This window comes from Astyanax mexicanus, chromosome 5 (genome assembly GCF_023375975.1).
Source record: "Astyanax mexicanus isolate ESR-SI-001 chromosome 5, AstMex3_surface, whole genome shotgun sequence".
In the NCBI taxonomy this organism is placed as follows: domain Eukaryota; kingdom Metazoa; phylum Chordata; class Actinopteri; order Characiformes; family Acestrorhamphidae; genus Astyanax; species Astyanax mexicanus.
In genome coordinates, this window is record NC_064412.1 from 9679641 (window position 1) to 9785082 (window position 105442).

General features: G+C 37.4%; 1 protein-coding gene across 1 annotated transcript; it reads left to right on the top strand.

The window, feature by feature from the left end:
* Positions 1 to 11973: 11973 nt before the first annotated feature.
* On the top strand, positions 11974 to 104056 carry LOC103047719 (neurexophilin-2). The gene is made up of 2 exons (XM_007253394.3): positions 11974 to 12375; positions 97739 to 104056. Exons 1-2 carry the CDS (start codon positions 12322 to 12324, stop codon positions 98561 to 98563), a joined length of 879 nt encoding a protein of 292 aa, XP_007253456.2. The 5' UTR covers positions 11974 to 12321; the 3' UTR covers positions 98564 to 104056.
* The last annotated feature ends 1386 nt before the right edge of the window (positions 104057 to 105442 follow it).

The following is a 105442-nucleotide window of genomic DNA, read 5'->3' on the forward strand; positions in this document are numbered from 1 at the left end:
TGTGCTACTTTGCTGTGTATATGTGTCAGGTTTGTTTTTATTTCGATTATAGTAATATTGCTTTTTAGTTTTGTTAGGTTTTTGCTCTGGTCTTAGTTATTTAGTTTCCTAGTTTAGTTTTTTGTGTATTTTGCTTTTCTGGTGTGTTTTTGTTTATCTAAATATATTAAATGTATATTTCTGCACTTAGGTCCATCATTTCATCAAATCCTGTGTGACACTATGTATATATATATACACATATATAACAATACAAAAATAAATAAATATTTGTTTGAGAAAAAGATGAATCTCCCATGAGAGAGGGCACGTCTAAACCGTGTATTGCAGTAGCCGCATGCACAGTGATCTAAACCTGATGAACTGAGATGGTGATTTGAGGTAATTTAATTGGAATGAGCTGGAGCTTCACAGCATGAAGGAAAAGCAGCAGCTATTGTTCAGCACCTCCAGAAACTCCTTCTTTCAAGACGCTGAGAAAACTATTCCAGGTGACTCTCCCTCATGAAGATACTGAGATTAAAATACCAAGAGTGTGCAGATCTGTCCTCAAAGATAAATGTGATTGGTGTGATGCAGTGGATAACACCACTAGCTGCCAGTGAGCTTCTGGATCATGTGGGAGACTAGGGTTTTGGTGCCTGGATGCTGTGCTACACCAATACTTGAGTCCTTGGGCAAGACTCCTAACACTACATTGGCCCACTTCTGTAATATGACTAACCTTGTAAATAGCTCTGGATAAGAGCGTCAGCTAGATGCAGAAAAAAAGCAAAAAAAAAAAAAAAAAAAAAAAAAGAAATGTGCTATTTAGAAGAATCTAAAGTATAAAGCATATTCTGGTTTGTTTAACACTTTTTGTTCACACAATAACAACTCTGCATGTGTTTCTGTATAGCTTTAATGTAGTCTTTAAAATTATTTAAATTATTTACAATGTAGAAAACATAAAAACAAATAAAACACGTTGAAACAGAAGAGGTGTGCCCAAAATTTTGACTGGTACTGTAAGACTGGTACAAAGTTTTATAGACACTTGCTCACCAAACAACATAAAATATAACATTAAGTTCAATATATATACAGCAAACTACTAGATTTACTAGAGTTTTACACAACACATGTATTATATTGCAGGCTGTGAGGGGTCAGTATGTAAAAATGTAATAAAATACATTATTAACAGGTGAGTCTGGTGGATGCTAAAGCTCCTGCCTCAAGAAACCGAAACTGCTCCAAAATGTGAGTTAAAGCCAAAGCTCAGCCAGTGTGGGATCTTTCCTTGTCTGTTATAGATTCAGCTGGAGTAGGGGGTGAATTAAGCAGGCCTGATGGAGCCGGGTTCTGTGTCAGATAAAGCAGTGAACTCCATCACTGACGCAAAGATAGCTCAGGGACAGCTCACTGGAGACCGAGACCTTCTGTTTAGGCTGGACGAGCCGATCTGCTCTACGTACAGCCAGATATAACTGGACGTTAATATTTGATGCGCTCCTGGTTTCTCAGGGTGCTATCGGGCCTGCTCAGTGTGAGCTGTGCTCTTGTGCTGTCCTCAGTTTGTGCTGATGTAATTGGGGATTTAGCGCTGTCAGTGTGATTTACTGTTTGTTTCCCTCTTCTCTGCTGGCGACAGTGGAAGTCCAAGCGAAGAATCTTTAACGCAGCGCAATTTTCCATTAACAGGATTGTGACTCGGGCAGCACTGCATTAACAAGAAATGGATCTATACTTATTTGGGTATTCATTAGTACAGTGAAAGCATAGCATTAATGTAATTCTGGCCTTGTTTACACTGAAAAAAATGATGCGAAAAATTTACTTAAAAAAACTTTTGCAACTTTCTGCATTTGCTTTTTTTTAAGTAAATTTAATTTTATGCAGTCAATTCTTTTTTTTAATAAACTTTACTTAATTTATTTTTACTGAATAAATCCTTTATTTTAGTAACCTTTACTTAATTTCTGCATACAATATTACCTAATTACAATTACTTTATTTATACAATATTACTCAAATAATTTATGATACATAATATAATATAATTCCTGAAATGTAAATATTTTTTGTTAAAACACACATATTACACTGTCTCAACACATGGATGGCATGTAGCACATTTTTTATAGTATACTCAATCCATGTGTTGAGACAGTGAGACTTGGTCTGTTTACAAAAGAAATCTTTGAGATTATGTAAATATTTGAATGTGTGTTTTAACTAAAATTATATATAATAATATTGTATAAAAAAGTAATTGTAATTAGGTAATACAGTATGCAGAAATTAAGTAAAGGTTACTAAAATGAAGGATTGATTTAGCTGTAACGTAGGAGCAGACGAGAGGCGGATTTATACGCGGGTAAGAACAAGACTTTCATAAATAACAAATAAACAAATAAGGGTGAAACAGATTGTTAGGAAGGCCAGCCAGGCAGCCAATCAGAGACGTAATTAAGGGAATGAGCACCAGGTGTGTTCAATCTAATGGGGGAGGGGCTTCTAATTGGCTGCTACTTAGAGTTCAGCACACACTGTTTCAGTTAGGTTAAATCTTCCTCTTGTATGAGTTAGTTTTGGAGCTACCTTGGCTAATAAAGAAAAAAACAGTTGTCTTCATCTTGCTTGGAGTATATTCTCTGCTGCGAACACTACCACACCTAACCAGCACTCACTCCACTCCTAAAATCATTAACACAGATAATAACAAAACAGGGCTAGGGATATATACAGGGATAAATACGTAAATAATATACAAAACAAGGAATGGGAACAAGCAAGAGATATAAACAAATAATATAAACTAAACAAACGAAAAGAAACGTAGAGAAGAGCGATAACGAAACGTGGCAAAACAATAGCTAAGACGTGACGAGACAGACAACGTAGGAAGGTGCAAAGACCGACGGATAAACATGGACTAAAGTGTACTATATATAGTAACATGAAACACTGAACACCTGGGGAAGGGGCGGAGCTACAAATTACACACACGTGACGGAAAATTACAGGAGAAACACAGGGGAACACACAGGAAAACAGAGCGACAGAGCCGTGACATTAGCAAAAATAAATTAAGTCAAGTTTATTAAAAGAAAGAATTGACTGAAGTTCAGTTCACTTATTTACTCTATGTAACATTTAAGTCTTAAAACCGAGTTGAAGTTCCTTAAATTTCTTAAATTTACATGAAATTAAATTTACTTAAAAAAAGCAAATGCAGAAAGTTGCAAACATATTTTTTAAGTTATTTTTACACATCATTTTTTTTTCAGTGTAGGTCTTGTTTCATAAATCCATCTAAAGTTTTAACTTTTTAAACACAAAATAACAAGATTGGTTATTTTGCATGTCAGTTAAATGGTCTCTTTCTGTCAAAGACGTTAGCCTATGGGGCGCTAAGTGGTCTGAATCCCGTTCATCCAGCTTGCCATCAGCTGCCAAAGCCAGAGAGAGCACAATTGGCCTTGCTCTCTCTTGGAAGGTAGATGTCGCTCTTTCCCCTCATCACTCCTAGGGTGATGTCGATCAGCACGAGGCGTCTGTGAGCTGATCTATCTGAACCGAGTCGCTGTGCTTTCCTCCGAGTGTGCTGTGATGCTACTCAGCAGTAAAAAAGGAGAGAGTGGATTGCTTTAGATGTGTCGGAGAAGGCATGTGCTAGTCTTCACTGTCCTTGTGTTGAGACATCACTAGTGATGCTGGTTACACAGCTAACTAGCAGCTGAATGGGAAAAATAAAAAAAAGACTTTTGCCCATACATAAGCCTTTTGAAAAAAATAATGAAATGTTAAACTATAAATCTAACAAATAACAATATATCAACCTTTTAAAAAAAATCTTTGAAAACATAATTTTAACTGTCCCATAAACTGTGTCGATTTCTTGATGAATGGACCAATAAAAATGGTCCAAATGGCCAAAAAAACTACGATGGATTTATCTTTCTCCTGTAAAGTTGCTGTTTCTGGTGTACATATTTTTCATTGGACAGTGGTGATGTATGATTATTGATTAGAAGACTTTAGATTTGGTCAACAGATTTTAGGTTGCTCCTGGCCTGTCTTTATTTTGTCCTCAAAAGACATCTCTTTTCCTTTTTTGGTCCATATAGACCAGATTTTTAAAACCAAGGTTATTGGGACTACACCCTCTTCACCCTCTCAATATACAGCTCTGGAAAAAATAAACCATTTAAAAATGATGAGTTTCTTTGATTTTATCAAATTGAAAACCTCTGTATAATCTACTACTACTATAATCTGCTAATAATATAATCAATAGAAAGATGGATGATCACAAGCCATCAAACCAAGCTTGAATTTTGGTTGAATTTTTGCACCAGGAGTGGCATAAAGTTATCCAAAAACAGTGTGGAAGACTGGTGGAGGAGAACATGCCAAAATACATGAAAACTGTGATCAAAAACCAGGGTTATTCCACCAAATATTGATTTCTGAACTCTTAAAACTTTGTGAACTTGTTTTCTTTACATTATTTGAGGTCTTGTTAGTTCAGTCATTTCTCATTTTCTGCAAATAAATGCTCTAAATGACAATATTTTAATTTGGAATTTGGGAGAAATGTTGTCTGTAGTTTATAGAATAAAACAGCAATGCTCATTTTACTCAAATATATACCTATAAATAGCAAAATCAGAGAAACTGATTCAGAAACTGAAGTGGTCTCTGTACTGTATAATCCCTTACTCTTACCTCAACAACCCTGCAAAACCCTCTCAATAGATAGTATGTACGGACATGACCACCCCACCAGAACACGTCTCAACCAAAATCAACATGGCTGTGTTTCTTAGCAGGAAACAGTAAAAGCAGCAATTCAATGCAACCTTGAACTTATATCAATAGGAAAGTAATTTAAGTTCGCCTCCCCATTCCAGTTCTTTGGGTGTGGACTGTACTTGAAAATAGGTTTGTTATAAAAAATAAACATTTTATTTTCTACAAATAATGATGTTCATAATGCCGTGACTTTTTTTCCAAGTGTAGCACCGTTAAACGTGAGTGTGATTTCACTGAATCCTCTATGACTGAGGTTGAAAAGTTACCACTATCCTTGCCCCATGCTTTAACCTTAGCCCTTCTAAAATTTTAACACCAGACAGGCAACACCAAAGGTTTTACACCCCCTTCTAGGAACTGTGAATCAAGCTGAGGAGAATAATAAATAGAGAGAAAAACATAAAAAACCTAAAATACACAGAACCCCAAAAACAAGTCCGCTGACTACTGATCCTTCTTTATTTTCTATTGATGAAATGAAGATGTGAAGCTGCAGGATTGCGGTTTGGGTTTTATTCCAATTGTTTCAGAAGTTTCAGAAGTCTTGGCAGAAGCCTCATGCATATGATTTATTTTAAACAAAACATCTCTGTCTGTAGTGAGATGAACTTGGACTGTCTCTAAAGGTGTTCTGGGTTTGGCTCATTGTAAGTCTGCTCTGTTCTTCTTACTGGTGCATAAACAAAGCTTTCCCATTTCACTCGCTTCCAGCTCAACCTTGACCTCTTAGCATTTCTTCACACACACAAAAACAGACACACACACACTGATGTGGACGTTTACAATACAGAGCTGTTTAATGATTGCTACGCTCAAAATAAAGGTTTTTAATGATGCCATGGAAGAATCATTTTTTATTCCATTTTTGTAAACTATCTGTGGGTCACATTATTTAAAACATTTATCTGAGCAATAAGAGTTTCATAAGAGATTTTGCATGACAAAAAACAGCACATATCATTTGAACAGATGCACATAAACATGAAAACAGTAAAAGGAAACTAGATTGAAGAGCAATATTTAATTTCTGATTTTTTCGGGGTCCCCTCAGCCACCTCCTTAGTGCATGTGTTCAATTCCATCACCATTTCACCTGATTTAACACCATTAAACTCAGATTTACCAAACCAGGTGTTTATATGATGATATCTATAAACTCTACTAGGCCTATATAGCAATGCGGAGAGCTTTAGAGATGTTTTAATGAACACTTATGTAAAATCACTACTTTTTGTGTGAATGGTATTAAAGTGTTAATAAACACTGTACAGATAAAAATATATATATTTTTTATTGCAATATCCGCCCACAGGTGCCTTTTTTTTTGCACAGTACTGTATCACCTTCTGCATCACTTGTTTTTAACCGCTTTTAACCAAAATAACTCTTGATCTTGAACTGGTTCCTTTCAGGATTAAAAGAACCTTGGTGCAGTGAACCAGACCACATTTGTCAGGGACAGGGAGTTGCACAATGGCTCTTCATTCACGCTAAAGAACCTACTATGCTTTGTTTCCATCTCTGAACAAACATTTTGGATTACAAAAACTATTTTTGTTGGTGAAAATGTGGCACAAGGTTCAAAATCAGGTGAGCTGTGAGAGAACAAGATATTAGAACTGGAGTTTTTATGCACACTAGCCTGCTCTGTCCCATGTAAGTGGATATTTTCAAAGGCTGAGGAAGCTGTAAAAAAAAGAAACCAAATGAACACCAGCATTGTGGATTTTTTTTTTCAAATTTCGAAATAAAAACTGAATTACGCGTGTACATAACCACCAATAATGTTAACACAACCCCCTACACACGCACCTTCACTCCATACATCCATTTCTTTCATAAACCCCATGCAGCCGTGCCTATGAAAACTAGGCAATGGACTAGTGATACATATAAAAAACGTGTTACAAACCCTGCTTGGGAGGATGTAAGTAATAGTGAATAATATAATTTTAAAATCTGGTATATATTTACAGATTAATAACACGGTGAAGGGAAACAAGCAACAATGTGACTGCAAACAGAATTACAAGTGTGGTTTCTCCAGTGTGCCTTATTAAGATACATGCTGAGTGTATTATATATTAATTGTAAATAAATTACGTCAAAGTATTCTACCATTTCATTTTATCAGTTGTTTTTATTTAAACCTCAAATGTCATGTTAATGCACTGGAACAGTTTTAAAAGCTGAAAAAAAACAGCAACCTGACTGACCTAGAACACACACAAGACCAGACAACCAAACACTGAAACACAGGGGCTTTAAATACACAAATGGGGAATAGGAAACACCTGGGATTGCTGATGAGGGGGCGAAGCTACAAATGAACACAGGTGGGAGCACTGAAGACATGGGTGGAGACATGAAGAGGACACAGAGAGCATGGCTAAGACAAAAAAACAAAGGAGGGGAAAAAACATGGAGGCTGACAAGGGACAGAACAAGGACGTGACATGAGCAAACCGGAACAGAGCCTGTAGCACCTGTATTTGTAAGAGTGTTGGTTTGAGGTCTGACACTTAAAACACCAAACTATAGATTAATTATGAAGATACATGAAGTGGACAATGGTACTTGGCATGATATTCACAAATCTAGGCTTAACAAGTTGCTTAACAAGCTATAAGTATTTTACAAAACTACATTTTTCCCTAAGGTAGTTATGGTCAGTTCCTGTCTTCATCCATGGAGTTCAGGCAGCTTCCATGTGTGTGACACAGTGAGTAAATCACCTTCACAACTTTGTGATCATTGTCCATGTTCTCTGCAATTATGTCACATTAGTCACTGAAGCCAAGTGAATGTTATCTCTGCAAGAAGCATGGTGAGACATTAAATCACCCAGGTGATCAGAGGGTGATCATTCCTGGTCCTAGAGATCCACCACTGTGCAAAGTTTACCTCTCACTCTAATCTCACACACCTGATCCAGGTAATTATGGCTTTCAGGGACATGTGAACGTTCCAGGGTGGTAGACTTCTATGACCAAGAATGAGCACTCCTGACCTGTATGTTTATTGGCTCTCCAGTTATTATATTGTGACCAGACATCCATTACCTATCGTAAACCAGTTCATTATTATAATATTTAGCCACAAATGAGAAAAAAAAAAAACACTTTTAGTCAAAAGTCATATTGTGCTTTATTGGAGTGCCTGCTTGGATTTAAAAATGTTTAGCATTCTATAAATATTTTTAATAGAGGTTTTGTAATTGTCCTTTCTTTGAAAATCAAGAAAAATATAAAGCAAGAAAAAAGTGATTTTTTTTTTTATGAATGTAATTAAATGTACGGTAAGCCTTTACAAATCATCTACAGTTGACTCTCTTAATAAACTTGTACTAAACCATAGGTTTGATTGTAATTCTGTTGAAAAAGCCTGTTTGCTGTTTTTGTTGCAACATTATGATCTACTTATGTCATTCTTTCATAGGAACACCATTACTTTATCCTGAGGATGGCTGAAGGCTTTCTGTGTGATTGAATTGATTGAAAGAGCTGTGGTGGAGAGCTTCTCTGATTTTCTGAAGGTTTGTTCTGAAGGATTCTTTCTGCTCACAGTCCTCGTGTGGTGCTGATAGGCCTGGCGGTCTCCTGATGTTAGAAATAGTGTACATTTATGCAGCAGGGCTGCCCGCACTTGAAAATATTCTCCACTTTGAAAATTTTCAGCCTAGTTGTTGGCACTTCAGTGTGAACTCGTTTTTGTTTTCGGTGCGTTTTCTTTCTAGTCCCCTACTTTGACACTGTTTCCACTCGGTGTGTTTGAATGAGTGTGCGCTGGCTCGGAAAGCCGAGGGGGAGAAGGAGGGTAGGAGAAGGGGAGCCATGATGCGTACATGTGGGAGAAAATTGGGCTCATTTGTTCCAGCCATGTTGATTCATTTGTGCTAAAGCGGCTGGCAGAGCTTCTCTGAAATAGAAGACCAAACTCACCTGCCACCTTCAATACAGAGTGATGCGAAGACTCTGTGAGACGGAGCTGGAGCCAACGCAGCATTTACAATAACACAGCTAAATGTGTTGTGCCAGTTTTAGCCTGAACTGGGGTCTCTGGAACGGGGCATGGGCCTGAGATGTGGAAAACTGCTTTTTTAGGGCTGTAAAATTTCATTATAGCTTATATACTTGTTTCTCAGTCATAATGTTTTTATTTTTTTTTATTCAGTTTTAGTGTGTTTGAGTGTACAGTCATTGGCAAGAACATAATGTACCAAGAAGGAGTAGTTGACATTTATAGACCCTATGTTAACAATCTTATCTATAGTGTACAGGTCAATTGTGCATTTTACAGCTGTATTAGGGCGTGTCAGTAATTCTGTGGTATTGTGAGAGTGCAAAAAAAATATGCACTTCGCTCTGATTTAGGGGCATTGATATTTTAACAGCGCAGCCTCAGCAGAGGATACTGACCTGCGTGTTCACGCTGTGAAGGTATTGTAAGGGAACAATTGATTTTATTCTTTTTTTTGTGAATATATATATATATATATATATATATATATATATATATATATATATATATATATATATATTATTTTTTTTTCAAAGAAACATGTACATATAAGCACACAACTACAACACTATAAACAACACAACACATAAAATAAAAATAAATATCCGTGGAATATATATAGCTGACATCCACATTCATCCGCCTACATACAAATTAACACACAAGCACTCAAAGCACCTTACATAATACTATGTACCAAATACCCATTCATCAGTTTATTTCAGGATAACTTTTCTTTTATGAAAGCAATAGCAATTAATTTTATTCTTTATTCTGTTTATTGTTGAGATAAAAGCTCGCTTCTGTGTAATGAGTGGAGGTGACACGCGCAACGTGCTGACTATTGTACATATCCAGTGTCCAACAATCCAGCGTACATATATGGATGTTTATTTATGTTAAGTACTTCTAAAGTCATGCAATACATTAATCCCTGTAACTAACATATCTGCTGATATATTAAAAAATCTGATCTGATATTTCTTTTTGTGAAACAACTCTCATGTGAAAACAATGAAAAGTATTTTTTTTTCTTTAATCAATAAGATGAAACTTAGTATAGTGACACCGTTTATCTCTCACACACTCACACAAGAGTCACTTGAGATTTAATATTTTTTATTCACTAAACACTTAAGATAGTTGAGTTTATGTATTTCTCAAACATTAATTTAAGGTCTATATTTACTCTTTTCTCTGTAAAAAAATAAATAATAAAGAACCCCCTTGTACAGTTACAGCAGCACATTAAAAAATATAATACATGAAATTGTTATTTGTATCGAAATAGTAATCTTTTTTTTAGGTATTTCATAGTATCAGATTGAAAAGAGCATCAGTGGCATTGCCCTTTCCCTGAGCTCTGCTCTCTTCTCTGCTGGAAAGAATAGAGTATTTTCTGCCTGTTCGTCGCCAGGGGGCGTTAAAGTGCTGCTGTGTTTTGAAATTGGTTGTGGTGGATTTCTCACGGTAACCATTTTTTTTGCAGGTGAAGAACACACCTGCTCATCCACCACCCTGTGCTGTCTCACCTGTGTGTCACTGCAGATAGCGTCCCTTTATAAAACTGATCCTGATCTTGTTCACACATCGTTTTCCCCTATCACAGGATGAGCCATTAAAAAATACTGGATCTAAGCCACAGTTCTATGACAGGACCAAAAAGAGCAAAATAAGTGAGGAGAAAAAGGAAAGTGTGAGGGTGAGAGAGAACCATAAAAGAATAACAAAAACAAAAATGTAGAGAAAATAAGAGTGTGAAATATGAAAGAGAAAGATGGAGATAGAAATATGAGAGAAAAAAATGAGTGAGGGGACTGGGAGAGAATAAATAAAAAAAGAGAAAGAAAGAGAATGTGTGGAAAAGGGTCAAAAAAGGGAGACCAAAAGAAAAAGAAAATAACAATAACAGAGAAAGACAAGACAGAAAAAACATGAGGGGACTGAGAGGATGAGAGAGATAAAACTGTAAGAGATACAGAGAAAGTGAAAGAAAGAAAGAAAACGATTGTGTGGAAAGAGAACTAAAGGGAGAAAGAAGAGTATGATCACAATAAGAGGAAATGATGTGACAGAAAATAAAAGTGAGGAATTAGTGAATGAAAAAAAAGAAAATATAGTCAGAGTCAGTGGTAAAGGAAAACAAGGAGAGTGAGGAAAGAGAACGAGAGAGAGCACATAACCAGAAGAAATAGAGAAAAAGAACACGTGGGATAAAGAGGGAAGCGTAAGATAGGGAAATAGAGTGAGACAAACAACAATATAAGAGAGCAGAGACAGATACAGAAAGAAAAAGAGAAAGAAAAAGGAAAATAGTGAGATGGGAGATAGAAAAGATTGAGGGTTGAGAGAGATAGGAAATAAAAGAAATAGAAAGGGGAGAGATAACCAAAAAAATAGAAAGAAATGGAGACAGAAAGATAAAATCATAAAAGAGAAAGACAGGGATACAGTGAGAGTCGAGAAGAGAGAGATAAAACAAAACAAAAAGAATAACATGAAAGAGGTACAGAACATTATAGAGAGTGTGTGAAAGAGAGATAACCATAATAAGAAAGAAATAAAAAAGGGATACATGGAGAGAGAGGGGGGAGGGTATAACCAAACCATAAAAAAAGAAAGGAGAGAGAAGTGAAAGGCATACAGGTAGAGTGAAGAAGAGAGAGAGAAAGTAATGAAAGAGTTACAGGAAAAAAAATATTAAAAAGAAAGAGACAAGCAAAAACCCTACAAAAAAATAGAGAATACGAGATATAGAGAAAGATGAGACAAAAAACAAGAGGCAAAAAAGAGTGAGTGGAGAAAAAGAGAAAAAGAGAGACAAACAAAGAATAGGGATATAATAAGAGCGATAACTATGAATAAGAAAGCAATTAAAAAGATTCAGAGAGAGAGAGAGAGAAGCAAAACCCTTACAAAAAGGAGAAATAAACGAGATATAGAGAAAGATAGAGACCAAAAACGAGAAGTGGAGAAATAATAGGAAGAGAGAGATAAACAAAAATAAATAAAAGAGACAGAGAAGAAAGAAGGAAATATAGAGAGAGCGAGAGAGAGAGAGAGAGCACTGAATGAGTTTAGTTAAACCCGCTCTCTCTCCTTTCTCCTCTCTCGCGCCGCGCGCTCTCGGTGCGCGTGAGGGGGGCGGGCTTTTAGCTCGCGCGCTGCTGATAACATCAGTTTTCCACAAGTTCCCTCCGCTCGCGCTCCAACTTTTCTCCGCTCCTCCTCAGAGCAGCAGCAGCAGCAGCGCTATGGATGTGTATGAGAGCCGCTCTCAGGACTGCAGCAGCTGAACCCTCTCCTCACACTGTAACTCTCACCCCGGTGCTGCACTATTACTATCACTACTGTTTCACGGGGGAAAAAAAGCACGCGCATCCTCACACACCTGTCAGACAGCGCGTGCGGTGTTTTTTCTCCCCTGTTGGCTGAGCGTGCTCGGTGTATGTCCACTCAACGGGACTAATATCCAGTGGGAGGTCGCTTTCGGAAGGTGCCATGAGGCTGCTCTGGTGGAGCTTGCTGATCCTGGACCAGTGGATTCTGCGAAAGGTATGAAGCCTCTCTCTGACTAATGAACCATGTAAGAGCTTGAAGTGGCACTAAAGAGTGGGTAAAAGTGGTTAAAATTTAAGTATCAGCCATTTTTAGTGTTTTTGTACATTAGGAAACTTTTCTCCACTGTTCGTTTGGTAGCATTATTATCGTTTCTCCGCTGAACTGAGGGTTCTGCTCAGTTTTACATAAAATGTCCTAATTTGTACAGTAAAACTGTAGTAAAACTGGAGTTCTACTACGGTTTAAGCTTGAACAGCAAATTCAAACAAAAAGTCAACTTCAGTCTCCTCTAGCTAACCCTCTTCTCCTCCTTTCACACTGACTCATGTACCCCCACACTGCCCGGGATTTTCTCTCCTCACAGCTGGCACATTTTAGCTATCATCTTATCAAACAGGCCCCCGGCAGCTCCCTTTAATTTTCCTCTGAAGTTGAGGAGATACTTGCCCCGAGCTTGTTTTATCTTCTCATCGCCATTTACACAGAAGAGAGTTCACTCAGTGGAGTGCCAGTGTGCTTTAACAGATTCTTGCCAAATGAAACGCATTTGACTTCATTATCTACAGACTTTTTTTACAGTGACTGAATGTAAATATGATTTATCCGCTCAAAGGATTTGCAGTATTGTTTTTTCTCCTCTTTTAGTTTTATATGAAGTAAAGAGCTATACCAATTTTATGGGCTTCTGACACTGGTGTACAACCATTTGTAAAACCCCTCAGTTGCACAATAATATATATTTTATTAAATGGTTAATCTGTGCACGAGTCTACTTTTACAATGATTGAATCTTTGTAATTGTGCCTTTTAAACATTTTCTCTCAGTTAGTAAGCAGCATTGAGTAAGACCTAGGCGTGTGCACCCTATGCCCTTTTTAACAGGCTCCTGACCCTAAAATAGAACAATTTATAGCAAATAGTATCACCCTAATGTGTCTTTAATAAATACACATACACACACCTTCAGAACGGTTTCATGTAGGCTGTTTTCTCATTGAGTGCCTGTTCAGACTTCTGACCACTGAGGTCAAGTTTAAAAGTCAAGCATAATAAGAACTATTAAAGTACACTATAATTATATTGTTGTATAAGTCTTGTTCCAAAAAGCAAAAAAGACAAAGAGACCCCTGACAGGCTCATGAGCTGAAAGCACATAAAAGCAAATTGTCACCTGAAGCTTAGTGCACTGATTTGCAGCTGTCTGGGGACGCAGCCGTTCTACTTAAAAAAGCATTTTTTATCTTTGAAAGACTTTATTTTCCTCATTGTCATGTCGCATCACATCGTCACTCGTCAAAACAAACGCCAGATTCTGTCTGCACGACCCACCCAGAAAAGTTGGCGCGGATTCTTTCTTCTTTCTCAGATGCACGCCGGCCTGCTGCTCAGATGGCCTCTGCCTTTTTTAAAGATCTGATGTGAGAGTTTCAATGGAGAAATTTCACAATTACGCCTTTTTTATGTGTACTATTTTTACAACCCAGCCCACAGCTTATTGATGGTCCTATTACCTCCCAATGCGACTGTGATCATTTCGTCATGACCTGCCCGTAAATCTGCAGCCTGTGTCGCAACCTTGTGCTGCCATCCAGACAGCAGGCAGAAATATGTCCCGGACCACCGGCGCCATGGCTCAGCGTATTAATGCCTTTATTCGGGCCTCAGCACCTTTATCAAACATGCAGCTGTTAGGTGCTTGAGGAAGTTCTTTGTGTGCATAGCATCAGATTTTTTGGGGGTACCGATTGCTGCATGTAGCCTAGATGATTGATGAAAAGTGAGCGAGGGATGCAGAGACAGATGGACAGAAAGATTTATCCACCAGCATCCGTAGTGCAATGTGCATTTTAATGTTTGAGTGCATCTTTGCACAGTAATACATAATTAGGGAAGTCAGTGCTGTATTGTGGTGGAGAGACTCTAGTGTTATTCAGATTGAATAAACACAACCTGAGCGGCATTCAAAATGCACTCATGGTAGGTACCAGCAGGGGGTACTGCCCCACCCACACCCACACAACCAAATGTAGTAATGCCTTCCATTAATAAATGAGTCTGTCATTTATTCTAAAACCAATCTGACTATGCTGACCTTTTTCTGCTTAGAATGAAATTTGTATTTGGATTAAAGAGGCATTTTGAAGGATAAAAAGTAAATTACTAAATGTGGTCTAAATATTAATTATGTGTACTGCATATCTTCTCTATGGTGCAAATAACATGTATCTACATTTTTGGCTGTTTTAGTTTACATTTGGACGTAATCTGAAGCTGGCAGTTGTTCTTCGTATGGTGTGATTTTTTTTTTTACAAGTATTTATACATTTCTGTTTTATATTCTTTATATCCTGCTTTATATTCAAGTTCGGATTACACACATACATGTATATATACACGTCATGTATATATACACATGTAATACAAAATCCTTGTGTCTCCAAATATCAGCTTTACAGATGTAGGAATACAGAAATGTGCATATATCCACACACACACACACACACACACACACACACACACAGAAATACTGTGTAATAAACATCACACCCTGATGTGCTGGCTTAGCGGTGGCCTTATTTTTCTGACTGCTGATGTGTACACTGATGGTATCAGGTGACGGAGATGCAGTATTTATTAATAGAATGATAATGATATGCCATGACTATAATTACAACGTGCATCATGACATCATATTTTTTGACTGAATGAATAATATAAAAAAAATATGGATATTTTTGTAAAGAAGGGGGTGTAGGTGACCTTATCGTGTCCGCATCACTGTACCGGAACGGCATGGCAGAGGGCACTGTGATAACACTGACCTGTGGATATTGTTGTGGGACTCGAGCAGCTTCTTCAGCTTCTTGGCCGTGCTCATTTCAGGTCCTCATTTTAATCCTCCTTAATTTGAAACCATTTGCGGCTGTAAGAATCGCTCGTTTGTGAATTGCCGTTTGATGGACTTAAGGCTAATGAATAATAATGAATTGAGCAGGTCTCTATGGTAACAGATAATGGCCCCTACCACACACAACCCCCCAAATCCTATGATCATATGCAAAATAATTTATAATCAAACTCAGTTATGTATTTGATGGAAATTGCTTTAAAGTTATGAGGAAAACGCCAGATTTCATTCCGTCTTGTTAGTGTAGCTGGGACTCGTTCTCCACATAGCCGACGCGGCGTGCTCCTGTCCTCGTCTCCCAGAAATATGATGTCAAAGAACTGACTACTTCAGCCATAAGAGATTTCTCTTTCTAGGCCAGCGATGCACTGGTTCCACAGCTCTCGACAGAAGTGTGAAAGTTTGCATTCGATAGTATCTTGCATGGGACCAAATTTAGAAGTGCAACCACATGATTGTGTGATGATGGGCATTGTGTGGCTGTAAGATGGGCCATAAGCTGGTAATTAGTGGAGTCTTTTTTGCACCTGACTCTGGTGGTATAGTGTGTTGGTTTATGATGTGCTGTTGGTAAATGGGGACAAAATGACTAAGTTAGAAACAGATGTGAATTGGGCATTGATCATCATACAGATAAAGAGAGATGTAACATTATTTTCAGTTTCAGTATGATATCTATTGAATATGAGGTGTATTTTATTTTAACATTTTCAGAACTGTATATATTTATATATACAGCTCTGGAAAAAATGAGACCATTTAAAATGATGAGTTCCTTTGATATTGCCTAATAGAAAACATCTGGAATATAATCAAGAGGAAGATGGATGATCACAAGCCATCAAACCAAGCTGAACCGCTTGAATTTTTGCACCAGGAGTAAATGCATAAAGTTATCCAAAAGCAGTGTGTAAGACTGGTGGAGGAGAACATGCCTAGATGCATGTGATTACCACCAAAATATTGATCTCCACCAAATATTGATTTCTTAAAACTTTATGAATATGAACTTGTTTTCTTTGCATTATTTAAGTTTTGGAAGCTCTGCATATTTTGTGTTATTTGAGACATTTCTCATTGTTTGCAAAAATTAATGCTCTAAATGACAATTATTTTATTTGGAATTTGGCAGAGATGTTGTACGTATTTTATAGAATAAAACAAAAAAATAAATTTCACTCAAACATATATATATATATAGGTAGGTAGAATAGCATTAAGGCAGTCACATTTATAGCTGGTGGTCAGGTAAAGCTGGCCCAAGCTGCCTGCCTGGAGCAGGTGTATTTATCAAGCCTACTGTTAGCATGAGCGATGCACTCGATGCTGACAGAACCAATAATAGTGGTTAGCTGCCAGTAAGCATCCAGTAAATCCCAGCATCCCTCCAGCCCACCAATCAGATCCTTTAATCTGCACTAACTGCCCAATCAGGTGTGACAATTACCCCCAGCCCTCCCACCAGCTGCTGGAGCGAACAGATGTGTCTAATTTTTCAGTAGAAGTAGACCAGACCTCCCCAGGCATTCAGGAAGAGAGAGAGAGAAAGAGAGAGAGAGAGAGAGAGAGAGAGAGAGCTGGGCTCGAAACCAGACCCTCCTGGAGGTGCCAGGAATGCCTGTGGCCAGCTGCTGCCTGGCCCAGGGAGAGCGAGCCCTGCGTGGACCAGAGGCTGCGCCCAGCGCTCAGTGCCAAGGCCAGTGGGTGTGCTAAAGTATGGGCACATAAAATACAGTGGCCACATTTATCCACAACTCTTCCCTGACAGCAGCATTATCAGAAATCAAGGATATATATATATATGTGTGTGTGTGTGTGTGTGTGTGTTCATGGTAGCTCTTGGCTTGCAAGTGTTCAAACTGTTTAAACTGTTTAAATACTTGAGCTTTGATGCATTGTGATTTGTGGACTTGACACTAGCGATACAGCTACTGAAATTATGTAACGTTATGTATGACTTTATTTTTCTACCACTAAAAGCACTAAAGCACTAAAATAAAAAAGAAAACTTTTTAATAAATTACATTCCATTCATACATTTTTGCCATAAATGTAGTATGTTTTTGGTAACTCTAAATAGCAGTACCAGTCACATTTTTGCTTACAGTATATTCGAAAACATATATATTTGACTTATTCCTGCTTTTTTTTAGGCTGATTCTGATTCAAATTTCTTACCAACCAATTTGGCTAATAGATGATTCGTGGAAAGATGTTTTCTCTCAGGAAAGACATTTTTAAACCTGGAGCTCACACTGTGCTGTCTAAATAAATATATATGAATCCCATCATCACATCTCTATTACAATATAAATATTTATCTTACAATATATAGTATAGTATTTTCACACAAATGGATCAAACTGGATCAAAATTCTTCTAAGTAGCACATTTATCTTTGAGGACAGATCTGCACACTCTTGGTATTTTAATCTCAGTATCTTCATGAGGGAGAGTCTCCTGGAATAGTTTTCTCAGCGTCTTGAAGGAAGGAGTTTCTGGAGGTGCTGAACATTATTTGCTGCTTTTCCTTCACGCTGTGAAGCTCCAGCTCATCCCAATTAAATTACCTCAAATCACCATCTCAGTTCATCAGGCTTAGATCAGAGGATTAATGTGGAGGACTAACACTAACACTGTTTTTACTGTTTACTGTATTACATAATTATATGTGTTCCTTTATAGTCTTAATGTCTTCAGTAATACATTTTTAATGTAAAAAAAAACACAATAAGAAAGAAAACACATTGAGTGAGAAGAGGTTCATTTTTTTTTATATCAATCTTTTCAAGAATATCATTATCAGTACCCTAAAAATCGTGATATTATTTGACGACAATATCGCCCACCCCTTGTCCATATGTTTAAGTAGGTTAAAATTACACTGTTTTTTGTTTATTGGGTGTCCTAATTTTATCAGATGATTTAAATATGAGAAAAATCATGCCACAAAAAAGACATGGTATTTCTGCTCAGTTTTCCTTACAAACCCTCTCTTTACATCACGGCACACTAAAACGACACCTTCCAGAAACATACAGAGGAACTAATAGATTAGACTGTCTGAGAATAATTCCCCGCCACAAAACTCGTCCCACGCAGAGTGATCAGAGACGCCTACGCCAGCGCGTTCATCACCCAGAGAGGACAGGAGGCTGGAAGAGGATTACTCCTCTCTAAGAACCAGCGAGTGAAGCAATGGCCGAGTGAAGCACTGCTCCATGCAGAGGCTGCTGCTTAGAGAGAGTGAGACTGGATAGAAGACATACGCTCTTATTTATCTCCTCACAATTACCACTAAGGTATTCTAGTCGTGGAGGCAGAAGGGAAAATGAAACACTTGATAGGAGAACTGATAAAGAGGTATTATAGTTTCCTTCATCAAACTGACCCCTATCCCTCCTCTATTGTACTCTTGGTCTTTGCTCCCCACCTACTGTCACCAGTGAGAAAGAAAGGAGAGCGAAGGAGAGGAATGAGGGCGGGAAAGGTCTCGGCAGTCCACCTCCTTGTGTGATGTGTATCTTTGTCATGTGCTGTTTTGCATGCGATAATGAAGCCACAGGGACGGAGAGGTGGAGGGCGGCTGAGGGGAGGAGGAAGGGTGGAGCGATGGACAGAAGAAGATCAGGTGGAATAAGAGAAGGTGTGAAGGGAGAGCGCAACGAATTGGCCGGAATCCTTTGTCGTGAAATGAATAGGGAGGCACAGATATAGAGAGAGGTAGAGAAGAAGAAGAAGAAGAAGAAGAAGAAACCCAGATTTATGGTTCTTTTAAAAACATGCATTTTTGAGGGTAAAACATGTAATGTCAGTGTATAAATGTACAACTCTGGAAAAAATAAGAGGCCACTTAAAAATAATGAGTTTCTTTGATTTTACCAAATTAAAAACCTCTGGAATTTAATGAAGAGGAAGCTGAACTGCTTGAATAAAGTTATCCAAAAGCAGTGTGCAAGACTGGTGGAGGAGAACATGCCATTTGGTGGTTTATTCCACCAAATATTGAACTTGTTTTCTTTACGTTATTTCATGCATGCAGGAACCATTAAAAGAACCATTAAATAACCATTTAAAGTGCAAGATATTAAGATATTTGTTGTTAATTACACATTCACGTAGACATGAAGGCTGCCTTAGATATCCTGCTTATGTGTGATGCGTTGGTTGTGCACGTGCATTGGTGAATTGAAAATGTAATATATATATCAGCATGGTTATAGCCAGACTAAGAATCTTAGCATAATGCTAAGAAGGCTAGCATAATGTTACTCCAAATTACATTAAGTCATCCATTACCTCTTTTCAAATTGCTTGGAGGAGAGCACTAACTGTGTTCTAAAGTCGAGGCTACATTTCTCAACTGCTACGTCACTGAAACCTGTTTTAAAGTAAAGGATCGTTCATATACAGCTGACAAATTAAGCTGACATTTGGACTTCACTGCTCTCAGTTGCCCTTTATTCTCTGTGCACGTCCACTGCAAGCTGAAAAAGATAAACAGTACCATTAAAACTGGTTGAAAATGGCAGGAGACAAATAGTCTATAAATGACAAAAATAGATTATAAAAACTTTAATAAAATGACAAAAATATTGTGTATCGCAATAATTTCTGGGACAATATATCGCCCACAAAATATTCTAATCGTGACAGGCCTAACTCTAACTCAAAAACACTAAGTAATGGGTAAATCATATAATCTAATAAGCAGGGTTTTGTGAATTCCATACCAAAAATGTCCGAACATAATTAGTGTTTCTAAGCAGAGCAGACCCGGTACAGCCAGGCTTCTCTGGGTGTTACTTCATTAGCTGCAGTGCTGAAACGGGTTATTGGAGAGCAGCTTCTCAGTCTGTATGTTAATAGCAGGTTTTCAGACCATTTGTGGCACCTTTTTCTTTTGCACTCTTAAAAATGGCAGCTGCTACAGCCACCCTGCCCCTCCACAATGCTGCCGCCAGTATGTGATGTCTGGGGGTGGATTGGATGTGTTACACTGCACACGGCCCTACAAGCCTACTGTTAAAGGAGAACTACAGTGTGAAATAGACTTGGGTTTTAGTGAAAAAGGATAACGAGTACAAACTTTTGTTGAATAGCCCACCTCCGCTATCCGCAAGCATTCCAAAATACAGCGATTTTATCCGATGCTCCCAAAAGGCTTACAGTGTTAGTGATAGGGGCATAGTGTTTCCCAGACAAAGAAATGACTATTTCTACACATTTAACAAGCTCAAAGTAGTTCCACTCTTCATTGGTATAATTTTAGGGCCATGACATTTAAAATAAGGCACTGAAAAGGCACTAAAAGTACACAAGTATTTTATACAAGTATTTTGTACCTTCAGATACTAGAAATACATTAATATTATAGAGCTATTTTCAGCAACATCTGGAATTTCCACAATTTCACAATTTCCGCATTTACACAAAATTAGTTTTATCTGTTCCCCAATCCTACACATTTGTTTGTGCTCTTCAGTTGACTTATTGTGACTAAACAGTGTTTTTAATAAACTACTATTGCACTTTTAAATCTCTCAGTGCCTCATTTTAAATGTCAGGACCCTTAGAATTCCACTGATGTGGAATTATTATAATAGAGTTATTTTGAGCTTGTTAATGGTGTAAAAATAGCCATTTCTTGGGAATTGCTATGCCCCTATCGCTAACAGTGTAAGCCTGTTGGGAGCATCTGATAAAAGCACTATATTTCAGAATTCTGGGTGTGAATAGAAGTGGATTATTTGAGAAAAGTTTGCACTCATTATCATGTTTCACTAAATCCCAAGTCCATTTCACACCAGATTTCTTGCGAAAATTTACATTTTTGCTCTTGGGCTTTATCTACAGTCAAGAAATCTAATTTGCACTTTGAAAAACACAGGAAACACTTTACATATGCATTTCTGGACAAGCTGAGAGACTATGAGTATGAAAAATGACATGGAAGAGTATTATTACAGGATTTTATACAAATAATACAGACCTGCCTGCCTTCTTTGCCAGAGTTACATAGAGCTGCGACAGTGTGCTGAGTTCAGGGCAGCAACGATAGATATGCTGATCTCTATTTTACAGTCAGTGAAGCATCAACATGACTTAGATGATTTTATTTAATGCTAAAAATAGAGCATAATGTTGCTTTAGCTGATACTTTAGTCTGCCATTAGTTCATAACTAATATACTTTACGCATTGCTGCTATCTATTACACTGCTAATGAATTAATTTGTGTTTATTTATAGAAGAAATTGCTTAAGAATGTGCTAGACTTATTAGCACGTATGCATTAGTCCATGTTAATTAACACAACTTTTTTTTTTTACTGTGCAGCCTTAGGTAAACTATTTTTGGCTTTCTTTTTGCTGGTTTCGATTGCTTCAATATATTCAGCTGCCTCACTGTGCGCATAGCTGAGCTGTCTATACATTATGAATGTTCATTACTTTTAATATGCTGTAAATTAACTTTGTGTATGTCCAAGCAAAGTGATGATCTTCAGTACTAATTATACTCATTATGTAACTACTTAGTGATTACTTAATTGCTCTCTATTCATTTATTTAAGTCATCAAGCTCAGTTTACTTAAAGAGACACATAAAGTAGTGATTACTGTTTAAGTAACTGGAAAGAATGTGTAATAAATGGGGGATATGGCCAGACGGCTGTAAGCACAGTTAGGCAGCTGAGTATTTAGAAGGAGTGGAAAGTGACCAATAAGAGGAGTTTTCAAGGCTGCACATAAGAGTGAGCGATATGTTGATTATATACAGTATGCACTTGCACATGCATACAAAAAAAAAAAAGATTTTAGCGATCTATAGGCAAGCCAATTTGGGCTGCGTCAGTGTGTCTTTGGTATCGAAAGGGATGAAAAAGTATGCCTTACAAATCTTAAAAGGTGCAAAAGGCATGTACTAATTCTCTTAATATTAATTATGGGTGTGTTTTGGGCGTTGAAACATGAAATAAACCAACTAGAGTGTTACTTGCCTTTTCTCTTTAAGAGCCAGAGAAGCTCTGACTTTGGCGGATTGGTATTTTAACAGTGCAGCACTTCCGTGCTTCTCATAAAACAAATGACCTGTGTGTCAAAAAATAATGTTATTTCATTTTGTATTCTGTTTATTGTTGCTGTAAAAGTTGGTGTGCTCACTCTGATGCGTCCTTGTGCGTCCTTGACCTGCTTGACCAGCTGAGATAGGAATGGACGTCCTGACATTGTCAGTCTGCCTGCTATGCTATGAACTCAGATACACACAATAATGACTCAAACTCCCAGCATTCACTAACACCGGACCATCTGTACTCTGCTGATCACATGACGCTATGGTGTTCTAACTCAACGAGCTTCTGGTTGCCCACACCTGTTCCTGTTACTATATATACCCTCGTTTTCAGTAGCTCCTCACCCAGTTTCTAGCCCAGATACCTAGCCTTTTTTTGTTTATTCTCTGTAGTTACAGACTCATTTTTGGATTTTTTTGAGTACTCTTTTGCCTAAAAATAAATATTTTGTGCTTTCTTCTCTTTTTCCTAACCATTTTACCTGTTTGAATTTTACGTGATTAACTCTTTTTGTCTGATCTATCTCTGGTATATTTTTTATCTTTTGCTGTCATTTTGATTCTGACCCTGCCTCTCTGTCGTGTGTCTGGCCATTAGGGCCCAAAATGTGTTAGTAGTGCCAGGTTTTTTAAAAGTGATGTCAGTAGTGTTTGGAACTATCATTTTTATTCCAAAGTAGCTGCACTACATCAACTTAAACAGGACTAATGGATCACATTTCCAGGTTCTCACTTTCATCAGTTTCTGTTAGCAGGTAATTACGCTTCAACATTTTGTTAAATCATTTCTCTGTGTTACTTAGACTTTAGACAACTTTAAACAAAAACAGCTCTTACCTGGAGTTTAAATACTTCCTAAAGCCCAAGATTATCCACAGGCTTAGAACAGATGCTAATAACCAGGATAAAAAAGAGAACATCAATAAGGCAGTGAATCAGTTTTGCTGCTGTTAAAATGAGTAGGTAGAACACAAATACACAAAAATATTTTCAAATTCTGCGACATAACAAAAAAGAAGCTTACAGAAAAAAAAATGAAAACAAAATACATGATTGTAAAATAAAAAATAAAAAAAATTGACATTTGAAGCCACTTATCAATAGCGCAGCACAGACAAAACAATACATCACTGTATCAGTACCGCTGTTAAGACCCCTGCCTGTTAATAAAATTAGCTTTAATTCTGTTTCATAAGGTTTGCTTTTCAAACTTTAGGACATAACAAAAGTTTGGAAGATGGACTACATTCAAATTAAAATCTGCCTATTGTTTTAATCTAATCTAATCTAATCTTCCATAGTTACTCTTCTGAGAGTTTATAGGCTATTTGGTTTGAAGCAAATACCTTCATTTTACACTACATTATTACCTTATAGTGACCATGTAAAACCATGTTTCAAATTATTACACAATATAATCAAGAAGTGCTGAACAAGTGTAAAATTGGTAATTTTTATTTCATTTCTTCAAACTAGGATCTGTTCTTATACTATGTCAGATTTTTGTAGATTTTTTTATATTTTAGACTTTGAAGATGAGATAAAATATAATATAATAAATATAAAGATAAAAAATGTAAATTAACTCTAGTTTTCTAAAATGTATTCATAACTGCCTATATCTATCTTTAAGCCAATGAAAATGAAGCTTTTAGTGAAGTGTGTCCAAACTTTTGACTGGTACTGGTTCTGTCACAGTAAGGCTGTTTGGTGGTCAGTGTCCTCATATGAGTGGGGAGCAGGTGAGCAGTCAGTCAGCCGTAAATATCTGAGATTCTTTGAAAAGGCTTTTCTGGATTTTCACGGCGCAGAAGCCAGGATCAGAGAGTAACTGAGAACGGTCAAGTGTGTGCTGCTCTGCTGCCAGACCTTCACTGTGTTCATAGAAAACTAGAGTGAAAAGACGAAGAGAAAGAGACCAATGATGACGAAATTGTAGGAAGTTAAACAGAGAAAGAAAAAGAGATAGATAGATAGATAGAGAGAGAGAGAGAGAGAGAGAGAGAACTAGGTTAACTAGGTCAGTCCTAGTTAAGATTGTACTGATGCCCTAGTAAGTGTCTATGCAGTATTCAGAAGGAGGCAAGAAGCATAGACTTGTTTCTGTTCATATCAAGGTTAATAAAAATACATTATATACTGTACATACACTATATACAGTATATACTAGTCGTGTCAATTGAATAAAAAAATTCAATCAGATCAATCACAACAATATTCTGTGATTAACTGTAATTAATCACAACAAGTTTTGATAGTGGATATTTACATGTAAATAAAAGAATGAATATAAGAAATGCTATTATATTTATATTAGTGGTGTTAATTAAAATACTAGAATATACTTGTATGTTTTAGAGGAGATATTGCCATTGTGTGGTGCTGGACAAACTGGATAGAGGGAACATTTTTTACTTTATTGTAAACATCTCAGCTTGGTTGTGAGGATTCCTGAATTAGAACTTAATTTGCTGAGTATAAAAGAGCGTTTTTTACACCTGTAGTTGGGTTCTATGGTCTGGATTAGTTGATGAGTTGGTTTTTATGGAGCGTTTCTCCCTCTGTTTGGTTTGGTTTCACACAGGCATAAACCTAAACGCTCCAAAATGTGCACCAATAAACTTTGTGAGCACACTGTCTGCTCTGATTGGTCAGAGCTGTCTGATTTAGACTTCTTTGACGTACATCTGTGCAGAGTGAAGCTGCTTTAACACAGAACGCTAAAAATTTGCTGCTGCGCTTTCAAACACAGTGTTTTCAATGGGACGATTCCAAATCAATCATGTGTGTTAACACTTTACTGTTAACAGCCACAATATATACATGTCCTGCTGCTGCATCTCAGTGAGGTTGACCTTAATACTTTAACTCATTTTTTATTATTTGAAAACGTTTTCAGACTGATATGTTTAAAAACCAACAAACACCTAATCTTCTTCCAGACTTTATGATGGCTTATGTTGGACATCCACTAAAATACCTTTTTTTAAATATCTGAAAATTTATTTTAAATGTCTAATGTCTGACAATTTGCCATTGCAGTGCAAAGACTGAAGCAATTTGGAAAACTTGTACATTTATTTTGACGTTATTTCCAATCATGCTTATGGAGGACATTTGCGAGAAACAGATTAACAATGGAGCCCAAACAGAAGCAGAATTTGGCCATGGCTGCTTTTGCCCTTGTAGTATTTTTCTTAAAACAGACTGTGGACCTGACCCTGGGGACAGCTGCTTCCTAGTTTCAAGACTAAAACTTGTAGTAATAGTCAAGATGAGAATGAGACTCATCATCCTGACCAACCACATAAAACCACCAAGATGACGAGAGCATGCTGCAATTCTAGCAAGAATAAATTGCAATACGCTGGAAATGTTTTATTTATTTGATGTATAGATTCAGCAGGACTGGTAGAAGTCAGTTGTGTCTAGTTTTATTGATTTTATTGATTCTAATTATCAGTAAAATCAGTTCAACAGTTTAGTAAAATAAAGATGTACATTTTCTAACCTTCAGTATATAGTAAAAATTCTGTGCAGAAGTTTAGGTTCATATTGGCAGTCATTACTGTGTAGTTCTGATTGCTCTTGTGTGTGTTGGAGTGTTTGTGTGTGTGTGTGTGTGTTTGCTTGTTCAGTGTGTTGCCTGGCTGAGTGGACAGCCTTGGTTTTCCTTCGTGTAGAGTGTGATTAATAGTGACACACCTGCAGTAGATGTATGACCGTGGATTTTCATGCAATGAAATATTAAGGAGTAATCCGAGAGATGCCGAATGCCATAACTCAACTGTGTTCAGGGTCGGAGGACCTACAAACACACACAGAGACACACACACAGCCAAACCACACACACATACACACAAAGACACACAGGGCACACACCCAAGGATTAGTTTTTATCATTTTATAAAACCTCTACGGGGGCTTGTAAAGCATTAATTTAGACACACATTTCATTTATTGAACAGAAAAGGAGAGGGAGGTGGAGCAGAGGGAGGGAGAGGAGGTAGTTGTTGTTTTGCCTGCTATAAGTCTTGTGGTATTTATAGAAATAAATAACAATAGTAATAAATAAAATCTGCACAAAATCCTGGATCTCATCCTGGCTACTATCCTGCAGATATACAAGGCTACAAGGGCTTGTAATGAAGTGCACACATATATAGTAAAGCTCTTGTACCAAACCAAATTAAATCCTAGACTGAACCTGATCAGAGGAGAAAAGAACACGGAAAAGATTTATTCATTAACAGTATTCCATATCTGATGTTATTAAGGGTACGGCTTCTTGCTCAGCGGTGGGCTTCAGGCTTTGTCCAGTAGAGGGTAATATCTTCTTTATTTTTATGAATAAATTACATTCTGGACTTGCAGAGGAGAAGCTGCCACTGGAGCTGATCCACGTGCCCTTATTATTCACCATTGATTGCTGAGATTCACGCTAACGTCTCGTCTTGTCTGTTCCAAAGACCCCAGATGATCCTCCACAAATCCCTTCCGTGGCATTTAGCTATCTCTTCCTTATATACACACCTATACACACAATAACTCATATACAGTGGCTTCAAAAAGTATTCATACCCCTTGAACTTTTCATATTTTGTTACATTAAAACCACAAACATAAATATTATTCACATTCCATTGGAATTTAACGTGAAAGACCAACACAAAGTGGTAAACAATTGTGAAGCGGAAAGAAAATGATGCATGATTCTAAACATTTTTTACAAATAAAAAACTGGAAAGTGTGTTGGGCAAAAAATTAAGCCCCCCTGAGTACTTTGTGGAACCACCTTTTGGTGCCATACACTCTAAAAAACAGAAAGGAGTACTTTTTTGTACTCAAAGGTACACTGTTCATAATTGTACCCTCAAAGGTACAATATTGGTCTTTACAGGGTCAGATTTGTGCCCTCTGAAGTACAAAGTCATTCCTAACAGCAATAAGTACAAATTTGTACCATTTAACCAGACAAAATGTACATTCTGTATTCTGTACCACTGTACTAATAAACAATATATATTTTATTTGCACATTTTTTTATTTGAGAGCCAGACAATTTTGCATCATGAAGTTCTTGACACATATTTAGTTGATTAAAATGTTTATAATCTTTATAATCTTTACTGGCATAAAAACATGGGTACAAAAAAGGACTTTCACTGAAAGGTACTTTTTTGTACCTCAATATAAGGTACAGCACCAGCGACAAGATTTGTACTCTTTTAAGTACAAATCTGTACTTACTTTTCTTAAGTGTGTAACAGCTGCAAGTCTTTTACTGTATGTCTCCACCAGCTTTGCACGTCTAGTGACTGAAAGCGAGAGTGTTTGTGAACAGCAGTTTTTAGATCTTGCCACAAGTTCTCAACTAGGTTCAGGTCTGGACTTTGGCTGGGCCAATCTAACACATGAATATGTTTTGTCATTTTTAAACATTCCACTGTAGCCTTGGCTTTATATTAAGGGTCGTTGTCCTGCGTAGGCTTGTCACGATAACAACATTTTCAGGACGATATATTGTTCCAGAAATAATAGCGATAAACGATAATATTGTCGTTTTAAAGGAGCACTATAGAAAATGCTTTTTCCTGCTTCTGGGCGCCCAAAGGTGCTTTAAGACAATGTGCCACAGTAATAAAATACTAGCATAATAATACTATTACACCATTTTACAGTTAAACTAACTAACTTTTTATTATTAAGAGATGTCGGCAAAAATTATTGCTGTTAAAAATTAAAAAATAAAAATACAATAAGTCGATAACATAGTTATCATAGTTATTTCAAGTCTTTTGTAGACTCCAACAGGTTTTTTTGTGTGTTGGTCTGACATTAAATTTCAATGAAATATATTTATGTTTGTGCTTTTAATGTGACAAAATGTGGAAAAGTTCAAGGGGTATGAATACTTTTGCAAGCAACTGTAAATACACTTACTGAACCTCACTTCATTCTCTTCTCCCCTTCCTCTTCCCCTTTCTTTTCCTCTTCCTGCTCCTCATCTCGGGGCCTTGCTGATGTTCTTGATTAGAATATAGTCCAGGTCGGAATTATATATTTGAGACGGGTTCTGTATGCCATGTGCCTGCTTTGTACTGTTGCCCATATTACGGTAGACAGTGCATGTGTGTGTGTGTGTGTGTGTGAGTGTGTGTGTGAGTGTGTTGGGCATGAATTTCTAGCCATGACTTCAGTGGTTGAGGTTGGAATGATTCTGTGCGTGTGTGTGTGTGTGTGTTGAGGTCCTTGGTGGATGTAGTTGGAGGGGAGATGGCAGCCTTCACTGTTCAATAATATACTCTCTCAGCTTGGGTTATTCTTAATTAGACCAAGCAGAGGAGGGGGGTGGGGTGGGTGCAGTCCCAGGCCTTCAACTGAGTCCAAGTCTGCCCAGAGGAGACTGAGAGCTAGGGTCAGAGACGGAGAGAGAGAGAGAGAGAGAGAGAGAGAGAGAGAGAGAGAGAGAGAGAGAGGGTTTGCCTCACATTTCATATCATGACATAGCTCATAGCTCACTTCAGTTCACACTCTGCATTTAGTCAGAGATTAGAGCGCTTCAGAATCCATAATCCTCTTTGATTTCTTCTTTTCTCTTTTTTTTCAATGGTGTAAATGTCTGACTACAATTCAGTTTAATCACATTTAGGGATTAAACTATTAAAACGCATCAAAAAATTCAGTTTAACCGTGATTTGATTAAAGTGGTTCAGATAGTTTTCAGTCAAAAGTTGAAGACACCTTAAATTCTGTTTTTTTTCATTATTAACATAAAATGTATGTTGTAAATTAATACTAAAGCAATCCAAACTATGATGAAAAACATGCATAATTATTTAGTAAACAGAAAATTGTTAAACAAACCAGAGTAAGTTTTATATTTTTGATTATTCAAAGCAGCACCTCTTCCTTAGATGACAGCTTTGCACATCTTTGCTGGATTTTCTCAGACAGCTTTACAGAAAGATGGAGAGTCACCTGGAATTCAGGCTTTCAGTTAACAGCTGTGCTGAATTCGTCAAGAGTTAATTACTTACATTTTTTGTTTGAGACATAATGTTCTGAAGAAGATTCTCAAGTGCAGTCACAAAGACCATTAAAAATGTTATGATGAAACAGTCTCTCAAAACCATTATATGTGCTATTTTTATTTTATTCTTTAGCATAATATATATTATGAATATATATGAATATTTTTCATTAATATAAACCATTAGTATGACAATATACAGTCAGTTTACAAGCTGGCCTATTTTAGCAAAATGTAACGTAATGTTGTGAATATATAAGCATTTTTATTGTAGAGATTATAAAATAATGAATATGAAACAACTTTTAAAGGAATCAGATTCTGATATATTATGGTTAAAAATACTGTAAGATTTAGCGTGTTGGCACACTCACCACACAGTTTATTTTGGTCCTTTTTCACACTTTCACAAACAGCACACTGAAAGTCATCATAACAGATGTAAATATGTGGGCTGTGGTCAGAGCTCAGTGTTACAGACTTGCAGCAAAAAGAGAGAGAGGAGCCTCACAAGCTCCAGGATTATTAGATGGAAATGTTGTTCCTTTTAGTTTACAAATCTTCAGTCCTTTATAGGGAATTATCAGGACAAAAAGTCACGTTCTGTTCATAATTACTCTAATAGCATGTACTCCCCATGTTTCCCTAATATACAAATTATTATTATGTTTAGTGCTTTACCCCAATGAGAATCACAGTAGTTTATGTATCTTAAACACTTCTGACAGTCAATATAATGTGTTTGCAATGCTTTACTCTTTAAGTTGTTCAGTATTCACTATATATTTATATGCATTTACTATGTAGTGAACTGACTAGAACGACTACACAAAAAATCTTTATTTTATGCCACTCTGAATACATCTGACACAACACCACCACACTGCATTATGGTATACAATAAAAATTGTATTGTACATCCTATCTATGCTACATTTTGTGATGGATATATTGTGTGGGTGTTTGATAGTGAACTGTTTAGGGAATATAATGTTTGATTGAAATAGCAAACATCACTACTAAATGGCTGACACACCATTTAGTGCACTTTTTCTATTTCTATATTTTTAAAATTTACCTTGCACAGCTTTTAATTAATTATGAGTGTGTTTTGGGCGTAACGTGAAATAAACCAATCAGTGTGTCAGTTATTATTCCCTTTAAGAGGCGGTTGCGCTCTGACTTTGGGGTGTTCGTATCTTAACAGCGCAGCACTTTTGTGCGTCTCAGCAGAGACAGATACTGACGGATACTTCACGCTGTGAAGATACGCCAGCAGCTTATTTAAGGGAACAGCAATTTTATTTTATTCTTTATTCTGTTTACTGTTAAGTTAAAGGTCAGGTTTGTCAGTGTGTTTGTTTAATAAGCAAGGTGTACAGCGTGCTGGGAACACCTATAGGAATGGACTCTTAAGATTGACTGTTGTCGGGGTTTTAATCAGTCAGTGGCACTCCTGTGTTTTCCACCGCCAAAATAGAAACACACACAAATGTACCTGAACACACCTCACTTCCAGACCACCACACCCATCAGGGTAGATTTATTACTGAACTCTGTAAATGCTATTGTAATGACGTGCGCACAAAGCATGAAAATGGACTGTTAAAGGGGTGTAAGATAGGAATGAACATCATGACGTGTCTTGTGCAGGGTGTATAATAGGGCCCTAAAGCTTTTAATCCAACAGGACATTTTTGTTTTTTGATAGACAGGACATATCAGAAGGGGTGTCAGAAAAGAACAGTTTCTTTTACATTTATTTTTATTTATTATCTGTCATGTACGATGTAATAAACCATAGACAGAACAGCTTCTAGATTCTGTAAGCAATGTCTTTAAGAAAAGGCAAAAAAAAATAGTTTTAGCTGAAATATTTAGACATCTTTTAAGCATTCGTTTTTAACCATTACATACTATTGATTGAACAGCGCTCATATTTGTGATTTAAACATTGATTCAGCATTCTTAAACTATGTCATTTTGATTGCTACATTTGGACATGTTTTTTAACGTCCATTTTCTACCATAATAAATGGTAGAGTCAATAATGGTCATGTGTATGAATTGAACATTGATTTAGCGCTCACTGTGCTTCATGTCAGGTAGAGATTTTTTCCTGCTTGCCATCTTGGCCACCTGAAATCGATCATGCGTCCGTAACCACTGAATTGAGTGCAGCCACTCAAGTGTGTCCGTCCACTCCCACACAAAGCTCATCTGGACTGTCTTTACCACACTACGTCTCCATATGCTGTCATAAGCGTCTACAGAAAATGTCCCTTAGGGTGTGTGTGTGTGTGTGTGTTTGCGTGTGTGTGCTCATATGGCTATTGTACATGATACAGTAGTGGTAGCAATATTCCATTATATACACCTGCTTGGTATGATGGGGCTTACAGTGGCAATATCCTTCCAGATGTCAGTCAGAATCAGCCAATGAAGGAACTTATATATCTACTGTAGAATAAGCCATACATTATCCACTGCTTTTGACCCACTTACTTACTTAGAAATGTTGAAGCATGACATAATATATCCTAATAATGACAGTGTTACCCCTCATATGTTTAGCTATTGATCAGTGCAGACCTAATGGCAGCTTGTTAATTGAAATATAATTAGAGCTGGCTGCTTGGAAAAATAGGCCACCAATCTGCCGGTTAACTGTCGTCTGCTAATTACGGAGAGTTAGTGTATTCGCTTTCAGTACGATCTCCTGATTTAACCTTTAAAAGCATCAATTAATATTTAGTTTGCACTCGATAACCCTCGCTTTAGTCAATGTACATCTTGTTTATGATAGAATGATAAAACAAAGGAACCCTGTAAATATCACTGTTTCATTAAATGATATACTGCAGTGTGATTTCACTGATAAAGTGACGACCTCTAAAAATACAAGACGCAGTTTAAGAAGTTCAGGAGAAGCAATATCATCATAAACTACAGTCATTTTACAGTAATTTAAGACTACACAGAAATGTGAGCTCAGATCTCTGATTAGCGAAGGAAACTATGCACTTACTGCCAGTGTTGGGAAGGTTACTTTTAAAATGTAATCCCTTACAGATTACTGATTACATCACTCAAAATGTAATTTGTAACGTAATCAGTTACATTACTTCAAGTGAGTAACGTAATCTGATTACTTTGGATTACTTACAATATTGTCGTTTTTTTAAGCCTGAATGAATGTAGCAACCACATATTGCATATTATTGTTTTATTTTTCTTTCCAGTTAACAAATAGATAAACAAATAAAAAGCCTTTTCAATCACTCTATAAACATACTTATGAAACCATTTCATCAAACAATTTTATGAAACACTTCTATAAATTGATAATAAAACAATTTAAAACCAAACAATGTAACAACAACCGTAAGCTATCTATTTGCAGGTTTGCCACCAGTGTTAATTTTGACAACAAATTTTGATTTAGTCTTAGTCATAGTCTTGTGACGAAAATAGCATTTAGTTTTAGTCACAATTTAGTAATTTAGTCAACTTAGTTTTAGTCGACTTAATGTCATAAGAATATAGTCGACTAAAATTACAGTAAATTTAGTCGACTAAAATGTAAAGGGTGTAAATGTAAATGCATTTTCATCAGTTCCCTTGAATTATTAACTATACACTTATATGAAATGAAACGTTTAATAACCACTTGAGTAATATTGTTAATGTTTGAATGTGAAATATATTTATATATGATTTAATGTATATTATTATTATTATTATTATAGGTGTGTGACTATATATATTTTACATTTAAAATTTTGTTCTAGAAATCAGGTCATAAAACAACTGAATAGTTAAATTATAGTTTAAACAGAGCTGTAGATGCAAAAACAGCTTTTAAATGATCTAGTTTTATCTCCAGCAGTAACCCAGCACACCTACTGGAGCTACAGTCTATAAATGAGATCAAAAACACACCTTCACACACTGTCCTGTAGAGATGCTCTCGGGATGTACTGAGAGACTTCATGAGTTAAAGTGAGAAACTTATGAGAAAGTGCTGTAAGGAACTTTACACAGACTTTTGGGTTCATAGATTGACTTTTTTTATTGTTTTATTTTGGATATATTATTGAGTTCCTTTCTGACCTGTTCCTGCTTTAACACTAGCTATATCTTTCCCACTGTGAGACTAAGCAGATGATCTGATCTTAATGAGTTAGGGTTCTGTATCAGTTCTGTGTTTTAGTGCACTGCCGAGTTAAACACACTATCAGCTCATGAAATAACATCAGTATTAAAACGCGGATCTCTGCATGGAGATCTGTGTGACTCTGGTCTGCAGAAGCTGAAAGATTAGTGGTGTTTTTTACTGGAGATGGAGTCGCTCCACGCGGTTTACACGTTATCTTGTTTTTCGCGACGTCAAAGGAGAAATATATCGCCTCTCCCCTCTCTCTCTCCCTGCTGAACACTGTCGAGTTAACTTCCCGTCGAGCTCCGTAGCGACAGTTTAATTCCCGGGTTTGTAACTGAGCGCGCGACGCTACTGAAGGAGAGGCGGGTACTGATTGGATGAGTACCCCGCTTATCCCGCCTCTCCACCTTCGCTAAAGTAGCAGTGATTGGATCTCTTCCTAACTGGTCCCTACCTTTCACAGAACTAAATCAGATCTGATTGGATTTCGTCCCTGCCAAACATTTTCGTCTAGTTTTTATTCGTTGACCAAAATGTCACTTAATTTCGTCTCGTTGTGTGTGCGGAGCCGCTGTCTGCCCCTCCTCCCTGTGTGTGTGTGTGTGCAGCGAGATGGGACGAGGGGCAGACAGTTCCCTTTCATATCAGAGCGATTTCAACGCAAAAAGTTATTTGCGTTTTGTCAGTGTTGGAAGAGCAAAAAAATAGGAAAGTACCGCAATGTAATCCTTTAATTTTAGCAGAGTAACTGTAATCTGATTACCATTTATTGAAGCAGTAACTGTAACGGATTACAGTTACTTATAATTTGTAATCTGATTACGTAACGCCGTTACATGTAATGCGTTACTTCCCAACACTGCTTACTGCTTAACCCCCAGCTTTGTCTTTGAGTGCAACCATTAGCTAATGAGCTGCTGAATGCATTTTTTGTATCACTATTAAAACAACTGCATGAAACAGTTTTAGTAACTGAGGCCGCCATCCGGATTTAAGTAAGTAAATGATGTGGGGTTGATGCTACAGTTGGTATGCAGGTTTAGGTTCAGCAACAGTATGTGCTGAAAGAATGAGGTCAGCTGACTACCTGAATATACTGGATATAGACCAGGTTATTCCATCAATGAATTTTTGGATGTTTCTTCCATGATGGCACGGGCATATTCCAAGATGACAATACCAGGATTCATGGGGCTGGAATTGTGAAAGAGTTCAGGGTTCAGGGAGCATGAGCTCATCATTTTCACACATGGATTGAGAGAGAGTTCACCACAGAGTCCAGATCTTAACCTCATTGAGAATCTTTGGGATGTGGCATGTGCCACTATGATCAGACCTGACAGAGCACAATTGGCCTTGCTCTCTCTGGGTGGCGCTCTTTCCCCACATCACTCCAAAGGGTGATGTCGATCAGCACAAGGTGTCTGTGAGCTGTTGTATCAGAACAGAGTCACTGCACTTTCCTCTGAGTGCACTGTGATGCTACTCTGCATTGCTGCATCATCAGCAGTTTGAAAAGAGGCGGAGGATGAGACTGTGTCTTCACATGTATCGGAGGAGGCGTGTGGTAGTCTTCACCCTCCTGGTGTTGTGGTATCACTACTGATAGGGGAAGTCCTAATGAATGGGTTGGGTAATTGACCTTGTAAATTAGGGGTAAATGGGATAAAAATTGGAAATAAAATACTATAAAAAATTTATAACCCAGAATGTTATGATATTGTTGCCAGTTTATGCAAATCTTCTTCTGGTAATGACTTATACTGCAGTAATGATTTGACACAGTATGACAGTATGACGGCAAGAAAAAAGTGGATACTGCCCAACCCTACTGCCAATTGTTTAGTTTTGTAAATGGGGTTTAGTTGAGGTGAAGTAAATATTTTAAACTCTAAAATGGTGATGCACAGTGAGAAAAAGGTTAAGAACCCCTGCTTTAATGACATTTCAGTCTAGACCAGAGGGGTTTAAATATGTGTCTTAGAGATCCACTTACAAAAGCTCCATACTTCTGGGCTTCAGTATGGTGATGTGAGCTGGTTTGTAAGGTTCTTTTCTGCGTGTTCTGTGGGTTTTATTCAAAAGATCTACTCAGTATGACTCCATTCCATGGTTTTATTACAAATGAACCACTTTAAAGAGTTTTTCTTTTCTTTGCAATATATTTTTATATATCTTGCTCTGACATACTCTTTATTTGGTTCTAAACCCAAACCAAATAAAGAGAACCCCTGATCTAGATGTTTGTGCATGTTGTCCCATTTTCTGATGAGCTGCGGTCGAGCCCGGGAGGATTGAAGTCCAGAGACTCAAATCTGAAGCTGATGACCAGAGATCAGAAAACCAGCAGCTCAAAAATCAATTCTCAGGTCATACGATTTATAGAGTTCATGAGTGTTCAATTTATCGTCACACCCTTATTCTCAATAATTATCGATCATCTTTATTGATGGAATGTTGTTTTGAGTTGCTTATCAATATCATCCCTCCCATGGGGTTTGTCTGGTATTAACGGGTCAGAAATGTTAAATCATGTTCTTATCATTCCTTCAGTAAATTATAGAACTCTGAAAACCATGCCCAGTAGGGTGTTTTTCATTTAAAGCAGAGTTATGTGTAGCATTTTTATCTTAAAGAGCTTCTACATTATGCTGATGAAGAATTGCTGTATCTGTCTTTGCTATAGTGGGCACTGCCTTCCAGAACCTATAATATAACTCTATCAATATATCAGTCCACATAATACTTCTGCTCAGAAAACTGGTTCTGTACCTCTCAGATTTCAGCTTGTCCAAAAATATGTGTCTGTTGGGGGGTGGCTAAAAGTGCAAATTTTACTTCCCAAATCTAGGGGGAGCCCAAGACCAAGTAACACCAATTCTTGCTATAGTGCTACTTTAAAGCTGATGTCCATACCTTTTGGGATTTGGGGGATTAGGGTCCTCTCTGGTAAGAATTGGTAATTGCACTGAACATGCAGAAGAATTATTTTAAAGTCTTTCGTTTCTTTGTTTTACTATCGGTGAATGAGCTACTGAGGTCTGAGTTTCCCCTTCTGAAGTCTCCATTGCTCCACCAGCTGCTTGTGTTCAGTAAAACTGAGCCGGATCCTCTTTTAGAGGCTGTACATGTGATGTACGTATGTAAGGACGCGTGATATGGCCAGAAGAACTCCTGCGAAAAGCGACCTGACTCCCCAGTTTTAAGAATTAATATATTAGGCTTAGCAGCACACTGGTACCATTAATCACAATATTGTGTCCCTTCTCCACTGAGAAATGCTTCTGCTTTCAGTTTAGAAACAAAATAATATGGATTGCCTCTTTAATATCAAACACATGCACATGCTTGGCATTGTTCTGTTGAAACAGAGTGTGTGTTTAGAAAATAGAGTCACTGGTGGCAGCCCACACCAGACATCTGACATGTTGTGTTGCATGTGCATTCCACACTACTTCTGTATATATTGTTAGTTTTAACTTTTATATTACTTTAAATTAACATTCCAATTCAACTTTTTTCTTGTTATAAGGGCAATTTGGATTTTTTTAAAAAGATAATGTCTTCTGTCCATGATACTGTTCATGGTCCTTAACTTTATTTCCTCAATTAATTGTCAGAAAAAAATAGATATGAACAGTCTGCTGGCAAGACACCCATGTGAGATATGAGCTAGTGTAGGCATCTTACTTTTGACTGTAGTTCACTGGAAGTGAGCAGTCTCTTCTGCTGGGTATTTGAAAGAAGACATACAGTAGATTCTGTCTGTCCAAAGCACCAAAGACATCACAGCTGCAATATCTGACTCCAGGCTATTGATAGGGAGGCAGGCACTCCCAAGGTGCGCACCGTCTAGCAGTGGATCAACTTTAGCTGTTCGACATGAGCAGCAAAATGAATCCGGAGGCATTTGGAGGTGGAGTGTGTAAAGTAGTTTGATGTGAATAAATGTAAGCTAGATTGAAGAAGGAAAATGTGCCAAAACATGTCTCCCCATATGACAGTGTTATACTACTGACTAGCTAGTCTGTACTCTGGTTTGTACACACTGTGTTTGTGTGTGTGTGTGTAATATAGGGTGTGTGTAGTGTAGTGTGGTGTGTAGTAGGGGTGGGCGATATGGCTCTAAAATAATATCACAATATTTCAGGGTATTTTTGCGATAACGATATACTTGGCGATATAGGAAAACAGAAATAATCGTTAATTTCAGGAATATAGTATAATAGTATAACAGAATAACCATAATGTGGCAAAATAAATAATATAGCATAAAAAATATAATGCAGCAAATAATATTGCAGAATATTTAGTGCATGCATACAAACTGCAAACTAAAACAATTAAATAATACTTAAAGATTCACAGTAAATAATAAACTACTTTTAAGACAGAACATCCCTATTATCACGATATGGATTTTTAATACCATGATATTTCTGTGTCACGATATATTGTATACGATATAATATTGCCCACCCCTAGTGTGTAGAGTGTGTGGTTTGCCTAGTAGCTGGTTTCCAGTATCCAGTATCTTCTCCATACATACATATAATTCTCCATTCATTCCTATGGGGAAAATTTATTTATTTACAATAATTTTACGGAAAAACAAAAATCGGATCAGTTCGAAACGTCTCTACAGGTTCTGCATGTATGGTAAATTCTATAGTTTTAGGTAAAAAAATTATGACTTGTAGAGCAATTTGAAAAACGTTTGAATGGGATGCTATGGAAAAAAATCAGAATTTGATGAAATTCACTATACACGCAGATAGTGCTTGGTGATATACCGGTTCATTTGGTATACCGCGGGGTGAACTTGAACCAGTATGCGTTTCTCTCATACCGCCATACTGCTAGATGGCGCTGCGGAGCGCTGTGCGGAACAGAACTGTCAACGAAGAGAATCAAACACTGGTCTAACTCTGTCCTGCAGAGAAATCAAAACACCTCGGCTGTGACCGAAATGGCTCCCTACTCCCTCATTAGTGTTGCGCTATTTAGGGAGATACTAATAAGTTCACTAATTAGTGGTAAAACAGGAGTGGATTCGGACACTACCTCATCATTATCATGCGCCAGCACCGGTCGCATAAACACACACAGGTGAGAGAGGGGCTGAGCCGTGTTTAAAACTCCATAAACACACGAGCTGAGCTCTGAATTAAAGTTAGTGAAGCTCTGAGCTGATCATTAAGTTATTTATCTGTTTGTTATTTTTACGCTGTTTAGAAGATGATCCTCACATTACTGAACTACATGAAGAAAACCTTAAAAATAGCAGCGTACACCGGCTCACACTCTTGCCAGATTGGGTGGTTTCATGCCAAATGTCGAATTGTGTCTGAAATTGTTTGGAGGAAACGCTGTGATTTGACAGGTGAACAAAACTACCAAGTGTAAAGAGTTGGGAAATTTAACTCATCGGTGTTGCAGTTAGATATCTAACCCTGCAGAGACAGAGCTTTTAGTCCTGATGATGGAAATTTGAAGCTGTGTTTATGTTCGTTATTATATGTGAGTAAGTTATTTCTTTCTTTCATTGCTTGCAAGGTTGTTTTTATGTACTGTTTTTACGTTTCTGTTTCGTGTGTCCAATGATACAAGGCACAAAACACATAATACAAATATGCAGATAAACTCATTTAAATATATTTTTTTGTAATCAGTGATATTTAAGATATTTATGGTATTTTAGTTAAGATCATGTTGGAATAAACCCTGTAATATTGTTAATATGACGAACATCAGCTGTTTGGGTGGTTTTCTCTGTAATTTTGTGGATTTGAAACACGTTTTACCCTGTAAATTGGTTTTATCTGAATCCCACTGTAACAATCTGGCAACCCTGGTGACCTGGTGTCCGCTCCGTTTCTTCGGTTGTCTGTTGCTTAGTTGCGAGACCTGCAAAGCATTTTGGGACACATTCAGCTCACTTAGTAAGCAGCGAAGTTTACTATAAATCATGATGCATTATGGGAGTTTGTAGTGCCCTCAAAATCACGTTCGAATCCCCCCTTATGATTCGGACACTCAAAGAAAAATGGCTGACATACTCAACTAGTAAATAGGGAGCCATTTCGGTCACAGCCCTCCTGTTGCCGTTTCTACTGTATGAGTGTTTTTATCCCAGTAAAATACAGCAGTAACTACAGCCCTTTTAAATATATTAAAACTGTAGCTTGAAGGATGATTTGAATGTATTTGTTAACTGAAGAAAGAAGGGAATTGTAGCTGATTAAAATACTGTTATGCCTCTAATGGCTTCAATAAAAACATATAGTAAATTGATATTAAACTTGTATCTTCTATCTTGTAACTTATGCAATAGAACTTTTGAAAAATATATATTTTGAATACCTAAACATTGAGTATTTTAGGTTTGTTTATAGTGTTTATGGAACTATTTTTTTAAATATTTAATTTTGTAAAGGGAGCCGTGTTAAATTTTTTAGCGTATCTATTTTTAAAGTCTATTTTTAAAGTCTATTGTTTACATTCTTTAGCTATCTTTCTGATAATAAAGTCTGATTTCTACATATATTGTGTAATTTTGTGGGACAAAGTAAACCCAATATTAATCAAAGCCATACATTAAAGCCTTAGCGTTTTATATTATATGCACTTCTATCAGTACAGTAACTCACAAGCCTATATTAAAGCCCAGTCATGCAAAAAATAATAAAAAAAAAACAAATAAATAAATAAAAATACCACTATATACAGTGAAACCGCCAGAATCTTGAAAAATAACGTGATGTGTATTTTTGGCCATACCCCTCAGCACTACACGCAGAACTTGTAGAGACTTTTCAGATGATATGCTGTTCAAACCAATCTGATCCATGGTTTTCGTAAAATTATTGTACAATAAATGGGAAAAATTAAATAAGAAATAATAAATTAAAACAATAAATGGGCAGAAATTTGCCCCAAATATTCTGTCCCACAGACCCCAGCTGTTTCTGCGCACAGAACCCCTCTCTGCCCCGCTCCTCAGTACTGTGTCTGGTACCAGTATGTGTGTGTGTGTGTGTGTGTGTGCTGTCAGGACTGTGGGCTGCAGTAATCCTTGCCCTGTATTGCCCGTTACAGACACATAAATCACACAGAGAGATTACAATCAGAGCACTGTGAGATTAACTGTCATGTTCTGTTGTAAATCGTAATTAGACAAAATGAAAAAGCACACCATCCCACTGTCTGTTCTGTGTCACCACAGATGACCTTAAGGATGCAACTAAAAGCTGCAGCATATCTGTAGTGATCACACTTATCTACAGCACGGTGGTAGATGAACAGTGGTTAGTGGCCTGTCTTTGAGAGTTGACAGCATTGGCTTTACAGAAGCTCATAAAAACTTTAAATCTTTAAAAGTTTAAAGTTGCTCTGTTTCCAATATCTAAAGCAAAGCTCTGTAATCTCAAACTGAAGCATCAACAGCGATATAGCCTGGGATTATGCTCCGCAAACACAACTTTTATGAAAAGGTTTACCTCCAGCAGCAACTGAAGACACTGTGTGTAGCTGTATCTTTTTTAACTGTGTTTATACAGTAAATGCCTGTATAAAATATATATTGTATATTGCATTTCGAAAACAGTAACTTACCAGTAGAGAAATACAACTTTTTAACAATCAATATAATTTCTATTTCTATTTCCAAGTTTTATAAATTCTCTTCAAACTTTGTACTAATACACTGTAACCATATCATCGCTGTCCAATGAAAAACACTTATCTCCAAAACAGCAATTTTACAGGAGAGAGAAAACATTTCAATGGAAGGCAATGTAAAAAGAGTTTATTTCAGGTCATTTTGAAGAGTTTCTATTGGTCTGTTTATCAATAAATTTTGCCACAGTGTAAGGGATAGTTTGTCTGTTCAAATTATGTAGTAAAAATCGACAAAAATGGAGATAAGTGTAGCTGGTTAGACAGAAATCTGGTAATATAAGGTATATGGTAAAATCTGGTAAAATAAGTGTTTAAAGCTATTTGGTGCAAAAGTTTGATTTATATAATGCTATATATATAATGCTTCATTTTGCAGGATATATGAGGTATTGTGCAGTTTGGGTGTGGTTGGTTTTGTGAATTGTGTTAAGTATTTTGATAAAACCAGCCTAGTTTACAAAATTGTGTTTGAGCATTTGTTTTAGCAAACTGTAAAAGTAAAGGCACAACAAAGAGTTGCTATAGAGTGCCATAGAAAAAAATATTTTTTAACAAAGCTCTGAAAGTAAAACATGTTTATATTGGTGATAATTTCCTTTCTTTTATTCATAGATTTCTTAAAAAAATATAGAAGTTCTTTACAAAATTAAGTTTTTTTTTTTTACTAAATTAAATGGGATTATTTATGGCATCAATGAAAAAAACCTTTATAGCACCTTTATTTTTAAAAGTGTTGATGAGGTGGAAGCTCTGTAAATTAGATTTTTCCATGCAGTATTTCTTCAGTGTTGCATGTGTGTATGTGCATTATTTTAGGAGATAAACAGCCTTAGTTCCTGTTAATTCTTATCTGTCGCTGTGTGGAACTGGCTGTCAGGAAAATTAGTGGTTTGAAAGTGTCAACATGTAAGCTTTTAAGGTGCTATGCCTTAAAATGCTTACATGAGCACCGCTGAGTGATAATCACAAACACTGTGTGTGTGTGTGTGTGTGTTTTCGTGTTCATGACAGTAAGTCCTCTGTAATCCAGGATTACAATGTACTCGTGCAACAATGTCGATCACAGAGCAGAACACATCTCCAGCCTGGCATTTACAAAGCCTCAGCCCTGCTACCAATAACTGGACTAGAATCTCAGCATCGTAGGGGGTAGTCAGGGTATTGGGGTGGGGAGGATCTTCACAAGCCAAGAACAAGAGAATATTTTGTTAAAGGTCTGGATTTAGTGGGAGAATCTGCTACTGGGAAATAGCCTAAAATCTAGACATACAATATTGTGAAACAGTTGTCCGGAAATGCTTGATTTTTTCTTTGTTCTCCCAAAAAATCAGGACTCATCAGTCTTTCTTCTGAGAGCTTCTCTGACAGCTCTGTTTATCTTACTGTTGATTATGTATTAAAAGGATATTCTGACCTAAATCTAGCATTTAATACGTGATTTGTCATGTTATGCAGTATTTAGTAGCATTGCTTCCCAGCACGCATTCTGCACATACGTTATATAAACTTGCTTTGCTGCAGTGCCCGATCTATCCTGACTACTAGCCTACTCACTAATCTATGTCTATATCTGTAATCTATATACGTATATGCATACTTGTAATTCTTTTCTCATTAGTCAAACGAGATAGATTTTTTTTTTTAGTCAAAGTCACAATCCCAATAAGGCACCTGACAATAATGTACCTGGCTCGATTCTGTATTCATATTCACAGATTAGTGAAAACCCTCTAATCTCAATGTGACTACCCTGGTTAAAGCTAAAAATTTAATAAATAAGTAAATAAAAAATTAAGAACAACTATGGACATACCAGCCTGTGTTATAAAACCACTTCAGCTGGTCTAGAAAGCAGCAGCAAGTCTGGTCTTAACCAGCCAAAACCAATGGGCACTTTGAGCTCCACTGGCTACCAGTTGCTCGCTTTTTTATTAAAAATTTAAATAAAACAATCCAGACTGTTCTCATAAGGTGCGTTTCCACCGGCATGGTTCCGGTGCTGGTGCCAGGTTCTCAAACAGTTCTTTGTTTTTTTCCACCGCAAAATCGCAGGTTCTCGACCAGAAAAGCCGGTTCCATTCTGGCCCCACAATCTTGCTGGTCTGGAATCAGCGAACCTGCGACACGAGCGGCCAAAGGGCGGGGCGTTGAAGCATCTCTGGGGCAAAGCTCACCTCCATTCACAGCTAAGGGCAGCAGAAGCAGCTACATAAATGAAAATGTATTAACAGTGGTCCACCGAGGATAGCAGCACAAGTTTCAAAAGGAGCTCGGGTTCTGCTATGTTGTTTTCAAATCGCCCCCCCGACTTCTGTTTACGCCCACATTTACTACGTAGTGAGTGACTCCTTATAGCAGTGGAAACACGGGACAGTTCTTAATAGGTTCTTAAAAGGCACCAGCACTTTGTTGGTGGAAAAGAGGTAATACAGAGTTCTACTGGAACTACCTTCCAGTACCAGATCAGGAGCACTCTTCACTATCTTTAGGAAACTCTTAAAGACAGAGCTCTTCAAAGAGAACTTACTCTCCTAACACCTCTAACTCCTAAACTAACTACTTCTAATCTTATTTTCTTCTTCCCCTTCTTTTCTTCCTCTATCCTACTATTTCCATTTTGCCTACTTTAGGCCCAGCAAAATAATATTTTTGCCTTGAACTTCTGTGTCCTCTATTGCTAAATGTACATCATTATTGTAAGTTGCTTTGGACAAATGCAATGCAATGTAATGTAATGTAATGTCATGTAACATAAAATATGACTGTGGCACTGCTGTAGGTGATAATCAACAGCAGTAATGATGCTTGAAAGTGTTATTTAGGCTGTATTGTCTCTCTTAGAAGACAGAGTGTATAAAGAGTGAATCCCGATCACATTGCATGACCTACAGATCCAGCTCTCATGCTGTTGGCCTTGTCATGGTATTTTAAAATAGCATCTACACAACAAACACATAGAACATCATCAGCCTGACCTCCCCATCCAGATCCTTCAACCTTCTATAATGCCCCTGAGTACTCTTACCACATAAACAACAGAGAACAGCAAAGAAATCATGGCAGTAATCATACTGCATAAACGTTTCTCATCTTTATTTTAAACCAGGGCCTTCAAATGTCCCTCTTAGAAACGAAACAGCAAGGTTAACTGAGTTAAATGTGTTTAACTTCCCTTATATATATATGTATATATATATATATATATATATATATATATATATATATATATATATATATATATATATATATATATATATATATATATATATATATACATATATATATATTCTCTATTACATATAAATCTTATACCACAACTTTCAGTGGAAATAATAGAATAGAATAGAATAGTTATATTTAAATTCTTAAACAATATATTAAGAATCTGCCAATTTCAGAAAATTATGAAAAAAATAAAAAATAAATAAATAACAAAATGAAAATATATGGTTTTTGCATGTCAGTGATAACGCATAAGGCAGCTCAAATATTACCACAAAGGTAGTAACACTTTACAATAAGGGTACATTAATTAACAGTGTTTATGATAGAATGTCTCCAATTGTAACTCATTAGTAATTGACACTAGGGGTGGGCGATATGGCTCTAAAATAATATCACGATATTTCAGGGTATGTTTGCGATAATGATATACTTGGTGATATAGGAAAACTAAAATAATTAATTCATTTCAGGAATATAGTATAATAGTATAACAGCATAATCATAATATAGCATAAAATAATATAATGCAGCAAATAATATTGCAGAATATTTAGTGCATGCATATAAACTGCAAACTAAAACAATTATACAATAAATACACCTAAAGCTTCACAGTAAATAATAGACTACTTTTAAGACAGAACATCTCTATTATCACGATATGGATTTTTAATATCGTGATATTTCTGTGTCACGATATATTGTATACGATATAATATTGCCCACCCCTAATTGACACTATTTATTAATCAGTTGACTGTTATTGTAGTGAACTATAGACAAGTCTCAGTTTACTATTGTTTACAACATTCTTAAGCATTAGAATTTACTAAGGTTTTTAATGTCTTAACAAGTGTCAATTAATAATTAGTAGTCGAGACATATCTAAACCATTGTAAAAAAATACTGAAACAATGTTAATTACTGTTTTAAATACTGTTATTAGTGACCCCTATTGTAAAGTGTTAAGCAGAGGTGTAAAATCACAATTTTCTTGTGGTTCTTTTTGGTATTTATTCTTTAATTTAGTGTTTCAATGAGTTTAATACTCTTGCTGCCCAGCTAAGCTTTTTATTTTCATTGTCTCAGGAGTTTCACAGCATTTTCTTTAAGTATAACATGAAGATTATAAGCTGTTACAGCAGCAAAGAAGAGAAAACTCTTGATTTGTGAAGAACACGTGATGAGAAAGTCTCTACAAACGTTTGAACCTTTGCCTTACTTAAACGCTGTGTCTCTTTTAAAGGAAAAAGAAGGTGAATCTACCTGTGTTACAGGTATCTAAGCTGGAGTAAAGATCTCTTTGTTGAGCTATCTATGCTGATGTATCTCTGTTCTTCTCACTATATTAAATTTCCATCTCCATCTTTGTTCATCAGTGTAAAATGCAGCGTTCTACATATATAATAACATTATAATTTTTTTAATGGAGCAGGATTTCAGTAAGTAGGTGTAAGTAAAAGTGTAGTTGACACTCTGTGTTTCTCCGCTGTGCAGGGCCGCCTTCTTCTTGACAGGAACTTTATTCAGCGGCCCCAGTTCCAGGGGGGATGATTAAAGTGTTACTCTAATTAGGGAAGGTTCAGAAGGTCTGGGAACAAGGGAGCTAGCAGTAAACAAACAAGTAAACAAAGAACTGGTGGGGTTCAGTGGAGGGGGCTGAAAGAGTCTAAATCATTCTAGGCTAAACTGCCCCATGAGAGAGAGAGATACAGAGGAAGAGAAAGACAGAGAGGTTAAAAAGAATAAGAGAACGTAGGAGCCAAAAAGAGAGAGAAAATACTAGGGAGAGACAGATGAAAAGACTGTAGACTGAAATACTTTGAAATAATTATTTGTGTAAATGTATGAGAGACAGTTAGAACATAACACACATGGGATGTATTATGATACACTGCCTGGCCAAAAAAAAAAAAGTCGTCATAAAAAAACTGGTCACACACTCTAAAATTTCATTGGATCGCCTTTAGCTTTGATTGCAGCACACATTCACTGTGGCATTGTTTCGATAAGCTTCTGCAATGTTACAAGATTTATTTATTAATCCAGTGTTGCATCAATTTTTAACCAAGATCTTGCAGCAGCATTGATGATGGTAGAGTCTGACCACTGCACAAAGTCTTCTCCATCCAGCACATCCCAAAGATTCTCAATGAGGTTAAGGTCTGGACACTGTGGTGAATGATCCATGTGTGAAAATGATGATCTCATGTTCCCTGAGCCACTATTTCACAATTCCAGCCCCATGAATATGTCTGTGTCATCAGGGAAGAAAAAATCCATTGATGGAATAACCTGGTCTATATTCAGTATATTCAGGACGTCAGCTGATCGCATTCTTTCAGCACATACTGTTGCTGAACCTAGACCTGCAGACCCACTGCAGCATCAACCCCAGATCATTTACTTATTTAGTAAATCCAGGCAGTGTAAAACCTTATGTTAAATCCTGCATCCAACAACTGGGTTATATATATGGCCCATTTCCTTGCCCTATAGAACAGTACTCTCCCACTCTCTCACCTTTAACTACATGACACTAACAAGACCTTCCACCTAATAGCTAAGTTGCTGTGGCCTTTAATGATGCAGTCAGCAACATGTACTCAAACATAAAGATATCTTTTTTTTTCAACCGAGAACGAGTATGTGTATTTTTGTACTTGCCGATACAGATACCAGTACCTACTTAAAATTAAGCAATCAGGAGCATTATATACACACAATAGTGTAGTTGTTAGTGTAAAAGAGCGCAATGCAGCAGTTCATTTGATATTTTTATGTTATGTGATTTACATTATAAAAACATTTTTTACCCTTTCTAGGCCAGCATATTATCAAGAAATTACAAAATTATACTTAGATAAAAAATAGAGATTAGTTTTACTTTATGGACGTAATCATGTGACGTCAGGCAAACATCAGCCAATTGAATTGGATAAGTCTTTTTGGAAAAAAATAGGAGGAAGTAAATAGAAGGGGAGTGAAAGGGGGATGGGATACCTGGCATTGGATGTATGAACTTTTTGACTTTACCAGTGGCTGTACTTAGTGTGTTATGAGTTTCATCACACTGAGGACAGTTTGCTGAGCTGCTAGGGTTAAGTTGAGTCCTATTACATTTTATATCTTTCTCTTTCTCTCTCTTATTCTTTTTCATGTGCAATTACTCGCACTGTTGATCTGGGACTGTATATATATATAATTGGATCTTATTCGATGAAGATGTACAAGTAAATAAGCATGGTACTGGGCAGATAACTGATGCCAGTGTGGGTATTCATGCATCTCTATCCAACACCCAATGCCTAAAAAGGAGTGCGGGCAGTGTGCCAAGTCCTGCTGAAAAATGAAATCCACATCTCCATAAGTGTTTGTGGAAACTTCACACTAGACATCAAGCAGTTTGGACTGTGTGTCTCTCCACTCTTCCTCCAGACTCTGCTCCCTTGATTTACAAATGAAATGCAAAATTTCATCTGCTGGTGTTGGTCCACTGTGTTATATCAAGGCCAAAGTCAGTGCAGTGTTTTCTCAGAAAATCTTACAGCGCTTAATGCTTCCTTCTGCTGACTAAACAGATTTCATTTTCCAGCAGGACTTGGCACACTGCCCACACTGCCAAAAGTACCAGTTGGTCTTGTGTAATATTCGCTGAGATACTGATTATTGGATTTTCATTGGCTGTAAACCATATTCTTCAACAATAAAATACAAACAAAAACACCTCAAATAGATCACTCTGTGTGAAATACATGGATATTATATATATGAATGTATATATTTTACATGTTCAACTAAATTACTGAAATTAACAAACTTTTTCAATGACATTCAATTTTTTTGAGATGCACTAATACTATATGTATTAATATAGAAAACGATCAAATTCAGCAAAAACTCACTGCTAAAACCGTTTTACTGCATTCAGTTGCACACACAGCTTTTATCATCTAAAGAAACTTTTATCACTGGGACACATTTAGGAATAGTCACAAAAGTGCCTAAGGTCACATGCCCCATGTAACCCTCAGCATGGTGCTCTTGTGGCTGAATGTAATCAAATCCACACAGCAATATTCTCACATCTAGTATTCTCAGAAGAGTTTTCGTGTGTTGGAGGGATATATTGAGATATTACATGAGTCCTTTACTTCACGCTACATTGTCACGGTATGGGGGTCACGGTTCATTTCGCACAATCGCACAGAGAATAAATGTTACAGGCATCCAAATGAACGTAATGCGGAACCAAAGTTAACAGTCCCCTAGCATCTGGAAACTGTACATCATTGCTAAGCCTGTTGCTAAGCCCGTTGCTAAGCTTGTTGCTAAGGTTGCCACCGTTGCTAAGTGTAGTGCAGAGGCCACTAACCTGATCCAGATTGTTAAATCATTGAGAACTATTTTGACAGTGTTTATTTTAAGCGACTTCGCATTTCTAGCCTTTAACGTGGGGGCTTTATTCTGCAGAAAACTCACAGACCAATCGTGTGTTGTAAAAATTTCAGAGATACTCCTCAGCCAATCAGATCTGTGCAGATTTGGGTGAGAAGTACAGGGGACACACACAGGGTACATATGAAGTGAGAGAAAACTGTGCTATTTATAGTCATTTTAATTAAGTGTACACCCATTTACTATGTTGATTATTGGAAAAAAAAATGAAAAACGTTTTATTAGGTAATATTTTGCTTTAGAACTCCCTATACCTGTCTGTTATGATTAGATATTATACTTTACACATACTGTATCATTAAACAATGTCTCAGTGTCTTACCTCAAGCAAATTCATAACCATTGTGTTGAATACCTTTCTTTTACATAGCTTTTAGTCGCAATAAAAATCTGTGCTTGATGATTAATAAATCAGGTGAACTGGTGATGGAATTGAACATATATACTGTTCATAATAATTCACAGGAAATGAACTCATTGGTACATTCGCCACCACTATGACCAAATCTGACTATGTAATTGTCTCTAGCTATCGTTATTACTGATGTAAAGAAATCTGAAAATTTTGAATTGTTCCCCTTTAATAGACAGTATATCACAGCCACCTGCTGCTGATATCTAGCATTAATTCAGATACACCATAAAGATCACGGATTGTTCCTGGAGAACCTTAGCCCCGCTCATAAAAGAATAAAACTGCAATGATCATGCAATTTCAGCACAGGTGCTGTTTATGGGGAGACAGCGAGAGGGATAGAGGCAGGTTGAAGGAAAGCGGAGAGAGAGAGAGAATAATAATCTCAGTTGGAATTAAAAACATCCAAAAATGAAATAAAGATGAGTGCTGTGTTGAGGTCTGGCTGGTGGAATATAAAAGACAGAGTATTAAATATATATAGTGCAGGAGACAAACTGAATGCTAAGCCAGGCCTACCTGCTCTGAGGCCTCCACAGTCGCTTCATTACTGGGGGAGATAGTGTAGGATCAAGCCCTGTTCTTCTCCTCCATGCTTTCTCTCTCTCTTTCTCTCTCTCTCTCTCTCTCTCTCTTTCTATCTCTCTCTTTCCAGCAACAACAGAGAGATGGAGTGAATCTGACAGCCATTTTTAATAAGATTCCGTGTTATTTTCCCACTCCTGTAATGCTTTTATTATTGCAGATTCACTCACAGGTGAACTGTATTGATCACCAGGCTGAGAGAGAAAAGAAAAAGAGGGAGAAAAATACAAAGGAGAGTCTTAGATGTGCAGTGTTCCTCCTAGAAAGCTTTTCAGTCCTCTAACCTCATACAAGTCAGCCTTCCAAGTACAGTAAATGAAATTTGCAGCTCGGTCCATGCTAATCTGCTTAGCTTTTATTGTATGGGTCGCTTGCGTATCTGCAGTGGATTTTTTGTTTGCTTTGCTTTGCTTAGTTTTCTTTCCCCTAAAAACACTGAAATTGTTTGTAAGTGGCCTTCAGGGCAATCCTGGGGGCTTGGCGAGTGCTTCATTAAAAAAAAAAAAAGCTAAAAAAAAAAGAAAAAACAGTTTTGATGACAGCATTATTACTACCCAAACTGCCAGAAGATTGCATTTTGATGATATATTGTAGCTAAAGTAAGACAGTAACACAGTCAGCAACAAGTTCCAAGTTATAAGGAGCGTTTCCAGTTGCATCAAGCGCGATATGAACTTCTTTCCAGCGCTTAAATTTCCTGCGGGACGCAGTTTATGGATCCCGTACCGCGAGTACACGATTCGATCACAATGAGACTAGATGAAAACGGGAGCCTGGAGAGCCGAGTTAGTGCAAAGAAACCATTTGTTGAGTAAGAGGTCTATTATTGGATGTAGAAAGGAGAGAGAGCAAGAGGGAGAGAGAGAGAGAGAGAGAGAGAGAGAGGGAAGTAAGTAATGGTGTTACCTCGTGCCTAGTCCTGAAGGTCAGCAGTCTGCAGCAGTGCATTGTGGGAGAGTTGCCCCAGTCAGAATGGATGTCTTGTTTGTCTTTGACTTTGGCCCAGAATTTATTGCCCTGCTCTACTGGCTGAGGAACAGCAGGCCTTGGGAGCGAGAACTGTGGGCTTACACACCCACCACCATCTCTCTCACCTTCTTTCTCTCTCATTATTTCTCTCTTTCTCTTTCTTTCTCTCATTCTCTAAGTCTCCTCCTTGTCGGTCTGAATCTGACCCTATTCTGTCGTGCCGTCAGTCATACAATTCACACAAATCCTGTATAACGCACTTACAGTTTGACTTGTGACTTCAAATATTTCTACAGAGTGCAAAGAAGCTACGGCCGCCTGCAGGAGAGGAAGCGCGAGAGAGAGGATGTGCGAAATTTAGAGACGGAGAGTACGACAGCGTCTGGTGGCTTTGCATCATTAGGCTGTGATCTAATTAACAGAAGTGTGTGTGTGTGTGTGTGTGTGTCAGAATGAAGAGTGAGAGTGTCCTGTGATGCTGACCTGTCTGCCTCAACACCTCAGAGCTTGTTAGCAATGACAGATCCATTGTATTTCCCAGGACACACACACACACATTGATCTATACTCAGTGCCAAGTGGCACCTGACCACATTCCATATTCTGCGCATGAAGCGCCTGTTAAATGCAGTTTACGTGATCCCGGTCATTAGTCGTCTGAGTTTATATCAGCCTCATTATTAGTTGTTCTCATGAATGCATTATGAAGTATTTCTCATAAATAAATTGGGTTGCTAGTCCTGATGCACATTAATCAAAATGATTTGTGAGAATCCCTCCCGAGATTGTAGCTCGATTTGCATTGCAAATGGCAGCACCGATCCAAGTGTTCCTACATGTCATCCACACCTAGGCTCGTATGTGACATCAACAAGGAAATCGCCCTGGTGCCAAAGCTGTGAAAGCAGATGATTTCTGGAGAACGTGTGCCTGCTGTGCAAAGTCAATCCCACTATTACATCTAATTCTTCAGCATGGCCCAAGGGCCGACTGTACGTCTGCGTATACGGTAAATCACCTCGGCAGTTCAGCTGTCAATGAAAGCTGTAGTACTAACCGAAATGAAAATGCAGCGTATACGTTACGCTTTAGCGCTATTTATTGCTTGGTGCTAATTAGGCTTGTCCTGATGCTCCACCTGAGAATTAAAACCAGCCCACTGGTATTACTGTTAGTGTTGATCCCTCCAGGCTCAGGTACAGCTGGTGTCTGACACAGACGCTCTTCACTTTCCTTCCATCTGAATTTCCAAACAGTTCTGAGAGTTCATCACAGCGTCTCTTTCCTGCAGCACAGCTGTAATGCTTTTCCATCTTCCACCACAACGGAAGACAGACAAATATTCAGCGGTATAAAGTGAGATTGAACATTAAACGCAGCTTATTAAATTGGATCATCTTAATATCAGTTTGTTTAGGTTACATTTATGACCACAAATGACTTATGGCCACTAATGCTCTTTTTTAGAGAGATATAGGCGAGCTGTTAACTGTGTACTGTGCAGCTGGATTTAGGGCATGTCAGTGTGTGTTTGCTATCGTAATGACAGGAAAAGTACACCCTGCTCGGCTCAAAAATGCACAAAAGACATGTGTTAACTGTCTTAATTAATCATGGGTATGTTTTGAGTGTAAACGTGAAATAAACCAATCAGCGTGACTTTGGCAGATTATTATTTTTTTATTTATTAGACTTTTAGTTTATTGATGATGGAAAAGTTGGGTGTGTGCACTGTTGCACATTTGTGTGTGTGTGTAAAAAGCAGGGGTATACACATGTTGAGCACATGCAGCGCACCTGTGTTGCCAAGATAGCAATGAACGTCTGATGGTTGACTGTCGTCTAGGTTCAAATCGGTGAGTGGCACACCTTGGTTTTCTATTACTTAGATAGCAATATGCCAGAAATTAATAGATGGAAACAGGAATTCTGCTGTTTACCAGACAATCCTGAAGAAGAATATCTGGCCATCTGTTTGTGACCTCAAGCTCAGGCGTACTTGGGTTCTGCAGCAGGACAATGATCCAAAGCACACAAACAAGTCCACAGGAGCCATTTAGCTTAAACTTGTATAGTACAACTGATAGTTTGGTCTTATCGAAATTGGATCATGTTCTCTCTACAGATGAACTATTCTAGAGATGTTTAGGACAAACAAACCAGGCTTTGTTTTAATTCGTCAAAAAGTGCTGGGTGTGGAATCAGAAATAGAAATAGACTGAGATCCACCTGCAGTTTTGGTGTGTTGGTTTGTTGCGACGTTTGAAAGGCAGCATTCAAACTTACTCAAATGAACCACACTAACAAAACAATCACACCATAGTTTATTTTCATCTAACCAAGATTAATAGGTATAAAAACTAATACAATATGATTAAAAAGTACTCTTAGAGAACTCACAACTCACAATATTAAGGTCAGCATTTGGACAGCTGCACAAGGGGGCACTATTAGTACCTAAATAGCTTTCAGTGCTTTGCATCAATAGCTGTGTACCAAAGTCTAGTCTAACAATGATGCATGATGACGTCACCAGAAAGGCCCTGCCTCTCACAAATGGACAACTGTACAGAACTTACAATTACAATAACTAACATTTAAAAAAAAAATCCATGAACTTTTTTTTTTCCATTTTCACCAGATTTATGGTGCTGTTTTCCCCTTTTCTCTTTGTGCTGTATATTCCCACAATGCCAGCTGCATTGTCTTTCTGGCTGCATACAAAGGGTCTTTAAATTTGGAACATACATCCTACACCGGGAAATACATCCTACCTCGGCTGCAGCTTATAGGCTTCAGGATGCAGCTCTAGACTGTGTGCTCTAGTTTAGATATGAAGCACCTTGTGAACACAGCAAGTAACTTATTCAGCCACCACTGCCCAGCTTACTTACATTGGATTGGGCTGGGTTAAAATTTGTCCTGCAGCCAGCCACCAGACGGTGTAAGGGACATTTGTGAGGGTGTACTCACACTTCACAAGGCTGTCAGTAATTTTTGGTGTTTGGTATGACTGACATTGTGTGTTCATGCTCTGGAATTAAAGTGATTATCGCTACACATCTGACAGTAAGATTTCTAGAGAACAATGCTAAATTTTAGTCTTCATTAGGGAGATTAAAATAATGTTAGATGCATTCTGTGACTCAAGTAATCAAATAACTTTTTGGTATGCTATATTATATTTCACTCTGCATTAGCTTGCACCCCACTCTCCTCTACACTTTCCCTACTAAAACCAATCCATCTCCAATGTGGTACAGGTGTGAATTATTTATATCAGGTGTTATTGTAAGCACTGTAACAGACTGAATAAACTCTGTCCTCAACAGAACTTTAGCCTTGCTGCTCTTTCCGTGTCTATGGTATTTTTTAGCCAGGAATGAATTTTACGCTGCATAACTGATATAGAGTTTGTAGTAAAACTGAACAGACTGTAGAAAATATTCTTCTTAAACTATATCTGCTAAAAATATGTGATACCTCACAGCAAGAGAAAGATATATCTTATTTCCAGCATTTTCACAATCAATAAACATCATTGTACAATATTTTATGAGTTGCTTAAAAAACTTAATTGCTCAGGTTCAGTTTTATGAACACTTGGATAAACGCTTGATAATATTTATGTCAGTAACTGTTGATTCTTGCACCCAAAGATGCAGTTGTAGGAGAAGCAGAGCAATAGGTTTGGATATATATATATATATATATACACAATCTAATAATATTTTAACGAATATTTGAAAGCACATTAGAGACATTAAAGCCATGCTTTTCATGCTTTTTTAGAGCTCAAATCCATAGTGGGTGCCATGTTGCATGAAAGGTATAGCTGAGATAAACACAGAGAAATGGTAATTATTATTATATATATAATGTGTGTGTGTGTGTGTGTGTGTGTGTGTGTGTGTGTATGTGTGTGTGTGCTGGGCGATTCAGTTTGTGACTGAAAATTGAGAAATAACTCAATATTGTTAGTTAAATATATGGTTTATTCCACTGTGTGTGTGTCAACAGTGCTGGAACAGTGTTAAAAAAACCGAGTTGGTCTATCCTGTGGAGTCCTGAGCATTGAAGAACAGGGTAAAAATATACAGAGAAACAGATGCAGGACTACTGTCTATAATTATTATAGAATTGCAGAGTGCTTCTATATGCACACTGTTAGGTGGTCACAATATTATGAATTTTTATGACATATACACATACTTATATATAGACACTGATTCCTTTTCTTCCAGCAATTATAGAGAACAGACCCTTTCCCTAAAAGAAAGAAGTTCCACAATCTGAGGTCGTCCTTCAGATGAGAGGTAGTGAAAGAGTGAAAGAGAGGGAGAGAAGACCCTCATTTCTCATCCTTAATTTGCTGTATTTGTACACAGGGAGGTCAACTGGGAAAACCCTCATCTTTCACTTGAGATAGAAAGAGACAGAGAGAGAGAAAGAAAGAGAGAGAGAGAGAGAGAGAAAGAGAATGTGTGTGTGTTTCTCAGTTTGTGCCCAAGGCCAGTAAACATTCATTTAGCTAGATGGCAGCTTCATATCTCCCTGCTTATTACTTTTGGACACGTTGCTTTTGATAAAAATTGAAATGTAGCTACATACGTGACTTTTTGACTTTGCGTAATCATGGAATCTCACCGTGCTGCAGGAGGGAATATATTCTTAAGTTACTCGGCAGAGCTTGCCGTGGCCCTGGGGTCTGGAGAGACTGTGCTCTGTAATAGACTCATGGATGCTCCTGGTCACATGTCTGCCTTTCAGAACATTAAATAATCTCTGACCTGCCTGTGCAGGGAGGGGGCAATACGTCTTCTTGTGTATGCGCTGTGTGTGGAGGGGTTAGAGTTTGAGTTTGGTGGAGTGTGTGTGTGTGTGTGTGTGTGGGAAAGTGTATTTACTGAGCTGCCAGCTGTCATAGCCTCTAGGCAGCCTCCTGCAGGTAGTATGACCTGAGCCGAGCCAGAGCAACTGCTCCATCTGGCGCACACACACACACACCCACGCACACAATCGGCCATGTGTCTGAGACTTCTTTTTACTGATGGGCCTCAGGTAGGTAGTGCTTCCAGAGTCCCTTTCACAAAAGGTGGACAGACAGTGAAAATATATTGAACATTCATCTCCTTCCAGCCTTCCTCCTCCCATCTCTAGTGCTTTCTCTCAGTGTTTGATTGATGCCTTCAACCCTGTTGGTTCTGCTCTCCTTAACTCAAAATTTTTATTTTTTAGTGTACATCGATAAGGCCTAAAATGATAGAATGGGTTAAAGAACACTTCCCTGTACTTAACCACCAGTTATGAAATATATAGTACATATTCATCTGCTATATATAATTACTATTTACTTAATATTTTGTTGGACCGCCTTTTTCTTTGATCGCATCTTGCATTCACTGTGGCATTGTTTCGATAAGCTTCTGCAATGTCCCAAGATTTATTTTAAACTGGTGTTGAATTAATTTTTCACCAAGATCTTGCAGCAGCATTGATGATGGTAGAGTCTGACCTCTGCACAAAGTCTTCTCCAGCACATCCCAAAGATTCTCAATGAGGTTAAGGTCTGGACTCTGTGGTGAACAATCCATGTGTGAAAATGATGATCTCATGCTCCCTGAATCACTCTTTCACAATTCCAGCCCCATGAATCCTGACATTGTCATATTGGAATATGGTCGAGCCATCAGGGAGGAAAAAATCCATTGATGGAATAACCTGCTCTATATTCAGTATATTCAGGTAGTCAGCTGACCTCATTCTTTCAGCACATACTGTTGCTGAACCTAGACCTGCAGACCGACTGCAGCCTCAACCCCACATCATTTACTTATGTAGCTTTTTTTTTTGACCAGACAGTGTATGAAGAGAGTATCCCTGTGCCTAAGAGAACCGTGATGCCTCAGTCTACAAGCTTTTTTTTTACATTAAAAAATTGTAAAAAAAAGGCAGGAAACATAGCCTTCACAGCAGCTGGTTTAACTACTAGCCTGTAAAAACATATTTTACTTCGATTATTTTCATGACCAGAGTTGTGTGTAAAATCTGTAGAGCAGTAATGGCTACTGTCAAAGCACACCTGCATCACCGTAAGGAGCTTTTTAAGGAAATATGTTTGGAAAAATGTATTGGGTTTTTTTAGGCCTATATTGAAAACACTGTTGTGATGTGTAGTCTTAAAACAATTTTAAGACTTTTGAGATTTTTGAGTACATGAAAACTTTTTTTTCCACATATATTTTTAACTACCTTTATCTACACACCTGTTTTGCTGCTTTTTAAAGGCTTTTTAAAGTTGTTTCTTCTCTCCTTCCTCCCCAATACCAATAGTTTGGCTGTGCAGTGTTCTCCACCTTATTAATATAATAATTATGTCTTGACATTTATATGTTTAGATTAGTTTTTCTTATACTCAAGTCTTCTGGTAGAGCTGACTGTTTACCTGCTGATTTAAGGCCCTTTCACACCACATTTCTGGCAGTGCTGGATGCCTTTATATCAGGCTGACCAATCAGAGCTGAACTCCAATGAGCAGCAGAGTTACGTAGATACGCTGTCATCACTGCGGACCAAACAAATGAGCCTGAAGCCAGCAGCAGCAGAAGAGAGTAGCTGATACTCCGATCAGTATGCTGACTATAAATCTACGTAGTTTAATAAAAATATATATTCCAGAGCAAAGCTGGAATGCTGGGTGATGACAGAGTTTATGCCCCTTAATCTAGTCATTTTATAAAGCTCATCTACCTTATTAATATCCTCTTGAGACCCAGCGTCCTCATATGAGGACATTCCATTACTGCTTCTCTGCACCATTATTCTTATTTTTTTTAAATGTTGACCCTTTAGCCTTATATGGAGACACTGCCAGTACTATTTAGTGGTCACATGACAACATTATACCTAACTGATTAAAAACAATATAGCGAGAATCCCAGGCAACAGTTTCTACAGCCAGGTAAAAAATATCATAGATTTTTACGTTTGAAACTAGGTTATTTACTTTCCGTAAAAAGAAAAATTTAGTTTTTTGACTAATTGGGTCCTTCTGATCCGAAATGGCATTTTTTTTTTTTTTTTTTTTTTGCAAAAATGCTTCCTATACAAAGAGAAAGTTAAGTTTCTATATTTTTTTATACTTGTTAGGTACTCCTGAATAGATAGAAGAAATTAAAAATGCACACCAAGCTAAAGTCCGGGTCTCAGGAGGATATAACCATTATGTCTTGACATTTATATGTTAAGATTACAGTTTTTCCTTTTTATACTCAACCTGCTGACCTGGGGCCCGTTAACACTGCATCCGATTGTTACCAAAAAAAGTCTACAACTGATGGACTGTGACGCTACATAATCAAAGCTTGTACTGGATGCATTTAAACCAGGCTGACCAATCAGAGCTGAGCTCCAATGAGCATCAGAGTTACATCATCATCAAGCCTGAAGCCAGCAGCAGAAAAGAGTAGCTGATACTCTGATCAGCATGCTCTCTATAAAACTACGTACAGTACAGGCCAAAAGTTTGGACACACCTTCTCTTTTTCAATGCGTTTTCTTCATTTTCATGATTATTAACATTGTAGATTCTCACTGAAGGCATCAAAACTATGAATGAACACATGTGGAGTTTTATGTACTTAATAATAAAAAGGTGAAATAACAAAAAAAAACAATATTATATTCTAGTTCCTTCAAAATAGCTCCTTTGCTCTGATTACTGCTTTGCACACTCTTGGCATCATTCCCTCAATCAGCTTCAAGAGGTGGTCACCTGAAATGTTTTTCCAGCAGTCTTGAAGGAAGGAGTTCCCAGAGGTGTTTATTAGAACTTGTTGCCCCTTTGCCTTCTTCACTCTGTGCTCCAGCTCACCCCAAACCATCTGGATTGGGTTCAGGTCCGGTGACTGTGGAGGACAGCTCATTTTTTATTAAGTACATAAAACTCCACATGTGTTCATTCATAGTTTTGATGCCTTCAGTGAGAAAATTTACAATATAAATTGTCATGACAATAAAGAAAACGCATTGAAAAAGAGAAGGTGTTTCCAAACTTTTGGCCTGTACTGTAGTTTAATAAAAATATATACATGTATTCCAGAGCAGAGCTGGAATGCTGGGGGATTTAACTTTATCTAGTTGTTGTGTAAAGTTTGTTTAGGTGTGCCCTAGTCTGATATACTCAAATAACTGCAGATTATATCACTATCACTGATGAGTGTTCACTCACATAGAGGAGAAAATTAAAGAGAAAACAGAAAGCAGATAGAAAAACTGAAAGAATGAACATTTTTGAGAGCTGTGTTGAGTTTAGCCCCGTTTGCAGAGCACAGAAGGCAAAAACCGTTGGTGCATGAGTTGGTGTGAAAGTTTCACTACATTAAAAATCTTGTCTGTTTTTAGTGAGGAAAACTTGCACTGTGTAAAAGGGCCTTTATACGGAGATTGCATAAGTCATAATGGCCATTATGATGCCATATAATACCATTGCAAACAGATCCATCTGGTCAATGTTATTCACTTTATCTCACATATTAATTATGTTGTAACAATGGCTAATTGAAGTTAACCCCCAAAAACGTAATTAAACGTTATTAAACGTATTATTTCATAAGAATCCTTAAAGTCACGTCTGTATATGAATATATTGTACGTATATAGGTGTGGTACGTGCTTTATCTGTGCTGTGGAACAGAGTGGCGGTCAGCGGTATGGCCGCTGGTAGCAGATGGTGTGTGCATTCTGTGCTCAGCAAGGGGTCCACAGGCTTCGTCCTTGAAGGCGCTTCACATTCACTATTCAGCAACTTGAGCTGCTGCTCGTAGCCAGGAGTAGAGAAAGTTCTAGAAAATGAAAGCCATCTCCACCATGAGTATTCCTTAAGTGTTGTGGAAAAGTGCGGCACATTTGATTAATGGTTTTCAAATGTGTATTGATTTTTTTGGCCAAAAAGAAACTGTTTCTGCATTTTCTTGCTCCCACCCAAGCGGTAGGAGGAGTTTTGGACTTAACTCTTTGCCTCTGTGCTTTTTTCCTTATAGCAATCACAAAAACACACACACACACACACTCTCTCTCACACACAAATTACCACACACTCACTCATACTCATAGTGAAGCAGAAAACAAGCCTCTGCTAACACCACCCCTCGCTCTGGCTGCAATTAGTTTAGTGATTCAGCGTTTTCATGCCTGCTGATTTAGATTGGATAAGGGACATCCCCTCGTTTCCACACAGAAGCCCCTAACTGTAAGACCACACTCACATGGACACTTATGTCAGCCTCTCAGTGTTATGATTTTCTACTAATAAGCCAATTTTAGCGTTTCAACCCTCTCATTTTCTCTCACACAGCCAAACTGTCATAATTTAGCTTTTGCAATAGTAGTTTTTAGACTGTCCAATACAGCATTACAGGGACACTCGATTCCACTGACACACTGATATCAGAACATCCTTAAACAGACATCGCCCAATGTTTCAGTCACTTACCAAGCTGTCTAAAGGTGTTTTTACACACAGAAAACAAAGCAAGCTTTAAAAAGCTTTATTAAAGTAAAAAATTAAAGCTGCTGGGTTGATTGCCTTCTTTTAAAACTAGATCTGTGCGTTCTAATTAATTGCCATATTCAAGTTTTTCAGTTTCAAGCTGGAGTCTTTTTCTGCTGATAAACTCTCTCAGTTAAACAGCTAATGTTTGAACTATTTGAAACTATTTTAAAACTCTTTAAAACTTGTCTGCGCAGTGGACAGTGTGGCAACCTGTCCGTTCATCAAATAAAAATAAGTAAATCTTATTTTATAAATCTTTAAACATATATCAACAATGTTATGGTTATACATTTACATGCACTCTACATGAACATAAATGTGTGTCATGGCAATATTGGGCTTTTCGTTATTTTTTTTATAGTTGCACACTTCAAAAAAATACACAACTGCATTATTATTTGATTTATATTCTTATGTTTCTAATGCATTTTGTAGCATATTATGCAGCAACCATATTTTGCATTTTTTTTACAATTAAGTAAACCATTTTAAAAATGAAAAAGGTGCAAATGGAAACCACCTAAAATACCACAGCAAGCACAAATCAACAGCCTTGCAAATTCCTAGAAGTGTAATACACATCAACTGTGCAAGCCTTTCTTTTCTTTAGGAAATGCACTGTATCATTGTTAAATTTAATAGGCTTAATAGGAAACATTAGTTATACATAAAATTGTGAAAATGCCTCTTAGAGAGTTTATTCTTGACCAGATATTTGAATATTTGGATTGGAAAGATTTCATTCAATTAGCTAATTTAAATTTTTGCAATTGGCCAGTTCCACTGTCTGCTAAACAGTTCCAGAGCATATTGCTACCACCACCATGCTTAACAGTTTACAGTGATCTTGGGGTTGGATGCCTCATTTTTGTTCTTATCGTTGTTCCAACTGTTTCAAGTTTATAGCAGACCAATACTTTGGGTTGTTCTTGGTGTGTGTGGGTTTTTCATGACTATTTGATCCAGTGTCATTCTTGAAAATTATAAATTTTTAATTTTTCACTTACAGCCTAAAGCATCTATAAATGGGTATCTTGCTGCCCACACTACTCAAACACTCCACCTCACGGGAGGAAAGACAGCAAACATATCATCACATCACACAGTGTGAGTTTGTGCAGCTTCAGACTTGATTTGTTGAATCAGGATCAGATCTTCTTGTTCTGCTATCCATCCTTTTGGTGTTTTCTACTGCTGTAGTTCTGATTCCCAAACCTATTGGATTTCTGGTTTGTCGACTGTAATTGAAACAGGAATGGGGTGATATACTTGGATGGGGGCATTCCTACAGGATCCAGTGAATAGTAAGAGATAATGAAGGAAAGTGAAGAGGGAGGGGCTAATAGAGGAGGATGTATAGAGAGAAAGAGAGAGAGGAGTTCTCATTGCGCTGCTTGGCTACGTTAGCGTAGCGCCCAGTGCCAGTCCATCAGTCATAGCGCTCTCCTGCAGATGAGCTACCTTTATTTTAGCGCCTCACTGAATCACATACACACACATACACACACCATATACCGCCCACTCTGCCATCCCTGCCACTCCTTGCATCTTTTTTATCAGCACTCTTTCTTTCTGTCATCCCTCTATCCTTGCAAATTTCTCTGTAACTTCCCCTTCCTCCTACTTTCTGACATCCTTCAAGTCATTTATCTCTTTTCTTCTCTCTGCCGGGCCTCTCTCTCTATATATTTCTCTCTCTCTCTCTCTCTCTTTCGCCATCTTGCCTTCAGTGCTGTTTATTGTTCCCTTGGGAATGTTTTTCCTCAGTTCCCTCATTCCCCACATCGTTTCATTATGTATATAGTCTCTCTCTTTCTCTCTCTCTCTCTCCCACCCTCCCATCTCTGTTTACTTTATTCTTTATTTATTCCTGATATTTTTTCTGTTGATTTCTCTCACTGAGGGAGTGAAGAGGGCATCAATCACTGTCACTTAGTGTCACTCATCTTAAAAGAGGTGCCGCCCCTCCTTCTCTCTCCTTTTCTCTCCCTCTCTTTCTCCGTCTCTCTCTCCCTCTCTCTCTCTTACTCCCTCTGTCTCTCACTCAGCCTCGCAACTCCGCATTTTAAACTCCCTCAATACATAAATCTGTGAAGGGGTCTTTGGTCATGCGTCTGCAATCTGACTCAAATAAATGTTTACAAGTTTCCAAATGAGAATAGCGCCGGAGCGCCGTCACTTCTTATTCTCGCCGCTGCGGCGTTTTGCTGGGCGCGCTCGGGCCCAATCGGAGGAGTTGCAGCGCTTATTTAGATGAATGATTAAAGTTAAGGCCCAGCCACGAGTCCCAGCCCAGCACTCTTGTTTAAAGAAGAATGGGGAAGCTGTCATCTTTTGATGCATTGCCTGCCATCCCGCATGCAAAGAGGATACGGTGCCACACACACACACACACACACATAAACACACCCTGCCACCCACCCCACTGCTACAAACAGCCTCTTTTTCTCTCCTGTCTTCACTCTCTCTCTCACACACATACTCTCTCTCTTTCTCAAACATGATGGATCTGTATGGGTTGTATCAGTGGAGATGAGTGGTCCCCCCCTCCTTGTCGTAAGGCCCTTAAGAGATTGGAGTGTGAGCAGGTGATCTATGGCCGTTGGACTTCTCTACAAAGTCCTGGCGGTCGAGTGTATCCTCTGGGGGCCGGGGGAGGGTAGGCGGGCAGAACGTGCGACAACTGCTCAATGTTCAAACCAGGGCTGAAACCCAGAGCTTCTCAGCAGGAGAGAACTATTCAAGTCCTAAAAATCAACTGCCGAAATTCACTGCTAATTGACCTGTTTATACTCCGCCCACAAAGGCATTCTTTCACAGTTGCTGTGGAGAAGTTGGACAAGCTTTAGAGAGTGCTGGCAAAATCCTGTTCAACCAAATGCACTGTTTTGCCAAAATGCATCATTTTAGAGCGTGTAATTAATTCATGGCCTTCTGCTTAATTGATAGGTAACAGTTTTGTAATGGCGCCTCAGATAAAGGAAGACTTTAAGGCCATGCTTTGATTATTGTGCTTCAGACTTGTAAGTTCTGTATCTTGGATTTGCCCCACTTCACCTTATCACAGAATTGTGTGTATGTGTATGTATTCTGTATGTATGTAGTTGTATGTACAATCTATGTGCTGCATACATACTGTAGGTAAGGTCCATAAGAAAAAAATAACATTTAACGTTTGTGCGACCCTTCAAAAGCATGTATACTGTTAAAAGCAAGGTAATAAAAGTGAATTTTGCAAAATATTATGAACTATAGAAACTGTTGGTTAAAATAGAATATTTTCCAACATGCTGTGAGCTATCAAAGAAACACATTTTTGGACAAGGCATGGATAGACCAAACATCATGAAAATAATTAATTGTCCAATTATATTAGCAAAAATTGTATAATATACAATACTGTACAATAGGGGTGTCACGATTTCGATATTTTATCGAAATCAATCGAAATTATGTCATGGTCTCGAGCCTCGAAGTCAAAAAGATGATCGATGATCCCTCCCTCTAAGCTACGCAAGCACGCGCACGCTACGCAAATGGCACAGCACACTGTAGCCAACGCCGCAGAGAATGTGGACATTCTCATCTTCTTAAAGAAAAACATAAAAATATAAAAATAAATGTTTTGTCTAGCCTCAAATATGTTAATAGTTTTGGTACCTTAAGGAGCATCTTTCTCTCAGATAAAGTTAATAATATATCTTTATTAAAGAAAAAAACTTGTCATTCTCAGGGACCGAGTCTTATTTTTCATGTTTAACTGTTATAGTAGGATAGAGTTCAGTTTGTTAAGGCTCTAATTGTTCTTTTATTTTGTACATGCATGTTACTGTATTTTTTTATTATTTATTTTGTTATGTTGCACATTGCCGTTTTAATAGTGCACAATGCTGCTACCAAAAAAGCCACTAGATGGCATTACATGTATATCTTAATTAAATTATTTAAATTTGACCATTAGTGCCTAATGTGGTGTATTACAGATCACTTGTATCACTTTGCATCACTTATATCAAGCCCACCTTTTGAAATAAGATATTGTAAATTTGATGAATCAAACCAATGAATGACCATAGACTAATCTAAAACTGGCATAGGCCTCTCTGCTGTAAAAAAAAAAAAAAAAAATTGAGAATCGAATCAAATCGTGACCCTAAAATCGGAAATCAAATCGAATCGAGGATTTAGAGGATCAGGACACCCCTACTGTACAATATAGACAGTCATGCTCAATAGGAAGATATTATTGACTTATGTTACAGGTTACATTATCTGCATCTGATGTCTGATAAATATGCTTTAAAACAAACAACAACTCGTTGTACCTTGCATCTGGAAAGGGTTATGCTTGCATTGTGGAATTCATAGCTTACCAATGAAGAATTCATATGCCACTGCCTGAATGACGCTAACTGTAACTTTCACAGATTTCTAATCATTGTGTTTGTTCTGACTCTGTAGCATTCACAGCTTTTGGTAACATCTAACCTCTCTTTATAACAAGTCATCAAGCCCTGTTCATGAGGTAGCAATATAAAAAGTACCTCATGAACAGGGCTTGATGTTGTTCAGAGTTGTTAGTTAGCAATGCTTAATATCTGAGTGGAGTCCAGTATCTGACATAAATGGATCATATACAGAGTAGAAGTGCATGAATATTAGTTAATATGACTAGCGAGCTGCAGCACTGCTCTGAACTCTGAATATGTGGCATATCAGTGAATATATATGCATGAATAGCACAATCTTTATCAAAACAAGTCATTATAAGTATAGAGCCTCTGCTGGCTGGTTGTGGCATGATGTGTATCTCCCCATACATTATGTTTCAATGACAGAACAGACAGAGCAGGATTTCAGTTTCGTTTTCCTCCTCTAAACTATTTTTCCATCTCCACTGTCTAACTCCAACAGTTCGTTTTCCCTGTGCTAGTATTGGAATATTTTTAGTGTCCCCCAGAAATCAGTTTTTATTTATTTTTTCTGCTGTTCTAAAAGAAGGTGGAGTTAAACTTAGGAATGAAGTGACCATCAGACTCTCTGCATTGCCTGGAGTAGCTAAGTTTTAGGCGAGCTGCCATGTAACTGTCTAGTTAATTGTACTGTACTTGACTGCATTGTTTTGTGCTGTTGGTTGCATTATCAGACAGTTCTTTTCTGTGGTACTGGTACTGTAACTGTATTTTTACTGTTGAAACATTACACTTATTCAACAAACTGGAAATCTGGGAATCTGATGGAAAAAAGATGGTTTGCTAATGATGTGTAGGCAAATCTGGCCCTATCTCTTGTCTCAACTCACAAGCTACTGTTTCCGAAACCTATCCTGGGCTGCATTTTCAAGATTCCACTTCGTAAGAAGGCTGTTCCAAAGTGAAGAACTCTTTTTATAAAGTCGTGAAAAGCAGCAGACATTTACAATGTTTTTGAGGACCAAATTGGTTACCAACAATTCAACACACATTCACAGTTTCACACCACAAAGTCACCAAGAAGACCTGTTACACCGTTCCATATGTGTGACCAACCACCTACTTAGAGTCTTCTTCATATTACAGTCTTACTATGGACCTGCTGTACCTCGACTGCACAATTGCACCCTAGGTTTGGAACACATCTACGATTTTAATTACAAATTTGACAAAATTGCGAACTATTTTGCATTAATTTCTATAGAACAGAATGGAAATATAATGTCCATGTCCGTTGGATATGCCCAGTTATTGGGATATACTGTTTGGGAAATGTTCCGCCCCAGAGCTGAAATAAAGATTCTGATTGGTTCCGCCTCAGATCTATGTTTCACTGTCTGTTTATTTGTGTAATTAGGGAGGGTGTTTTTTTTTTTTAATAAATGTCCTGAACTCTGTCAGACAGTAGCAGGGCGTCACAGGTGAGAACATGGAATCTGAAGTCGTTTAAGTGTATGTTTCACACCCTTGCCTTAGACAACTGTGAAACACAGTGTGAGGCTCCGTCTGTTTTAACCACTCCACAATAATACAGGCAGAACTGGAGAATCTAAAAAATATACTCATAGTAAAAACATAACTACACATATCTAAACCTCACCCCTGGTGAAAAAAATGTACTTAATTCTATATTAAAACATATTGAGAAATGTATAGGTATGCTGTAAATATACTAACAGATTTATGTACTTACATAAAATATGTTTAAAGTACATTTATATTATGTTTTCATCAAATGTTTGAAAACAAACTTTGATCGTACTTTTAAAAAAAGTACAATATAGTGTATTAAAAAAACTATGAGGTACACTTTTAGTTTAATGTAATTCAAATACTTATTTCCAAATATACTTTTGTACCTTTTTTAGCAAAGTGTGTTAAACAGCTGTTACAGTACTTCACTTAATGTACAATGTATCATGTAACTTTTTAGAAAGTAAATTAAATTACTACTAGCTAACTACAAGAAGCATATTTGTACTCTAATGCAAATACTGTATATTTAACATCAATTCTTAGTACATACTATACCCGGTGTATAACAGTGATACAGTTTTAATACTCATTAAATGTACTATAAATTTATATTTTTATATTTTATATTTAAAATATGGGGTTACATACATTAAGTAGCATGTTTAAATGTTACTCAAGTATATTTAAAATTGTTTCATTTTAGTACACTTAAGTACACGTAGCACAATTTAAATTAGACTTTTGTACTATTTTTTTCATACAATTAAAGTATAATAAGTACAATTGTTTTTTTTTTTATTTTAGCACTCTTTAAATATACTGATTAATAATCTGCACTATAGCATAATAATGCTTAGTATACTTTAATCTTCTTTTTTCACTAGGGCCCTTTAGAATAGATAACTCTTTCTTGTGTTGGTAAAGCACTAAAATTAACGATTCTCAACATTACTAGCCCTTTAAAATTCTTGTCGGTGTCAGGAAATGACCCAGGCAGGGAGACGAGGAGACGGACGCAAGTGCAGGTAGGGACGAAACGAATAATTTAATAAATATATATATAAATAAATAACAAAGATAAACAAATAACAAAGAACACGTAATAATAAAGTAAACCAAAACAAACGAGAGGAACTAGTGAACATAAACTAAACAAACAAGAAGTACTAAAGATATAAACAAACAGGGAGTAAATTAACAAACAAAGCTAAGAACATAAACAAGGAATAAACAAGAAACTAGAAACTACCAAAAATAACCAAGAAATAAACAAAACTAAACAGGGCAGGGATATATATACACGGCAAAAAACAACAAGAAGCAAAACACTAAGCAGGGAACTAGGGAGCGACAAATGACACAAGAATAACCAGGAGCGACAAAACAACAGAGGAAGGTGCAAAGACCGACGAGGGACAAGTGACAGAGGAGGGCTATTTATAGTAACATGAAACACGCAAGAATTGGAAACACCTGGGGAAGGGACGGAGCTACAAATGAGAAACACGTGATGGAAAACTACTGACAGGAGACACAGAGGGGCACAGGTCACGTGGGGAAGACACACAGAGACATGAGACAAGGCTAAGACGTGACAATCGGTCACAAAATGTTTTATTGATTGGTCTGTGGTTGTGTTGTCCTAACAGTGTGAGTGTATTTGCCTGTTCCTGGACATTAGTCTGCAGCAGAATCCAGTGTGTGTGATGAAGTACAAGCAAATTAATGAAAGAACTAGACTACACTACACTGGTAGGAGAAATAAAATAAATGACACCACTGTTTCTGCTGATTGCTGATTCTGTAACATTGGATTTTTGCTTGCCTGGTCCAACCATCCAAAAGATATATTGAGAAAATGATCACAGCATTTCACTTTAGTGTCCTTCAGTGTTCAGCTGGCTCTGGTCGTGGACAATGCCAGTGAACAACAGCAACTACCTGGCACTACTGCTTTTCCACGTTGTTTTTTAAATGCATTTGTTGGTCCATTCATACAGTAAGTTGAACCCAATAAAATGCTGGTATATTTAGCAGTTTGTTCTCTTTAATTTATTATATTATACCCTTTTTTACAGAATTAGAATAGGTCTATGAGCTATACAAAACATGTTCATGATCATCACAAAACAAGTTCTTTGCACAAAATCACACTTATATAAAGAGATCTCACCATTTCTATTCTCGCCAGTTTCAGTCCCTTTCAGAAGGGCTCTGTCATTTTTATGCAAATAAACTTTTAAGCAAATAAAATATTTAGTGTTGGCAAAACATGAACAAGATAGTTGATGCTTAACTGTGATAGAAGCACAAAGCTCATTATTTGAAAGCAATATTCATTATTTGATCTCCTTCATCTAAATGATGACTTGCCAAGGACAGTAGGTACAGATCCCTCCCTCAGACGAAGTCTGTTGGATAATCCTGCTGTGTACTGTCTGAGGTTCTCAACCAAAATGACCGAAATGGCATTTCTTCAACTGATCTAGTGGGTGGGGCTCTAGTTGGGGTTAATGGTTGAGGGGTGGTGCCAGGGTGGTTTTGTGCAGGGTTCCTTATTGTAATGTCACAATAAGGGAGCTATTCAAATGGCTTATTTAAGCAAATTCCAGACATCAAACGTTTTCAATTGACTAACAGAAAATAGGGTAACACTTTATTTTAAGTAACACAAATCAGGCGTTTATTAATGTCTTATTAGTTGCTTAATAAAGCCTTAATTAGACATTTGTAAATTATTTATTCACTACTTATTAGCCTTTATTCTGTGTCAGTGTTACTGGTGCTTAAATAGAGGTCTGTGATTTTTAGTGTCTAATTAATGATGAACAGAAGCTCACTTTAGAATATGGTGCACATCTTGGTCTATTAGTGACTTATTAACCCCTTATTAACTCTTTTATAATAAACTTCAGCACAGCCATAACCTTACGAAACTCACATATATCAAACTGCTGCCAATTATACACTAATAACATGTAGAATTAGGGTGCTAACATAACTGTTTATAGTGCACTATAAGAACTAATACAGCCATTATTAATCATTTCCACATAACAGACCCCTAATTAAGCACCAATAACTCTTACACAGAATAAAGCCTAATAAGTAGTGAATAAATAATGTACAAATGTCTAATTAAGGCTTTATTAATCAAATAATAAGACATGAATAAGCGGCTAATTTAAATTCCTTAAAATAAAGTGTTACCGAAAATAGAGAGTTGGATTTTTGTATTTTTTTCTGGCTTGAAGTGTTTATAGGGGCAATACAGACTCAAGTGGAAAGACAAAAGCACACAAAAATTGAGTTTTGCATAAAAGAATTTAAATATGGAATCAAGTATGGAAAGTCATAGTTTATGCGGTAAATGCAACACTAAAATCAGATCTATTGTTTGGGATTACATTGTAAAAAAAGGTGTAACCCTGTAGACTCTGATTGGTCGAAGCCACACTCAGTCTCTTTGGAAGGTTTGGTTGTAAGATTCTCTTAATGGTCTCTGGTCTAACCCCTTTCTTGCCTTTACCAAGACATCCATGTTGCTCTAAAGGAAAGAGGCTGGAATCATGTTGCAGTAGATCTCTTTATGGACTCTCTAAGCATTACACAGGAAATGAAAATGATCCTGGATTACATTAATCCAGACTCGATTATCTAATTCCACCACTTTACTGATTAGATTTAAGCACCTGTGCGATGGCCTAACCGCAGTTTAGCTGAGAGCGCTGACTGCAAAGCTACTTACAGAAGAACTACACTGTTAGATTATTATTTTTTTAGAGTAGACAATGTTTTGACTGGTTCTGGTTCTGAATTATATTAATGACATTTTAAGGAGATTTTTTTTAGTAATGAAAATATTTATAAGTGATGCATAGATGTGCCTGATAGCAGTGCTTGGTGATTTATTTTATTTTAAATAAAAACAGAAGACAAGAAATAATAAATGACTTATACAAATGAAATAGTAACAAAAAACACTGCAATAAATAAAACTACTTTAAATTTTTCTTTCTTTATGATCTGAAAGATAATATGATCAATGACTCAGAAGCTCCAAAAAGATCCAGTCTGAACCATAGATTTATGATCTGTTATACAACTCTGCTCTTTACAGTAATGTTTTAATAGATTACTGTTAATAAATTAATGATTACGGCTGCTATCAGACGTTGATGTTTAAATGATGACTGATCAATACATGCCTCATTTACAGTTCACTGTTGGGAAGAACATTAATAGCTGACATGTAAAAGTCATGTAATATTTACACTTCTCTTAGTCTGATTAGCTTCAGAACACTAATTAACACAGGGGTATGAGTGACTGGTTAGATAAACAAGGTGTTTAATGATAGCTAAAAAAATACTGGCCTTCCTGCGGGGCTTCTTTTTTCAGAAATATTTCCAAAAGAAATATATTAAAATGCACAATATCACAAAAGCACAATAAGCCAAAATCATCTGTTAAATTAACATTATGTGAATTAACAACATTCAGATGCCTTTAGTATATCATAAAATGAAACATATACATCTTTGGAAAAAATAAGAGAACACTTAAAAATAATGGGTTTCTTTGATTTTACTAAAATGAAAACCTCTGGAATTAAGAGGAAGATGGATGATCACAAGCCATTAAACCAAACTGAACTGCTTGAATTGTTGCTCCAGGAGTAAAGGCATAGAGTTATCCAAAAGCAGTGTGTAAGGCTGGTGGAGAAGAAACATGCCAATATGCATAAAAAACTGTGATTAAAAAACAGGGTTATTCCACCAAATACTGATTTCTGAGCTCTTAAAACTTTATGAATATGAACTTGTTTTCTTTGCATTGTTTAGCCATTTCTCATTTTCTGCAAATAAATGCTCTAAAAGACAATATTTTTATTTGGAATTTGGGAGAAATGTTGTCCGTAGTTTATAGAATAAAACAACAATGTTCATTTTACTCAAACATAAACCTATAAATAGCAAAATCAGAGAAACTGATTCAGAAACTGAAGTGGTCTCTTCATTTTTTTTTTCCAGAGCTGTATATTTCACACTGTCTATACAAGTCTGTGTTTCCTATTCGTTTTTCAATCCATACAATTTTTCATTTTTTAATGACAAATCATAGTGGAAAGGCATCAGAACACTCAAAAACCCCAAAACCAATTCAGATTAGTGTTGGTTTCTATTAGTCATTGATGTTTAAAGGGTGATTTATGGCTACACGCCTCATTTACAGTTTACTGTTGAAAAGAACATTAATAGCTGAGATGTGAAAGTCATACATCTTAAATTCACCATTTTCCACTGGTTCACTTTTATTCCCAAAGAAAACCACTTACCATCCCAGCATGAGTTACTTGTGTGTGTTTGTATTAAAGATTAAAAAAGACAGTATAGCTACAATGAGACAAAAAAATAGCCAGATAGCAGTGTGCCATGTTGCATTAACTCATATCAGATGTTCAAATGAATGTCTTAGAAATGATAGCGTTCTTCTACACAGCCCCTAATGATTTCTCCTCTGCCGGTGACCTCTCGGTGATGTGTGTGTCATGTTTCTGTGTTTAGCATTTGGACAATCTCTCTTGATTGCTCTGGAGGTCGAGGTGTTCTCTGCTCTTCCCAAAACCTTTACAGTTATTGGCTGTGAGTCGATACGCCTTGATATTTCCATCCTGCACTACAGCATGGCGCTTTAATGAGGAGCTATTGGATTTCCACTATGTATTCTTTCCCAAAGAAATCTTTGCCATTCAGAATATTGATAGACTTTTCAATAACACATAAAGCCATAGGGAGGGAAGTTCTTTTCCCCAGTTTTGGTCAAGTTTGCTCTGGCCAGGAATATTGTTCTGCTGCAGAGCTCGAAACAAATGACAGAGAGAACAGCAAGGCTTTAAAGAACATTGCTGACATTATAAGTGAGTAATCTCATGTTTTTGATGTGTTTGATGTGTATACTGAGGTCAACTTAGTATACACTGCATATGAGAAATTTACTAAAGCAGTTAATTATTATGAAAAATATACAAGCAATGTTCTTTAACCCTCCTGTTATGTTCCGGGTCAATTTGACCTGTTTTAAAGGTTGAAGATCTAGGGAAAATAGTTAAAAGCATGTTTTTCAGTATGAAACTTCTCTGCTTGCCTTAATTAGTGTAATTAATCAACATATAATATAAATATAAAATATAAAATATAATCTTACATATTTGCAACCACCCCCTGCAAAAACTTTAATGTTATGTAAAACTACTATTAATATCTAACCACCTTCAGTTTAAGTTTTACTTAATTTTATTTATTCTTAACTTTTATTTTAGTTCTTCTTTTAGTTTTATTATTTCCTTTTTTATTTTGTTTCTTTATTTTATTTTCATTTTTTTTATTATTATTATTATTCTTATAGTTATTATATTATTATTTTTATTATTTTTAATAGTTTTGTATTTTTGCTTTTTACCTTATTTTGATTTTCTTTTATTGTTATTACTATTTTTATTGTTATTATTGCTTTTATTTTTGTTAGTTTATTTATTTATTTGATTAATGTATTATGTAATGTATTGTGTACAAGTTAGTTTTAGCTCATTTTAACCCATTTTTGTTGTATTTGTCTTACTTTCTTTTTATCTTAATTTTTTCTCAATAAAACCATACTTAATTATAATCATTAATTTTATTTATTTATTTATTTTTGTTTTTTTTTTCTATTTTATTCTAATTAAATTAATTAAATTTAGCTTTTATTTTCTCTGTCATGTCAATCCCTGTTTCTGTAAATGCTCGGCTACATTGAAAATGAGGGCTGCCCTCAATGTACATCCGAGTTAAAACAAAGGTTGATTGATTGATTGATTGATTGATTGATTGATTGATTGATTGATTGATTGATTGATATATGTTGGTCTTTCAAAAGTAATAAAGTAGTGAAACATTTTTTTATGAAAAATGAGTGAATTATTCTGATAGAACCATTACCTGTTAGAGGAAAGAAACAACACTGCACTAAATATTATAGAATAGAATAATTAGTAATGGAGTTAGTCAAAAATATTCACACTGCTTGTAAGGATTTTTTGGGTTTCAGACATCTTTTGGATAATTAAACATGCACCGGTTCAAAATGACCCTGGAACACCATTGCTGTTCCTGACGAATGAACATAATAGGAGGGTTAAGAAAGCAGAATCCAAAAAAGTGTATTATGCATATAAAATTGACCTACGTTTCCAGTCTCCACTACATGAACATGTGCCTGTTATGTTCCTGCACACATCACTGGTTTAACAATTACATGACAATAAAGCTAAATTAGCTCTCTCTTGTTGTGATGTTCACAGGCGTGCTGGTAAAAGGTGCCTTTGTTATGCTTATATACAGAATAACCACCAGCTTCAGCTCAAACCTTTATTCTAACCATCACCTGAATAACGGTAACATTGATCTTCCATTAAAAATATAAAAATTTACACAAAGCCACACTTTTGGGCTGATAGAATTGAAACACATTTATCTGTAACTTGTTTGGAACAGGCTTTCACTTTGTTTTGTCTGCCGTGATTGATTTATTGAGACATTCTGCTTTGCTATATTTTTGTTAGATGTTTTTTTCCACAGAAAAAGTGACATTCAGTTTCTAGAATGAAAATTTCTAGAATAAATTACTTTGGCAGAGTTTAATAATAATGAGTTCAGTACATGACTCATTTTATTTATATACCCAGCCCCAAGTGACAGCCCTGTTTGTTTTTAGGCAGAAACCTTGCATGTCCCAAATGATAATTTTGAATGGAAGTCAATGTAAAAAGAAGTGGTCCAGCAGGCTAGGTGCTGCCACTATGATCAGATGGAGATCGCCAGTTCGAATCCTGTTCATGTAGCTTGCCATCAGCTGCCGGAGCCCTGAGAGAGCACAATTGGACTTGCTCTCTCTGAGTGGATACAGTAGATGGTGCTTTTTCCCCTCACCCCCTCCTGGGGTGATGTCGATCCGCACAAGATGCCTGTGAGCTGATGTATCGGAACTGAGTGCTAAGCGCATAAGTTTGGGCATCAGTGACACTGAGAGCTGCACATCACTGCCATTCTTTAGAAAACATATATCACTAGATATTGGAGATCAGGCTTCTACATGAACCAGGCATAATGGTTAGAGGTTGATTTAACACAGTAAGTAATAACACTGCCTTTTCTCTGGCCGTGCGGCACAAATATGGCAAAAATGTGGCACACGATGAAGCAAAAGCCATATACAATAGCTATGCAGTACTATGCTGAAAACCATCCAATCAGAACAGAGTTGAATTTGGCTTTTAAAAGACACATTTGGTTTAGTTTCACACCATGAACCAGGCCTAATGGTTAGAGGTTGTTGTAACACAGTAGGTATTAACACTGCTTTTTCTCTGGCAGACAAAAATGTTGCACATGCTGAAGCAAAAGCCAGGGATGCAGGCGAGTGTCTGTGCTAGGCTAAAAGCTAACTCTACCCAAACTGCTGTACCATCTACTCAGCTTGCTACATATACACATATTAGAAAAGGAAAGTGGGAATAACTTCAGAAAATCATTAGATTTTGTTACAGTGTTAAAAACAATAGCTATGTAATACGTTTCTGTAAACCAGCCAATCAGAACAGAACTCACCATAACAGGAACATCAGCTTGCTTCACTCTGAGACCAAATGTTAAGGTAAATTTGGCTTGTAAAAGACACATTTGGTTTATTTTCACACCATTCAAAAGTAAGTCGTTACTGCAGGTACTGAACAATATACAGTAGTTGTGAATAGTAGTGAAGAATAGTTGCTCCTTTTTCTTCATGCTGTGCTCCAGCTCATCAAAAATCAAGTACTTTTTTACCAAGTAATTCTATATGTGTCCGTTAATTGTTTTTTATGTCTTTAATATTAATATACAATGTTGTACTGATACTTTGACCGCTACTATACAGAACATGTGGGTCCGAATTAAAGCTGAAACTTGCTCAAACAGCTTTTGTGCATCAGGTTCTGAATGTGTACTGTTGCCTCTGTGTACAGTTGAGCAACCGAACACAAAAGATACCGGTTAAAAGCCATCACAAATAATGTGAAGCTAATTTATATGGATTATGATTCACCGCCCAGAACACTGTGAAGATAAAGCGCTTTAGCCTTTCAGTTTTTGACGCATCTTAATTTTTTTTTAAATGAGAAAACTCTACAGTGGTGTGCCTCAAGTTTAATATAAAACAAATATAAGAAATACATGCCAACTAAACACATAGTGATGTGCAGAAAGCAGCATAAGAAACAGTCAGTATCACTTTCCGCTGAGCTGTGAGCTTCTTTGAGCAGAGTATTTGTAAAAGCCATTTTCAACCATAATTTGGGTTTCTTTTAATAAATTAGTTTCAGACATTAAATGAAAGCACTCAGCCGTGAGTATGCAGACTGAAACTTATGAAAACAGAGTTAGCTGACACAGTTGAAACCAAAAGTTTACATACACTATATAAAAGACACATATGCATGTTTTTCTTACTATCTAACATTAAATCAGAATAAACCTTTCCCATTTTGGTTAATTAGGTTTATTATGAAAATTATTTCTATTTGCCAAATGCCATAATACTGAGAAAGAAAGCCATTTTAGCCATTTTTTATTACTTTCTGCAAAGTCAAAAGTTTACATACACTAAGATTACAATGCCTTTAAACAACTTGGGACAGCCCAATTTGATGATGTCATGTCTTTGGAAGCTTCTGATAGGTTTGTTGGCAACATCTGAGTTAATTAGAGACACACCTGTGGACATATTGTAAGGCACACCTGAAACACACTGCTTCTTTGCGTAACATCATGGGAATATCTAAAAAAAAAAGAAGCAGCCAATATATTAGAAGTCTGGTTCACCCATGGGTGCAACTTTGAGATGCCAACTATTGTGAGAAGTTTGTAGAAGTATATCCAAACAAGCTTGACCTAAGTCATAAAGTTTAAGGTACCAAATACTAATGAAATGTACATTTATGTAAACTTTTGACTTTTCAGAAAGTAATGAAAAGCCTAAAAATTCTCTCTCTCTCTCATTATTCTGGTATTTGGAAAATATAAATAATATTGATACTCCTTTTTTTTTTATTTAAAAATTGTATCCCATTTCCTCTCAATTTACCCAGCCAATTACCCACCCCACTCATTAGGACACCCCCTATCACTAGTGATGCCCCAACACTAAGAGAGTGAAGACTAGCACATGCCTCCTCTGATACATGTAAAGTCAGACTTCGCCTCTTTTCAAACTGCTGCTGGTGCAGCATTTCTGAGTAGCATCGCAGTGCGCTCGGAGGAAAGTGCAGCGACTCGGTTCTGATACATCAGCTCACAGATGCCTTGTGCTGATCGACATCACCCTTTGGAGGAATGAGGGGAGAGAGCGCAATCTACTGTACCCACCCAGAGAGAGCAAGGCCAATTGTGCTCCTCAGGGCTCCAGCAGCTGATGGCAAGCTACATAAACAGGAGTCGACCCAGCAATCTCCCGATCATAGTGGTAGCTCCTTAGTCTGCTGAACCACTCAGAGGTCCCAAATTTGGTAATCCTAATTGACCTAAAACAGAAAAAGATGATTCTGATTTTATGTCAGACAGTGAGAAAAACATGCATGTGCATCTTTTTGTATATTGTAGGTAATTGTAGGGTATTGTAGGCTTTTGGCTTTAACTGTATATTATTGTAAATCTGTAGCAGGCTGCTTAATCCAGGTAGTCCAGAATTCATCATCCAAACAGGCTGGAATCAGAAGACAGGCAGGTAACAGCAATGCAGGCAAATCCATCATCAAAGAACCAAAAGAACCAAGAGCAAAAACCAGCAACAGGGAATCCAAACAACAGATCCACAGATCAGAACTCAGCGTGAACACAGTAGGGGTGTAACAGTGCACAGAAGTCATGGTTCATTTAGTAGTGCGACTGTTTGTTCCACCTACTGTAGTGTAGCCCCCCTCAGTCAGGTGGTACAGCCTGTGGTGTGTTAAACAGTACAACATAAGTGAGAAAAAAAGGAAAAATCATATTTGTATGTAGGACTGATAAAAAAAGGAAAACGAAAGGCAATGGGTCATAATTGGCTATAAAAATAAACATCTTTGATCTCATTAAAGTACAAATAAATACATGAATAATGATTTAAAAAAATCATGCACAACGAGGAGTGTTTTAATTTGCCCCATTTAGGCCATATTTAAATTTAGAAAGATAAAGCCCAACCCTCACCCAAAGAAAGACTCATTTGAAAGAAGCAGGCAGGTCTTCTCACTTCTATGTTATTTACACTTACCTTTGTCACACATCAGTAAACTTGAGTCATAGCATATAGCTTAACATATAGCACCATTGCTAACATGTTAGCTGCTTAAAGCTTAATACTTCCATGTGGAATTTACTAGTGAAATTTTGCTTAGTTTTGCATCCACCACTTTTTAAATCATTGCTGGAGTCTCATCCATGTCCAGTTCCACAAATGTTCCCGTGGTTGCCTTGCAGCTTCCCGTAGCTCTCCTATTGGTTGTTGACATTGTTCATGCACTATTTGTGTGAGCCAAGTCTCAAGACTTACAATAATATTAAACACAGTTGATTTTATCTGAGTAGAATTCAGAAGCAAAGGCACTGTTATTGGATCAATATTAAATCCATATTTAATTCCAAATATGTACTTAGTAAACTTGAGTACAAATCAGACCTTTATTTGGCAAGAAGAAGACGCATCAGATCTCTTTGTGCAGATGTCAGTAAAAACTGTAGTGAAAATATATTAAAAAAAAAGAATAATTCGGGTTATAAGTGGTCCAGCGTTCTATAGCGCTGCTACTGTGATCGGGAGATTGCTGGTTTGAATCCCGACCATGCAGCTTGCCATCAGCTGCCGGAGCCCCGAGAGAGCACAATTGGCCATGCTCTCTCTGGCAGGGTAGATGCCACTCTTTCCCCTCCTCACTCTAAAGGGTGATGTCGATCAGCCAAAGGCATCTGTGAGCTGATGTATCCGAACCAAGTCGCTGCGCTTTCCTCCAAGTGTGCTGTGATGCTACTCTACAATGCTGCATCATCAGCAGCTGTTCAAAAAGAGGCGGTGGCTGACTTTTTATGTGTTGGAGGAGGCATGTGCTAGTCTTAGAGTTGGAGCATCACCTTTGATGAGGGATATACAGTTGAGTAGCAGTTGAATGGGTGGCACAATTGGCCTAGCTAATAATAAAATGTTCTGGACATGAATTTATGTGAGGTATTAACCACAAAGCTTTACTAAAAGCAACTAACACATGTGGCCCAATAATGCTGTGGTCAGATCTTTTCTCTCTGCTTGTATGATAACACAGTTTTAGCTGTGCTGGGTTTTCTCAGCACTCTCAGCCATGTCTGTAAATAGTGGACCTTGGCCAGAGGGGTGAAAGTCACAGCGTGTGGAGATGCCAAACTCTCTCTCTCTGACCGTCTGTGAGGCCTTAACAAACGCACACACACACACACACACACACACACACACCAATTGTAGACATAATTGAGCTAAGGCTCACTGGTCTCTGACATCCTGTGTGGTGTGATGGAGTGAGCGGGGTCATCTCTGGACAGGTGGGACAGGTGTAGGTCAGACAGACCGGTGGGCTGGAGGGAGAATTGGTGGTCTTGCAGAAAGGACCTTTCTTACTGCAGATTCTGTCACGATGCCAATACACATACACACACACACATACACACACCTATTGAAAATGTAATTGAACTAAGACCTGTTCCTCCCATCCCCCGTGGGTCTTTGTGTGTGTGTGTGTCTGTATGATAATTAACTTTACTTCAAACAGCACACCAGTAGGTATATTAAGCTTCTTTGTGTGTCTTAGTGTCTGAGTGTATGATGTCAGTTTTATTGTATCTTTAGTTTTCTGTTTTTTAGGTATCTGCAATTAAGTCAAATTTGAGTAATACTGAGTTTCTATTCCAGATGAATATAAACAGTAAAGCCCATAGACCACATTCTGAACTTTCCATTATGAAGCTATCTGAAGCCTTTGGGAAATTATATACACTGTAAATCTGAATATATTAACAGACACACCTTCTATTTAATGAATTTTGCTATTTTAAAGTGCACTCTAGTGTTTAGTTGCCCACACAACTTGATAATAATAATAATCTTTATGGAATAGAATTGAACAGTATAGAGGAGCTGTTCATAAGGTCAGTGTGTCCAATGATGGAGCTCCGTATCTCCATATATCCATATAAAGCCATATCCATATACTCAGATACAGTACAGGCCAAAAGTTTGGACACACCTTCTCTTTTTCAATGTGTTTTCTTTATTTTCATGACTATTTACATTGTAGATTCTCACTGAAGGCATCAAAGCTATGAATGAACACATGTGGAGTTTTATGTACTTAACAAAAAAAGGAGAGTCAGTCAAGCTGAAAAATTTAAAGGAAATTAAAAGTATCCTCAAGTGCAGTCGCGAAGACCATCAAAAACATTATGATGAAACTGGCTCTTATCAAGGCCTCTCCAGGAAAGGAGGAGCAAGAGTTACATCAGAGTTACCAGTCTCAGAAACCACAAGTTAACAGCTCCCTAGATAAGAGCACACTTCCAAATTACTCCATGATTCCTTATGTGTTCCTATATAGTAGAGCTGGGCGATTAATCGATTTTACTGCACTACAAGTTAAGATTTTTTGCATATTCATGAGAAAAGATCTTCTTATTTTATAGAACACTGGCACTTATTTAAAAGCTTTGTTTTGCAATTCAAGCCCAATGGGGAAAAAGTATTTACTTAATAGCATACCCAATTGTACTTGTTTTCTATTTTCTACTTTGTAAGTTTTATCAAAATGGGCACCATTTTATTTCTTTCTATTTGTTTTTGAGGGTGTGTTTATTTATTTATTTTTTAAGTTTGAGGGTGCATTGTGTCAGTACCTAAACTATGTTGGAGAAAGCTTTCTAAAAGTTACTGGATGTTCTCACTGTTTCAATTGTTCAATTGTTCAGTTGATTCTGGCTCCATATTCGATTTAGACTCACATTCTAAGCAGGACACTTATCAGCTCCTACGATACATGACTTCTTACTTACTTCTGTTATGTAGCTTTTACAACAGTAGCTTCAGACTTTTAGAGCATGTGTTTAGAGCACTATAATAAATCCTAAATCTGATTAATGTGCATTACTGTTCTGGAATTAATTGGATAATTACAGTCTGTGCTTACATTTCAGTAACATTATATAAAAGCTGTGGTTTATGGGATTCTGATCCATGGCCAGATGAATTTGTTAGTGTGTAAAAACGTGGTGAGAAAGCATGAATTTTGTCATAAATCCTGTGAGTGCGCTGCTGTTTGACTGCTGGCATCATTAGAGCGTTTGGGGCTGTTTGTCTCTTTAGCCTCGTGTTATGACAAGAGCCACAACAACAGGCTCATTTTAATGAGACTCTTTCCTTTCAGAACCAATAATGAGAAATGGCAGTGTGCATTTTTCTCATTCAGCGCACCCCCTCATTTAACAAATGCCCTTTTCCTCTCCCTTTTTATTTATTTCTTTTTTAGTTTTTTTATGCAATGAAAAAAGGATGAGGATTGCATGACTGCAACAATTAAGGAGCTGCACTTCATCTGCTGCGGCACTTGAGTCAGTCTTTCACGTTATTGCTTTTTCTTTTTTTTTTAATTCTGTAAGGAAAGTCCTCCCCATTTTTTACAGTAAATCCCAGTCGTTCCTTTGCATCTTCCCTTTGCGACTTTCTCTCTCTCTGACTCTGTTTCTCTCTCTCTGTTTCTCTCCATCCCCTCTCTCTTTCGCAGTGTTATCAGTCTCAGTTCCATTTCTCTCTTCTCTGATACTTCCTGACTCTGTCGCTTCCATTTTCATGATAATCCAGCCTCAAAATCATCTCTCTCTCTCTCTCCCACTCTCTCTCTCTCTCTATCCCTCTCTCTCTCTCCTTCCTCCAGTGGTTTATCTCTTTCCCTCTGGGCCGTATTTCGCTTCTCATAATTAAATGTCAGTTCCAGACACTCAGTTTCATAGGAAAGGGAAAAAAAGTTTCTTTTTGTAATAATTGTCAAAAAAAAGAAATAGAAAGGAAGTCTGGTAGAGTCTGTGTGACTTAATAAAACCGAATGGGATACAGATGTTGTAGAACTCCTCTGATTGAAAACAATGACTGGGTTCATACGACATTCCTTTTCTCATTCTTTTCCCAGCTGTTGATATAATCCTGAATGATTCAGGAGGTACGCTTCACTTGCTGCGTTTTGGTCCCAATCTCAAATTAATACAAATTAATTTTTCTCTCTCTCTCTCTCTCTCTCTCTCTGTCTCTCTCTGGTTTCAGTTCACTTTGAAAAGGAAATCCTGACAACCAGTATTTATTTGGGTCAGCTCTGGAGACAGTAGTTGGTGAAAAATGCTTGTTGGTGTTGAAAGGTGCTCAGAACATCTGCTACAGGGTGTAAAGTGCATTGTATTCTGTAGACTATGTGTTTACAAAGCCAGTTCAGGTTGTACAAAAAAATGGACAGAAATGTGTTGCATAGCCAAAAGCTATAGCACTAAACATCCTGAATATGAACAAACCAAATTAAATCAGTCTGGGTGTGAAATTTGTCATTTTGTTTGACATTAAGGTTTGTTCACAAGTGTAGTTAATAATTGGAAACAAAGCTAGGTTTAGGAATTTGCACATTGACGATTGCCGGTTACTAACTAGCAAAGCGATGAAAACAAGGCTTTCAATTCTCTCACATCAGCTGTGAGACTCACACAATTACCTCTAATCTCACACTCTCACACCACACTTGCCATTTCTCACGCATTTTTAACTTCCAGAAGCAGGGGTGGAAATTAATGATGTATAAGTACTTTATTACGCTGCTTATTTAGATTTTTGAAGTATGTGAACTTTCATTAAATATTTCTTTCGCTTAAAGTGGCAGTCCGTATTATTTTGTTACTGAAACTATAACTGAAAGCAGAAGCATTTCTGAGTGGAGAAGAATATGGATAAAATATTGTGTTTAATGGTACCAGTGTGCTGGAATGACCATCTCTGCTTAGCAGAATATATTATATATTCATTCTAAAAACTGGGCTGTTGGGTCGCTTTTTTTAACAAGTTCTTCTGGCCATGTCACACGTCTTTACGTACTTACGTCACAAATACAGTACAGCCTCTACAAGAGGATCCGGCTCCGTTTTACTGAATGCGAGCAGCTGGTGGAGCAATGGAGACTTCAGAAGGGGAAACTCAGAGCTCAGTAGCTCGTTCACCCATAGTAAAAACAAAGTTTGTAGTTGAACAGAAGTTTCTGACTGAATGCACTCTCTCTCTGACCTGGAATCGGATAAGGTCTCTCTGAAAGGAGACCGCATTGATACAATTACCCATTCTCACCAGAGAGGGCCCTAAATCCCAAAACTTACAGTGTAAAAGTACTGTACTGTCTACTTTTCACAAGCAAAAATTACGCACTTTTTATGTATTTTTCAAAATTGTCATTACTTACTTTATACATTTATTTTATTTTATTTTTTTTATTGTGCAGCTTTTAAATTAGGTATCCAGGCAGGTATACTGTTAGTATAAAGCAGATGTTGTAGCAGTTCTCCCACAGTAGGAGCAAACCAATGACCAATGAGACTTCTTATGAACTGCACAGTGCCCTGGGGTGCATTGTGTGTGTCGGAGTGGAGAAAACACTCCCAAAATATGGACAGGAATTAAAAAACATTTTTAAAACATTAAATATTAAAAAATAATGATAAAAAGACTGATTGATGATATTGTAAAATCATAATATATGTTTAATATTACAGCTACGCATAGCCTACTCTAAAATTAACATATCCTCACATGTTTTCACACAAACGTGGTAAACACTACAGCAACAGCTTATTTGCATAAAAGTGACAGAGCCCTTAAATGGCTCATTCTGAAAGGGACTGAAACTGGTAAGAATAGAGCTGGTGAGATCTCTTTATATGAGAGTGATTTTGTGCAAAGAACTTCCTGAATATGTTTTGTGTAGACCAAATACCAATTCTAATCTGTGTAAAAAGAGGTATAATTTGTCTCCTTTAAAATGTGAAAACATGAACAAAAGTTGGGCACGCCTTCTCCTTCAACATTTATTTTTCTACATTGTAAATAAATACTAAAGTAATCCAGACTATAAATGAACACATAAGGAATCGTGTAGTAACTTGAAAGTGTTAAACAAATCAAAATACTCTGTAAAGTATTTAGGTGCTTTTATCTGGGGTGCTGTTAACTTGCGGTTTTTGAGGCTGGAAACTCTGATGAACTTATCCTGTGCAACAGAGGGAACTCTTGGTCTTTCTTTCTTGGGGCAGTCCTGATGAGAGCCAGTTTCATCATAACATTTTTGATTGACTTTGCAACTGCCTGTAAGGATACTTTTAAAGTTATTGAAAATTTTCAGATTGAATGACTTTCATTGCTTAATAAAAGTATTTTTTTCTTTACTTAGTTGAGTAGTTCTTGCCATAATATGGATTTGAACATTACTCAAATAGAGTTATTCACTGTACAGTTGTGGTCAAAAGTTTACATACACTTGTAAAAAAAAATAATGTTATTTCTGTCTTGAGTTTTCAATAAGTTCTACAACTCTTATTTTTCTGTGATAGAGTGATCGGAACACATACATGTTTGTCACAAAAAAACAGTCATAAAATTTGGTTCTTTCATAAATTTATTATGGGTCTGCTGAAAATGTCACCAAATCTGCTGGGTCAAAAATATACATACAGCAACATTAGTATTTGGTTACATGTCCCTTGGCCATTTTCACGGCAACTAGGCGCTTTTGGTAGCCATCCACAAGCTCCTGGCAAGCTTCAGGTCGAATGTTTGACCACTCTTCTTGACAGAATTGGTGCAGTTCAGCTAAATGTGATGGTTTTCTTGCATGAACACGTTTCTTTAGCACTGTCCACATGTTCTCAATGGGGTTTAAGTCAGGACTTTGGGAAGGCCATTCTAAAACCTTAATTCTAGCCTGGTTTAGCCATTCCTTTACCACTTTTGATGTGTGTTTTGGGTCATTGTCTTGTTGGAACACCCAACTGCGCCCAAGACCCAACCTTCGGGCTGATGGTTTTAAGTTTTCCTGCAGAATTTGGAGGTAATCCTCCTTCTTCATTATCCCATTTACTTTCTGCAAAGAACCAGTTCCACTGGCAGCAAAACATCCCCAGAGCATAATACTACCACCACCATGCTTGACAGTAGGCATGGTGTTCCTGGGATTAAAGGCCTCACCTTTTCTCCTCCAAACATATTGCTGGGTGTTGTGGCCAAACAGCTCAATTTTTGTTTCGTCTGACCAGAGAACTTTCCTCCAGAAGGTTTTATCTTTGTCCATGTGATCAGCAGCAAACTTCAGCCGAGTCTTAAGGTGCCTTTTCTGGAGCAAGGGCTTCTTTCTTGCACGGCAGCCTCTCAGTCCATGGCGATGTAAAACACGCTTGACTGTGGAGACTGACACCTGTGTTCCATCAGCTTCCAAATCCTTGCAGACCTGCTTCTTGGTGATTCTTGGTTGACTCTTGACCATCCTGACCAATCTCCTCTCGGCAGCATGTGATAGCTTGCGTTTTCTTCCTGATCGTGGCAGTGACACAACTGTTCCATGCACTTTATACTTGCGTATAATTGTCTGCACAGTCGCTCTTGGGACCTGTAGCTGCTTTGAAATGGCTCCAAGTGACTTCCCTGACTTGTTCAAGTCAATAATTCGCTTTTTCAGATCCACACTGAGTTCCTTTGACTTTCCCATTGTAGCTTTTGTAGCTGAGTCTAATCACTGGGTCAAATGAGCCCTATTTAAATGGGCTCATGAGAAGTCAACAGCTGTAGTCAATCAGAATCACTTACAAGAAGTGAAGAGGCCATGACATGAAGCTAATTTGATTGACACAACTCGCTACATCACCAAAATTGACAAATTTTGTTGCTGTATGTATATTTTTGACCCAGCAGATTTGGTGACATTTTCAGCAGACCCATAATAAATTTATGAAAGAACCAAATTTTATGACTGTTTTTTGTGACAAACATGTATGTGTTCCGATCACTCTATCACAGAAAAATAAGAGTTGTAGAACTTATTGAAAACTCAAGACAGCCATAACATTATGTTTTTTTACAAGTGTATGTAAACTTTTGACCACAACTGTATACCAACTCTACCTCTTCACAACTTTACAACTGATGCTCTCAAACACATTAAGAGGCAAGAAATTCAAGTCATTAACTCTTGACGAGTTCAGCACAGCTGTTAACTGAAAGCCTGAATTCCAGGTGACTCTACCTCATAAATCTGAATGAGAAAATCCAGCCAAGATGTGAAAAACTGTCATCTAAGCAAGAGGTAAAACTATAAGAATCTAAAATAAAAAAAAAACAGTGAATTAAAGGTGTGTAGAACTTTTGACTTGTACTGTAAATGTTAAGAAATCAAAGCTTTGCCAGGTTCTCAAATAATTGGTTAAGTTTCTGACTCTCCACGTGTTCGATACAAGTGCACGTTCTGTAGATGTTAACAGTTTGGATTGCACTTCAGTGAAGAAACACACATTTTAGTGTTCAGTGATTCTGTAATTGTATCCATATTGTGGGGTAAAGTCTCAGTGGTGGGTGTTGTAAGTGTGCGTGTGTGTGTGTGTGTGTGCGCGTAGGCCCTATGGGTGGTGTCAGTGACAGGGGATCAATGTGTCTGAGACTGAGCTGAAATGAATTGATTGTGGGAAATAAAACTCCAATTAGAGGAAGGAACAGGCGGTCAGAGAGAGAGAGAGAGCGAGAGAGAGAGAGAACGAGGGAGAGGCACTCATTCTATCATCATTCCTTGGGGAGGAGTGACGAGTCTGCGTAGGCACAACACCGGACTCTCACAAATGGAGTAAGTGAGAGTGGTACTGTAAGAGAGACAGAGTGATAGAGAGAGAGAGAGAGAGAAGTCATGAGAGTGAGTGAGATGAAATTACTGGATCAGTCTAACACGGTGGCCATCGATCCCGAGCTTTCCAGTGATGTAGAGGTGTCTTAATTGTGACTGCGTGACTGTGTTTAGACAAACCAGCCAATCCCCCAAGTCCCTCCATGCCCTCCTGTGAGATCCTGGATAACTCTGTTCTCCGGTTCCTCGTTCTCTATCTGACTCGGCACGTTTAGCCTTTCTCTCTGCCTCATAAAACTGTCTTAAGGTGCTTTTTTTTCCCCGCTCGTAGATGCTCCAGATGAAGTTAGCGATTATTAATGGCCCTCGTGCTCGGAAGCCGGCGTGCTCTCTCCCCTTCTCCTCTCTCATCGCCCGTAATGCCATTTTCCTCCTATGAACCTTCTCAAAGGCGCCGTAATCAAATTGTCTTTATATTAAATTCTTTGAGACCTACATATGTATACACAGCTCGGCTTCGAGGATCACTCCATCTTCTGCTCGACTCAGTAGGTTATTATTTCCCTTTGAATAGAAAGAGAGAGAGAGAGAAAGAGAGAGAGAGAGATAGAGATGATATATAGGAATGAAAGACCTTATCGTAAATCAGCATGCTTTCCTATATTGCTCCTGTAAAAGACAGTAGATTTCCATTTAATACTTAATATTGCTTTCTTCACAGTTGTAAATGCATGTACTTGAAAGCAACTAACAGTGAGGCTCAACTAGGGATTCTCAATCCAGGATTCACCGCAGTAATTTCAAATCTGTATAGAAGCATCTGAAGAGGACAAATTGGACAAAAAAAAAACATGCTTGTAACTTAAAAAAAAAAACAATACAAAACAAAACTATAGCTGTGTTTATTTTTGTAATTACTCTTTTATGATTTATGATCAATACCAATACCTTGTATCTAATCAAATGAAACAAGCTTAACAAAATATAAATCCTACAAACAATCTTCATGAAGATCATAAAATTGTTCTTAAATGCAATTCTCCAAAATCCTGAGAAGTTCTCAGATATTCTCCTAATGATATAAAATTAATTAATTAAGATGCTCTGTGGTCGATTTATATAGCCATTTTTTAACATAGCTTTTATTTAGTTTGTCATAAACATGCAAGACACATTTTCATTTTCAAAATGGGGACAAAAGCTTTTTAAATAAGACTTAATGGAGGAGGAAACAGCCTGCAGGGAAGACATCCTACTCTGAAAATATGATAACTTTGGCGTGGCAGCAGATAGACAGATAGACAGATAGATTTCTTTCTCTTCATTTTTTGTATTTGTGGTTTGTGTTCTGATTTTATTTAATTTTGTACAGGTGAATGTTTAAAAAAATATGGTATATTTAAAAAAGACAAAGTGTTTGTATCACTTGTTTTAAAAATCCAAATCATATTTTTTTTTTGGTGAGGGTACTCAATGGTTAAAATCCACACTGTTTTAACAAAGATTCTAACATTGTTTTTTGGGATATATCCTGTTTAGAAGGAAAGTGGATCTACAATTGATCTAATTCAGGTCTGTGTTGCAACACCCAGATTAAGACCCCCTGATCAAAATCATTATTAGAGCATATCAAATGCAGATTTTTTAAACAAAGTTTTCAACAAATTTTGTCAAAGACACATTAATGCACTTAGAACTGGGCAATCTGATATTTATCATTATTGTGGTATTTCACAATAAGCATTCTAAGCATATAATGGATACCATCCAGTTCTAGATTACTGAACAGCTGCATTACAAACAAATCATCATCAAATAATTAATCTTAGAAAGAAGTGTCACAGATTTTACGTATTAATTTTGTCTATTTTAACTTATCAGACTACCAGCCTCCCTGGAGCTGTAGCGACGAACTTGGTTCTTGCAGTTTATCAGGTGACCCAAGGAAAGCCCACGTTTGCAAAAAGGAGCCTTTTTGAGAACTTTTATTGTTTGCGGTAATACTGAGTCAACACTCGGAGCTCCATAGCTTCCAAATGCTTAGTTAGCATGGGGACTGTTAGCCAGCAGCGTTGCAGAGTGGAGTGGGGGTGGTGGTCGTCCTCCTTCACGGAAAAGACCTCCCATTCCTTCTTCCCGCCAGTTCAGAGCGCAGGGTACCTCGAACTGGGCTGGCAGGAGTGACCTCAAACACTTGGTTATGGCGTGACAGCTCTCGGTCAGAAACGATTGCAGGAAGGAGGAGCAGATGTGCTGGGGTTGGTGCGTATGTGTGGAAGTGTGTGTATGTGTCCCAGGGAGGTTGAAGTGTGCTGAGTAGGCATGATATGAAGGACTGGAGCACAGTTACCCTCATTATTACTATGCCTGTTCTCCTTTTTCTGGGCTGTAGAGAGGGAGAGGGAGAGAGTAGGCTGGTGGAAGTGGAGAGAAAAACAATTCTATCACTGTTACCACTAATTTACAGTAGCCTGACCCTTCAGTGTGTCCTTGATGAATAAATGAAATGAATAAACTGAATCTGAAAGGAGACTTCAGGGCCTTGGGTGGTATAGTGGTTTGGTGGTTAGAATATTCGCCTCTCAGCACTTGGGTCTTCGAGTCCCATTCTGGATGTATTCAAGTTTTCATGTTGTCTGCATGGGTTTTCCTCCATGCACTACAGTTTCTTCCCACAGTCCAAAAAAAAAACATGGAGATCTGACTTATTTTGTGTCATTTACACCAGGGGATCTCAACTGGTGTCACATCCTGGTCTCGTCTCGTGTCTCTGTGTGTCTTCCCCACGTGACCTATGCTCCCCTGTGTCTCCCGTCTCAGTACCTTTCCACCACTTGTCTCATTTGTGGCTCCGCCCCTTCCCCAGGTGTTTCCAATTATAGTGCGTTTCCTGTTTCTTTAAATAGCCCTCCTCTGCCACTTTGTCTCCGTCGGTCTTTGCACCTTCCCCTGTTGTTTTGTCTCTCTGTGTTTCTCTGCGTTTCATAGCCCTAGTTCTTGCTCCGTGTTTATTTCTTGTTTAGTTTTCTAGTTTCTTGTTTCTTCCTCGTTTCCCCAGTTCCCTGCTTAGTGTTTAGTTCCTTTCTGCTTAGTTTATTTATTATTGTCTAGCCTAGTTTTTCCCTGTCTAGTAATAGCTTCTTGTTTGTTTTCCCTTGTAAATATATATGCCTGCCCTGTTTAGTTTTGTTTATCTTCTTGGTTATTCTTGGTAGTTTCTAGTTTCTTTGTGTTCTTACCTCGTTTGTTTCTTTGTTTATTTACTCCCTGTTTGTTTATCATTAGTACTTCTTGTTTTGCTTAATTTATGTTCTCTAGTCTTACTGGTTTGTTTTGGTTATTGGTTATTTGTTTATCTAGTTTCATTTATTTGGTTCACTCCCTTGTTCCTTGTATATATCTCCCTGTTCCGTATTTAAGTGTTTACTTGTTTCTTGTTTCTTTGTTACTTGTTATTTATTTATTAAATTATTATTTATTGATTTCACCCTACCTGCACTTGTGTCCGCTTTCCTCGTCACCCTGCCTGGGTATTCCTGACAACTGGTCTCAGCCTGAAACCCACATTTTATCATGGTCATCAAATTTTAATCAACCTAAAACAAATTTATTTTTAAAATAGCCTTTATACATATACATACAGGGGTTGGACAATGAAACTGAAACACCTGTCATTTTAGTGTGGAGCAGCCTGGTGGCTAATGTCAGTATACCACCAAGAAGGATGAACCACATCCAACAGGATTAACTGTGGACGCAAGAGGAAGCTGTCTGAAAGGGATGTTCTGGTGCTAACCCGGATTGTGTTTTTTTTTTGTTTTTTTTTAAATAGCCTTTATATACATATACATACAGGGGTTGGACAATGAAACTAAAACACCTGGTTTTAGACCACAATAATTTATTGTGGTGACGGACAGTTCTGGTGGAAACAGGAGAGCTGAGGTTGAGGTGCACATTGAATTCTGCCCTGATTTGATCAGCCATGGTATTATGTTTTTTGGACACAATCCGGGTTAGCACCCGAACATGCCTTTCAGACAGCTTCCTCTTACAGTGTCCACAGTTAATCCTGTTGGATGTGGTTCATCCTTCTTGGTGGTATGCTAACATTAGCCCCCAGGCTGCTCCACACTAAAATGACAGGTGTTTCAGTTTCATTGTCCAACCCCTGTAGATAGGCAAAGTGAATTTAAGAGTATTTTTCTTAAGAAACATGTGGCAGAACATTAGACAACTACAGAACATGTATACATAAATAAGGCCACAAAATGAGATATTTCACTTCTCTACATATCTCTGCATTCAGATTACTTTAGTAAGAAACTCTCTCTGTCTCTAAAATCAGATGAGCATTAATTATTGTAATTTTTTTATTACTTTTTTTATGTTTTTTTTATTTTTTACAAGCTGTCCATGACCCGCCCAGTACCTTTTTGGGTCCTTTTGGGTCCTGAGCCAACATTTAAGAATCGCCGCTTTACACAGTTTCCTGTGTGTGAAAGTGTGAATGCCTGCATGGCCTGAATTGGCGCTCCGTCCAGGGTCTGTGCAGTTGTTTCCGGTTGAGAGTATGCTGTCCGTGATTGGCTGCCGTTTGTGTGCTTGTGAGGGCTGAGTGTAAAGAATGTAAAGAATGTGTCGATTGTAAGTGTCATTGGATTCTAAAAGAAGAGCTATATAAGTATAATAAATGCTAAAAAATGTAATAATAAAGAGACAAACCAACTACAAACAAACATCAAAACAGAATTCATCACCAGACTCTTCCAGGCAGTCGGCAGCAAAAATGAGAGTAATCTAAGTTTTATTTAAGTGTCTCTGCAGTCTGCCAACCCCCTGCTCTCTGCTGAGCATCCAATACCGAAGTGTGTGTTTGAAACTCCATTTTTAATCTTGTGCGTCACGAGTTTGCCTTTTCAGTGACAGCAGCCAAATCAATGCACAGTGTTGTGCAATCATAATTGATCCACACCAAGTACAATGTTTGTTGCTATTTGGATGGGATCGATGCTCTTATGTTACTGCAGGCTGGAGACAGCATCCAACACTGCGTGCAGGATGACACTTTGGACTTCTTCATCCATCAGTACAGGGTCAAGGGTCAGAGGAGAAGTCGGAGGACGTGGCAGGAGCTTGTCTTCATGACTGTGTGAAGCTGAGCTGGGCAGGGGTTGGCATAACAGATGGCACATCAGAAGATGTCTCTCTTCGACTCTGCTGACTTGGCAGAGCGTCGGTGCAAGGCAGGCGCGGAGGTGCCTGTGCGTTTACGCTATCATGCCGCTGCTCACACTGTGTGAATCATCCTTTTGCAACAAATGTGGCAGCCCCAGAGCAGCGTGATGCTGCGGACCGCTTCCTTACAGCAAGCTGCTGCATTAATACACACAGCTTTTGTTGACAGTAAAAATAAAATAAGCGTCATTTTACACACTTTGCAGTTTTGTTTTATACATTTTTTGATTTCAGCAGATTACAGCAATTTGTTCAGGCCCTGAAGCAGCAAAGCAGCCCCAGACCATCACACTAACACCACCATGTTTTACGTTCAGTATGATGTTCTATTTCTGAAATAATGTGTTAGTTTTTACGCCAGATTTAACAGGACACATCTTCCAAAATGTTCCACCTTTGTCCTGTAAGTCCAAAGAATAATTTCCCAAAGTCCTGGGGATCATCAAGATGTTTGTTGTTAAATGTGGCCATGATGAGCCGTTGTGTCCTTTTTGTTCAGTAGTGTTTTTTGCCTTGTAACTCTCCCATGAAGACCGTTTTCACCCAGTGTCTTTCCTATTAGTAAACCATTAACACTAACCCTAACTAAGACAAGTGAGACCTGCAGTTTTTTAAATGTTGTTCTGGGTTCTTTTGTGACCTCCTGGATGAGTTATTAATGGCCTTTTGAATAATTATGGTCAATCGGCCACTCCTGGGAAGGTTTACCAGGGGTCCATGCTTTCTCCATTTGTGAATAATATTCAGCTTTCCATAAAAAGTTAATTTATTAGTTTATAGAGGGGGCAAACACTTTTCACAAAAGGCTAGATTGATTTGGATAGCTTTTTTCCCTTGATAAATTAAATCATCATTGTAAAAATGCTTTTTATATTTACTCAGGTTATATTTGCCTGGTATAAAAGCTTGTTTTTTCTTTTTCATGCCACTGTATACTCTTATCATCAAATGAAAATGTTGCGCTCCGTATTAAGTGTCAGATTGCAGTGCTACTAAAAGGGAAATTAAAGGTTACTTGGAGAAATAAAAATAAAATAAAGGGCCCTATCTTACACTCTGCACAAGGCACATCACAATGCTTATTACTATCTTACACCCCACCAACAGTCTTTTTTCAACCCTTCCCTCTGCATTATTTAAATAGCATAGGCACTTGAGAATATATCTAGCCCTGATGGGTGTGGTGGTCTCGAAATGATGTGCGTTCAGGTAAATTTCTGGCGTATTGCTATCTTAGCAAAAAAAAACACAGGTATGCCACTGACTGAAATGAACCAGCAGACGTTTATTGTTATCTTGGCAGTGAATTGTCAACAGGTAAATCCCCCTCGCTTATACACCCCGCTTGTAACACACACACACATGGACACACAGCAGTGCACAAACCCATAGCGACAAACTTTTACATCATCAATAAAGAGAATGAATGAGTGTGAACAGGTGATCAGGTCAGTTTATTCTGCTGAGAAGCATTGGACTTGTCCAAGTCAAAGCATATATGGCCCTTAAAGGTTATGGTTTATTGTACGTTATGCCAAAACCGAGCCACGATTTATTAAATTAATTAAAAGAATTAGTACACAAGCTGTGCACAGTTAATGACTTATCTACAGATCACTGAAACAGGGCTCTTAGACTGAAATGGGTGATAATTATTGAGCTAAACATGCAAAAGTAGTGTATAACACATGTAACGCATGTTTAATTCATGTGTACTGCAAAATGCTGATGTTGCTCCTGTGATAATCCACCCCGTGCAGCTCAAATATTCCTGCAGACATTAAGATACTCAAGCCACATTAAAAAAGAGAAAAAAGCAGGAAACAGCTTTTATATTTAGGCCGATGTTCGGTCTTGTCCTTGGGCTTGAAGACGCTCAGCTTCAGCATCTGTCATTTGGTCGATTGTCCTGGGAATCGTGACAGCGGTGACCTTGAACACATCAGTCCAGAAAGTTGCAAGCAATGACTATCTTCTAATGAGACAAGAGTCTGGCTGAGATCAGAGTAGGATCAGCCAGCAAGCTGGAGTCCGGAGACTCAAGTCTGAAGTTGATTATTGGTGATCCTGAGATCTCCAATGTGCACTTCAAAGAGAAATCGACAAGTTTGAAACTCTAAAAATGATCTCAGTATTTTGAGAGTGCTACATTATAGCATAGCATAGTATATAATGACATCAGTGACATATAACGTAAAATCCTGTGACATTTCCATTCTGATATAATAATGGAAAAGTTTGAATCAGTATTAATGTTAATTTATTGGCCATTAACTGATTCCTCATTTTGAGATCCAAAACAGTTCAGGCCCAAGTCTCTTTATGCCATAAATACCACACAACACTATATCTGCAGTTTGATGCATTACTTCTCAGATATCAACATATATTTTATTCTGCTAAAATGCTCTTGATCCTTTAGGCCACAATTACTTTAGTAAAAAATAGAAATATTCATATTTTCAATGAAAATGCTTTGCAGTTAATCTAATGCAAAAATCTCTAATGTGCACCATTGTAAAAAAAAAAAAAAAAAAAAAAAACAGAGATTGAGATTTTGTGCTTGTGGGCTCCCCCTACAGTTGCAGAGTGTAATAAATGTTTTAATTAGTTTCTCTTTCTCGTTTTCTGGCTTTCACAGACATATTCGGTCTCTTTCCAGCTTCTGCCAGGGTGTCTGTTTGTTAGTTTGTAAAGAAAGAACCAATAGTCCTTGTAGAAGTGTTAGAACTAAAGGCCGGAAAGCAGGTCGCAGATCTTGCGAGCGTTGGTTGCCGCCGCCTCAGACAACTTACAGAGTCTGGTTTGAGCTCAGAGGAGCTCCGGCTCAGACATGAGAGCACCGCTATTCCTCCTATTACACCTTCATGCAGCGCTGCAGTGAGTTTCAAGCTGTAATTTTAATAATAAATCAAGGAAATCCTACCTAGTGCTGCTTTAAAGTCAAACATGAGATATTTGTAATTTTTTACTTGTGAAAATGTAAAAATAATGAATTATGCATGCATACTACATTAATATCATTATACATCATTTTACACCAATGGCATTTTACATATCACAACAAATTTATTAATGATACCTTTTGCATATTTTGAAGTTTGAGAACTCACTCTCACTGGTTGTTTACTCAGTTTCCATTATTTTCCAGTGAAACGTTGCAGGACAGTTTTACACAAGTCTCTCCAAAATGCTGTATCTGCAGTTTGAAGCTTTAATTCTCAGAGATATCAGCAAAAAAATATTATACTGCTGTAATGATCATGCTCCTACAGGTCAGACTAACAACAGTATTAATATGAGGATTATATTTAATACTCGGATGAAAATCATTTGCAGTTAATCACTGCCTAAAGTCTGGAATCCATGGACGTCACTAAATGCTGAGTGTCCTTCCTCGAGATGTTTTTGTCAGGCCTTTACTGCGGCCACCTTCAGTGGTTGCCTATTTCTAGGTCTGTCTACCTTCAGGTTTGTCTAAAGCAGCTTAGTTATGTTGAAGACAGCTGACCCATTTAGACACTTACAAAAAAAATCGCATTCCTTTTGTGCCATTTTTTTGTCAGTTTAACAGGATTTGTCTGAATTTAAGCAGAAAGTAGAGCTCTTCACACATCCAAACTCATCCTGCTACGTGTATCAACAGTCAGTCTTCAAAAAACACTAGTGCCCCAGTTCCACTGGCAGCCATAAGTGGCCATGCCATAACACTACCTCCACCATGTTTGACAGGTGATGTGGTATGCTTCAGAGCCTCAGATGATAAATCCTTTTTTTCTTTCAACATTCTCATCTCTACTGGTCATTATGGTTCAAGACGATTTTGGTTTTATCTGTCCAAACAATGTTGTACCAGAATTGAACAGGCTTTTTACCATTTTAGTTTTCTTGTCTGTTCTGTCCTTTCTGTTCTTAAATGTTTAGTTGATTAAATCTTTAAATTAATTAAAGTTTTTCTGGAGTTTGACAATGCTATGTCTGCTTCCCAAGAATGTTCTTGTTTTTTGTTGTTTTGTTTTTTACCAAGGAATTAAATCTGCATTAATCATCCACTTTAGTTGTCTTCTGTGGTCTTTTCTGGTGTTGTTGAGAATTTCCTAAATTTCAGAAATGTTCCAAAGTTTTAACTTAGTCAGTTGTTGTCAGCAATTTTGCTGTTATTATATATATGTATATATATATATATATATATATATATATAGAGAGAGAGAGAGAGAGAGATATTTTTTATATTATTATTATTCATTAATAATATTATTATGTTATACAAAATACTTGTTTTAAACTTTAAAGTTATGTTTGAAGCTTTAACGTGTATTTTGTTGCAGTTGTAAATTCTTGAAATTAATTAAGTAATATTACCAAAAATATCATTATCCAAAGAATACCCTGAAATATTGCAGTCCATATTGCCTTCCCCTTATAGTCTCTACAGATTTGCTGACTGCTGTAAAATAATCACTCACACTGCGGTTGTACTCTCTCTCACTACTACAGGTGAGCTCTGAGTTGCAACTGAATAAGTACAAGTATCAAGTTCTCTTCCATCTGTGTCCACTGACCACTGGCTGTTTAAAATCCACTCAGAGTCATTATCCAGTCAATAGTCATTCATCACCATCTCTTTTTTTAATCTATGGGGCCAGGGATCGATATTCCTCCACTTATTCCGCTCTAATCAATTCCCCTGATGTGGGCAGTCTGAAAGACAGGTAGAGGAAGGGTCCATGAGTTAAATGAATTGAATGGCGGTGGACATTACCAGCAGCTTTGACAAATGTTGCAACAAATGGCGACATGAATTTCGCTGTCAGCTTCCGCTGAGCGATGAGCGCGTGTGCGGAGGTTCCTGGTCCCTGATGGCCGAGTCGGATTAGAATAAGATGATGTTGGCCTCCCTGTGGTGGACTGTGCGTGGACGGACGTTGGTTTAAAAGGCTCGCTGAGGGGCTCTGTGAGTTCCAGCAGTGTCGCTACTGTTACTCCGGCGACCTCAAAATAAAGCCTTTTACTCTGAATCCTCACCTTTCAGTGACAGCACCTCAATTGTACTTTGAAGAGGGGACAAGCTTGAAGTCTGGAGTGTCAGTGTGAGTGTGAACGTACCACGAATGTGTTTGTGTGTGTGTCTGTTTCCTTTCATACTTTTCCTTTTTTTTTTTTGCAGCTTAGTTTATTTTTCTTTCAGTAGGTGAGTGTGTGTGTATGTGTGTTAGTGTTGGCGAATGTGTTTGATGCTTGTGGAGATGAGGATAAAATAAAATAGGCCGTCTGTTTTTTTATTTTTTCAGTTAGTCAGCACTGTACACATTCTCAGACATACACACTCATATAAATACACACACACACACTCAGACATACACACACAGGATTAAAGAACCGACTTCAGAACAGACATCCATTACTCTGGTTACACCTTTCCCTTTTTTCGTGTAAATACAACACTAGCGCAATATTAAACGCATCGTAAAAATAGAAATGCTACAAAGAGCGCTGGATCAAAGATCAGAACGTGAAGTGTAAGCTGTCAGACGCTCTACGTCTGGAATGAAAGGGTGGTTGTGGCAGTGGCTGGTGAGGTAAAGGCTGCGCAGACTCTCACAAATCTAGATTTCACTCGGCTCAGGTCCTAGAGTTCTCGTCCTATGGGAATTCTTTCTAAGATTGGTTTGAAGAAATCTAGAGCTCCAGACGTTTCCACTGTATATGTGAGGCACATCTAAGGACTGAGATCTGGGTCTCCTAGGCAGCACAGCCACAATATGAACACGGTGCTTTTCTCTGCTTTTTTGCTCAAAAAACATGCACTTATTGATTCTCAGCGGATTGTAATTGTTCGGCATACATGGAGGCTTGAAGTAGCCTGGATTGTGTTTTGTTAAAACAGATGTAGATTGGAAATCATTCAGTTTGCCAACGAACTGTACAAGAAAAGCACTTGCATGCTCTGTTGTCCATCTGAATACAATAATACCCATTCAGCAAAAGTGAAATTAAATCATTGGTCTCAAAATACACTTAAAAACCATTCTTTATTTATTTACTGCTTTTCACAGTGCACAAAAGCATCTCTAGCCTTTATCTCTAGCTTTTTTTTCCCCCATTCTCACCTACTTTTTCTTGTTTGTCTTTCTTTAGGTGCATGGCCTGGGAAAACAGGTTAGCAAATCTGTCGATTACCCAGAGCTAGGAGCAACAGGGTCCATCCTGAAGACCCTCCCATATGGTGTAGCCGGTGGAAGGGTGATAGAGGCACCAGGAGGAGTCAAGCCAGACATCCATAAGCCCAGGATACACTCCACTCTGGACCACATGCCCACAAAGCCCAAACTCTCCACCTACGGCTCCCACAGTCCGTACGGCTGGGGCAAGAACCAGACGCATCTCCTAGATCAGACAGGTTACCACCCCAAGCGCAAGACTCCGCTCAAAACGGCCACCAAGACCAAGAAGATCTTCGGCTGGGGAGACTTCTACTTCAACGTGCAGACCCTGAAGTTCAGACTGCTGGTGACGGGAAAGATCGTAGACCACGTCAACGGAACTTTTACCGTCTTCTTCCGCCACAACTCATCCAGCCTCGGAAACGTCTCCGTCAGCATCGTGCCGCCGTCCAAAGTGGTAGAGTTTGAAGTTCTTCAGCAGCAGCAAAGCACCCTTCATCAGCCAGAGATCCATTTCCACCAGCCTCATCAGTCAACCATCGACCCCAAGGACATCAAAACCTTTAACTGTCGCGTGGAGTACGAGAAGACCGACCGCTCCAAGAAGTCCAAGCCCTGCCTGTACGACCCGTCTCAAATTTGCTTCACCGAGCACACCCAGTCCCATGCCGCCTGGCTCTGCTCAAAGCCTTTTAAAGTCATCTGCATCTTCATCTCCTTCTTCAGCATCGACTATAAGCTGGTGCAGAAGGTCTGCCCAGACTACAATTTTCAGAGCCAACAACCGTACTTTGGATGAGTGGGGGCAAACTGAAGGAAGCAGGGGGTTGACCGACGAGTGGGATGTTGTTGTGTGTCTTCTGTCTATTCCACGTTCTCGAGATTCTGTTAAAAGAATGTGGAACACGCAAAAAATGCTAAACCTGGTGGACACTTTACCAAGACGCTTGGAAGAGGTTTTTGTTCTGAGTTTTCTTTGTATATACTGTAAACAGATCCAGCTCAGTTAAACTCTTAATATTTATTTATTGTTTTTCGTTGACTTTTGTCTGTCTGACTGTTAGAAATAATTTTGGAAGAATGATGGTGAACATGGAATTTTTATATTATTCCTTTATATGACCCTGCACACTCTGGAGTGTCTTAGTATGAGCGCCGTATTGTATGTGAAACTGATCGTAGCACAGATTATAACAGCATCAAAAAGCAGAACTGCAGCCAGCGCTGGCAGATTGTTGAGGTCCATACTAGGAGTGGGCGATATGATCAAAATATAACATCATATTAAGAAATACAGCCTTGAAGTGATATTAATATACTGTTATTTAAAGGAACAAGTTGCCAACAAAACCTAATTAACTAGATTTATTGTGTACACACAGCTAAAACATATTTAATATCTGACGTATGCTTATTTGTTAGACTAACATTGCTAACCAACACTGGACCTGGACTGTTATCTTGGCAAATATTCAAACAAAATTATATTTTAGTTGCATAACAGTATATTAAAAAGTTGATAAAACAATAACTGTGGATAGATCTTAATTAAACTCTATTCTTAATTAAACTAATTTCTCCTATGCTGTTTATCCTTAAGCTGGACCACGATGGGCAGAACAATAGCATATTTTGTACTAAGGTAAAAGTGGTTGCGGTTACTCAAAATAATGACCAGAGTTAGTGCACAGATTTCCTAATTCAGAGTAGGGACTGACCCAAAGAGCCTGTGGTGAGGTATGTGTCACAGACCATTTAAAATATTTACATTTACTGCATTTAGCTGATGCTCTTACCCAGAGTGACTTACAAGGTTATTCCTATTATAGAGGGGGCCCAATGTAATGTTAGGAGTCTTGCCCAAGGACTCTTATTGGTGTAGCACAGCATACTGTCACCTAGACCTGGAATTAAACCCAGTCTCCCACATGATAGCTCACTGGAAGGCGGTGGTGTTATTCATTGCACCACACCAAGTTCCTTACGGCACTTTGTCCTTTACTTTAACTCATTAAGTGAGACTGTGTGTGAGTGTGTGATCACATATATTTATAGAATGTAGCAGTGTTGGGCTAGTGCTGGAGATAAAAGTAGCTTCTTTTAAAAGTATGTATGTTTTGCCTCTACAGGTCTGTCCCAACTATTTTAACAATTCAAGCGCTTTCTTAACATTCCATATAACTAGTTCTGACCTAATAACAGCATGAATGAGCTGCTAATACAATTCTGCTTTTTCAATTTTGAATTTGATATCAATAGTCAGAAACAGGTCCAGGCTTTTATGGGTTAAGACTAATCTAATTAAGAAACCTAATAAAGAGAGCTGGATTTTAGCTCAGTAATGAGATTTCTCAATTTGTGCATGGAAACAAATGTATAAAGTGGAAATATGTGAGCAGTGTTTAGTGCAGAACCTGCGAGATAGCAACATAACACTATCTTAGCGATGTAATCTTTATCTTCTAGCAGATGTTTGTTATTTTGTGGCTTGATGTGTTTAAAAAGGCTGCCACATTAAATTTTATTGAGATTATTGGCTGGTTCCAAAGCAGAAATCTCATTATTGCCTGACTCATGCAAACTTTGAGTTTTCCTCTTATCTAATTACTGAAGTTAAGTAAACTCAAAAATCGGATTACTGACAAACTGCAATGGTTAGCACTAATTGGATTATAAACTGCATGCAAATGCTTTTTATGGATTTTTAAGTGAAGATCTGGAGGCATTATGAGCTGGATTATAGACATTGTTTATGTTCACATTTAAGAAGAGCATCAATCAAGTGGAGCTAAAGAGCAAATAAAATATTATTTAATCAAATAAAACTATAAAATGTATGAATATAGATGTTGTTTAGACTTGTAAGACCAAATGGCATGAATAAAAGCAGAATTAAAAGCTAAAATAGTACAAGTAAAATTTAAAAAAATAATACCAATGATAAGAAGAAGACCATTCTAAATATACAATACTATATATTCTGGGCACATATGGATTTTAGCCTCTCCATTTAATCCATCAGTGCAAGTGGCCTGGTGCTCTAAACGCTGAGGAAAATTTTAAGACAACCATAAAAATGTTAAAATCAAAACTATTATGAAGCTAAAATCTAATACAATTACTAGAAAAAATATAAATAAAGAATACAAAATAATGAAAGTAATAAAAGCAAGATGAGATTGGTGACTGTCTAAATCTACAGTTTGTTAGTAATGTTAGCTTAACGTCTCTGGGCCAAGTCATCAACTCTTCTGTTATTCAGCAAAGCATATTGTGACACATTTATGATTAAAATGATGATATATCTACATATTGCCCACCCCTACTACATACTGACACATTTCACATTTTGTGTAGTATTGAAGCTCGCTGCACAACCAGCTCATCAAATTATCAACCAGGCACCACTTCAGCTCTGCAGTCATGTCAGTTTTATCCAAATGAAATGTCTCACGGGTGTGCAGTCTTTCTTCCCACCCCTGAGTGGTTACTCAAGTAATGAGAAGACGTTATAGAAAAACTGTTATAATCTGCCGGGGCTTAATGCAGCTCATCTTAACAGGTGCTGTCAGAGTGTGTACTTTACTCATCTTACCCTGTAGACACACACCCAGAATCACAAACACACAAATCCTCCTTTAGGGAAGTATTCTGTCATCAAAACCGTTGGCAAATGCTCAGAACACTCTTAAAAAGAAAATAAAGGTGCTACTGAAGGCTCTTTTTGCAGAGTCATGGAAGAACCTCTTTTGGTTTCATAAAGAACCTCTTTGTAAAGGAGATGCATGTGTGAAGAACCTTTGCATTAACTTATTTAAACCATTAAAAGGTTCTTTACACTCGTAACTTAAAACTAAGGCCATAAGATAAATTGTATTTACTTTAATGTGGTGAGAGTTAATGCATTAATGTATCCAACTTATCTGGACACTTTACTCCTTTCAGACACTGCATCCATTACAATAGACGTCATGTATTTTCTTTATTTTTAAATGGTTTGCTGCACATAACACTATTTGAGAGCTGTTGTTTATCAAAATAGATCATGAATCAGCCTAAGAAGTATATAAACCAATAAAACAGTAGCTTGGCCCCGCCCACTGGAAAAACAGAAGTACTAGAGCCATTGAGGGAAAGTAGCAGCTAATATTTCTAATTTTAATGTGATTTAGAACACTTTGGAAAGAAACTATTAAATATTTTAGTTAATTGGATTTATTTGCTATATATATTTTTAAAGTAGAATATTAAAGTCTTATTTTCTGTGCAGACAAAAAACAGCATTCTTACATTTTCTTTCTATCACTAGAGATAATTCAAGTCTGAAAGGGTTAATACGTATATATTTTTAAATACATTAATTACATTACATCTTCCTCACAAAATTCATTGTTTTAACAGAACCTCTGAAAAGTTAGCAGTTTTATTTAGCAACATAAACACAGTGTTCTACTGTCATGCTCAGAAGATAGATTATGCGTTATATATTCTGAAATATGGATTAAATCTCAAAAGTAACTATTTCTACCCCTAATTTCCCTCTCTCTCTCTCTCTCTCTTCCTCTCTCTCTTTCTGACAGACACACACACATAGCTGCTGATCCTGTTAATTCAGTATGTTTTCTTTTCTATCTGACTAAACCTACCTGTTTATTTGATATCTCTTATGTCTGTTTGGCTCTGAGTGGTCCAGCGGTTTAAGGCACTTCCACATGCTTTATGCCTTCAGCAGCTGGAGTCTGAGAGAACACAATTGGCAATGCTCTCTCTGGGTGGGTAGATGGCGCTTTCTCCTCTCATCATTCCTAGTGAGATGTTAGCTGTTCCCAGGCCTCTGTTAGCTTCTATATCTAAGCTGGTTCGCTGCGCTTCCCTATAAGTGCACTCGCTATACAGTGATGCTGCAGTCAGTTTGAAAAGGGATGGTGGCTGGCTTCACATGTATCAGAGGAGGCATGTGCTGGTCTTCACCCTCCTAGTGTTAAGCGCATTAATAGTGATAGGGGGATACCTTGAGAGTGGTCTGGGTATTGGCCTTCTAAATTGGGGAAAAATAATAATAATTTTAAAAACATAAAAACTGCCCTCTATAATTTTGTTTGCAATAGTTCTTTATGAAACTAAAATGGTTCTTCTAGGGCCATCAAATCTGTACTTTAAATCCAGTAATCATTCTTGAATTTTGAAACCTGGAAATTAAAGAGGTAAAGTCATCTTTGTAGTATCTTCATTTTAAATGTGTATAGCAGATCACCACTGTCATTTAAAAACCTCTGGATTAAATCTTCAAAATGCTAACTTTACAGAAGAAAAAAAACCTTCTTAACTTTTAATGGAAGAATTTTTATTATATCATTATATCTAAACTACAAAATGAAATTCTATCAAAAATCATTAAATGCTGAATACAGAGATAGTATTTGTTTTGCACAATAGTAAAAACATACACTCAGAACATATGACGATATGAGTTTTCAGGTATATCCATTATCTTTAGCTACTTATAAACTCCTCCCAACAGAACAGGAGTTGTGGCCCAGATGTTACTCTGTTTTAGAGAGATTATGCGATATTTATGGTTGTTATTTATGGAGGGCATTCTCTATTCTATGTGTTTTCCTAGACAATGCTGTGAAGAATTACAGGTTTAGTGTTTTACAAACTCTTGTTTGTTATTTTGGATCCTCCTCCTGTTATTCTAAATTGTAGAGCATGCTCTTGGATTACAGCCCTTGGTTTACAACAGTATTACCTTAGATGTTTCTGAAGGTTGCATCCAAGTGACGAAGTGGCATTAGGATAAATCGGGGGGTGAATAAAGCTGCTAAACTATGTATTTGGATTTGTATATGCATATGCCATATACCTAGTAGGTAACCAGTGAAAAGTAATGTATGTAAAGAAAGAAATTAACTCTATGATTACCTCTATATATATAATGTAATGAAGGAACCAGATCAATTTAGCTTAAGTATTAAAAGTAATTATCACATATGTATGCTGGCCTAAAGATGCAAAACTAAATGGATGTTGATGAGTTGCTGACGCTGGACTCAAGACACGGTCACGTCTCATCTACGTATTTATTTTATTCTCTTTTGTTTGCGCGGTAAAGCACCAAAAATCAAATTTTGTTCATTTCTGGACAACCGATCAGTCTGTGAAACTAAGAGGCTATCTGGATCAGGACTGAAATTGCAGGTCTGTGAATAAAGTATTGCTTGATAATGTGTATATTTGACATTGGAAAAATTATTGTGTGTAAATAATGTATCTGAAATAAATTATTAAATCTGGTCAGATTGGTGTCATGTAATTTGTGGATGTTCACAGTGAAGATTATGATCTATTGAAAAGCCTACATTAATTATTAAAAGTGTGTTTTCTGGCTGCCTTACTAGATTACAGAGAAAGTCATTTTGTGTGTGTGTGTGTGTGTGTGTGTGTGTGCAGGTGTACAGTAATGCTGATTAAATGTTAACGTTGCAGGCAGAGCTCATTCCTGACAGATAAACTGCAACTCTCAGTATCTACTGCATTAATGGCTGAATATGTAATTCTTGGTATTTGCCCCATTTTTTATTAAGTGACTACTTTTATTCTGTGTAAAAAGCCTGACTGCATAGAACACAATGGCCTACTGAACCACTGACACAAGCAATTTGGGAATCCCTGATGTAGAACTGATATTAATTAAGAACTCTATACTCTATATCCTTAACTGCACCACGGAGCGTATTACTTTCTCTTTGACTCTATATGAGTCTATATGAATTGGATTATTCTTTATATCAGGGCCATTATTATCTTATTATGTTATAACATTATAACACATGGGGCAAAATAAATAATTGAGGGGGCTCAACTATATTCACCCAGTGAAAGGGCTTGTGATATAAAATTTATATATGTATTTATTAATATTGTCGCAATACAGCTTTACAGAAATGTGGTTTCAGGACAAAGAATCAAACAAAACAATGAACATACAATATATAACCCCCAGTGAGTGACAGGGCCAAGGGAAAGCTCCCTCATGTACTGACAGGGCTAATTTATACAGTAGTATGAAAAGGTTTGGGAACCCCTGATAATTTAATGATTTTCTTTTATAAATCATTGGTTGTTCAGATCAAACAAAATTAGGCAGGTGCATAAATTTGGTGACCGCCAACAGGAAAATTACATCAATATTTAGTAAATTCTCTTTTTGCAGAAATAGCAGCCTCCAAATGCTTCCTATAGCTTCTAATGAGAGTCTGGTTTCTGGTTGAAGGTGTTTTGGATCATTCTTCTTTACAAAACATCTCCAGTTTAGTCAGGTTTGATGGTTTCTAAGCATGAACAGCCCGCATTAAATCACACCACAGATTTTCAATAATATTCAGGTCTGGGGACTGAGATGATCTGAGATGATCATTCTAGAACGTTGTATTTGTTCCTCTGCATGAAAGCTTTAGTAGATTTTGAGCAGTGTTTAGGGTCATTGTCATGTTGAAGTATCCAGCCCCAGCGCAACTTACGCTTCACTCCTCCACAAAAATCCACCTCACTATTTTAAGTCTTAAGATTAAGAACTAAAACATTTTTGTTTGGTTTTAAAATTACCAATGTGTTCATTAGATTTTGTTTTTTACTTTTTTAATCTACAAGTTGTCTGTTACCTCTTTTTAAATTT

Bases quoted from the DNA above. Each gene is read 5' to 3' on its own strand.
- LOC103047719 (XM_007253394.3), top strand. From the start codon at position 12,322: ATGAGGCTGCTCTGGTGGAGCTTGCTGATCCTGGACCAGTGGATTCTG. The intron at 12,376-97,738 runs GTATGAAGCCTC...GTCTTTCTTTAG, and splicing joins ACCAGTGGATTCTGCGAAAG to GTGCATGGCCTGGGAAAACA.